The sequence below is a fragment of the Ascaphus truei genome, chromosome 2 (assembly GCF_040206685.1).
Source record: "Ascaphus truei isolate aAscTru1 chromosome 2, aAscTru1.hap1, whole genome shotgun sequence".
NCBI classification, from domain to species: domain Eukaryota; kingdom Metazoa; phylum Chordata; class Amphibia; order Anura; family Ascaphidae; genus Ascaphus; species Ascaphus truei.
Window position 1 is genome coordinate 371700972 of NC_134484.1, and position 144179 is coordinate 371845150.

The 144179-nt window shown below is 43.1% G+C and overlaps 2 protein-coding genes across 6 annotated transcripts in view; one reads left to right on the forward strand and one right to left on the reverse strand.

The window, feature by feature from the left end:
* The first annotated feature begins 28924 nt into the window (after nt 1–28924).
* On the forward strand, nt 28925–101651 carry CNOT10 (CCR4-NOT transcription complex subunit 10). 4 transcript variants are annotated; one of them, XM_075587035.1, is made up of 21 exons: nt 28925–29057; nt 31592–31725; nt 34501–34599; nt 35246–35403; nt 45518–45668; nt 47988–48062; nt 51919–52064; nt 52852–52941; nt 55757–55840; nt 64268–64385; nt 65069–65215; nt 65772–65974; nt 68298–68419; nt 70884–71060; nt 73763–73843; nt 91189–91302; nt 94201–94331; nt 96413–96448; nt 97334–97461; nt 98994–99069; nt 101057–101651. In XM_075587035.1, the coding sequence occupies exons 2-21, from the start codon at nt 31704–31706 to the stop codon at nt 101212–101214; spliced, it is 2316 nt and encodes a 771-aa protein (XP_075443150.1). In that variant the 5' UTR covers nt 28925–29057; nt 31592–31703; the 3' UTR covers nt 101215–101651. The 4 variants fall into 4 exon arrangements, with proteins under 4 accessions (XP_075443150.1, XP_075443154.1, XP_075443152.1 ...); XM_075587037.1 differs by having other exon boundaries at nt 28967–29106; XM_075587038.1 differs by lacking the exon at nt 28925–29057 and adding an exon at nt 29671–29916.
* Nucleotides 101652–143161: 41510 nt separating this feature from the next.
* Nucleotides 143162–144179, reverse strand: part of TRIM71 (tripartite motif containing 71) — a 108386-nt gene continuing 107368 nt past the window's right edge. For both annotated transcript variants that reach the window (XM_075587046.1, XM_075587045.1), the window contains one exon: nt 143162–144179. This exon is cut by the window's right edge and continues 931 nt beyond it. In XM_075587046.1, coding sequence (XP_075443161.1) covers nt 143659–144179 — 521 coding nt within the window. In that variant the 3' untranslated portion in view covers nt 143162–143658.

The window sequence follows — 144179 nt, forward strand, 5'->3', positions numbered from 1 at the left end:
GATAGGAATAGAAACTCTTTCCTGCTTTGTATATTATATATGTGGTATTAGCTTTTCTAAAATAGGGTTCAAAATTCTGGCACACAGTATTTTTTACTGGTATAACATTTCTTTGCTCAACCACATAGACTGTTGGCTTTAGTGCTAACAAGCTGTCTTATAAAAGAGGGTCATACAAATGAGTCAAGTGTTCCAAGTATTAGACTGCTGGTGTAGTATCTATTGCTGCACTGAAGTTTACGAAAATTGGTGCAGGAGCCGAAACTGTAAATCAGGTGAGTGACGAGAACTTTTTGAGTTACTAATATTGCTACTAATTACATAATTATTACAACAAAGAAAAGTCTGTTCTCCTTACTTTTTCAACCGCTTCAGATCCCTCCTAAACTTCTTCTTTCTAGGTGGGATTATGTCCCTTTTAAAGTAGCTGGACCCTGTTCATTTCAGGTCTGCAGACCCCCTGGTTCCCGGAGAAGTGGCCCCCTGTATCACCCCCTCCAGTGAATACAAAATTACATTTAAATCTCCCATGCTATGCAGGCCAATAGGAAGCTGCAACATCATCCGTTGCAGCTTCCTATTGACCTGTGTGACGCGAGCATTTAAACTAACAGGAGGAAACCAGCGACGACACTTTCCCGGGTCAGTATCTTGGGAACCAGGAGCTCCCAGAGCATAAATAAACGCAGTTCAGCTCTAGAGACCTGGTCTCCTTTTGTGCTCCTTTAAGTGTGATGCACTATGGCAGGTGTGGCTAACTCCAGACTTCAAGGACCACCAACAGCAACAGGTCGGGTTTTAAGGATATCCCACAGGCGGCTCAATCAGTGAATGATTTACCCACCTGTGCTGATGCAGGGATATCCTTAAAACTTGCTGGTGGCCCTTGAGGCCTGGAGTTGTTCACTCCTGCACTACGGTCTTCTTCAGGGTCTCGCATATATAAAATCTATGTAGCCTACACAAAGGCCTAATCCAAGGCCCAATGGCCATCTTCAACACAGATCAATTCTTGTCCTTTGACAAACCATCCTCAGAGTTGATTGAAACACTAGATCCTCAGTTGCTTAAATAATAATCTGTAAGGTTTTTTTGTTTCTTCTTTTCTTCTTCTGTTGACTGAGGTGTTATGCGAGGACATGGGCTTTATATAGGGCCTGTGGACACCACATAACGTGTAAGCGGGTCACATGGTTGCTTTACCAATGTGTTTGCAGCTCTAACTGATGGCATCCCGTGGGAAAAACGTCATTGGACAGGTTGGCAACACCATGTGATGCCCTTACTCATTATATGCGATAGCCACAGGCTCTTTATGAGGCCCACCGAATGCATACTACATCAGTCAAGATGTTAAAAAATGCTAATATAATAGATTTTGTATCACCTATCTATGTATATCGTGGCCATTATATAAATAGTCAAGCTTCCCTAAGGTAGGTGATAAAAACTGGTAGCCTTTTGGGTATTTGTAGAGGGAGAGAGGGTTTGGCCCGGTATTAAAGGGGTTGCACCCCATATGGCCACCCCCTGACCTCACCAGGGAGACAAGGGGTTAACTGGACTGCGGTCCAGGAATGTGGTTTGCACCTGGTTATATCATTAAAATGTATGTTCCCCAGTTCCCATGTTTTATTATTATGTCAGTGTCTGCACCACACACACACTGGGATCCATCCGGGAGGGCAAGGGTTAATAGCTGTATAGTGATTATAGCCCTTTGTTTAATGTTCCCGCCTTTTCAGGCACCATTTTGCAGGATCCCATAGGCTGCCATTGAAGCTCCATTCATTTCAATGGCGGATCTAGCTGTTTTGGACCTGTTTCCCTCGAAGACCAGCAGGTGGCGTCCGAGAGGAGGAGCGGCGGTTTCCCATTGTAAGTCAATGGGCTCATTGACTTCAATGGAGATTCCTCGACGGCGCTTTCCAGGAACAAGTTGGCTGCCGTCCAAACCGCAGAACCGCAAAGCGGATACTTTATCTGAAAAAGAGCTTTGATCACTGATTAGTCAAGTTCAACGTTAAGTGGCGTGGGAATCTTCGGTTCTAGGGCACCCAGAAATAAAATTCTTTTTGCCCCTAGTTCCTAGACCGCCCCCCACTCGACCACCACCGGGTCCCCGAATCCAGGACACCCGGAAAAGGGTCGTGCTGAAAGAGCGGGTCGCACCATAGGCTCCAATGACGGCGGCAGAAGCAGCTCAAGAAAATGACTAAGTCAGAAACGCTACAAACCATAAGCCCATATCCCCGGTTCTGGAGGGTCCAGAGGGCCAGGGTTTGGGGTACCTGTAGTCACTGCTCCGGCATGACTGCAGAACCATCCTTGACCCTCTCTGACCAACCCGACGGAGTATGGACCACCTTAAAGGTTCAAGAGTTTTCTCCCATATACTTCAATGGCGGCCGGTTCCCATTGACGGGCTGTGGCGGAGAAACCCCATAGGCTTCAACGGCGGCGATGTCCCGTTGAAATTCTGTGGCGGCGGATTCCCATAGCCACCAACGGCGACGGTTTGCCATTGAAAGTCTATGGCGGCGGAGCCCGTTGTTTTCAATGGGGATTTAGTGAAAAACCGTGATTTCATTTACAGCGGAGAATTTTGTATTAAAATAGGAAACGGTTTAAGTAGTATTTGTGTATCTCCGGTTCTGAAGGTTGTAGCGGGCTGAAACTTGGACCATATGGTGTCCCAGTTCCGGCATTGAGATCTGGGTAGTTTGGACCCGCTGGACCCAACGGAGCCGGATATTTTAATATGTTTATGTTTTACCTTTAATGTTGTATCCCAAGGCAGGGATAAAAACCCGAGGAGATTCCTTTGCACAAAGGGAAGCAGATGGTCAGAGAGGCGACCCAATGTCTAGAGACTAAGTACTGTTCAAAGGGTTTTGCCACCTTCATTGTTTACCTGAAGGCGGAGACGCGTCAAACTAGAGTGGTCTGTGCGTGTCCTATTTTACACCTACAAACAAGGGGCATCCTGCCAGATATTCCTTTTGGCAGACTGGCCGGCGTCCCTGATGTAAATGTGGGGCTACAGGAATGAGACCTTCAGGGTCCTAATGCGCATGGGCTAACTAGCTGGGGGGCATGGGTTAAAATGTGTTCCCACGTTAAAGATTGGATACAGGTAATTGCTATCCAATAGCCTGTACTCAATGTTAGGAATAGGGTTACAAAGATATATAAACTGTGGTCAACCCTATATCCATTGTCTTCAAATACCATCTTGATTGTTACCTGATTGCTGGAGAATTGCTATCTGATACTTCTCAACCCCCATCCCCCAAGTGTTACTTCTTGCCTGTTACTGTACTATATTGCTGTGTTCACCTATTTAAGGAATAAATATACTTTATTATATCTAAGCCTCGTTCAGTTCAACCCAGTTATTTGGTGTTTATTATATCTTGTCATAAGTTACCGTGACAGTATTTCCCCAATATTATTGGGCATCAGAGTTTAATGAATAGCATGGAAATAAGTGATTTGGTATTTATTAGTCTCTGTAAGTTCTCCTTACGTACCACTTAGATTGCAAGCTCTGTGGGGGAGGAACTCCTTTTCCTGAAGCGCTTAATCCCATTATGTGTTATATTATTAAGTCATGTGTATTACTGCTGTGAAGCGCTATGTACATGGACGGCGCACATAAATAAAGATATACATTTACATGCTGATTGGCATACGCCGCAATAAATAGATTCCTGATATTTCACCGCAGTAAAGAGCCTGTTTTCTCTGCTTTACCTCTGGCGATACAGCTTTAGTAAAGAGGATGTTAAAAATATATATATTTAAATAGTTGTATCCACCGAGACTGTCAACATTTTCAAATATCAACCTTAAGTTAAACAGTTATCTGATTTTATCTTCACATTATGTTTCTTCTCAATGAGTATTATTTTGAATGCTGTTACCAATGTAGCGGGTGTACCCCTGGGATACTGCCACTACGCGTGCTGCTGTCACCTGTGAGGCTAACAAGAGGCCTGAGCCTCCGCCACTGGGAGCCTGGGGTATACTTACACACGGTGCAGCGTCTCCACTGATGAGGGATCCCTACGTGGTGGGAGTGTCTCCTCACCAGAACCCACATATACAGTGAATACACTCACAGGTGAATAAGAACAGTATTTACTAAGCATCATAATAACCTTTGCATATCATCAATACATCATCACATAACATTGCATCACCCTGAATGCAAACCTACCCACCAGCCCACATGTCCACCATTACATCACCCACAGTCCTTGGTGTAATAATGTGCCAGGGCACTTAACCTCTGAGTGTCCATCAGCTATAAAGTTAATGTGAATGTGAGAGATAGCGCTTCCCTGTGTTGGGGCCCGTTGGTGCACTTATACTACCTTCCTGGTTATTGTCCTAACCAGGATAATCCTTGGCTGATAAGCAGCTCCGCAACGTGATCCCACGGCGCGATGCGCTGCTCCCTGCAGGAATGGATACACAATCTGACTCCCCAGGGGAGGGATCCCCAGCCGGATGACCCTTTGCAAACAGTCTCTGCTATGGAGTCAGATACTCTTTCAGCTACACGCTGTCTTGACAGTCAAGCACTGTCCTGTAGCATCTCACTCTTCCTCTATGAGTACAGTGAAGGAGTCCCTGTCTTAAGGCAATTCCCTATACCATACAGTTACTTCTCTACAGTGTCTCAGGGGACTAACTGGGCCTTGGGGGTATACCTCTGGCCTAGTCCCTGGAACACTGCTCCGTGGACGGTACCTGCACCTCCAGTGTCCAGGTCTTGACTCCTCACTTCCTGTCCCAGCAGGCAGTAGTCTTTCCTTCCTTCAGAAGCAATCCAGCCATCCCATTGGCTATTGTGTGTCACAAGGCAACTTCCTCCCTAAACATCATGGGAGTTGTAATCTCTCTGCTGCACAATTAACCTTGGGGCCGCGTGCACACAGGACACTGCACATAACCGACTCTAATGGCCGCCGCGACCTTGCCCCGCTCATGTGCAACCTTCCATGGCTCTTCCAGGCCCTCGCCGCTTCTGCGCATGCGCTACTCGGCACTGGTGCGCGCGCACGCCCAACATGACGGCGCCCTGGGGCGAGAACCACCCGCAACTCCTTTGCCCTGCATAAACATACTGAGGGTAAGGAGGGGGGGAAACGGGAGCGTGGGGAGACCGAAGGGAGTACCTGGCTACACCAAGAACCTGTTTAGTATAAAAGCCTTTATGTTAGTATTGTTGAGTTGTTGTTTAAACATTTCTTTCTGACATGTATCTGATTGTACTTTGCTGCTCTGATATGTGCCTCTTAATTGAGACCTGACATATTACTATACTAATAGTGTGGACAATATTCCATGTCCAACCTTTGGTACCCTGGTATTGTGAAAATCCCTTTTACAGTGGGCCGAATGTTATTTACCTAGTAATTTGATAATTATACAAATGAATGTAATGTTAGGCTGCGCTTATAGTGCCGGCTACGGTGATGTCAGGCTGCGGTCACTGGAAAAATCAAATTGAGATGACTCAAATTGAGATGACCAAGCCGTCGCTCCATCGCGTTGCGCTTACTATAAGCACACGCGACGGCGGCAATGCATTTGTTTTGATGTGATGTCACGTTGCTGTCGCCGGCACTATAAGCGCAGCCATAGTCTGGTCCACACTAAATATCATAATTTCGGTATCTCTTCCATTTGGGTTTCCTATTAGTCAGTTAGTTATTGCTGTTAGTATGGGTGTGCCAGGTTTAGAGCACACTGTAATTATGTCATTTATCATATTTTGTGTGTTATTTAATATATTTCATATATTGTTATAGTCTATATATTAGCTTTAGGTGCTAGGGCTAATATAGCTTGTGGCGATTTATTTGATGTCCCACATAGGACTAAATAATGGTATCAAATGAAGACCATTAAAAACACAATCAAAACAATAAAATCAATAAGCTAGATGCTTATGATAACATAAGATAAAAAACACAAAAACACTAAATTACACATGCGAAATACAGTGTATTTGGTGTATAAGACATATAATAAACTAAAATGTATGTGCAAAAACAACCACAGAGGGGGGTGTGCTAACCAGGAGTTCGGAGCAATGCTGCTGCTGGGATGTGCTGATGTTATGTCTGGACTACACTGTCTGCCAGCTGATGTTCCGCCAGCCCGCACTTCCTGGTCTCGCCATACAAGCCAATGGGAACGCGTGTCAGACAGCCTCACGTGGCCTCAACGCGTTTTGCACTTGCGTGCTTCGTCAGAGGTGAGGTAGTGTTACTGCTCCCACGCTGTGGCAAATGCTGGTTGGCTATAATATTGAACCTTTATAATCTCTTTAATGCTACTTGTACACTCATTTAGTGTGGCAACTCAATATCCTGAATTTTATTTTAGGTCATTATTCTTTTTCACATTTTCTAATGTTTTTTTTAAATCTTTTTATTAGTTTTTGAATAACATGTAACAATATAAATATAATAATTCATGGGGGGGGGGGACTTATCAATAACTACTATAACCCTACACTCCCACAACCCCTCTCCCCCCCCCCCACACACACCATAGCTCATATACTGTATTATCTAAGAACTTTGAAAGAACACCAGATATTGCCATCAAACAAAAAAAGACACATCCCGATATCTGAGACCTCTTCATTTCAGAATAAATAAATATACATTTATATGAAATACATTTTTTTTAATCATTTTTATAATCTATTTACTATAACTCCTTGCATCATCTGTGTATTTCCAAATAAGATAAGAAAGGAAACCAGATATCCATAAATTTAGAATGTTTTTGTCGCAAGGAAAAAGTTATGCTCTCTAAAGCACATATCTCCCATGCTCTAGTCGACCATTGTGTCATATTTGGTGCCGATACATTCTTCCAGTTAGAAGCAATGCACAATCTGGTGGCTAATAGTAAATGTGTGATTAGAAAACTGGAGTTAGATTTAAAGACATACTTTTTATCGACATCTACTGCACCCAACAAAACCACTAAAGCATCCAGCTGGAGACTAAAACCAGTAATTTCCTTTATGACCACCATATATGAAAAAATGAACCTTCCATGGAACAGTTACACCAACATCTGTCTTTGGCTACAGCAGAGGTGGGTAACCTATTTTTCAATGTAGCCACAGGTGTGGCGAATGAGAAGTGAAAATCGCCACACCATGTAAAAATTGAGAAATTAGGTTGCTCAATCGAACATTTAAAACAACACACACTGTTCGTCTGCTTCACTCACCTCAGCACTATCACCTGCTGCTGCTTCACTCACCTCAGCACTATCACCTGCTGCTGGTTCACTCAGAAGTGCATGTACAGAGCTCCTAGGCATTGTGGAATCAGGTTGTATTCTTCTTTTCATTTGTGTTATTTTGGAGTGAAACTGCGGGGGACTGTGTGTTTTGTAGAGGTTTAAAGGTTGCTTCTGGGGTTCAAAAACCATTTTTGGTTTTTCACCCAGGGGCTGCAGTGGTTTTTCAACCCCGCACAAGCTGCACTTTGGCTGGCTGGAAACTGTAGCTTTCAGCCCCTCTCCCCTCCCCAAACACTGGTTGTTTTACTTCTAATTTCACTTTATTTCTTATTGTTATACTTTGGAGTGAAACTGTGGGGGACTGTGTGATTTGTAGAGGTTTAAAGGTTGTTTTTGGGGTTTAAAAACCGTTTCTAGTTTTTCACCCAGGGACTGCAGTGTTTTTCAACCCAGCAGAAGCTGCACTTTGGCTGGCTGGTACTATAGCTTTCAACCCCTCTCCCCTACCACACCCCTGGTTGTTTTACTTCTATTTTCACTTTATTTCTTAAGCCTGATTCCTCTTTTCTCCCTGGTGGCACCATGGAGTCTCACCTGCAATTAAGAGCTCTGTGTTTTTTCTTTAAAGACTTATAAATTGTGTGGCTTTATTACAACAGAGAGAGAGTAATAAGGGGAAAGAGAGAAGAACTACAGCAGGTTTCAAAAGCTGTCTTTTTTCCCCCCTCCCTTTGCAGAGAGGTTAATTGGTTCTTAAAAGGACAGTTCCTCTTTGCACCTTTTCTCTCTAAACACTACCTCCTCCCCTGACTAAAAGGCTTAATATTATCATGCCTAAAGGAGGTAGGAGTAGTGTGGCAACGGGGACCACACCCGGATACAGGACACCAAAAACTGTGGCCCCTAGGAGCAACACTCTTAGTCACAGCCCTAGGCCTGGTCCTTCCAGTGCCCTGGCCATGCCTCCCCCAGCGCCTGTTAGCAGCGTGGCCCCTGCGGCCCCTGTTCAAACATGGGCACAGATAACAGCTGCAGGCGTCGACCCCAGCGACAACAATGCTGGAGCCACGCCCGGTGTAAGCAGGAAGCTTGGGGTGAGATGCCCAATGTCACCTGGCCTGAACATGGAGATTTATGTAAGGGCTGTGGCAGACGTTGTGGGTCCCTCTGCTGTGGTGGCGGCCAGCAAGATGTATGGGAGGGGCATTTTCTTCCTCGATACGCTGGCTGCCACCCACACCCTGGTGCAGAAAGGCATCAATGTAGGGGGGATCTACATCCCTATAGAACCCATGGAGGGGTTAGGCACAAAGGTCATCCTTTCAAATGTGCCCCCCTTCATCCCAGACAGCCTCTTGCGGCCGCACCTGCAAACCCTGGGAGACATTAAGTCTCCTATAACAAAATTGCCTTTGGGCTGCAGGGATAGGGCGCTGAGGCATGTGCTCTCATTTAGGCGGCAGGTACAACTGCTGCTGCCGGGGAGCACAGAATCTGTGGAGGGTTCCTTTAGGGTGCCCTACGAGGGCATTCAATATATTTTTTTCTATGGCACGGAGGGGGTTAGGTGTTATCTGTGCAAGGAGCTGGGGCACACTCGTAGGAGTTGCCCCAAAGGGAACAGGAATCCCACCTCAGCTCCTGCACCCGCCCCTCCCTCTGCCAAGACACCCGGTATAGCTGTGCCTACCACAAGGAGGCCCTCGAGAGCCCAGGTCCCCCCTGGGACCGTAAGAGATGTCGCTGCCCCATCTCGGGCGGTGACATCTGCACCTCTCCCAAAAGAACAGAGGGAGAAGGTAAAGCCCTCAGGGCCCAGGTCCCCCCTGGGACCGCAGAAGATGTCGCTGCCCCATCTCGGGCGGTGACATCTGAACCTCTCCCTAAAGATCAGAGGGAGAAGGTAAAAGCCACCCCACAACAGTCACCCTCTGTTGTCGCTGTCCCCCCCCAAGAACACCTTACCCCCATTGTAAGCACCGTACGGGGTGCGGGGGAGCAGGAGGAAGCTCCTGCTGGGGAGGCAGCGGCACCCTCTCCTGGGGAATCAATCCCCAGGAAGAGCAAATTTAAAAATAAAAACAAGAGGGCGTTTGAGGAGGTCGAGGTGGGTGAACCGGATTACGTTCACACGCGGATGTCTCCTAAATGGAACGGAACATCAGTTCCGCACGAGGTGGCTCCATCCGGCCCACTGGTTGGGATTGACCATTGTGAGCCGGATCTCATAAATGAACAGCCCCCCCCACCCTTGAAGATCTGGAGGGAATGCAAGAGGAGGTACCCGACATCTCTGGGGTGGAAGGCCAAGGTGCTCAACAGCATGAGGCCTTACCCCTAGAAATAGATGTTGGGGAGCCTCCCAACGCCCCTCTGGGTTGGAGAGAATCCCCCGGAGACTTGTGTTTCGGTGAATTTACCCCACCGGACACAAAAAAGATACCTGTCTTCGGGGACCCGGGGGTCGACCGGGATCCCCTTCCGGTTGTACCGCCTTCGGATGATGGAACTAAGGAAAAAAGCCCCGGGTTGCGTCACCTGAGGAAGGAGATGGGCTAGAACTGACCCCCGTGGGTGGGGGTTTGGAGGGTGTTTTGGTGAGCACTTCCGATTACATCTGGGAGTTGTCTGACCTGAACCCTCTTAGTGCGGAGTTTTGGGCAGGCACTTTATTGGGAGTGAATGCTGGGATAGACCCTCCCTTTGAGGTCCTTGCTAATGCGTGCCCTCCCATGGTGGGTGAGTGCCCTCCCGCGGATGGTGAGGGCCCTCTCGCGGATGGTGAGGGCCCTCCTGCGGATGGTGAGGGCCCTCCCGCGGATGGTGAGGGCCCTCCCGCGGTTGGTGAGTACCCTCCCGCAGGTGATGCGAACACCCGTGGCATGCCATTCATCTGTATGACGCTTGAGGAAACTGGTAGGGCATTGTGTGCTTCTGTGGCCCCCGAGGACTCTCGGGAGACCACTGCCTCTGCCATGTCGCCACCAGCTGCCCCTGAACATCCTGACTCGGGGATGGAGATGGAGAGCACAGTGGACCCCTTCGTGGAAACACAGAGGATGGTATCCAATCTAGGGCTGAGAGAGGCCCCCGCAGAGAAGGACGGGGGTCTTGAATTCTCCAGCCAAGAGGAGCCTGGGGAGTTGGGGCTCAGAGGGGAGTCCTCTGGCACCATGGAGTCGGTGGACTCCTCGATCCCCGTTATCCCTGCCCGGGAGATAGATAGTTTCCTGGATGATACCCTCTGTAGACACGGACATACGAAGGTGCAGTTGGCCCTTGAGAGGTGGAAGGATGCTTCGGTCATTCTCCACTCTCTCAGAGTATATATCAAGGCTTACCACAAGGCCAAACTTTCCGGGACTATCGAACTTGTTCGGGTCCTAAAGTTTAACAAAGTGTTGCGAGAGCAAGTAAAGGCTTCTCGGGGTATAGTACCCTGAGCGCCTATGGGAAGCAAGAGTCTTGATTACCAATGGCTTTGAGCATCGGTACGCTAAACGTAAATGGATGTAAGGACGGGTTTCGCAGGTTCCAGGTACTCTCCTTTTTACAAAAGGGAAAGTATTCTGTGAGTTTCCTGCAGGAAACCCATACCACTCCAGATGCTGAAGCCAGCTGGCATCTGGAGTGGCGAGGCAAGGTCTTTTTCAGCCACCTCACTTCGACATCTTGTGGGGTGGTGACCCTGTTCTCCGAATCCTTTCAACCTGAGCTGCTGTTTGCCAAAACTGTTGTTCCAGGTCGCCTGTTGCATCTCAGGGTCCGGCACGAGGACTACACGTTTAATTTCTTGAACGTGTATGCTCCTGCCACCGGACCCCTGAGAAGGCAGTTCTTCGTCAGATTGTCCGAATATCTGGAGACAGTCGACGCGGACGAACACGTGGTGCTCGGGGGTGATTTTAACTGCACCTTCGAGGCTCTGAGGGACCGGAATGGTCCGGAGCCACACCCGTGTTCTGCGTCGACCTTGCGGGAGGTCATTACCCGCTACTCCTTGGTAGACGTCTGGCGAGAACAACATCCCGGGGTATCCACTGAGTTCAGAGGTGGACGGATATCCTGGTCCCGGATCGATATTCTGTACATATCCAGCCACAGCCTGTCGCGAGCTCAGTCCAGTACCATTAGGCTAGCGCCGTTTTCGGACCACAATTGTGTGTCCGTGACGGTGGCGCTAATACCAGCAGCGCCCTCGGCCGCCTATTGGCATTTCAACAATACGTTGTTGGAGGACAAGGGGTTTGCGACGTCGGTCCGAGACTTTTGGATGGCCTGGAGAGGTTGCAGGTCAGACTTTGCCACGTTAGAGCAGTGGTGGGACGTGGGCAAGGTTCATCTGCGCCTCGTTTGTCAAGAGCACACTAAAGGTGCCAGCAGGCGGCGCGATGCTGAGATCGAGACCCTTAGGGAGGAGGTGCTCGATCTCGAGAGGCGGCTGTCTGTGGCAGGAGACCAATTCCTGCAGTGTGCGTACGTGGAGAGGAAGTGTGCTCTCCGGGACTTGGAAGATCGGAGAGCTCGGGGGGCGTATGTGCGATCCCGTATCCACTTCCTTCGGGAGGAGGGTCGCGGGTCGCGCCTCTTCTACGCGCTGGAGAAAAAGAGGGGAAACCGTAAACATATCACCTACTTGCTAGCAGAGGACGGTACCCCTCTGACTGACCCGGAGAGCATCCGGGATAGAACCCGGAGGTTTTACGTAGATCTTTTCTCTCCGGAGTCCATCCAGCCGGATGCGTGCAGGGTCTTATGGGAGGGGCTTCCCACGGTCGACGAGGGTGGAAGAGAGCGGCTTGAGTTACCTTTGACTCTGGCCGAGCTCTCTGAAGCTCTTAATCTCATGTCCCACGGAAAAGCGCCGGGGCTGGACGGGCTGACTGTGGAGTTCTTCCGGTTTTTTTGGGAGATGCTGGGACCTGATTTCACCGAGGTCCTGGCCGAAGCCCTGGAGACTGGTGAGATGCCCCTTTCATGTCGGCGGGCAATACTGTCTCTGCTGCCGAAGAAGGGGGATCTCCGCCAGATCTCTAACTGGCGACCGGTCTCACTGCTCAGCACGGATTATAAGATCGTAGCCAAAGCGCTCTCGCTGAGGCTCAAGTCCATGCTGGCAGAGGTGATTCACCCCGACCAGTCCTATACTGTCCCGGGCCGGAGCATTCATGACAACATTTTTCTGGTCCGGGACCTGCTACACCACGTGCAGAGGACTGGTCTGTCACTCACCCTCCTGTCCCTAGATCAGGAAAAGGCGTTTGACAGGGTGGATCACCGTTACCTCATGCAGACCCTGCGGGAGTTTGGCTTTGGCCCACAATTTGTGGGCTTTCTCCGGATGCTGTACGCCTCTGCAGAGTGTCTGGTAAAAATTAATTGGTCTCTGACGGCACCTTTTGTGTTTGGTCGGGGAGTACGTCAGGGGTGTCCCCTGTCTGGGCCACTAGACGCGCTGGCCATCGAGCCCTTCCTCTGCCTACTGAGGAGGAGGCTCACCGGGCTGATGCTGCGGGAGCCCAGCATGCGGGTAGTCCTGTCGGCTTATGCCGATGACGTGCTCCTCGTGGCCCAGGACCTTGATGATCTGGAGCGGGCACAAGCGTGCCAAGAGGTCTACACTGCGGCCTCTTCTGCTCGGATCAACTGGTCCAAGTGCTCCGGCATTTTGGTGGGTCCCTTACAGGTGGACTCTTTGCCCCCCGCGTTTCGTAATATCTTGTGGGGGAGCGATACTCTCAAATATCTGGGAGTCTACCTGTCTGCTGCGGAGGACCCAGCCCCAGAAAACTTCAGTGAACTTGAAGAACGAGTCATTGCTCGTCTGGGGTCATGGGTGTATCTGTCGAGAATGCTTTCCCTTAGGGGAAGAACCCTGGTGATCAACCAGCTGGTGGCCAGTCAGCCATGGGTCCGCCCCCCAAATTTATCAACAAGATCCAGAGGAGATTGATGGATTTTCTCTGGATGGGGAAGCATTGGGTCTCTGTGGGGGTTGCGTGCCTTCCTTTGGAGGAGGTGTGTGACAGGGACAGGGAGTGGTGTGTGTTACACACTTTCCACCTCCAATACCTGCAGAGATACCTATTCGCGGATCCGTCTCCGCAGTGGTGCCAGCTGGCGACCAGTTTCTTTCGCCATCTGCGCAGTATGAGGTATGACCGGCAACTGTTTATCATCAGGGCCGAGGGTTTAGGAAGAAACCTCTCGGAGCTGCCGGCATACTACCGGGACTTATTAAAGGCCTGGAAACTGGTCTCCGCGACCAGGAAGGAACAGGCGGTGGGGGTTGATTTCCTCGCTGAGCCCCTACTGTATAATCCGGATTTGGCGGCTCGGATGTTGGATTCACCCTCTATTTGCCGCCGGCTAATCCTGCCGCAAGTGACCAGAGTTGGGGATCTCCTGGACTATGAGCGGCGAGACTGGGTAAGCGCAGAGGTGCTTGAGCCCCGTATGGGTATGCTTACTGCCCGTGTCCCTCGTCGTTTGATCCGGGAGATTAAAGATGCAATCCACCCCGACTCACGCACCTTCATCGAGGGGGTTTTGCAGACCGGAGAGCATTGTCAACCTATCAACTTCAGCTCTCCGGATCTTTGCGTGGAACCCAAACCACGGCAACCCCCTCGGGCTCCTATCTTGGGGGATATGTCCCCGGCATGTTTTCGCGGCATGCCGAGGAAAGTCCTGTATTCTCTGGTGCTCTATATAGTGCACTACCTCGCCCTTGTCACCTGCCCAGATACCATCTGGAGGCAGGTATTTCTTGGGAACGAGGGCGAGAGACCCCGGTGAAGAGAGCTCTATTCAGCTTTGGTTCCCCGTCCCGCCGGGGATTTGAGTTGGAGGGTCCTCCACGGTGCACTGAGCACAGTAGAGTACTTGGCACACTTCACGGACTCCCCCGCCGCCTGTCCCTTCTGTGGCGAGCGGGAGTCCGTATTCCACATTTATCTGAGCTGCGCCAGACTGCAGCCCCTCTTATCCACCTTGAGGAGCCTTCTTCTGCAGTTTTGGCTGTGTTTTTCCCCTCATCTTTTTATTTTTGGGTGCCCAGTGTCCCGAGACAATAAGCCTAGGGATCTCCTAGTCAACCTGCTCCTGGCAGTGGCTAAGGTACCCATTTACAAGACCAGGAAGCAGTGTTTGGAGAGGGGGGTCCCAACGAACATCGTGGCAGTATTCCGGGCGCTGGTGCACTCCCGTATTCGGGCAGAGTTCATGTACGCCGAGTCCGCTGGGACGGTTTCGGAGTTTGCCTCCCAGTGGGCGTTAGGCGGGGTGCTCTGCTCGGTATCCCCCATCATGGGTTCTTTTGAGTTAACTCTTCTTTTTTAAGTGCATTTTTTACAGTGCACTTGTTGGTTCCCTTTATATATTTGTTTGACTGATTTTTCTTTGTTCTACTTGGCAACAAGTAGAATTGCTGTTTAACTGAATTGGCCGGCTTCGCCAGATCAAAATAGGCTGCGCCACTCACCTCAGCACTATCACCTGCTGCTGCTTCCCTCACCTCAGCACTATCACCTGCTGCTGCTGGTTCACTTCGTTGACTCATTCAGAAAGCGGAAACCAGCACACGCCACCAGGAAAAAATTTATTTTACTGTGGGAGCTGGCAAACTGAAATTTGCCACAATTTCATGGCTAATTCACCCCTTGTGGCGATTGACGACAGGGTTGCCCACGTTGGGGCTATAGGATATATTTGTTTTAATCTGGAAGGTACCAAATACCAACGAAAAAGAACCTTATAGGAATTTTCCCTATGAAAAGTACAAATTTATGATGAAGATTCTCTAAACCATATTTTAGACCATTGAGTATCAGAAATTGTATGCATCTCTTTCCCAAGCTGAAAAGTACCTAGGTTGTATGTTACTATAGATGCGAATAAGTGTAAGGTCCGGGGGAACACCACTCTCTAAGGGGGTTCCTCCCGTGACTTTACCTGCCTCCGCTCCGGCTCTGCCTCCTCGCCGCCGCGGGCGGAATCTTCCTTCTCCTCCGCTTCCCGCGGCGGCTACTGAACGCGTGCATGCGCGCGCACGGCCGAGGACCTTTACGTCCTCCCTCAGGAGCAGTTTCCGCCCCCAGCTCAGGTCGCGCGCCTCTCCCGCACGGCGCACACGCCTGATGTGCGTGCACCACCCACAAGCTTCACATCTAGCGCAGCTGTGGCAATATCCTTCCCACCAATCCCTATCTTCCCTGGGGCCGCTCCCTTGTCACTCCCCCTCTTCCTAATGGTCTCTCCTCCTATTTATACCTTGCTCAGCCATTCCTTCTTTGGCTGAGCATAGCTTTGTGTGACCTGTGTTACCCACGGTCGTGCCTGCCTCAGTTCCTGTCTCTTTGTCTTCTCTAGTGATCCCTTGTGTACCGTACCGGCTTGGCTGTGGACCTGCTCTGGACTTCGACCCTTGGCTTGCACCCTGACCTCCTGGACTCCCTGAACCCCTTTACCTCGGTATGCAGATTCCGACCTACCTCCCGGCTCTGGCCCCCAGGCTCTCGGTACCAACTATTTTCTGGAACCTCCCTTCTCGTCTGGCGAGTATCTTACTCTATCTTATACTCCCAGACGGTTCCAGACGCCTATTTTCCACTTTCCAGGCGTGTCCCCGTAGCTGTGGGTGCAATTGTTACCTATCTCACCTCAGTTTCGGGGTCCCTCCTTGTCCGTGGTGAGCACAGTGTAACATTATGCTCAGCCCAACGGACATGGAGCCCCATGCAGCGACTTCTCCAGCTAGAGGCGCAGCTTGCCTCCATGACGCAAGAGCTCTCTAGACTCTCCTCATTGCAGCCTTCCCCAGGTCCCTCTCCCATGGCAGCTGCGGCATTTCCCTCTCCAGGTCTTCCTGTGGCTGTGGATCCTCGTCTCCCGGCTCCCAACCGCTATGCAGGGGACCCCCACGAGTGCAGAGGGTTTCTCAATCAGTGCGAGATTCAATTTGAATTATCTCCCTCGCGCTTTCTTACAGCACGCTCAAAGGTGGCCTATATTATGTCCCTCTTGAATGGAAAGGCCCTAGCCTGGGCATCCCCCATCTGGGAGCGGGACCCTGCCATGACGCGTGACTATTCTCGCTTTCTTCGAGAATTCAGGCAAGTATTTGATACGCCTGGTCGCCAAATTACTGCCGATTCTTCTCTTTTCCATATTTCCCAGGGTACCCGTCCTGTTGCCGAGTATGCTCTGGACTTCCGGACCATCGCGGCGGAGACCTCCTGGAACGATGACTCACTCTCCGCAGCTTTTTGGCAGGGTCTGTCGGATGCCATGAAAGACCAGCTGGCCACTATGGAGAGACCCACCAAATTGGAAGATCTTATTGCGGTCTGCATCCGTGTGGACCAGCGGTTACAAGAGAGAAGACTTGAACGCGCTCTTCCTCGTACCACCTCCTCTCGGTCTACCAGCCGCAGTCTCGTCCATTATGTTCCCCAACCCATGGATGAGCCTGAACCTATGCAGCTCGGAGGTCATCGGCTATCCGCGTCTGAGAGACAGCGCCGACGAGATGGGGGACTGTGCCATTACTGCGGTCATCCCGGTCATCTGCTGGTAAGCAGTCCTTTGCGGCCGGGAAACGCCTAGACCCAATAAGGTATGAAAGGGTCTCGTTGGGTGTAATCTCTTCTCCTCTTTCTTCTTCTAAAGTACTTCCCACTCGAATAATGCTGCCTATCTCTCTGACCTGGAATAACTCCCTGATCTCCGCCTCTGCATTTATAGATTCTGGGTCTCAGGGAAACTTTATTGATCAGAGTTTTGCCTATAGGAATGGAGGCCATAGACGGGCGTCCACTCCAACCAGCTTTAATTTCCCTGGAGACTTGTACTCTATCCCTCTCCACGGAGGACGGTCACCAAGAGAAGATTATCTTGGACGTGATCCACACTCCATCGGTAGATGTGATTCTGGGACTCCCCTGGTTGCAACTTCATAACCCACAATTAGATTGGGTTAATAAAGAACCCATACGATGGAGCCCCCAGTGCCTTAAGACCTGTCTTCCTCCCAAACGGATGTTAGCCGGAGTGGAATTACCCGCAGAGTATAAAATTTCCCTTCCAACGGTCTACTGGGACCTGGCGGACGTTTTTGATAAGGTACGTTCTGAGGTGTTACCTCCCCATAGAGACTTTGACTGTCCTATTGATCTCCTTCCCGGTGCTACCTTACCCAAGAGCCGTTCTTATCCCCTATCCATACCCGAGACCAAGGCCATGACCGAGTATATCCAGGATAATTTGAGGAAGGGTTTCATCCGCAATTCTTCATCTCCAGCTGGAGCTGGATTTTTTTTTGTTAAGAAAAAGGATGGTTCCTTGCGCCCCTGTATTGATTACAGAGGTCTTAACAAAATTACGATCAAGAACCGTTACCCCCTGCCACTCATTTCCGAACTCTTCAATCGTCTACAGGGGGCAACAATTTTTTCCAAACTTGATCTCCGCGGAGCCTATAACCTTGTCTGCATCCGTCAGGGCGACGAGTGGAAGAGCGCCTTTAACACCCGGGATGGGCATTATGAATACCTAGTTATGCCTTTCGGCCTGTGCAATGCCCCGGCGGTCTTCCAGGAGTTTGTCAACGAGATCTTCCGTGATCTCCTCGACAGCTTCGTTATTGTATACCTCGATGATATCCTTATTTTTTCCAAATCCCTCTCTGACCACATTCAGCACACCAAATTAGTCCTGTCCCGCCTTCGGGAGAACAACCTCTACGCTAAGCTAGAGAAATGTTCTTTTCATCTTTCTTCCATTCCCTTTCTTGGATATATCATTTCTAGCACTGGCTTCTCTATGGACCCAGTCAAACTCAAGGCTGTCTTAGAATGGCCACAACCCACTTCCCTGAAAGCCATACAGCGATTCTTGGGATTTGCGAATTACTATCGTACATTCATCAAGAATTTTTCTTCTACCGTGGCCCCCATTACTGCCCTTACCAAAAAGGGAGCTAACACAGCAGTCTGGTCTCCTGCAGCTCTCCAAGCTTTCGACTCCCTCAAAAAATCTTTCGCTTCTGCTCCTATTTTGCGTCACCCTGACCCCGGGCTTCCCTTTACCCTAGAGGTAGACGCATCCGACGTCGGTGCTGGCGCCATTCTCTCTCAGAGATAGTCCCCACAGGCCAAACTTCATCCCTGTGGGTTCTTTTTAAAAAAAAAATTATTCGGCAGAACGGAACTATGACGTCGGAAACAGAGAGCTCCTGGCTATTAAACTCGCCCTTCAGGAATGGAGACATCTTCTGGAGGGAACGGAGACCCCCATTTCGATCTTTACTGATCATAAAAACTTACTTTACATTGAGAGTGCATGTCGCCTTGGGGCATGTCAGGCTCGATGGTCTATTTTTTTTCCGAGATTTAATTATCTCATATCTTACATTCCTGGTTCAAAGAATCAAAAGGCTGACGCACTTTCACGTCAATTCCTGTTTGAGGACAATTCTGAAGTTATCTCCGAGACAATCTTACCCTCCAAATATATTATTTCGGCCAACTCTTTTGATATCCTGGATCAGGTCATGGCAGCACAATCTAATCTCCCGAGGGGCCTTAAGGTGCCGGTCGGCCGTCTGTATGCAGCTCCACGCTTCCTTAAGAAGATTCTTGAGTGGGGTCATTCTTCTAGATCAGTCGGTCATCCAGGCATTAGCAGGACTTCTGACCTCATTGGTCGTAAATTTCGGTGGCCAACCATGTTGCAGGACATTTCGGAGTACGTAAAAACCTGTCCAATCTGCGCCCAGGTTAAGACCGCTCGTAAAAAGCCGTACGGCCTTCTACAACCCCTCCCGATACCAGAACGCCCATGGAGTCATCTGTCCATGGACTATGTGGTGGAACTTCCAACCTCTAAAGGGATGAACACCATTTTGGTTGTCGTGGATCGTTTTTCCAAGCAGGCCCATTTCGTTCCTCTCAAAGGCCTACCCAATTCCCCCACCTTGGCAGACATTTTTGTTACGGAAATATTCCGCATTCACGGAGTTCCTCTTTCCATCGTATCCGATCGAGGTACACAATTTGTCTCAAAATTTTGGCGGGCCTTCGCTCGCAGGATGGATATCACCCTCCATTTTTCTGTGGGCAGAGTTCTCCCATAACTCTTTAAAGAACAGCTCCACGTTGAAATCCCCTTTTTTCATTAATTATGGTTTTCACCCGGGTCAGCTGTCCATCACCTCAGTTCCTTCCGGGGTTCCAGCGGCCGATGACCGAATCAAGGATCTTCAGGAATCCTGGAAAAGGATCCAAGAGGCTTTAAGAAAGGCAACTTACAGACAAAAGGCACAGGCAGATCGTCATCGCCGTCAGGCACCAGTCTTCAAACCAGGGGATAAGGTCTGGCTCTCCTCCAAGAACATTAGACTGAAGACTCCAAGCCACAAGCTGGCTCCCAGGTTCTTGGGTTCATTCTCAGTAATAGAACGGATCAATCCTGTGGCATATCATCTGGAACTTGCTCCATCCATGAGGATACCCTCCGCATTCCACGTGTCACTGCTGAAACCTGTGTCCCAGAGTCCGCGATTCCATAGGACACCGATTGACCCTAAGCCAGTCATAGTTCAGGGGTAGGAGGAGTTTGAAATTCAGTCTATTCTGGATTCCAGGAGGACGAGGGGTTCGGTACAATACCTGGTTCACTGGAAGGGCTTTGGTCCAGAGGAAAGATCTTGGATACCCTACCATCAAATACATGCTTCCACACTGCTGAGACTCTTTCACGCTAAATTTCCCCAAAAGCCATATTGGAGTTGTCCTGAGGCCGCTCCTCAAGGGGGGGGGGTACTGTAAGGTCCGGGGGAACACCTCACTCCGTTCCGGCTCTGCCTCCTCGCCGTCGCGGGCGGGATCTTCCTTCTCCTCCGCTTCCCGCGGCGGCTACTGAACGCGTGCATGCGCACGCACTGCCGAGGACCTTTACGTCCTCCCTCAGGAGCAGTTCCCGCCCCCAGCTCAGGTCGCGCGCCTCTCCCGCGCGGCGCACATGCTTGATGCGCGTGCACCGCCCACAAGCTTCACATCTAGCGCAGCTGTGGCAATATCCTTCCCACCAATCCCTATCTTCCCTGGGGCCGCTCCGTCGTCACTCCCCCTCTTCCTATTGGTCTCTCCTCCTATTTATACCTTGCTCAGCCATTCCTTCTTTGGCTGAGCATAGTTTTGTGTGACCTGTGTTACCCACGGTCGTGCCTGCCTCAGTTCCTGTCTCTTTGTCTTCTCTAGTGATCCCTTGTGTACCGTACCGGCTTGGCTGTGGACCCGCTCTGGACTTCGACCCTTGGCTTGCACCCTGACCTCCTGGACTCCCCGAACCCCTTTACCTCGGTTTGCAGATTCCGACCTACCTCCCGGCTCTGGCTCCCAGGCTCTCGGTACCAACTATCTTCTGGAACCTCCCTTCTCGTCTGGCGAGTATCTTACTCTATCTTATACTCCCAGATGGTTCCAGACTCTTTGAGAGAGGTGTTCCCCGGGACCTTACACAGAGAACTCGAATCTGATTGGCTCACAGGTTCTTTATAGTATTCTGAGTTTTATTCACAAAACACAGCAGCCAATCATCGTGTGGAAAAATTCCCAGGAACCAATCAAAGCCAAGCAGGCTAGAAAAGCCGGGTCAGCGGGAAATCTGAAATAGCCAGGGGACATGCGCAAGTTTGCCACCTCAGTCCCTGGCTATCTTAATGCCACCCACTGGGACAGGCTCCGCCAGGTCTGGCAGAGCAAGTGGCAGCCCAGACGACTGCCATTGATCTCCGGACCTGGTACTCCGCCTGTCCCCGCTGTCCAAATGCTATTTATACCTCTGTCATCCTCTGACTGCTTTGAATTCCGATGTCCAGCAGACTTACCGGCAGGTAGGGGTTAGCTCGGGAAGCCTGTTTGGACATCGTTTCCGAATGTAAAAATACATTACATTATTAAAGTATATTTTAATACACTAAGGTATATGTTTAATATACTTCTGAGTCTCTGGGTACAGGGGACAGAATAAGAAAGATGTTGTACTTTTATTCTATTCCTAGCTGCCTTATTCCCCATACTCTATCTTTGGACTCATACTGGACTCTCAGAGTCCCCTCTCAACCTTATATATGGTTGGGGCACCCACAAACCCTACACTGGTTGTGGCTCACCTTGGCACTAGCTGGAGTACCTCCCTTAACCTAGGGATTCCCTCAGCTACAGGGATACCTATTCATCCCTGTGCCTTATTCTCCTTTCTGGGTTATGCTGAAGCAGGGTACCCTAGTGGTGACTCGCGATTGCGTTTTCAAGGGGAGATATTGCCGGGACAATGTGCCTACATGTATCCGAGAATCAGGCATGATTCCCAGCTACATTTATGGGGAACCGACAACTCCGGACCCCAACCTCCTACGCACATTCTGTTAACCAATCCTCTGCAAACAAAACCCTTGAAACTCATACCATAGCAATCCCTGCTCGCTGGCATACCCGGAAAAGGAAAAACACATAAAATACTTTTATTACAGGTAATGCATTGGAAAGATACAATGTTACTGGGCCCAAGAACTAACTCTCTTGGACCCTTATACACTGATTTGGGGTAACCAAAACGGGCTTAAACTTTATTTGAGAGCCTGGTTACCCCTACCATTACAGTCATACAAATCTGAGGCCAATGCAGGAGTAGCTTCCGGATTTTGCAATATTGGAGTCAGAGGAGAAGGAAAAGAAGATCATTTGAATTTCCTGAATGTTGAGTACCATATCCTCAGAGTAAAGCCAATTATAGAATGTTTGTATAATTCCTTAGGTCTATGTTTTTTAGGTAATCAAATAATCTTATGTAAGGGAATTTTAGTGATGGCATTCTCTATATCTACCCATTGTTTGATACCAGCACATGCATACCAATTTCTAAGTGTTCTTAAATGGGATGCTAAATAATATTTATGCATATCTAAACAACCTAATCCTCCCTCCCCTTTTTTCTGAAATAAAGCATGTTTAGCTACCCGAGGAGGTTTATGATCCCATATAAACTTCACTATTTTGGGTTGAACCGAATCTAGGTTGCTTTTAGGAATATTCACAGGTAAAGATTGAAAAAAAAATAACAGTCTTGGTAAAATATTTATTTTTGTATTTATAATCCTGCCAATCCAAGAAATTTCATCAGAATGCCAGTGTAGAAGATCCATATCAACGTCGACGAAGGACGAAGGAGTCCCAGGACGCGAGTGAAAGCCGCGGACCGGGTAGAGCGTGCACGTGTGCATACAGAAGCCAAGCAGCTGATTTGGGAGAGGGGTTGGCATGCGCCCAGAGTCACTTCATGCTTTTTACCAGTGGGGAGAGTGTGAGTTGTCCCTTTCCCCCCTGTGTTGTTTGTGATCTGAGTTAAGTGTTAATGCACTATTTTCTATGCATTTGTGTCTTCTTCTCCATATGAGGTCTACAAGAAGTCCTCCCATACATTGGAGCGTGTAATTGAGACTAGAGGTAAACTCAACATGCTTTTGTCAGACAAAATAGAAAGGGATATTATGTATACCAAACAGTTTTTTTTTATTTATAATGTTTGTTTTTTTATCATGTTAACGTGTCAACTTTTTTTACTGCTAGTTTTCTCTTAGTACACTTTACTGATTGCGGTGGAATTAGCTTATTTATATAACAGCCACAATGTTGCTACTGATTGGTCTCTCTCATTGATGTGGGAATTTACTAATTTAATTCAGAAAAATAATTACTGGATTCAGTTTTGCATGTTTTTTAATGTTTTTTTTTAAATGTTATTTTCTTATGTTATTTAATTATGTGAGCTCTGAAATGTTCTTATTTAGCAAAATATAGCAGCAACAAGCGAGGGGTGGGTTACATATATTTGGTGTCTAAAGGGTTAAACTTAAGAAGCACTAAATGTGCTATATATGAACTACAGTGCATTTAAAACTGATTAAAAAACAAGTGCCCTAATAATTATAGTTAAAGAAATCAAGCTAGATGCCATCCATACCCCATCGGTCGACGTAATTCTTGGCCTTCCGTAGCTCCAAATTCACAACCCACGTATAGATTGGACTAACACGGAACATTGCCTGTCAAAAGTATATGCAGGGTTTCTGCTCCTAAAGCAGAGAGGATAACTTTGCCTGAGGCTTACGCCAAATTCCGCAATGTCTTTGATAAAGCATGATCAGAGGTACTGCCACCCCATCGCTCATTTGATTGCCCCATCGACCTGCTACCCGGTTCAGTACCCCCTCGGGGAAACTCCTATCCACTCTCCTTTCCAGAAACCAAAGCCACGAAGGAGTATATTCATGAAAATCTACAAAAGGGGTTTATTCAGAAATCTTCTTCCCCAGCCAGAGCAACTTCTTCGTGAAAAAAAAAAATGGATCCCTACGACCCTGTATCGACTATATAGGTTTTAACAAGATCAACATCAAGAATCGTTATCCCCTACCATTGATTTCGGAACTCTTCCATCGCCTCCAAGAGGCCACCATCTTCACCAAATTGGGCCTGCGTGGGGCCTACAATTTGGTAAGAATTCACCAGGGCGACGAGTGAAAGATGGCCTTCAATACACGAGATGGATATTGTGAGTACCTCGGCATGCCTTTTGATCTCTGCAACGCCCCTGTCGTCTTCCAGGACATCGTTAACGAGATCTTCAGAGATCTGATCAACCAGTATATTATTGTCTATTTGGATGACATAATGATTTTTTTCCAAGTCTTTACAAGAACATGTGGATCATGTCAAACAGGTAATCTATGCTTACGTGAAAACCATTTGTTCGCCAAACTGAAAAAGTGTCAGTTCTATCAAACCATGGCCTTTTTGGGATACATCATCTCTGACACTGGCCTCACCATGGATCCAGCTAAGGTGAAAGCGGTCCTGGATTGGCCTCGTCCCACAACTCTAAAGGCCATACAACGCTTCCTGGGCTTCGCAAATGACTACTGGATGTTCATTCAGAATTTCTCTTGTGCGGTAGCCCCCCTTACGGCTCTAACGAAAGAAAGCTGCGGATCATTCTTCATAGTCGCCAGCGGCTACACAAGCCTTCGATCATCTGAAAACCGCCTTAATTTCGGCACCCATCCTCATACATCCAGACCCCAACCTGCTGTTCACCTTAGAAGTGGATGCATCTAACATCGGGACCGAAGCCATTCTGTCACAGAGTAGGACCCCCCAAGCCAAACTCCATCCATGTGCTTTTTTCTCAAAAAAAATCTCAAGCCGAGCAAAACTATGACGGAGGTAACCAGGAACTTCTAGCCATCAAGTTGGCCCTAGAAGAATGGAGACATCTTCTAGAAGGCACGGAGAATCCTATTACCATCCTGACCGACCACAAAAACTTGCTCTACATCGAAGGCGCTCGACGCCTAGGGGCTCGACAGGCTTGATGGTCGCTTTTCTTTTCCCGTTTCAATTTTATTATTTCTTTCTTACCGGGCTCGAAGAATGTGAAGGCTGATGCCCTCTCCCATCAGTTTCTGGTGGATGACAAGAACGAAGACCGACAGGAAACTATACTCCCCTCCAAATGCATACTTTCCGCTAACACTTTTGATGCCTTGGAAAATATTGTACAGGACCAGTCCCACATCCCTGAAGGTCTCAAAGTTCCAGAGGGTCGATTTTTTTACCGCACCACCTTATCGGAGGAAGGTACGAGAATGGGGTCATTCTTCCAAATCATCGGGACATCCAGGTACTAGGAGAACCACTGACTTTTTGGAGCGGACATTTGGTGGCCCAGCATGCAGAGGGACATTAAAGAATTTGTTGCTGCGTGCTCGACATGTGTTCGTAATAAGACTCCCCGGAACAAACCACCCGGTAACACTCTTACCCCGTCAAGGGAAACCAGGCCATTTACACCTTTTTACCAGGATCAAGCATTGAGCAAAACAAGTTAATGAAATAAATTGTAAATTTATTCACAGGAAAAAGGTAAACACACAATGTTTATTTATTTATTTATAAAATATTTTACCAGGAAAAAATACATTGAGAGTTACCTCTCGTTTTCAAGTATGTCCTGGGCATAGAGTTAAGACAAATAATACATGATTACAAATACAAATGTTACACAAACTACAGCAAAAAGACACACTTACTTGGGAATTGGGGTAACAACCTAGACTCTCCTAGACGCAGGGAATTTAATCCCTGATAACAGTTGCAAAAACAGGACAGAAAATATTCCAGGCAGCTTTACTGAAGCAGCCTGTAGGCGGACACTCACAGAGGTATGCAAGGGAGACTGGTTATGGTGAAATTAAATAAGGCTTTTATTGCGCCTGTTTCCTTAACATCAGGAAACCATCCAAACAAGGGGTAAACAAAGCTTCTATTCACTTGGGAGTATTTCTAGTGAAATACTATGCAATCCACCACTCCCTTTAGATAAGCATGTCTCCCAGCCACAAACATATAGCATCAAATGAACAGATATAAAAAGTCTTATAAATGAAAGTTTTATCTGTTAGCTGGGCTGCTGTAGGGGAAGCTTCTCTGCTCTCTTGGAACCGCACCCTTGTGTGCACAGGAAATGTCAGGCTCCAGGTTAGAATCTTGTCCCCTTTGTCTTGTGGTCAGCTTGTCGCTCAAGACATCTGCCCTTCCTTGGTTCAGCCCAGTTGTGGACTAAGGAATCTCTGCTCTGTCTCCAAGTTCAGCTCAGGTGTGAGCTAAGGAGTTTCACTTCCTGTCTCAAAAGACAGGCTTTTCTAAGCAATCTAATCAGGCAGGTGGTGTTTGTTAATTGACTACCAGCAGTTAACCACCACACTGCTGGATTAGAGGCACATTACCTGAACAGGGATAACTCCCCTGTTACACAGCCCTTTTCTTGCTGGAGACTTGCAACTGGAAACTTAGAATCTGAGAATCTTAGAGGATTGGAGAACTATGAGAGACCTTGGAGAACACTTGAAAAAAACAACTATCTAATGGGCGCATACCTCTGACTTTCATTTAAAAAAATAATATAGCGCAATCCAAAGCGTGAGAAATTTCTCTGCAGCCAATCAGAGACAAGCTGGAAGACACAACAGGGTTACCTGGAAATCTGAATGAACCAAGGGGCATGGGCAATTTTGCACCTCTAGCCCTGGTTTCTTCAATGCCACCCGTGGTGAAAGGCTCCTGCCACTCTGGTGGGATCAATGGAAGTGCAAAGAGCATTCATTGATCTCAGGATGTGAATACTTGAATCTTTCCCTCCTGTCCAAATGGTCTTGACACCTTGGCCATCCTCTGGGGCTTTCATCTCCAGATTTCCTGCCAGACCTCCTGGCACAACTTGGTAGCCCAGTGACCTGTCAGGGCATTGGTCCTGAAAGTCCCAGTTCATTTCTGTGCACAAACAGATATGTTTTAAAACACACTGATCCATAAAATATACACTTTAAAAAGTCTTTTGGTTATGGGAAATAGAATAAGAAGCTGCACGTTATTTCTTACTAGCCATATTCCCCACACTCTATACAATAAACTTAGGACTGGACTTTTAAAAGTCCCCTCACAACCTTGTAGATGGTTGGAGTACCCCCAGAACTCCGATACCGGTTCTAGGTGACCTGGGAACTTGCTGGGTATCGCTATTAACCTAGGGACCCATTGACTGTTTCAGGGACACCTCACATCCCTATGCCCCATTTACCTTTCTGGGCTGTGCTGAAGCATGGTTGGAGCACCTCAGAACCCCTATATAGGTTCTGGGTGACCTGGGCATTTAATTGGTATCCCCATTAACTTAGGGACCCCTTGACTGTTTCAGGGACACCTCACATCCCTATGCCCCATTTACCTTTCGGGCTGTGCTGAAGCAGGGACCCCTAGTGGTGAGTCGCGCAAGCATTTTCAAGGGGAGATATTATCGAGACAATGTGTCTAGATGCAGCCAGGCATCCAACCTGATTCCTGGGTACATTTTTAGGGGAACCAGCAACTCTGGGCCCTGACTAGATAGACACAATCTGACAACACTTTCTCCGCAAAACACCCCCCTCCCCCTCCACCCGAAACTCATACCACATCAATCCCTGCGTGCTGGCATCCCTTGAAAGGTAAAAAGACAAAAATTATTTATTGTTGTATACTTACAGGTAATGCTTTAACAACAGTTGGGTCCAAGAGCTGACATTCCTGAACCCCAAAACATGGATCAGAGGTAACGGGCTTAACCTTTATTAGTGAGCCTGGCTACCTCTTCACCGTCACACCCCCCCATCACACTCATCCACCCATTCACTCTTACCCCTCCTAATCACACTCTTACCCCCCCCCCCGTTCACTCTCTCCTCCCCTCACACTTCCCCATCTTCACACAACCCCCCACCCACATTCACACTTTCCCCCCACGTTCACCCCCCACCGTTTACTCTTCACCCTCCCCATTCACCCCCGTTCACACTCTTCACCCACCCATTCACTCTTCACCCCCCCTCCACACTCCACCTCCCCCGTTCACTCTCTCCTCCCCTCACACTTCCCCATCTTCACACAACCCCCCACCCACATTCACACTTTCCCCCCACGTTCACCCCCCCACCGTTTACTCTTCACCCTCCCCCATTCACCCCCCCATTCACCCTTCACCCCCCGTTCACACTCTTCACCCACCCATTCACTCTTCACCCCCCCTCCACACTCTTCACCTCCCCCGTTCATATTCTTCTTCCCACCCCTGTTCACTCTCTCCTCCCCTCACACTACCCCCCACCCACCCTTCACCCCCCGTTCACACTCTTCACCCACCCATTCACTCTTCACCCCCCCCTCCACACTCTTCACCTCCCCCGTTCATATTCTCCCCACCCCCGTTCACTCTCTCCTCCCCTCACACTACCCCCCACCCACATTCACACTCGCCCCCGACATTCAAACTCTTCCCCCCATTCACACTTTCCCACCACGTTCACACCCCCACCGTTTACTCTTCACCCTCCCCCATTCACCCTTCACCCCCCCCCGTTCACTCTTCATCCACCCATTCACTCTTCACCTCCCCCGTTCATATTCTTCTCCCCACCCCCGTTCACCACCCCCCATTCACACACTTCATATCTTCCCTTCTATTCACACTTACCGTCCCCCTTCCCACTTTTACCACCCCCATTCACAGCTTTACCCCTCCCCCCATTCACTCTCACCCCCACATTCACTCTTAGCCCCGTTATACTTTTACCCCCCATTCAGTCTCTCCCCCCCTTAACACTCTTCATCCCCATTCAGTCTCTCCCCCCCTTAACACTCTTCACCCCCCCCTCCCCCCGTCACACTTCAGCTGCAGCCTCTTGTTCTGTTTGTTATGCGGAAGGATGCAGACAGCACAACGTGTTCTGTATCCTTATACATAGGAAATTAAATGAAGTGTTATGATGCAATGGGTCAGGCTCAAATGTCATTTAATTTTCGTTAAGTAATGGGATGCCTACACAGACCTCTAAACCTGCCACTGATTGGGGCTATGACAGGGCACATGTCCCCCCAAAACGTTACTCGGAGGTCTGCAAATCAGCGGCTGTCCCTGGGAGAGAGTCACGTGTTCCTTACAACCTTCGCCGAGAGGCACGTGACTCAATAAGGGGAGGGGGAGTGCAACGTCAGTGTCACGTGGGTCTGCAGTCGCTGGGTTCTGGCGTCACTCCTGCGCTAGCCGGAAGCGCTGGGATTTGGCGTGACGGGGGTCAGGGCGCAGGCGTGGAGCTGCCGGGATAGTCGCGCGGGTTGTGCTAAGTAGGTTGTGTGCTCGCGGTAACGGCTTCTGTCTGCCGGGACCTGACTGGTGAGAGCCCAACGGCTGAGGGAGCGCGCGGGGGAGGCGACACAAAGGGGGTGAGGGAGGACAGGCTAGTGGGGGGCAAGAAGGGTATGAGGGAGGACAGGCTAGTGAGGGGGGAGTAAGGGAGGACAAGCTAGTGGGGGGCAAGAAGATAGGGGCGAAGTAAGGGAGGGCAGGCTAGAGGGGGAAGTAAGGGAGGGCAGGCTAGAGGGGGAAGTAAGGGAGGGCAGGCTAGTGGAGGACAAGGAGAAGGGAAGTAAGGGAAGACAGGCTAATAGGGGGGAAGTAAGGGAGGAAAGGCTAGTGTGGGAGTAGGAGAGGACAAGAGCAGAGGGTGGAGTAAGAGAAGACAGGCTAGAGGGGAGGAGGGGATGTGACAGGTAGAGAAGAAGGGGATGTGACAGGTAGAGAAGGAGGGGAGGCGACAGGTAGAGAAGGAGGGGAGGTGACAGGTAGAGAAGGAGGGGAGGTGACAGGTAGAGAAGGAGGGGAGGTGATGGGGAGGAGGAGAGGTGACTGGTAGGGGAGATGGAGGGGGGGGGGAGGAGGAGAAGTGACAAAAAGGGTATGGGGGTGATGACGAGAGGAGGCTGAGGAGGAGAAGCAATATTTCATGTAAGGGTCAAAAATGTAGGTGATGAGATGGGGGCGAAAGGAAGTGACCAGAAAAAGGGGGTGAGGTAGATGATTGGTTTACTGGAGAAGGCAGAGAAGTGACAAAAGGGGAAGATAAATTAGTGGAACTGTTGGCAGGTGGGGGTGAATTAATGCTGACATTTTTATATACGTTTATAAAAAGGGTTATGTTCCAAGGTTTGTAAAACATTGCATTTATTAATCGTGTTGTATTGTTGTACATGTGGGATAGGGCAGTGACAGAGGTGCCCATTTGGGACCAGGAGAGCCGGTACAAGGGGTTGTATATGGTTTAAAGGTGAGAAGCGGGTAAATGTTTGGAATGGGAGATGGATAAATGTTCCATAAAGAGAGAGAGTGGGGATGAAGAGTTGGGAAGGAGTGCGTATATGGTTGTGGTTGGAGGAATTAGAAATGTCACTCGTATGGGAAGTTGTGCACAGACTTGTGAATGAGGTTTACACATCTGTAAGATTGGACATGGGGAAATAGGCAATCATACTGAAGTGATGCTGTCCCCCCATCCCCTGGTGTATATATTTTTACATGATGGAAATGTATGTTACTGATATTTTTTTTTTTTTTATAACTATAATTTTATTAGGTGTATTGGTGTATACATTATAACACAATCCATTTGCACATATAGTTCCACCATTTCCATGTTTTCAAACACTGAACGTGACACACGTGACACTCAACAGACCCACAAATGGGACATCAGGGTAACGAGATGAGGGGGGGGGAGGGGGGGGGGGCAGCCAGAAAGTACTGCTGGGCGGTTACGGCTCGCTTCATCCATCTCTCTTCATCCATCTCTCTTCATCCATCTCTCTTCTGATAACTTGCGTATTCTAGAATGCCGGGCCTACGACTCAGCCTCTAGGGGTGACCCCATATATTACTGATTTTGTATCTGAAGTACCGAAGCCTAAAAACTAGGAGTGGTTATGTGAGTAAAGACACTGACCTTGAGGTAAAGATAACAATGACATGGAGTTTGAAGCAGGGGAACCTGGTTCAATTCCTGGTGTCGGCTCCTTGTGACCTTGGGCAAGTCACTTTATCCCCCTGTGCCTCAGCCACCAAAATAATAGCTTGTAAGCTCACCTGGGCAGGAACTGTGTTAAAAAGCATATGTGCTGCATACCGCGCACTACATTGTAATTGTGAAGCACTTTGAGTCCCATTGGGAAAAAAGCGCTATATGATATTGTTTTTTTTTATGCTAGAAAAGGATTTCGGGGGGGGGGGGGGTAAAATGATGTTTGAAATGGAGAGACGAGAGGGTGTTGGTGTGGCTTGCACACAAACTAAAGCGAGGACTGAGAGGTGTGCAAATGAGAAGGAACGGTAGAGGAAAACTGGTGTTTGCGACCTTGAAGAGTGGGCGAGAACAGGAGGCTCTTGTGCAAACTGAGGACAGCGGAGATCTGCGCATGAACTGGGGAGGGAGTGGTGTGCGTGTACTTTGGAGAGAGGATATGGAAATGTCGGTCAAAGCAGGGAAGGAGGAATGGGCATATAGGGGGATGGGAGTGTGTAAACAAAGGGGTATAAAGTAGAGAAGGGGTGTGTGCATGTATATGAGTAAGATGAAAGGCTATCCCCATGGGAAATGTACTAAGGTGAACTGGATTTAGTCCATTTCATGTTTTAGGTATACCTCAGCCTACACCCATTGAATGTCATAAATGATTTCCTTACATCGGCTGTACGATGTATACAGGAAAATGTTTTTGCAAGTGATACTGCCATTTTGAATATACATTTCAATACTTCAAGCTTCTGTCTGGAAACAGATTGATTTTGCTGCTCATATTTCTCCTACCTCACTTCTCATTCTCTGCAGGGAAGGCCAAAGGCAGCTTTAAAGAACAACTCCTCTAAGCAGGCCTCACAGGTTGCACTCAGAACCCACTCACAGGGGCAAAAACGCTGTACCAATCAGGAAAAGGTCAAGCATGGCTGCAGATAAAGCGGGAGGTAACTACTGTACTTTGTCTCTTATCCTCACTGTGCTAAAGGATGCACGATGTGTTCAGCTTGGGTGGCACATTGGTAGGAGTTATTGGTTAGGATTGTTGTGGTTGTCTGTGAGCGCAAATAAGAATCCCCTTGTAAAGGATGTCTACAATATTTAGATGTTATGCAGTGGAATGATTCCAGTTCTTTTCATTATGGTCTAGAGATTGGGGTATGGTCTTTCAAGGAAAAAGGGGACACAGAGAACACAGTGTAGTATTGCATGGTTGAAAAATGGCAATAGTGCTGTGTAACCACCAATGGTTCTACTCGCATCTGAGTGGTATTACATGCACGTATCACTATCAGTGGCAAAGATATTCTCATGTGGTTTTGTGATCTCGGGAGAGAGAAACAGAATAGTGCAGACAGTATATTAAAACAAATAGACTTTATATCAAAATTTAAGAAGCCCTCCAGGTTCAACCCTTACAATGTGTAAGCGTTGAATCTGGAGGGCTTCTTATATTTCGATATAAAGTCTATTTTCTTTTATATACTGTCTGCACTCTGTTTCTCTCTATGTCCCCCGCTTCCTTTTTTCCTGTGAAGACCATGCATATCTGAAGAAACTCCTGAGACAGTTTCTATTCTAAAGGTTGAGTGAAAAAGTCTCATATATTTATTTTACACTTTTTTTTGTTTTGTTTGTTTGTTCACTGTTTGCATATGCACATTTTGGTTTTCAATATTTATAAAGATTTCTAGGCATAAACCTAGTTTCACTATTATATTGTTTCATTTAATTGTGTGAGAGCGCCACCGTTGGAGTTTTTGGGTTCAGCTAGACTAGAGATTGGCCACCACAATCAATGTGTAGTTCCTATTCACAGCATATCAGAATGTAAATATAATGAAATATATCTCTAAGTCCCACCAATTGTAGCATTTACTCCAGCATTCATGGAACATATTCAACAGCTTTTTTAAATTTAGCCTTAAAAGCCTTTCTCAGAACAGCACATCCATGAATTTTTATTTAACATCTGTCAGGTGATTTAAGAACATTGCAATAATTATGCCACCTTTTCTAAATTCTGCAGGTTCTTTCTTAAGAAATGAGTTGCAGAAAATGTGCCTTTTTAGGGGAGTTGAGATGAATGATTTCTGTCATTTGCACACATTTGAGTCGTCATATGAGCAGCTAACTACAATAATAAATTAATCTAGTTCTGCAACATGAAATATTACTTCATGTTATGACTTCATTTTTGTTTTGGGTCATCAGATTTAGTGACGCCTGGGTCCCTTTTTTCTGTAGTGGTTGGCAGTGTATTACCAGGGCTCCTAAAATCCACTTTGTGAAAAATGATGAAGAGCGATGTGGGGTCGTGTCGCTTCTGCATCACGTGACTACTCTTTGGAGAGAGCACGTGATGCAGTTTTTTGGTCCGGCCGGATGTGACCAGGAGGGTGCGGTCCGAAGCGCGTATCTAATACTATCCCTAACAAAGCAAGCACAGGGCATTGACGTAAGGTGTCCCTCATAATGGCCCCTGCGGTGGCACTTTTATTGATGTACACCGTACATCATTAAGACACTGAAGGGGTTTCATTTTGTTAAAATTTCATATCGACTAAATGCTGGGATCATGCCTTAGCTCCGGGTGCCTGCTTAAAGTTGCACATTGTGGAGTAGGACTTTGGTAAGCGGCACCAATGCTCTTTTTACAGGCGGCACTTGTAAAAGCATGATCTGCTCCCTGGGGAAAGGCGCCAAAGTATTCTTTCCTGATTTATCATGGGTTAACTCCATCCGAACTGAAAAGATCTAGCTAACTGGATCCCTTGCTGCTGCTGCTTTTTTACCAAGCGCTCTAATGGTGGTTGCTGACCTGTCCTCACGGCTAACATTAAGCATGCAGGTGGAAGGCCATATATACGGTCGTTTGGGAAGAGAGAATAGGTAGTCTTGTTGTAAAGAAGTATTTTTTTTTGTATTGGTGCATCTGAAAGATATTATTTTGAGCCATGTTTTGCCTCTAGGTCTCTCTGGCCCAAGTCCATGATTTTGCAGTTGGCACTGAAGCGTAGCTGCTATAGTTTTGACCATTCCTCTTTGCCTACATTATTCATTTTGTTAACTTCTTTATCAAGGATTGTGTTGTGAAAAAGAAAATGCAAAGGCACAAAACTGGACAGAGCAAATTTGAGCAAAAGAGGTTCCTTCTCTGGTGCAACCAAAAAAATAACATTTATATTTCCATATGTATGAACTAGAATAATGTCTCTGCTTGTTGATTTTACACATTTGTTTACTGTAGGTCAGGGGGGTAAGGTGATTTGCTCAAAAATCAGTGTTTTGATCAGAGGTTCCCATTTTGAAGGTAACTTTGCCTTGGTGTGTAGCATACTAGGGACCAGATCCACAAAAGGGTGCTAAGCTTTAGCACACATTTACTCCCAAGTAGATGAACGGGAGGTGAAGCAGGTTAAAGCTTAGCACCCTTTTATGTATCTCCGCCTCAGTGTGGGAAGTTTGGCATTGGTCTGCTAAACTATTTATGCTCAAGTTTTCAGTGTTGGTGCAGAATGTACCATGTATTGTTTTGATGCGCAAGTACCAGAGGAAAAACTGAAAAGTAACATATTGATATGTGGCATGGTGGAATAAAGCTCACAAGTATTTGTAATATTTCATTCTGTAACAGTAAATTGTTCCAATTCTTAACCTTTCGTGGTCCTGAAATGCTTCTATCATGATTATAACTTTTTTTTTTTTTTTACTGTTTACAGAACAGGGAACTGAAAAGCATGAGGGTTCTGCCAATTGCTCTGGCATCTCTGACCAGGAAAAGGAATTGTCCAGATGTGCGCTTCAAGCATTCACGGCAAGTTAATTAGCTTTATGCATGGAATGTAGGTGATTCAGTTACTAGGGTTCACTAAGTCAGGGGGGCTCCACTCCAGTCTTCATGCCCCACCTCCAACAGGCCAGGTTTTCAGGATATCTCAGCTTCAGCACAGGTGGCTCAATCGTTCTTCGATTGAGCACCTATGCTAAAGCTGGGATATCCTGGAAACCTGGCCTGTTGGGGGGGCTTGAGCACTGTAGTTGAGCCCCCCTGCTCTACGTTGATCAGACAAGTGGGCAATCTAACTCTTAAACAGTCATTATCTCACCACCAATATTTAATACAGTGAAATAATCATAGAAAAGTAATGTATTGATGAATAAATTTTTGGTATTTCTTTTACACAGCAGTGGAATCAGACGTAACGGTATCCCATTAGTTGTGATATGTACCCTTTGGCTAACTCCCAATGGGGGGGGAAATGGTCACCGGTGCAGTTTAATTCAAGCCATGTATCCCCACCGAAATGTCTTCAATTGTATTGAAACCAGGGGGAATTGGGAATCTTGTGTAAGACGGTGAGGGTATTTTATACATTATCATCAAAGGGTTTCTAATTTATTAATTGTTTATTATCACTTTTTTTTAATTTTTTTTAAATATTACATATTGTTTCCTATAGACAGGAAATTATGAGGCCTGTCTACAGCATCTTGGAGAACTGAAAGAAATCAACAAAGATGATTACAAAATAATTTTGAATACAGCAGTAACTGAGTTTTATAAGAGTGACCAGAGCATAACGGACAGCTTGAAGCAAACTCTGAACCAATTAAAGAATGAGGTAACAAAGTCAAATACGCTTGCTAGGATCAAAGGTATTTGTGTAGGCCTGTCCAGTTTCTAAGAAAGGAAGCATTATATTGATATCATTTTGAATGCTATGCAGTTTAATTTATGAAGCGTAATGTTGTTCCCCTGAAAGATGACATTACATTTCTCCTGGACCAGTACAGTTACTAGAACGGTGAGATATCAAAAAATGCTTAATTATTAAAACGGCTAAGTGACTTCATACAAAGTACCACAAATCCAGGTTTTCAGTTGGTGCTCCATTTTCAATGTTCTGCATCTTCCTGCTTTCCACTTGTAACTTCCTGTGATATCATTTGAGGTTACCTGTTAGCAGTGGTGAAAGTAGGCCGGTCGGTTACGAGGTACCGTTAAAAATAAGTGCCGGTACAGCGCACCGGTATGAGTTATTTGGGATTGTAAGATTTTTTTTTCTTCCAATTATTATAACTTCAACTATGACACACTAATCTTTATATATATATATATATATATATATATATATATATATATATATATATATTAGTGTGTCATAGTTGAAGTTATAATAATTGGAAGAAAAAAAAATCTTACAATCCCAAATAACTCATACCGGTGCGCTGTACCGGCACTTATTTTTAACGGTGTATATATATATATATATATATATATATATATATATATATATATATATATATATATATATATATATATATATATATAATCAAAAAATAAATAGATGATACCATTCTGTGGCTAACGAAATGCTTTTATTTGTGCGAGCTTTCGAGATACACTGATCTCTTCTTCCGGCGATGTTACAATGAATGAAGCAAAAGGTTACTTAAAAAACAGTGTCTCTTGGAATGTTATCTGTGCTGTTCCTTCCCCCGGTGTGGATGAGATTTATGGCTAGAGGTGTCAAAAGGTAATGAAAGCAAGTGAGGAAAGAGTGTGTATGTATATCAGTGTGAATAAAAATGAATGGGGAGCCCACAGTATATACAGAGCTTTACACAAGGTGTGTGTGGAGTGGGAGTGGATATAAATGGTGTGGGTGGGTGTGGAAATGTGAGAGTTTGTAGCACAACTAAAAGTGTGTGTGGATACTTAGTGGTCCCTATTGGTGTATAGGGATGGAAAAACAAGGAGTATTAGTATGTGTGAGAGACAGCTGTGTGTGCATACATATAGCACAGTGTGTACAGACATGGTTTTTAGCGCTCATGGGACGAGAGTTCACTAGTGTCAGTAATGACTCATAAAATTTCGATCTCTGTTTATGCCACTGCTAAGTGTCCCGAACAGTTGCATACATTTGTATTCATGCAACCGTCTCTCTTTCGGGGTTTTAAGATTACCTTTGAGTATGGCAACCCTCAGATCGTTCATCTTATGGCCAGAGTCAGAGAAATGTTCGCCAACAGGACTGTCTCTTGTACCGCGTGTGATGCTGTGGCGATGCAGGTTCATTCTCTTGTTTAGCCCCTGCCCTGTCTCACCTATGTAGTAGCAGCCCCCTGGGCATTTCATGCACATGATGAGGTACACGACATTGCTGGAAGAACAGGTGAACCTTCCTCTGATTTTGTATTCCCGATTCCTGTGTGGTATTTGTATTGTGTCCGCTGTGTAGAGCATTGCGCAGGTTTTGCATCTTGGGTCCTGGCATGGTTTTGTCCCGCATTCAGATATATATATATATATATATATATATATATATATATATTTATTTATTTATTTAAATATATATATATTTATTTAAATATATATATTTAAATAAATATATATATATATATATATTTAAATAAATAAATATATATATATATATATATATTTAAATAAATATATATATATATATATATATATATATATATATATATATATATTTAAATATATTTATTTAAATATATATATATATATTTAAACAAAACAAAGAAAATAACCCCTCCAAAAAGCGCTAACCTACACTAAAACAAATTAATATGTGCTAACGATAATGTGCTAAACAATATGTGTCATTGTGAACATCAAGTGAGAACAAAATCTATAACATAAGCAGCTTGGTGACAATATGACAGGCTATTCCAAACCTGGTAACAAAAGTGCACAAACAAATATAAAGTCCCCAGCGCTATAAGTCCAAGATACCGTGACCTTAAAGGAAGTCTCTGATCTTTCAAGATGGTAGTTGGGCTTGATAAAGATGTTTCAGATGGGACGGTGTCTTTGATGTAGATGATTACACCTTCTGAAATATAGATGACAGACACACCTGATTGCGCAGCGTATTTCTACAATCAGATCCCTATCTAAGATAATACAGAATCTTACTCACATGAGTTATGTCTGTATGTTCATTGGAGAGAATCTGTGGTGGCTCCCCTTCTCCTCTGTTCCTCTCACGAACCCCCGTGTGGAGACAGCTTACTGGGATCAATCACAGTCCTCAATGACGTCAGGGATAGTTCCGTTGCGACACCCCCACCGACGTGAGATAAGATGGGCACAATATGGTGTAGTATGCAATTACTTTATTGGGCTAAAACAATTAAACAATGCTTAAAATACACTCACATGGTGCAATGTGGATGATACTCCGCGCTAATGCCGTCCGCAGCTTGCAAATCCTTCCAACACAGCGGGGAGGTATACTGCACACGGACACGCTGTCGACTCGGCGTGTGACGTCAGTGATGCAGGAAACCCTCCTCGTGTCAGGACTACAGGTGCTGCGATGGCTCAATTCACTAGGCTCCTCCTCCCTACGCGTTTCGTGACACGTGGTCACTTCGTCAGGGGATGGTGGAGCCTAGTCGCTGCTACCTTATATGCAAACCCAAATGGAGAGAGACTCCTACTGGGGGTGGAGTTTAAGCTTATCAATTTACCATGGAATGTCTGCTTGGTAGTGACCGCGCGACTGGGGTTGTGTCCATGGCAACTCTAAACACAAAATCCCTACTGCATAGATAGTTGCAATGATATGAGTATCACAAATATTAAGAAATAAAAAATTAAAAAATACAAACTACTTGTCATATGTCTAATATTGACACAATTCAAATAATAATATATTGTAATAATAAGACATCCACTAGAATTAATAAAATAATTAAAACACTGAAATCGATGTGGTTCATTTGACATACAAAAATTCCCACTACTTTGAATAAAATGATTTAGAAATCCTTCAGAAAGGCTGCAAGATCGAACTCGATGTTAAGTCCTAGGGGGGACAGGGTTTTGAGTGTGTAGATCCAATAACTCTCTCTTTTAGAAACTGTATTGAGCCTGTCCCCCCCACGCCAATTACTTTTTGGATTGTCGATCCCTACACATACTAGACCTTCTGGATTCTGATTGTGGTGTTGCCTGAAATGATTGGAGACACTGTGTGTCTCGAGGCCCCTCCTGATGTTATAAACGTGTTCCGCGAACCTCCGTTTGAGGGGTCTCCCCGTGCGGCCCACATATTGCAGGCCGCACGGGCATTCCAGCAAATAGACACAGAAATTGGTTTTGCAGTTGATGAAAGTTTTTATGTTAAAGCTTTTGCCTGTCACATTAGATTTAAAAGTCTTTGTTTTTATACTGTGCTTGCATCCGATACACTTGGAGCATGTATAGTAGCCCTTGAGATCATTTAGCCACGTTACATGGCGATCTCTCAGGCAATCTATCGGGCAGCTGGGAGATAAGGAAGATTTTAGATTTTTAGCTCTTTTAAACACAATCTTAGGTTTAGTGGGGAGAATGCCCTTAAGGACTGGATCTCTTTGGAGAATGCTCCAATGTTTGTTCTGGAAAAGGTACATCGACGATGTGCTGTGTGTCTGGAGGGGGTCACTAGATCAACTTGAACAGTTTAAGCTATATCTGAATGACAATACGCGGAATCTCAGGTTCACGTTCAGTCAGAATAGAACTTCTATAAATTTTCTCGATCTTTCCCTATACGTAGTTAACGGCATCATCCATACCAAAACCTTCCACAAAGAAGTAGATGCCAATACGTATCTATTGGCATCCAGCCACCATCACCCCAACTGGTTGCGGAATATCCCTAAGGGGCAAGCACTTAGAATTAGGAGGAATTGTTCAGAAAACTCTGTGTATCACCAGCAAATTGGAGATTTGAGAACTAAATTTATTGAACGGGAGTACCAAAAGCAGGAACTGGACCTTGCAATCAAAGAGGTCAATGGAATAGATAGAGCATCACTACTGTGTGAGAAAGGACAGACAGTTGATAATGGTCGGGCCCAGTTTCCGTTTTTTATCACACAGTATAGTGGCATAGCCCCAATCATTTCAAAGACCCTGAACAAACATTGGAGCATTCTCCAAAGAGATCCAGTCCTTAAGGGCATTCTCCCCACTAAACCTAAGATTGTGTTTAAAAGAGCTAATAATCTTCCTTATCTCCCAGCTGCCCGATAGATTGCCTGAGAGATCGCCATGTAACGTGGCTAAATGATCTCAAGGGCTACTATACATGCTCCAAGTGTATCGGATGCAAGCACAGTATAAAAACAAAGACTTTTAAATCTAATGTGACAGGCAAAAGCTTTAACATAAAAACTTTCATCAACTGCAAAACCAATTTCTGTGTCTATTTGCTGGAATGCCCGTGCGGCCTGCAATATGTGGGCCGCACGGGGAGACCCCTCAAACGGAGGTTCGCGGAACACGTTTATAACATCAGGAGGGGCCTCGAGACACACAGTGTCTCCAATCATTTCAGGCAACACCACAATCAGAATCCAGAAGGTCTAGTATGTGTAGGGATCGACAATCCAAAAAGTAATTGGCGTGGGGGGGACAGGCTCAATACAGTTTCTAAAAGAGAGAGTTATTGGATCTACACACTCAAAACCCTGTCCCCCCTAGGACTTAACATCGAGTTCGATCTTGCAGCCTTTCTGAAGGATTTCTAAATCATTTTATTCAAAGTAGTGGGAATTTTTGTATGTCAAATGAACCACATCGATTTCAGTGTTTTAATTATTTTATTAATTCTAGTGGATGTCTTATTATTACAATATATTATTATTTGAATTGTGTCAATATTAGACATATGACAAGTAGTTTGTATTTTTTAATTTTTTATTTCTTAATATTTGTGATACTCATATCATTGCAACTATCTATGCAGTAGGGATTTTGTGTTTAGAGTTGCCATGGACACAACCCCAGTCGCGCGGTCACTACCAAGCAGACATTCCATGGTAAATTGATAAGCTTAAACTCCACCCCCAGTAGGAGTCTCTCTCCATTTGGGTTTGCATATAAGGTAGCAGCGACTAGGCTCCACCATCCCCTGACGAAGTGACCACGTGTCACGAAACGCGTAGGGAGGAGGAGCCTAGTGAATTGAGCCATCGCAGCACCTGTAGTCCTGACACGAGGAGGGTTTCCTGCATCACTGACGTCACACGCCGAGTCGACAGCGTGTCCGTGTGCAGTATACCTCCCCGCTGTGTTGGAAGGATTTGCAAGCTGCGGACGGCATTAGCGCGGAGTATCATCCACATTGCACCATGTGAGTGTATTTTAAGCATTGTTTAATTGTTTTAGCCCAATAAAGTAATTGCATACTACACCATATTGTGCCCATCTTATCTCACGTCGGTGGGGGTGTCGCAACGGAACTATCCCTGACGTCATTGAGGACTGTGATTGATCCCAGTAAGCTGTCTCCACACGGGGGTTCGTGAGAGGAACAGAGGAGAAGGGGAGCCACCACAGATTCTCTCCAATGAACATACAGACATAACTCATGTGAGTAAGATTCTGTATTATCTTAGATAGGGATCTGATTGTAGAAATACGCTGCGCAATCAGGTGTGTCTGTCATCTATATTTCAGAAGGTGTAATCATCTACATCAAAGACACCGTCCCATATGAAACATCTTTATCAAGCCCAACTACCATCTTGAAAGATCAGAGACTTCCTTTAAGGTCACGGTATCTTGGACTTATAGCGCTGGGGACTTTATATTTGTTTGTGCATATATATATATTTATTTAAATATATATATTTATTTATTTATTTAAATATATATATTTATTTATTTAAATATATACACACACACACACACACACACACACACACACACACACACACACACACACACACACACACACACACACACACACACACACACACACACACACACACACACACACACACACACTAAACTAATGTATGTACTTCTAGATGATTTTATGATAGCGGCGCCACTGAGTCCTCTTCATGCTTTTGTGCCTTTGGTGCATAGGCGGCTTAATTTACACCACCTGCACAGCAAGGCACAAAAGCATGAAGAGCATACGCAAACTGCTTGGGAGACAAGATGCGGAAACAATTTCAGACTAGTTCACTCCGGCCCGTACCACTGCTGGACGTATATTCTGTAGTACATTTATTTTTATTCAACAATAGAAGGGCCGTTCAAAATGTCAGTGCAAATTGGTTACAAATTGAATATACTATATATTAAGTCAATTTAACAGCTTGAAGAACACACAGGAAAGTCTACATTATTATAAAACGAGTCTACTGATGAAAAGAGTAGTATCCGGCTTTATGGTCAAGTACTCAATTTGATGAGTTCCCAAAGAAAAACAATTTGCCGTGAATGGAAAGCTGCGTTGTAAAACGTGAAGAAGTTTCCAATTTAAAGCTTTTCTCGGCATGAGGTGTGAATGTTGCTTCTCAATGGACTGAATTTCAAGTTTCATCTTATGGAAAAAACAAGAAAACTTATCTCATCACTTTGGGAACAATAAATAAACACACACAAGAAGTTACTATTTTAGAAATGGCTAAAAATATATTTTGCTAAACATTAACGCAAAGGGTGAACAAAAAGCATTTGAACCCACTGTTCGTATTATATCGCGCGAGAGAATCTGCTTTATTCTGACTACAAAATCTAATTGACCTTCGAAAAACAAATGGAATTGAGATGGGTGATTACTTTTACAGCAGCAACAAAATCATGAACAAAAGCGTTTCGAGATTCCTCAGGGCGTGACATCGTTGTGTCTGCTCGTTTGCCACAGCCAAAAATGCCAGTTCCACATTCTTGCCAGTCTTGACACTGGTCTCCATGAAAGGCATCCCGTACTCCTTCGCCAGTGACTTTTTTTTAGCTTAGCTTCGGTCCTGATGACTCGTCCACTGGTCATGTCGCTCTTGTTCCCGAGCATCATGATAACCATATCCTTGTGAGCAAATTCACGAACCTTTGTGAGCCAGGCCTGGTTATTGTCAAATCTGTATTGCTGGTGATGTCATACAGCAGGAGCAGAGCCTGCGCGTCCCTGTAGTAGTCATGTCACACTGCGGACTGCTCCTGCCCAGCCGTGTCCCAGATTTGCACCTTCACCCCGTCCACAGCAACAACCTTATTCTTACAGGTCAGGTCGGAGCCGGCTCAGAATCTGGATGTTTGGGTCACACTCTGGGTGTGACCCAGATCTCTGCCAGTACCGGGCACGGTCTGTTTGGGGGTCCGGACATTGTGTTGGGTGACAGCAGAGTGGGACCTAAAGCAGAAATTGGCAGCACCGCCCATCAGGGGGCATAACATGTTTTTTTAGAAGAGAAGAAAAAAATGATTTGGCAAATTATTAACCCCAGATCCAAGATGATGGTATTAGTTGATGAATCTACCACACTTTGTTCGAAATCAACTCATATAATTTTTTATTAAAAACGTGGGTTGACCGTGTTCTGAATCCGATTAGTATTTCCTCTGTATTTGATAGAATTGGATAACTTATCGGGTGAAAATATTAAGCAAGATATAGTTAAATGTTAAGTACACTATGGATTGATTATCGAACTATTGACAGATCCTTATTAGTTTATAGTAGTGATGGTGAAAATGTCATGCTTGGAGTTAAAGGTAGGAAAACATTTTCAAAAAGACTTTAAGACAATACCATAGATAATTTGTAATCACAGACTTTAATTAGCAGTTGTTTAGGCATTGGATGGTACTAGAGGTACAAATTATTTCAGGGCATTTTTCGACAGCTTATATTCACTTTACAGCCAGTCACCAAAGAATGCACGTGACTTCAAAACATCAGCCAACTAATAAGATATTGTAGTAAAAGAAAACTGAGTTCTCCGTGTATGATGGGTAGCTTCATCATGGAGACGTGCCAGTGCAGTTTGGCAGACTTATCCGGCATTAGCTAAACATTTCTAAGAAGCTTCACAAGATTGATCAAGAGACTGAAGGGAACGAGCAAATTCAAGGTCTATATTCAAAATATTGTTCAGTCAACTTTGTGAAAAATCTCTCTAATGTTGGTTGTCCTTATTAGGCTGAAGGATTTATCTGGACTATTACAAGACAGAAAATGTACAACCCCAAAGGCACATAAATTGGTAAACATGTATTTGCAAAGAATAGAGAGTTTACATACAATCCCTGAACCATGCACAGAAAGCCATCAATGATGTTATGTTGACTAACACGAAATTGACAAACATAGGGAAAATTGCAATTAATTCATCAATTCAGACTGCTGTTGACAATCCTGAGGAGTAAACTATTCACCACCATTGCTAACAAAGGAAATAGAAACACAGCAGAAAGCAATGAAATGATTTACAACACGATAGTGAATATATCCGTTTTTGGTTCCTTAAATATGGCAACACCGTGACAATCCATGATTTTGAGAAATCAAAATATTTGCGTAAATTATCATAAAACACATTTGAGATTTGTGGAATAGAAATCTTGTGCAGCACCAGCCATTCAAATAGATTGCAATAAGTAATACTCGCTGTAGATATACTGGCAGCGAGTAATGCTAATTGCGAACGAGGTTTTAGCGTTTTGAACGATATTCTGCCAAACAATGTTCATTGACCACACGTCATGTAGTGGATATTTTTTATTTATTTTTTATCATCTTGCGTTGAACCTCCCTGCACTGAGTGGAATCCTCCTCCCCATGTGCAATCATTACTAGCTAAAGGATGGTGGTTAGCACATACAAATGAGGGCATGGCTCGAAGGGAAAATATATCACGCCTACTATGAATTGTGGAAGTGTTGATGAATGCTGTATTAAATTATCTTGTGCACAATGTTTAGACCTTTTTTTTTTTTTCTTTTCCGGGAGAGTACCCCGTGACACCCCAGACCCCCACCTCCGATGTTTTAAAAGGCTGGGCGTACCAGTAAGAATAAAAAATCTATTTTCACCACTGCTTGTCAGAGGAACACCCATTTGGCAACAGGAGGGATATTTGGATGAAGTGTAATAATTATTTTTCCTTTTGATGTCTAATGCATGGAACTTCCTGTATCATAAGTTATGGCAACAGTGACCCCCCCACCTGATGTCCCATTTTGAATGGGACATTAAGGCCTTTTTTTTTTTTTGGAAGAAGAGCTTCAAATGTGTAGTCTGTAGCCTACCCTGAATTTCGTCCTATATATTAATGTACCAGCTAAAATATCTTGGTAGCAGTGATTTGTTTGTAACGCGAATAACATTGCCCTCTGACCAGGGTATAGAAATACATCAAAACAAAATAGGGCATTCAGTTTAACTTAACTCTTAAGCAGGTACACAATAAACTTGTAGGTTATTTGGCAGTATATGTTCAATATGGAAAATTTAGCACTGGTGTAGATTATATGCACAAGATTTTTATTCCAGAATCAACGTTTCGGTCCAACATACTTACCCCGATAAAGATGTGCGTTGTACCGAAACGTAAATTTCTGAACAAAAACCTTGTGCGTGAAATTTGCGTGAGCTCTAATTTTTCCATTTTGAACATAGAAAAATATATTAAACTTTAAAAAGAAAAAAATCTCTCCAATGCTAAATATTTGACCCCCCTTCTTGGATCTGAGAGTACTTACATTCCCCTACCAACAATGTGTTGCCCCCAGTACACGTTAAAAATGTTTTTGCAGAAGGCACAGGACATGTAGTAGGAAAAATGAATTCATCTGCAGCGAGAGACAAAGTGCATTTGCCAAGCACTGTTTCTACTGATCTTGTCAAAGCCGGCCGTTATTTATTTGAACCATGAAGTATCTTTATTGTATTTCCTACAAAAAAAACATGTATTTTTTAGGTCCATTCAGCTGTTGATGAAATGGACAGCTTAGATGATGTGGAAAACAGCATGCTGTACTACAATCAAGCTGTCATCCTGTATTATTTGCGGCAGCACATGGAAGCCATTGCGATTGGAGAGAAACTTTACCAATTCATTGAGCCGTTTGGTAAGTGCATGTTACAGATCATTATTTTGTTTGAAGCATTGCTGCTGTTACAGAATTTTAGATGATCATTGTTTTCAGTATCCACTTGTATTTCTGGATGATATAGTTTGAAAGCAACAGTCTCGTCAATATATAGCGAATGCAATAAAATAAAAATACTTGTCCCATGTTGGTCAGAGAACCTTTAGGACAAAAAAAAAAGCATCCACTATTAAACATAGCTCTAAAGTAAACTCTGAATTACAAATATTGTACAGTGCCAATTAGTTTGAGGCCAGTTTGGGGTTCAGACCTGAGGAAACTATTGTTCAGCTGTTCTCATACTGAAGAGAACAAGGCCAAGATGAAGGTTTTCTTAGAAAAGTGACTGTTATATATTACAGGCCACGCATCACATTTCTTATCATTGTAAAAATGAGGTAATTTAACATCAAAATGATAATTTTACTAGTATAGAAAATCTGTAGTGTCGGATCTCCCTTTTTGGAAGTGAACTACAATACAGTATGCTTCAAGTCAACTTTCCTATGGTACATTTTGTGTACAATCGTTCTGAATTTTTTTTCATCTAGTTTCTTGCATACATTTTTTTTTCTTACTTTTTCTTTTCTTGCATGTATAAAGTTTTTGTTTATGTAAGACATCTAGTTCTGCAAAGCCACAGAATGTTTCAAAATGTTTTAGTCTCTCCTGGAGCTGTGACAAATTCCTTTCAAACCCCTGAAGTATCTTACTTTAGATATGTATCTACATCTATATCTCTCCTTTGAAGTCTGAAACTGTTATTGGACTGATATTTAGTCACTTTGAGGAATATCTGTAATTCTTCATGACGATGATTATTGTAACATTATACAACAGCAGAGAGTCCATATTACAAGACATTGTAGACTTGTCTGCAAGTAAACATGGTATGGCAGAAACTCCCCCCCTCCCCCCCCCCCCCCCCCAAAAAAAAGTCTTTGACTGAGCTTCTGAGCCACCTGTGCTGAAGCTGTTGGGGGTGGGGGGTGCCTGTAGTTAAACACCCCTGATCTAGAACACCTCTTGGCTATAGCAGGCGCCTGTGATACGTTGCTTTGCTTTATCGCTCTTCCAACAGGCACTGGAGTTGGTTGCCTGTACATTTGAGATGGATGTTCTATTGCTAGAGGTAGCAACTGTAGGTTTTTGTATTCAACAAATATGATGGAAAAGTGTTCTAGCTTTACTAGTTTTACTTTAGCTGAAAACGTTGTAAAATGTGTGGGGCTTTCTTCACAACTGTTTTTAAGCTATTTTCTAGTAAAACATGATTCGCATAGACAACCCGTTATTCGGAAAGGCCTCCAATGTGCAACATAAACCTTTTTCTATTAATTTTCAATTACCTGCACTCTACAATGAAAACTGGTCTTTTGTGGGGTTTATTGATTTTCTTTGGAAAATAAAATTCCAGTATTGGATCACTTGATAACTGGTAATGTACAATTTGGTAAACCCTTACCATGGAGCAAGTCCTCGTTCATTTCCTACGGCAGCTACTTCCTTGTTCCCCCGTGACTTTCCAATTATGATTTTAGATCAGAATTGCATGTGTGCCTTTAACTGCTGCTGCTTTCTTTTGCTTCACAGCTTATTTAGTAATTGAACTCTCTGCATTAATTTCTTCTTTTTTTTTTTGTAACTGCCCTGCTCCATGCTAAGAGTTCACTTTTATTGAGGGAGTGTGTCTGCAGGACATCATCAAATAGTTTTCTCTTAAAAATATCAGAGGGGTGGAAATGTCTACCATGACTTAGACCTGCTTTTTATGTTCAGAACTCCTTGAAAATGAGCATGCTGCTAAATGTACAGTTACAGGTCCATACACTTCCAACCCCCAAAGTTGCTTCAACTTAAAGATGTGATACCCAAAGTAGTGTTACTTACCGATACCTATAGTTGTTGACACGAAGCACATTCCTTGCTTGCATCTTCCTCCCAAAGAACGCAAAACCTTTTAGTGTCTAAAAGGACCGTGGGTTAAAGTGTGTTGGAATCAGGAGCGGCACATGGTCTATATGACACCTGGAAAAGAGCTCTCCGTTTTGGAACAACTTAAACACGTTTTATCTGAGGAGAGACTTTGTGGGATGTGATTGTTGGTAACCATACCATTGCAGTGCACCATGTTCATTTTTTTTGGCAATAGAACAGAAACTCCTGCTTTTTTAAGGTTTAAACTTTAGGGTTAACAATTGTCGTTCCATACTGTTTTGATATCTCGCTTTTTAACCAATTCTAATTTTTTTTCCTGCACACTTTCTTTCCTATGATGCTTTGCTACTGAATTTTTAGGTAGGCGTATTTGTCTGAAAACACCTAGATCGTCGTCCCAAAGCCCTAAAGGACCGTATACACCAAACAGACGAGGTGAAGATTCACTGATTCAAATGTTTAGGGTTTTCTCCTAAGGCACAGTCGAAACTGGCAAGGTCGAGGTTCATCACTGTAAATGGAAGCCAGCTTAAAGTTGCAGATGCCATAAAGTGTTGGAACAAAGTTCTTCTTGTTTAATTCATACATTTCCATATTCTTTCAAACATTAGCAACCTTGAAAAAAAAATGACCTGGATAGAAAATGGGCATTCTCTCTTTCTGACACCTGTCTCAAACCAGATTGTAGTGGTGCAAAATAGGCAGGTTACATCATTTCTAAAAATGTATCATTGGCAAGTACATAACATGAAATGAAAGCTAAAATAGTCCAGAGTACTACTCTTTCCCGTGATGGATAGATTTTAGTGGCTTCTGCATAAGTCAGAGACCTTTGCAATAATTCTCAATTCTTTGCAGTCTTCCATCATAAATGACATCACAAATCATACGCCATTCTATTTTCTTTAAGTGTCGCAAAGAAACCAAGGATATCTAATTGGACAGAGGAAGGTACTGCTTGGCCCACGGAGTCTGCCTGCCATCTCCGCAGCCTTTCTTTCATTGCTGGGGTCATTACAGAAAAAAATGGGATTGATTTGTGACGTAATTTATGACTTTGGAAGACTCCACAGAAGCATTTTTGAATTGTTCTCTACAATCTCTGTCAGACACTATTCCATGAACCCACCACCCTTTCTGCAAAGTAATTGCTCGCCTTTGCCCTGAGCCGGCCACCCTCCAGCTTCATTTTATTTGACGAACTCTAACGCTCGACTAGAGCAAAACTACATCCCAGGAATCTGAGCCTATTTTGTCAAGTGTGTAGCTTGCCCCTAAGCGTTCACACGCACAACTGTAAAGGCTGGAGGGACGCTCTGAGGAAGGCCGTGAATATGTATTAGCGAAGACTGTCAGCATGAGAAATACTTGTCTCAAAGGTCTGCAGATCCTTTTTTATTTTTATGCTAACCATTGCTCTAGCTCATGCTTTTATTTAGGTTTTTTTCTTTACCGGATTCCTTGCTTGTCATGAAAGAGCTGGAAACATACTTGTCCTTGTGTGCATGTGTCATATTTATGTAAACCTTTTGTAGATTTGTAATCAGACTGTACATACACTACATTATACAATGTGTGTATATGCATAAACCTAATTTCTGCTGCTGTAATTGGTGTTTTGTGGCATGCACGGTTTGAAGTGTTTGTATTCTGCTCTAGCTATCCTATCGTCTCTAGCATCTAGGTATGCAAGTATGGGACGCTATACTAACCAAAAAAGCTCAACCATTGTGTAAAATATGTGCGGCTATTACTTATCCAATTTGAAAGCAGCCTTAATGGTTAACTTGGTTGTCACTAAAAATTAAATATATATTTTATATACTGCAGACCTAAAGGAATCGGATGTTTTTAGAGCAGATGCATTTACTAAACCATTGAAAATCTTCTGTTCTGTTAAAAAAAACTCCCCCAAAGCATTTATTTAAAAAAATTTACATTTTTTTTTTTAATTTTATTTATTTTAATTGGCTATGTTCAGGTTAGTTAATCTTTAATACTAGTAATGGTCAAAATGATAATTGCATTACCTAGCACCCAGGATTTTGCTTGGGGGTGCTAAATAATACGTGTACAAAGATAATATGAAAACTGTTCTCCGGTCTGTTTTGAGAGTACATTGACTCATTACAGACGTAACGGCCACTTTTAATTTTGCCTCCCTCCATAAACTTAACTCATCGTTATGTCTCATGCTTTCCAAGTCCATGACCTCATGCGCTTAAGGAACGACAAGCAATTGTCCATTCGATACGTATACTTATTATTCCACCTTTCTATATTATGCCGCAGCCTGGCACTCCTGATGTAGTAAGTTCCACTTTATAGAAATCCCCGTTGACTGCCTTTTCTCCTATAAATTGTGATCTTTGTGACCATTCTATTTGCCTTCAAAACGCTAAAATGGCAAGAGAGCTATGAATTTATACTGGATGCTTGCTATACATATTCATTTTTTTTGTTGCTGCTTTCTTATGTAACTGTGTACTGTTCAGGGATTTCACCAACTACTGAGACAAACATTTATTTTTACGAGGCATTGCATGTTTTTTTTACCTAATTTCTATAATTTCTACTCTTTTCCCTCCCCCGAATTTCCCCCCCCCCCCTAATTGATCATGAGATTGTGTTTCTTGGGGCTGCAAGTTTTCTTCTATATTACAGCAGACAATGTCAATATAAAGCACTTTTTTTAAAACCTATTTAGCTGTGAGAGATTTAAAGGCAATTCTTTAATGCAACTGTCCTGTCTGCTTACAGCAAAGAAGTGCACACAGCTCAATTGTAGAATAAAAAATCTCTTGTCTATTATAAATTCTTAATATCATAAAGTTGGCCTTCTAATTCAACTAATGCTCATACTCGCGTAGTTTAAATGTTGGGTAAATGCAAAAAGTGTGTGTATGAAAAAGGCGACCAGAAACCTCCACCATATAGCAAATAAAAAGATCACTTGTGAGCACATTCACATGTCTTAGACAGGTCTGCAGCACTGTTTGTCACCATTATCTCCTAACATACAGTGCTTCCACTGCAGCAAAGGATTCTGTCACATTTTTGCCTGAAATCCATTTTTACATGGAACCCTTATAAGCTAATGCTTGTTATGTCTATCATATCTTCTTTAAAATCTTGCATACATACACCCATATACCCGATTCAAATACATGACTATCACTGCAAAGTAGGACAATGCTGACACCAGGGACGTGAGACTATCCTAGGATCCTGATATCCGGGATCCATGTAAATGATTTGGAATTGCTGACCTGCAGCAGGTTTCTCCCCATCTTCTAACATCTTCACTTCCATCCATCACTATTGCCTTGCATAAGTGGAGTAACAGAATCCTGTTTCATGCATCATCACCTGTGAGCTGTATTTGGCCTATGTTAATGTTTTGCAGAATTGGATCTTGGGAATCCGATTGTGTCGATCTGCTTCCGGTTTTGCATCTGCAGTCTGACTTTTTTAGTAAAGCGACTTTTTGCCAGTCAGATCTCCTGTGTGCCACTTCGTAATAGGAAGCCATCTTGTACGTAAAGCTAATACACATTTTTTTTTATTCATTGGAGTTGTATGTGGACTATACTTCATAAAGTGCATTTCTTCATTACATGCTGCCGAACATGCAAACAACAACGTGGCATTTTAATACTTGGCTTCTTTGACGACCCCCCCCCCCCCGTGCAAAATATAAAACCTGCTTATTTAGCTGTGTATACATATAATACATAGAAATGCATTTATTTATTCTTAACCCAGATTTTTTTTAAAGATAATTCTGGTCAATGGATTTTGATGCCCTTACTGGTCTTGTAAAATGAGTCACAGGGTGGCTTTCTAATTTTGCAATCCCACTTTCCCTTTGGCTCAGTGTCTGGGGTCTCCGGACTTCCCGTTTTAGAAAGGGATACTCTCCCCACATTAGTGTGCGTGAGAAACTAGTGTTTGAGTTTTAACTGACGTGAAGCAGTAAGCAAAAAAGTTCAATTTAATATATATATTCTTTTGGGGTGTTGGATAAGCATGCATGTTAAAAAATAAAGACTGCATCCATTAAACATATAAGGACAATAAAAAAATTAAAAAAATTAGAAGGTAAAAGCACATTTCCTGCTCTAAACTCCATCTTCCGAAGCAATTGGTTTGAACTATTTCAATATTTGTATCGTGTGGCAGATTTAATCTAAACTGGACAATATGGTAGAAATTTTATTTTTAAATGTCTAAAGCAATTGCTAGATTTTACTTGTCATTTAATATTGACGTTTTGCTTTGTTTGTTACAGAAGAGAAATTTGCACATGCAGTATGCTTCTTGCTTGTAGATTTATATCTCCTGACATGCCAAACTGAAAAGGCCTTACATCTGTTGGTGGTCCTGGAAAAAATGATTTTACAGGGCAACAGCAATAATAAAAATGGTAAAAATGAGGTGAGTTATTCTGGAAATAAAATATGGAAAATATACAGTGGATAGGTTTGGGGTAGGTTGTAAAGTAATGTAGCAATTGTTGGATTGCTGTAAATAATATGGAGTACCAGTAGAGGGTGCAAAAACTCCATACATGAGGGGGGAAAAAGGTACTGTATATGTGAACATTTAAAGTGTGTTTCCTCCTTGGGTTTACATGGGTGTTTAACACGGTAACACTTTATTTTTTATTTTTTTTTGACTCCCTGGGAACATCTGCTTCCTGAGATACTTGCCTCTGTAGGTGATGCTGGCAGCAGCCGCAGTAGGGCGAGCAATATAGTGGTTTAAAGACCGCGTTACTGGGCCAATAGGAATGTCGCGGCTTCCTATTCACGATTGTGACGTGGGACCTTTAAACATGCATGTGATACCGGCAGCACCTACGAAGGGCTGTATCTTGGGGAGCAAGGAGTCCACGAAGCTGAAATTAAGTCTCTGTGTCTGTGTCGGTCACTGTCTGGTCACTGTTGCCTCTCTAGGCAAATTTTTTTTTTTTTTTAAATTGGGCTTCCGCCCCCCCAAATTAATAAGTATTTATTTTCTTTGCAGAGTTTAATGTGACAGAGTTCTCACTCAGCCAAACATTTTGACACACATAGTATGTGTTAAAATGCCAGGTTATCAGGAATAGCTCATTAGGTTTAGAATTGCAAGTCAGTATCGGTAATTAGTAGTACATTTCTTTGTGCCCATCTAATGAACGTTAAAGTTTTGCATGTATCACCCTTCTGTCATTTGTGTGCAGACGAGCAATAACACCAGCAACAAAGAGGCCTCCAATCAGAAGGGTGAGGGAGGAGTTCATTTAGAAGCAGCAAAGTCCAAAATTCATCAGGTACTGACCGCATGTTCTTTGTTTTTTATTTGTTTATGGTATTGTATGTGTAACCCTTCTATGGTACCCCACCCGACATGAGATTGGGGTGTACACTCCTTCTGGTCACTCTGAGTGGTCTGGGTGCTGTGACCTGCTGGTAAACAGGAGGGCTGAGGGCTCCGCGGTGTTGTGGGGAGAACCAGGACAGGGACAGGAGGTGGTGTGGGACAGGTTACCTTGCTCTCTCTGGGTGGTGCAGTGCCTCCAGCCAGTAGGGATCCCCTGGGGTCTCCAGAGGAGAGACCCCCACTGACACTCCATTCTCACACCAGGAACAGTGATACACACACAGCAGCTTCTTTCTGTGGTTCTTTATTCAGAGCAGCATACACAGCATACAGCAGAACATCATAGGCCTGATCTTGCTCTCTGCATTTCTGCTCATGGCAGCTTAACTTCCCCCCCTCCTTACCCAGGTGGGGCAAGAGGGGGAGAACGATTCTCTGTCCCCTCTCTTCAATCTCTTCTCTCCTACTCCTACTAACTAACTGACATACTATATTTTTGGAGACATGTCTCAATTTGAATATCCTCAGGGAGTGTCTCTAACTTTGAATCATTACAACTCAAAGCTGGATACCGATTGGCTCACACACACATCAAGGGGTGTTCCAACCCATATCCACCCTTTGGATTGAGGCCTCGTTCAGGGTGCTGGCTTCGGAGGGAGGGCGTGCTGCCGTGAGAAACAAAGTATTCAATTTGAATACTGGTTTTCAGGGTAGCAACCGCCCTGTCTCCGAAGCCAGGAGTTGAAGCTGACTACAGTTTCAATAAACGAAAATTTCGTTTTTTGGAGCTGCAGCAGCGTCACAGGGACCAAGGCAGCCAATGAAATCATTCTTCAGAATGATTTCATGACTGCAACTTGGATACTTACCCTGCTGTGTGTAACCCCGCCCCCTGCCCAACGCTGAAAAGTCTGCTGGGGATAAACACAGATCGCCCAGCAAACTGCAGCACTGCCTCCCTCACGCCCTCCCTCCGTGTCCTGCAGCTGGCACCCTGAACGAGGCCTCACATGCTCAAAGGTTGCTTAGGCCCGCCTCTGAATATTGCTACAATACTTCAGAGCTGAAACTCACAAACAGGCCAACTGAAGGAATTAACCTTTCCACTGCATGTTCTAACAGGACTGACAGAGGAAAGGCCCAGAATTAGCAATAGCTGCCGAAGGCCAGGCTATATATGTTAAAGCATTTAGAAATGCCGCTGAATATTATGTTAGTCTGTCTAAATAATATATTTTGACTCTGTATTTATCAGGCTTTGGAGAGACGGCACCTGAAAATATTGTATCAGACCTCAACCTTACTACAAATATTCATTGATATTTTTGGCAGAAGGTTTCCTGCCTCCCTATAGAATAACTTTCCGGGAATTTATTGAACCAAATATTGTAACCAAATATTGCACTACTTAATTTGGTCACAAAATTACAGCGAAAACGGCATTACTGCTCTAGATAAACTACTGCTCCCAATTTTTTTAAATGGACAAGAAGCAAAAGGTGACACTGTGCTAATTTGCATGTCATTTCCCAGAAATGCTAGGAGATGATGGGGAAATGCAGTATTGCAGACCTGTCTGAGACATGTGAATGTGCTCACAAGTGGTATTTTTATTTGCCGTTTCTTTTTATTTGTATTTTGTAATGGAAAACCCATGTTTAACCCTCCACCCTCCCCTCCCAAACAGGCACAGTAATAGAGGATGAGCACCAGTTGTGTGAAAATACATTCAGAAATTGTTCTTCCATGAAATGTAGTTCCATTCTTTTGGCGTGTCAGAAAGGACTACACCAGACAGTTGTACAGTTGCAAAACAGCACGATCAATCATGTTGAAGTGGCAATACCTCTCCTGCTTTTTAGAGGATGGAAACTAGGGTGTCCTTTTGGCACTGAACCACACTATTTTCAGCCTTGGGGACCCTTGGTTCCCACAAAACGTATCCGTGAAGTTACTGGGTTTAAATCTCCTTCCAAGGGAAACAAAATGGCTGCCAAATTTTGATACAATAGGCAGCTATAACATAATTGGTTACAGCTGCTTATTGGATGGCCATAAAACTCTGCCGGCTACTTAGGTGGCACATCCCACGCTGCCTGGAGACGTGGAGGCTGTGGACTGCATCCTCTCTAAGGCTGAGTTCGGGATAAGCACTACATCCGCGCGCTTCTGCAGCCCAGCGATCTGTGCCTTGGCTGCAGGAGTTGGGTTGTGGAATTTGGGGGCGTGGTGGAGGCGTGGCTAATGTGTCACAGAGCTGGTTTGCTGAACCAGCTCACGTGACACGACTGAAAAACAATTTCGATTATGGCGGCAAAATGTAGCAGCGTCAACGCTGTACTTTGCCGCCGGGTGCAGTTTTCAGCTTGAAAACTCCCACCGGACAACCCGAAATTGTGACTCACGTAAGCGCGCGCGCGCGCACGTCACATAGTTGTCACCCTGAGCTCGGCCTTATCTTGGGAGGGAGAGAGGCGTCGGTCTATCTCCAGACAGCGCACGGCACACCTCATGAGCAGCTGACCGGTTTTAGGTGTGTGACGGGCAGTAGGAGGAATATTTTCAATATCCTTCAGGGGTGCCCCTGCTCAAAAAAGGTTAAGAACCACTGACCCAAGTACTGTAAGCCTTCAAATAAGGGGGTAAAGAGGGGGGAATAAGATTGTTCATTTAAAAATATATATCTTTATATTTTTACACAATGCATTTAGATAAATTGATTAGATCTATGCATACACTGAACCTGTCTTAATTTATTACAGTATAAAGTGAGAGCCTACATCCAGATGAAGTCTCTGAAAGCATGCAAGAGGGAAATAAAGTCTGTGATGAACACAGCTGGAAATGTATGTACAGTATGCTCTTAATATTTCTACATAGAGATGTGTGGGATGAAACAGAATATTGTATAGTTGAATACATTGGGGGTAATTCATTAAGGTAGCACTAGTGTACAGAATCTCGCATTCGAGTATATAGAAGTTTTAGTGTGGTAGTGGAGAACCGGCACTAACACCTTTTATGAATTAGCCCCATTGTCTTTTTAGTATGCAGGGACTTTTTCCCCTAGAGTTCTAAGAAGTTGTGTTAACGTTGTAAACTTTGAATGTTCTTATAGCTTCATTTAAAGCAGCACTTCATTGCGTTAAAAAAAATGCAATTATAGGATTGAAGCAGGGGGTCTCTGGAGCTGAACCCTGTTAAATTCAGCTCCGGGACCCCCTGCTTCCAGAGATACTTACCGCCATAGCGGTGCTGGTATCTCTGTGCAGTTTAAATGTCCTGGTCACGCGGGGCAATAGGAAACCGCACCGGATGACGTCACGGCTTCCTATTGGTCCGCGTCACGCGAAACATTTTAAGCTGCCATTCATTACTGAGGTAAGAATCTATGGAAGCAGGGGTCCCCAGAGCCGAAATGAAGGGGGTTCAGCTCGAGACCCCTGCATCAAACCTGTAATTTAAAAGAAATAAAAACATAAAAAAAAGCAATGCAGCGTATTGTAATGCTTTAATAAAAGTAAACGTTTATACAACTTTAGAACTGACAGCACTGAATACATTTCATTTTTATTCCCCTTTTCTACGTTTTAATTTACATTAAACATAAATGTTTAATACTAAACAGCATTTACACCGCTCACAAATAATTAACAATTAGAGTAAATCAATGCCATATTGCTCAGTGGCAATGGGTGCAACCTATGTACTATATAAATAATATTGACAAATTAGAAGACTAGCTGATATTATAATTGCAAGTCCCATACAGTAAGTACATTACCATGGTGCACTCCAGGCTAACAATATGAAGTGAATAAATGAATTTGTGAAAATAAAATATCAATATTAAAAATAACACGGGGTGCTACTGGCTGTATCGCAGCTTGCTGCAAGAGGTATACACATCTATTATAGTGAAAATCTGGTAAATTCCATACAACCTTAAAGGTATAGTTATAGTTCCAACTAATCTACAATATAGATTCACTTATGCCAATCATCAAGTATCACAAATATATTTTACATATGAAATGAATCATATGATGTTATCTGCATTATTTATCATAGTTCAAAAATTGATAAAGCTTATGCAACAGTGGACTGTATATAATATCGGCTGCAACACTCTGCCTACAAATTTGCCCTCCACCCAAAGCTTGTATATCAATCACCTGCAATGATGATCAAGCGAATAGCACAAAATGTTCAGCAGTAATGTGATATGGGATAACATTGAGATATCTAAGCTACCATATAAAAGCTGTTTGCTAGACAGCGCAGCTCTAACATCACTGCCTAATTGTATTCTCTCTCACAAAATATCCAGGTTATCCCATACTTTGCAACAAGAGTCCACATGAATGATAACATTGAAATATCTAAGCTACCATATTAAAGCAGTCTTCTAGACAGCACAGATCTAACATCACTGCCTAATTTTACTATGACTCTCTAAGAATATCCAGGTTATATCATAATTGGCAACAGAATCTCCACATATGATATTTTCCTTTAAGTATACTTTGCTACAATTTTAACATCTTGTAATGTTGGCGAAAGTGTGTCACTCAGCAGCAAGCTGGGAAAAAAACACATCTACAAACAGTCTTCTGTAAGCAATGAGCCACATCCTAAGTCATTGATTAAAGGCATCCCACAGGACAATATTTACGTCTGAAACTCACGACTGGACAGTTAATTTAGAGGGTTAATCCCTTTTTTGGAAGGATCGAACAAATAGAAGGGAAGGTGGAGTATGTTTTATATGTTAAACCGGATCTAAAACCTATTATAGGGGATGATGTTTATGAAGGGAATGATGAAAATGTAGAGACTCTGTGGATAGAAATTAGCAGTGGAGGTAAAAGTATAAAGAAAATGTTTGTGGGAATATGCTATAAAACCACCAAATATCTGCGAGATTGAGGAAGCTAAAATACTTTTGCAAATGGAGAAGGCTTCAAAACTGGTTCATGTTTGCATAATGGGGGATTTTAATTATCCAGACATAGACTGGGGCAATGAGATTAGCATTACAACAAAAGGAAGCAGGTTTTTTGGGGGTGCTTAAAGACAATTATAACTCAAATTATTGCGGGACCAACCAGGAGAGGGGCATGGTCATATCAAACAATGTAGAAGTAATAACAAATATTCAAGCCCTGGAACATTTGGGAAACAGTGATCATAACATGGTCTCATTTGAAATAAATGATCAAAAAACAGATTACTTGGGTTCAACAAAGACCTTAAACTTTAGAAAGGCAGATTTTAATAAACTGAGGTCTAATCTACAAGTAATACACTGGGATGATGTTTTTGCAGGGAAAATGTAGAAGATAAATGGGCAGTCTTTAAAACATTGCTAGAAAAGCACACTTATCAGTGTATACCCTTGGGTAATAAGTATAAAAGAAATAAGTCAAAACCAATGTGGCTAAATAAACAGGTAGGGGAGGAAATGGACAAGAAGAGGAAGGCATTTAGATTCTTTAAGTCAGAAGGGACAGAGACATCGTATCAGAATTATAAGGGATGCAACAAAAATTGCAAAAGGGCAATCAAATTAGCGAAAATGGATAATGAAAAAACGATTGCAATAGAAATTAAGGTCAACCGTAAAACGTTCTTTAAGTACCTTAATAACAAAAAAAGAGAAGAAAATATAGGACCCTTTCAGTGTGAGATGGGTAGGCAGATTATTGGAGATAAGGAAAAAGCAGAGGTATTAAACAAATTCTTTGCCTCTGTGTTTACCAGGGAAGAATCAAGTTCAATAGTAGTGCTGCAGGAGAAAGCCACAACCTCCATATTAATGTACAATTGGTTAACTGAGGAAGAAATTCATAAGCGACTTGAAAAAAATTAAAGTAAGGCGCCTGGCCCCGATGGCATACATCCAAGAGTTCTCAAGGAGTTAAGCTCAGTAATAGCCAAATCATTATATTTAATATTCAAGGACTCCATTTCCACAGGCTCAGTTCCACAATATTGGCGTAAAGCAGATGTGCCTATATTTAAAAAGGGAGCTAGATCACAACCGGGTAATTACAGACCTGTAAGCCTGACTTCAATAGTGGGGAAACTTCTTGAAGGTTAATACGGGATAATATTCAGGAATACCTAATGGAAAATAAAATTATTCGTAATAGTCAGCATGGATTTGTGAAGGATAGATCATGCCAAACTAACCTTATTTGTTTCTTTGAGGAGGTAAGTAGGAATTTAGACCAGGGTAATGCAGTTGATGTAGTTTACTTAGATTTTGCAAAGGCTTTTGATATGGTTTCACACGAGGTTGGTGTACAAAATAAAGAAAATTGGACTCAGTAATAATATATGCACCTGGATTGAAAACTGGTTAAAGGACAGACAACAGAGGGTTGTCATAAATGGAACTTTTTCAGGTTGGGCTAAAGTTGTGAGTGGAGTACCTCAAGGATCGGTACTGGGACCCATGCTCTTCTTTTTTTTATTTTTTTTGTAACAATTTTTTTTATTGGTCACTGTCATAGATAAGTTTACATACAGTGGTGTCATGGGCCCACAACATTTCGGCTCATTACTTTCAGAGAGGGACCAATAACAGTTTTCCGTTTTCAGTAGGAGAAAGAGTAAAGGGGGGGGGGGGAGGAGACAAACATGGGAGGGAGGGGAAAAGGGGGGGGTGTAGGCTTGCCCAAAGGTGTCCCCGTGTTGCTCTCTGTTTGGGGGGGCTAGTAGACCTAGGTGCTTTGAAATTTTTGGGGTTTATCTCTCGATCTAAGGGTCCCATTTGTTCCAGAACTGGGGCATTTTCTTTTGGAGCATGGCCGTAAGCTTCTCCATAGTCATGACCTCATTAACCCTTCTCGCTACTGTGGTTCTCGAGGGGGCCTTAATCTGTTTCCAGGCTGCCGCTATGGAGCATCTGGCCGCTGTCAGCATGGCCCTGATCAGCCGGGACATTGGTGGGGGGAGGTCGTCAATGGGTTTGCTCATCGCCATGGTCAGAGGGTCCAGGGGAAGAGGGATTCCAGTGATCTCGTAGATAAGTGTCTGGATCTTGGTCCAGAACCTCTGGATCTCCGGACATGACCACCAAATGTTGGCCATGTCTCCCTTTTGACCACATCCCCTCCAGCACAGGTCCGGTGTGCCGGTGTAGACCTGGCTCAGTCTAGCCGGGATCGGGTACCACTGGAATATAATTTTATAGATGTTTTCTTTTATTGTCGTACAAATTGAGGTTTTAGGAGCTTGCTCCCAAATATCCTCCCAGTCTTCCAGGTCTATTGGGAGACCTAGTTCTTCCGACCATTTTTGCATATAGCGGTGTTTCGGGGGGTGTTCCACAAGACAATTTGACCAATTCCAGCGTCACAATATTAGGATGGTTGCTGATCTACTGCAGAAGGGAGAGATCCTAACTTTTCAGGCATTAAAGGACAAATTCCAGACCCAAGACCTTCAACTATTTAAATATCTACAACTTAGACACTTCCTACACTCACTGTCTCCAACCTCCAAATTCCCCCCGCTGACCCGGTTTGAAACCCTATGTCTTAAGGACACATACCAGAGAGGCCTGATATCACAGATATACAAAAGCACGGAACCGCAATTGGACACCTGCTTTTTAACTTTTTTATTAATGACCTTGAGGTTGGCATCGAGAGCAAAGTCCATCTTTGCTGATGATACTAAATTGTGTAAGGTAATAGAATCAGAGCAGGATGTAATTTCTCTTCAGAAGGACTTGGAGAGACTGGAAACGTGGGCAGGTAAATGGCAGATGAGGTTTAATACAGATAAATGTAAGGTTATGCATTTGGGATGCAAGAATAAAAAGGCGAATTACAAATTAAATGGGGATAAATTGGGGGAATCCTTGATGGAGAAGGATTTAGGAGTGCTTGTAGACAGCAGGCTTAGCAATAGTGCCCAAGTCATGCAGTAGCTGCAAAGGCAAACAAGATCTTATCTTGCATCAAACGGGCAATGGATGGAAGGGAAGTAAACATTATTATGCCCCTTTACAACGCATTAGTAAGACCTCACCTTGAATATGGAGTACAATTTTGGGCACCAATCCTAAGAAAAGACATTATGGAACTAGAGAGAGTCCAGAGAAGAGCCACCAATTTAATAAAGGGGATGGACAATCTAACTTATGAGGAGAGGCTAGCTAAATTAGATTTATTTACATAAGAAAAGATGAGTCTAAGAGGGGATATGATGACTATATACAAATATATTCGGGGACAATACAAGGAGCTTTCAAAAACTATTCATCCCATGGGCAGTACAAAGGACTCGGGCCATCCCTTAAGGCTGGAGGAAAGGAGATTTCACCAGCAACAAAGGAAAGGGTTCTTTACAGTAAGGGCAGTTAAAATGTGAAATTCATTACCCATGGAGACTGTGATGGCAGATACAATAGATTTGTTAAAAAAAAAGGTTGGACATCTTTTTAGATAGGAAAGGTATACAGGGATAAACCAAATAAGTATACATGGGAAATATGTTGATCCAGGGATTAATCCGATTGCCAATTCTTGGAGTCAGGAAGGAATTTATTTTTCCCCTTATGAGATATCATTGGAAGATATGACACTGGGGTTTTTTGTTTGCCTTCCTCTGGATCAATAAGTAAGTATAGATAAAGGATAAAATATCTGTCTAAATTTAGCATAGGTTGAACTTGATGGACATACGTCTTTTTTCAACCTCATCTATGTAACTATGTAATTGTTCTACTATTCAAGAATTTAAAAAACAAGATTATTTAAGAATAAGGTTTCTTGATGGAGGGTACTTGCCTAATGATCTAAAAAGAGCTTGTAACAAAGCAAAGAATAGCAGAGACCATTTATTATCTGCTAATATTAGACCAGCAGATAATCTAATCTGTTGTATTGGTACATAGTCATAAGTGGAATGAAATGAAAGCTTTACAGTATTGGCATATTCTGAGATCGGATAATGACTTAGCCAAATATTTGAATACGACACCAAGCATGACGAGCAGACGTTCCAAAAATGTAAAGGATGATTTAATTCATAGTCACTATCAAAAAAGAGCTGTCAAAACTTGGCTATCTTCACCGTTAAAAGGATCATTTCAATGTAAGAACTACAAGGCATGTCAATACATGCAAACCACAAAAAGTTTCAATAATTCAGACAAATCCAAAACCTATGATATCAGGCACTTCATAAATGTTAAAACATATAATGTAATCTCTCTCATAGAATGCCAATGTGAACTAAGATATGTTGGTAAAACTATACATGAACTAAGACGTCGAGTATTAGAACATATTAATTCTATTGTCAACAAATTAGATGCACCAGTTGCATGACACGTAAATGATGCGCATGATGGGGACGTGATGTGTAAGTTTCTGTGGAATAGACCACATGAAAACTAATGAAAGGGGTGGTAATATTGATCAGAATCTGCTCAAAAGAAAGGCAGAATGGGTTTACCGTCTCAAAACAAGAAGTCCACAGGGCTTAATGAGAGCTTCACTTATACACCATTCATTTAATAACATCAAGATGCATGCATTTCATTGTTCACATCGTATAATACAAGTTCATTCATATTACTGTCCACACTATAATAAAGTTAAGATACCATGGGCATTATTAATGCAATTAATGAATTTGACTATCACTAGCTAAGGTTAAGAGTATGTATCCTAAATATGTATCTCTGTTAATGTCCTTTAATTACAAAACTCATGCCCATGTCTGATTCAAATTAAATAAGTACTAGACATGTTCTATCTATGGAGGTACTTTCCCACTCTTGGAGATTATTACCTATGTAATTTCATTCATTATAATATGAAAATAAATTTATGCAGATTTATTGAAAGACTAATACATAAAGAAGAAAGATAAATAAGCTTGAATTTCATTCATATTTGTTTTAATATGATTTTATTGGGTAGGAGCTCTGCGCATGCTTCAAATAAAGGGATACTGGCCATTGATGCACTGTGCGTGCGCAGCATTAATGGGTTACCATAGCAACCGGAGAGCTTTTTAAAGCCTCCAATTGAGCTTCCTTACCTTATCAGCCTCTGACAAAATTCCGTAGAGGAAAGACACGTGTAGTGACGTCATCTCGTGGTGTATAGGGATCTAGCTTGCTGCTGAGTGACACACACTTTTGCCAACATTACAAGACGTTAAATTGTAGCGAAGTATACTCATGATATTTTCCTTATGTGGAGATTCTGTTGCCAATTATAATATAACCTGGATATTCTTAGACATAGTAAAATTAGGCAGTGATGTTAGAGCTGTGCTGTCTAGAAGACTGCTTTTATATGGTAGCTTAGATTTTTCAATGTTATCATTCATGTGGACACTTGTTGCAAACTATGGGATAACCTGGATATTCTGTGAGAGAATAAAATTAGGCAGTGATGTTAGAGCTGCGCTGTCTAGCAAACAGCTTTTATATGGTAGCTTAGATATCTCAATGTTATCCCATGTCACATTACTGCTGAACATTTTGTCCTATTCGCTTGATCACCATTGCAGGTGATTGATATACGATCTTTGGGTGGAGGGCAAATTTGTAGGCACAGTGTTGCAGCAGATATTATATAGTCCACTGTTGCATATAGTTTTATCAATTTTTGAACTATGATAAATAATGCAGATAACATCATGATTCATTTCATATGTAAAATATATTTTGTGATGCTTGATAATTGTTTGGTCTAATTAGTTCATAGTATACTTTAGTTACAATAAAGACTTAAGTGATGGTTATATATTGAAACATTTATATGGCATAAGTGAATCTATATTGTATCGATTAGTTGGAACTATAACTATACCTTATTAAAGGTTGTATGGAATTGACCACCTTTTCACTATAATAGATGTGTATACCTCTTACATACAGCAAGCTGCGATAGAGCCAGTAGCACCACGTGTTAGTTTTAATATTGATATTTTATTTTCACAAATCACTTTTTCACTTCATATTGTCACATAAGCATATAAATAAATATATACAAATTAATTAGCCTGTAGTGCACCATGGTAATGTACTTTCTAAAGAGGACTTGCTGTTATAATATTGGCTAGTCTTCTAATTTGTAAATGAACATAAATGTTTTCCATAGAAAATATTTAATCATGGCATTTTAATCCGTTACAAATTTGTGTACTGTCCACATTTTTCATGATGATGATTTTATTTGTGTGGAAATGGAATTTTGTGAGCATACTCGCACACTAAATATATTTCTTCAATTTGACAGTCGGCTCCATCACTGTTTCTGAAGAGCAATTTTGAGTACTTAAGAGGCAACTATCGAAAAGCTTTAAAACTACTAAACTCTTCAAATATCGCTGAACATCCAGGATTTATGAAAACAGGTAAATTACATGCAAATGTTCATCCAGGTAGCATAACATCTTGTTTCTGAAGACAATGTTGGCCCAGGCTTAATTTGCTTCTTTTAGAATTGAATATGTTTTTACATCTTAGTCACTTGTTTGACATTACAGCTTTTTTTTTTTTTTTTTTTTAACAATCATCCAGTTGCCTCTTTCTGTAGTTGGCTTGCTGTAAGCGCTCCCCTCTCTATAATAAAGGGGACCATTTATTTTATTTCAAACTTTTGCTAAAGCACTACTCGACAAAAACACTCGGTACTAGAGCGGTGGTAGGTAGGAACTTAAGGAGGCCACCCATCTCACACTTGCAACCGGGACCTACCGAAAACATATAAGGGAACAATGAGGAAACCAACAAAGGGGGGAAAACACGAATGGGAGCAGGAAAGATGTCTACCAGGGTATTGGGATCAGTTTGCCATGCTTTATTTAAAATAATGGAAGCAAAGCATCCTGATTTCTTAAAGCTGCAGGGAGCTTATGACGAAGCACTTACTTGATTGAGTTTGAATGGAGGACTAACTATGCCTATATTTATCATAAACATGTGACTTTCTTGTGTAGGATGAGGGTCTATGTATAGTTAAAATTGTGTCCCTATTTCCGAGGATTATCCTCTGCCTTTTTAGCAACTGACTAATGGTAAGTATTCTTCTCTTTAGGCGAATGTGTCAGATGTATGTTTTGGAACAATCTTGGCTGCATTCATTTCGCCATGGGAAAGCACAATTTAGGACTTTTCTACTATAAAAAGGCTCTTCAGGAAAACGACAATGCATGCGCACAGCTATCATCCAGTGGAGATCCAGGTGATCTATTTATATATGTATTAATGTGTATATCGTTTCTAGGCTCATTGGTACCTCTAGCAGGGGATTAAACTCTGAAGTGGGGTTGCAGCACAACCTGGGAATGTCTGGTAAACATGCTGGTAAACCTCTGTTCAACTCCCCCCTCCCCCCCCATTGGTCCGTCAAGTCATATAAGCATTTTCTCAGGTCACAGATGTTGACCAATGATTGATTATTTTAAAGTGAGAAATGTTCTCCATTGCACATAGATTTGAATAGAAAACAAGTGTCAGGTAATATTGTAATGACTGTGCAATCCAGATACTAGATGGCTTTCTGCTATAAAATGGGGTCAGAAAACCACTGTTCGCCTATGCCAGCAGCACAGATTCATCAGATTTATGCAGTGCTCCTTACACCACCAAAAAATGGGCCAATTTTGTAATTTTTCTCTTAATCCTTATACAATTTGTATCTGTGTGTTGCTGGTGTAGTACACATTTGCCCATCTTACAGATGTGAATCCCATGGGAATTTGGAAGGTCATTTTTAATTGTTTGTTGTATTTTGTCAGGGAAGAAATTTTCAGGCAGACCGATGTGTACTCTGCTGACAAACAAACGCTACGAGTTGCTGTATAATTGTGGGATTCAGCTTCTGCATATCGGAAGACCTCTAGCAGCTTTTGAATGTTTGGTGGAGGCTGTCCAAGTTTATCACTCCAACCCACGCCTCTGGTTGAGATTAGCTGAATGCTGCATAGCTGCCAACAAGGGGGTATGTTTATTTCTGTGGCCAAGTAATAATGCACATTACATTGTATTGCTTTCTTACCTTTTCTGTGATTTGAATAGTTACCTTTATTAAGTTGGCAAACAATAACTAAAAATCTAATTTGGGGATAAACCAACGCGTTACTTATGGTTTCTGAGGACAGGTTGCAGTGGATGCAAAATAAAACCAAGTATATAGTGGTCCCTGATATGGTTCTGTGACACATTGTTACTGTGGTTGCCCAAACTCTCCGTTACTCTGGCAGGACTTGTCGTTCATGCTGTTGTGTGCAAGCCGCCTTCATCCACCTCAGTTCAACAAACAGTAGAAGGAGCTGAAGAAGTCTCCTCAGTAGTTGGTCCTCAGCCGGGATATCTGCATCTGGCCCTGTGAGAGCCTGCCATTTTAAACAACTTTTGCTATAGTCCATATAGCTATTTAGCATTAGCTTGCTACAGTGCTAGCTTTATGTTCTCTGGCAGTTGATACCCTAGGTGACCACAATATATATGGACGAAATGGTTTGTGGCACTAGTAACTGCTTCTTTGTGATGCTATGACAGTGCTGAAGTACATTAGACAATAACCAATATTTATCTATAAAACTGCGCCACAGTAATCGTGTTTGTCTCCCTCATGCATGATGAGAAAAGTTCTTGAAATCCAGAGACATGGGCCTCTGACAGACGTTCAACAGCTCTCCTTGATTTTATTATTACTTTACAGTTCCTGTCCAATCCCTCACCCTACATTTCTGGATTTCAGTCCTAATTCCAGTTGATCCATGTTCTGAAATGGTTCGATTTGTGAAGTGAGTGTAAAGGCCATAACTCAATGCTATACACTTCATACAGTATATTGACCCACAAGTTAATTACTCCCTCCTAAGTATTCTGTTCACAAGCTTCCTCAGACTTTCTATTGCTGCTACTTGGACACATCCATGCTCTACATTATAAAATAGCCTAATTGCTTCTTTCCTCATGTCCTCCAGGGGATGCTCCGTTTCCAGTCATGCTTTTTTTTTTATCATGGTAACGGCAGAATCTCTGGAAACTAAGTTCCCTGTTAGTTGAAAAGTAGTCCGAGGCCAGTCATGCCCCTCTCCGGTACTAGGGGAAAAAAATATTGTGTAGAGGGGTAGAAACTTTTTGGGGACTTCAACCTCCAGAAGATTAAGATTTTGTAATCCTAAAATACTGCATAATTCCCCCTTACAACTGAACAGATGTTTAAAAAAAAAAAAAAAAAAATTATTGATGTCTAGACATTGACAATTGTGAATTCTGAAGCAATCTTCACCAGTCCAATAACATTGATGGATGGGAAGGAATATTGGTATTTTTACCTTTTTATAAAATAAATTAGGGGGGGGAAATCATGCGATACAAGAAAAAAAAAGTTATGCGAGAACGTCCTTTTTTTTTTTTTTTTTTTTTTAAATATTAGATTTAGTCGCTGCATCTTTAAATTAAAGATCCATATATGATATGCTTTACCCTACTAAAATTGCACATAAAAACAGTCAAGCCTCCAAAAACAAAAAAGTTGATTTTATGATATTTAAATTGCAAAATAGTTTATGATCTCTTAGGAATTTTGAGGATTTTCTTGTGTAAATTGAAGCCGCCTTTTTTTTTTTTTTCCCCCCCCTCTAAGTTAATCCTTTCTTCAGTCTACAGGTTAGGGTTTCTCAAAATACTCTCCTGGAACCATCTACCACACCAGGTTTTCAGAAAGAACAATGCTCACAGGTTCATGCAAACACAATATGGGTATTGGCATTCTATTAAATCGACAACATCCTATTCGTTTACTTTCCACGCAACCTTAAAAGGGAGCGGTGGAAAGGTGAACATTGTTTGGTCTTTATAGCAGTTGAAAGTAAGTGGAACATGGCTTGTCAGTGACAATGGGATGGATAGCAGTAATGAGTCCTGCATAGCAAAACCCTGGTGACTGTTTACCTGGAGACCGAAGCATTCAATATTCCTAGCATTATTGTGGCCTTTGTCATAATGCGATCTAATTTTTTTAAGCAATATAAAAATCTTAACTTATTACGGGCAGCATTCTTAAAATCTATTTAATACCTAAGAGCATAATATAATTTTCTTGTATTATGATAATGGAGTTATTGTTTTAATTTGTCAGCAGAATAATTGAAATGCTGTCTCGAGGCATAAAGATGATTTGCATGTGCCATAGAAAGCAATCTTTTTACAACGTTCAAATCAACTCTCCAATATTTCTTGCTTTTGTGTCCTTTTTTTGCAATGTTGCGACAGCTGAATATGGTCCATTGCTTATTTTGTTTTCTTTTTAGACTTCTGAGCAAGAAACAAAAGGTCTGCCAAGCAAGAAGGGGATAGTTCAATCTATCGTAGGCCAAGGTTATCATCGCAAAATAGTTCTAGCCTCCCAATCTATTCAGAATCTTCTGTACAAGTGAGTGTCTGTTGTCTTTATATGGGCAGAAACTTCTCAATCATGGTCAGAGTATGCAGAAACCTTTCCTTGTGGCGGTGAGACACCACTTGGTTTATTTTTTTTGTATCTTGTACAATGAATGGTTATTAAACGGAAATCTCATATCTAGGTAGACTGTTTTATCAAATAATACACAACATCCATTTTATTTATTTTTTCCTGCCAGCAGCACATAGCCAGACATTATTTTTTATCCACTTTGGATTAAGTGCCTTCTTTAATAAATAGATGCATGGTCTGCTCTGGACCACTCACAAATTAATGTTACAATACAGAAGCGGAGTTTGGATACAATATTACAGTAGGAGGAATCTGCTTCTTGGAGAAGAGACCAAAAAAATTGTTGCTAACCCTTATACTTCCTTATAATGCCTGTAATCTGCTCCAAAAACAAAAAGAAGCCACCCGTGTGAGGGAGGACGCTGATTTTGGCAACTAATACATAATACACACACCTCAATGTAACTGGCATGGAGATTGCATTTGAGGCTGATGGTGCATACAGACGATCTGTATCGCACTGTTCATCATGTAGATAAACATTTTCCAACTGAACCGGCTTTGGCACTTTAAACGTATGATCATGTTTTGCATATGTTGTAGTTACAAGAAAGTCCCAAGTTTTCAGCCATGAAATTATATCATTTGTATTTGTTTGGGTGTCCTGGAAGCCTAACTTCACACCGCACGGTAAGAAGTACCGTTATATGTAAAGCACACACATATATTTACATCCTGAAGGACTGAGTGAATAAAGTCGCTGACTCAAAAAACAAGGACGCTTACATGGGGAAAAGACAAAAATAAACTGTGCGCTACTGTCTAACTCCTACTCATAATTAAATACAGTGCAGTGACTAAACCATAAATATACTAAATAAACCACAATACCAAGTGAATAAGTGATTGTATAATAAATTATATCATAACCGTGTGGTTGATATGGGCGTCTGCTGCTATAAACATTGGGGGTGGCTCAGCACCCCACACACTCTAAGAAATGGAAACAAAAAGAAAACAGCGCACAACGCCAAATAGTGGATCTGCATTAATATCATTATCATTTGGTTGCTATTGTGCTGACTGAGCGGTTTTTGTGCCGCTAAAGAGACTCTAAGGGACTTTTTCCTGCTCCTCCCCATTGCTTCACCATTGCCACGGGAACTGTGACGTCACTCCGCTACACCACGTGACGGAGCGGCATCGTGGCACGCTGTGCAAGCGCCTGCAACTGCGGAAGTGTTTGCTGAGCCTTTCCACCGGCTCTGAACTGCCTTACCACTGCAGTGGCTGTGGGAAAAAACAGTGAAATCCTCATAGGAGAAACGAGGGACTATAGGGGAGAATTCCCTGGAGGAGGCAGATCGCTGTTTGAGACGCGGTCCCATTAAGTGCCTGAACCTGCAGTGAAGCCAGGCTGCTGTTAAGGAATCCCCTTGAAAGCAGCGTCCTGCTAGTTGAGGAGTGTATGAGGGATCTTATGCCCCAGAATCAACACAGAGGCTCCTGCAGAGATAGCCGAGTACCAGCTCTTCCTGTCTACAACCATGGAGTGGTAAACTAGTGTGATATACACTAAATGCATATGATATTTCTATTTGATGTACGCAGATTTAATACCCCTTTATTACTGTAATACACATATATTACTTGCTTCACTATTTGGCGTTGTGCGCTGTTTTCTTTTTGCTTACATGGGGAGCCTGGTTTAAATCCCAGTGTTGGCTCTTGGTGACCTTGTGCCTTATCTTGTAAGCTGTTCAGATCGGGAATTCATTGTGCCGGCAAAACTATGTACAGCGCTGCGTACACGGTCTGCACTATAGAAGAAAAAGATGGCTAATTTAAAGAATTCCTAGAAAACAAAGTATAATGGGCTGCGGCATGTTTAACCCTTTTGGGTCCCCCAAGTTGTAGCCACTATTACACGCGGTCCGGCACTCCCACGATGTAGCGGCCAGGGAAGATTGCATTCTCCATAGGATGCGTTCGGAAACGCAGGGACATGGAAGAGGACTCCAGATCATGCAACACTGCGATCGCGTGATCACTCTGAAGAGCCGTTGTGATCGCAATTTGCTGGAGGGACTGGGCCACTCTGGCGCCGTATGCCCTTCTGCCAATGCGAGGGTTAAACCACTATTAATTTGGGCATCCACAAAGCGGGTATTGGTGTTTAATGGGTCCTCGGCTAGAGAAAGGGTTAAATCGTTAATATACCATCCTTTAAAAGGGGATAATATATTCGATGCATTTGTTTCCTAACGTCTTGCTCTGTTGGCATATGCCATCATTAAAAATTATTTTATACTGGGTATTCACCCTTGTACATGCTGTTGCCAATACATAGGCATGTTTTTAATGTCTACTGACCCGTATACATATTTTGTAATCCATACATATCTATTTTCTTTTTGTGAAGTGATGGGCAGTCGTCTGCTATTCCTGTTGCCAGCATGGAGTTCGCAGCCATTTGTCTGAGAAATGCCTGGCTCCTTTTGCCTGAGGACCAACAAGAGGCAAAGCAAGAAAATGGTTCAAAAACTAGCAATCAAACAGGCAACACAGACTCAAGTGGGGAAAGCAGTGAAGCATGCAGGTAAACACACAATTCATCTAGCACAGCATTTCCCAAACTTTTTTTTCTGTGACCCTGTTATTTTTGAACTTTTCCTTTGTGACCCACTAAAAAATGTATCGCCTATAGGTAAAATAAAACAGTTATGAATGTCCATACAGATTTCATATATTCTCCCAATCCCCTCTATTCTCTCTCCCCCCCCCCCATTCTCTCTCTAACCTGCACAGACGCACACAGTCACTGACCTACAGACACACACAGACAGACCAACACAGACACTGACCATGCACAGACACCCACACAGACACAGCCACAGCTGGCTTGTACAGACACACACACAGTCACTGATAAACACACACACACACAGCCACTGACACACACGCAGCTACTGTCACATATGTACACAGACACTGACACACACACACACACACACACACACTGATACACACACACAGACACTGACACACGCAGCCACACAGACACTGCTACACACACGCAGCCACACAGACACTGCTACACACACGCAGCCACACAGACACTGCTACACACACACACACACACACACACTGATACACACACACATACACTGATACTGATACACACACACACACACACACACTCTCCCCTATACACACACAGACACACACAGTGAATTACAGGCAGCGACAGATGTGAGTGACTGGAGGGGGGGGGGGGGCGGGGGAGAGAGGAAAGGACAGCGATCCAAGCAGGCAGCTCCACCGCCTCCCCCTGCCCGCCAGCGACTGCGCAGCCACCATTGCCCGCCCCGTGCCCATCTCCCGCACCAACTGACTGGGTGGGTGGGGGACAGTGACTGGGTGGGTGGGTGGGGGACAGTGGCTGGGTGGGTAGGTGGGTTTACAGTGACTTTAGACAGTGACTGTGACCTTGACAGTGACTGGGTGGGAGACAGTGGGTGGGTGGCTGGGAGACGGTGACAGTGACTTGGTGACAGTGACTTGGTGACTGGGAGACAGTGACTGGGAGACAGTGACTGGGAGACAGTGACTGGGAGACAGTGACTGGGAGACAGTGACTGGGAGACAGTGACTGGGAGACAGTGACTGGGAGACAGTGACTGGGAGACAGTGACTGGGAGACAGTGACTGGGAGACAGTGACTGGGAGACAGTGACTGGGAGACAGTGACTGGGTGACAGTGAATGGGAGGGTGGGTGACAGTGAATGGGAGGGTGGGTGACAGTGAATGGGAGGGTGGGTGACAGTGAATGGGAGGGTGGGTGACAGTGAATGGGAGGGTGGGTGACAGTGAATGGGAGGGTGGGTGACAGTGAATGAGAGGGTGGGAGACAGTGAATGGGAGGGTGGGAGACAGTGAATGGGAGGGTGGGAGACAGTGAATGGGAGGGTGGGAGACAGTGAATGGGAGGGTGGGAGACAGTGAATGGGAGGGTGGGAGACAGTGAATGGGAGGGTGGGAGACAGTGAATGGGAGGGTGGGAGACAGTGAATGGGAGGGTGGGAGACAGTGAATGGGAGGGTGGGAGACAGTGAATGGGAGGGTGGGAGACAGTGAATGGGAGGGTGGGAGACAGTGAATGGGAGGGTGGGAGACAGTGAATGGGAGGGTGGGAGACAGTGAATGGGAGGGTGGGAGACAGTGAATGGGAGGGTGGGAGACACTGACTGGGTGGGTGACAGTGGGTGGGTGACTGTGACAGTGACAGTGACAGTGACTGGGTGGGTGGGTGACTGTGACAGTGACAGTGACTGGGTGGGTGGGTGACAGTGACAGTGACTGGGTGGGTGGGTGACTGTGACAGTGACAGTGACTGGGTGGGTGGGTGACTGTGACAGTGACAGTGACTGGGTGGGTGGGTGACTGTGACAGTGACTGGGTGGGTGGGTGGGTGACAGTGACAGTGACTGGGTGGGTGGGTGACAGTGACTGGGTGGGTGACAGTGACTGGGATTGGGGGCGCGGGACGTGGGGCATGGGAGGTGAGCTCGGGGGGAACGCGGGAAGCTGGCCACGGGGGGAAGCGGGCCGCAGTAGGAGCTGGTACTTCCTCCTCCGTCCCACGTTGGGAGCGGGGGGGGAGCCCCTGCTTGCCCTGCGCATGCGCGCGGGACCGCAGGGGAATCGCGCCAATTTTTTTCAACTTGAGCATGGGGGGGGGGCACCGCGCGGTCAGACTCGCTGCGACCCGGCGATTTTGGTTCCGTGGCCCGGTGCCGGGTCGCGACCCACCATTTGGGAAACGCTGATCTAGCATATTTATTTATTTTTTGTCTGCTTTGCTAAGCCCGTACTGACCAGTGAGGTCCACAATGAATTGCCTTGCAATGGCTTTCATTGATTGCAAATGGGGGCCAAACTTCCAGTGTACATAGTTACACTTGGAATGTTCTGTGATGAAGCCAAATGAATAGTTGCATTTCACATAAATTGCTTTAGTAAGTCACTTCACTCATAGCTTTAACACGTAGATGGTCTCAAAGTAAACGTCCTCTAGAAAATGTAGAGTAACACAAATTCTCAAACAAGCCTGTTGTATTGGGCGATTTATGAAAAACGTGACAACCAGGATGTTGGATCAAGTTTAATTATGGTACATTAAAGTGGACATGACTTATTGTGGTGTTTTATACCTTGAAGTGCAATGTGAGGCTCATGTGAAAAAGGTTTTGTTGTTTTTCTTGGAGATGAATGCTTACAATATATTCTCTTCATTCAAGCAATAAAAATCAAGAAGGAGATAAATTCATTCCGGCTCCACCCTCTTCCCCTCTGAGAAAACAAGAGCTTGAAAATTTGAGGTAGGTTTCTGTAATTGACAGATATGCTACACATTCAGTGAATCATACTTTTCTCTGCTCCAGAGACCCCGGATCGTAAAAATTAGTTTCCCTTTTGGAAAATGAGTAGGGTATCCAGTCAGCCGCCCTCCCCCAGGCTAATAGGAAAATGTCATGGGGGGCATTGGATGACCTTGGTGGCCATCTGCTAGCTCGAAAGAAAATGTCTCGGAATCATGGGGTCACCTTAGCGGAGAATAGCGCAATTGCACTCCAATCTAATTTACCAAGAAGAGAAGTTACCGTTGCCCACCTAATACTGCTTATAACAAAGCCTATTCATCATGATCTGTCTTCAGGGCTTTGTATAGCCCCAACTTTATATTTGTGTCTAAGTATTCTAATTTACTAGCTTATTATGCATAGTGTCTATTGCTTCTCATTTTGTATGTGATCAAGTAAACGCAAGTCTATAAAAAAACCATAAACTCAGGAAACACATTTTAACAGCCAGGACCCTCCTAACACTTTTCGAGGTACTTAACAGTTGGCATATTATTCTTCCTATACCAAAAAGAAAAGAGTAGCCATCTTTGTTAAAATATGACGTTCCATTTCAATTGGAAGAAGTTAAGAGGGATGGAGGGCAGATTTATATTGGTGAGGGGCCTCTTTTTAGGGGTTAGATTAACTTTAGTTAATATATACAGTACGGTCCAAACGATCAACAAACTGAATTTCTGAAATCAGTCTTAGAAGATATTGGGGAGTTCCCCCCCCCCCCCCGGGGACATAATACTTGGAGATTTTAATATGACCCTGAACCCCGAATTGGACAGGTCCTCACCAAAATATAGCGAATGAAATATTAACAAATCAAAATATTTCAGGAAACTAAAGAATTTACACTTGTGGACGCTTGGCGTATGAAATAAAAGGCAAAGAGATTATACATTTTACTCTCCCCCTCACAATATTTATACAAGAATTGATTATTTCTCTGCAAATATTTTGGATCGGGTTGCTCAGACGAACATAGGCCCTGTAACATGGTCGGACCACGCTCCAGTCAAAATGGTCTTGAAACCCCCCTTTATTAGGCCCAAGGTTTTTCACTGGCGTCTAAACGAGTCGCTTTTCAACCAGGCAGGGATCGAGGAACAGATAGGGAATGGATTGGTAGATTATTTTAGATGAAATAAAGGCTCAGTCGAAAGCCCGACCACTCTATGGGAGGGCCATAAAGCTGCCATTAGAGGTCAATTAATCTCATCGGCTTCATATAGGGAAAGAGCTTTAAAAAAAATGAATTAAGGAAAACTTACGCCAAAAATAATTGAATTAGAAATGGAACATCACGCCCATGCAAGAAGATTTATAAGTTTCTTTGTCAGACTAGAGAGGAATCACATAAACTAAGAATGGAAGACACAGGGAAAGCTTTAAAGTAGACTCGTCATCTATTACAATAAGGGTAATAAAACAGACAAACTACTTGCAAGTAAGTTAAGATGTGTTAAATCTAAAACGCACGTCTCGGCGATAAGACAACAGGGGAGGTCACTCATAATCCATAATCCTAACCAAATTGCCAAGGAATTTTCTAAATACTATATTAATTTGTATAATTTGGACTCATCCGACCCTAACTAAATAAAATATCCAGTAAATTATTATGATGTACAGAAAAGCCCGGGCGCTACCTCAAAAGATTGACTAATGGGGTGATACAATTCTAGTGATAGAACAATACAACCTTAAAGGGTACTTTAAGGTCCCCTCTACTTCCGATTCTCTTCCCGCTGCTCAAACCCCAAAAAGGACCTATCCAGGATCCTTAGTGATAAGGGGAAACAAACAAAAATGGGGGAGCACAGGTTGAGGGACTATACAGACGTTTATAAAACTGCACGGTATATAGCTGTGAGTTGTATATTAGTATGGTGTGCAGTAACGTAAACACTTACACGGCCTTGTGTAAATGCTTTCACATCAAGGTGTCTTTACTTTAGGTGTCTTCTCTCCGGTGTTCCTTCCGCTTATACTTTTCTTCTCCTCTGTTGTGTAGTTGAGTGTTCCTGGTCTTCTCCACACGAATGGTTAGCGATGTTGTCCTTTTTGCTCTTGTCCTTTAGTGACCCAACAGCAGGGTTCTGAATAAGTGATTAAATCTAGGTCTACCCCAGGAAACCAGCACATGCCCATGATGTACATGGTACTCTAAAAGAGGGGATATTTTATTTATTTACATTAATCACCTAGATTTAATCACTTATTCAGAACCCTGCTGTTGGGTCACTAAAGGACAAGAGCAAAAAGGACAACATCGCTAACCATTCGTGTGGAGAAGACCAGGAACACTCAACTACACAACAGAGGAGAAGAAAAGTATAAGCGGAAGGAACACCGGAGAGAAGACACCTAAAGTAAAGACACCTTGATGTGAAAGCATTTACACAAGGCCGTGTAAGTGTTTACGTTATTGCACACCATACTAATATACAACTCACAGCTATATACCGTGCAGTTTTATAAACGTCTGTATAGTCCCTCAACCTGTGCTCCCCCATTTTTGTTTGTTTCCTCAAATTATTATGATGACCTGCCTTTTGAAATTATGTCATTTCTTTGAACTGCTGCACAGCTAATCCTTCATGCAGCTGTACCCTGTAGCCCCCTCCCCCACGCACACACAAGGCTCGTTCAAGGATTTGAAACTCTTATCGACAGACACATCTACAGAGTCATTCATTTTCTGAAGATAGAGACTGACATAGCGGGGATACATAATTTGCTCGGTGTTCATATCCCTGTATCCCCGACGCCGGAGCAGGAGGGTGGCATGGATGTGATGAATGAGACCTTCGACCACCTTCCATCACCAAGCGCACCCCCTCCACCAGAAGATTTTGTGTACATGTATGCCGTTGAGGAGGAGTATAACATGACAACCCCGTCAAGACCACGCCAGGAGACAACACGGCGACCAAGACAGGAGGAAAGCTTCCTCCCAGACAACCTACCCTCGCCCACCGCCACAAGCACACCTGCTCACAGAAGAACATCCGCTTCCAGAACCCAACCTACATTCGCTTGCATCGATACGGTGCCCGACATCATCCTGCGCGATCTGCCACCGGCACTCAGGGAGAAGTATAGGGTGATGAGTGCTGGTGTACCCCACAAATATGCCTTGTTAATTTTTAAGCACCACGTGTCCTACTTGATATACTGCGAGTGGGCCTACAAAGTGAACAATGAAGGAAATCGCAAAAAAAAGGCGCTTCCTGACAATTTATGAAAGGCTATTCTGGTGGAATTGCGGCGCTTTTTTCAATTACAGATCCTTTAATGAAAGGCGTTCGAGACTGCATTAATGGCATTTTACGCCATGCGAGGCATCGGCCATGGAAGGACAATCTGTGGGGTATTCATTTGCATGAGTGTTCAACTGTTGTAAATTTTTTGTAAATGTTTTGTTCCAGTCCCCAAGGGCCGCAAACAGGCCTGGTTTTCAAAGGTTATCCTGAAAACCGGGCCTGTTTGCGGCCCTTGAGGACTGGAGTTGTGCAGGCCTGACTGACTGCTCTGCACACCATCCTACTGTAAATGTTTTGACTTGCTGTACTTAAATAAAGGAGATGTTGCGTTATGTATATTTTATGAATAAAGAATTTTTTTTCATAACGTGACTGTAAATGTTTTTACTTTCTGTACATAAATGTTTTCACTAGCAGTAAACCATACACCTGTTGATGTTTTGAATTGCTGTGCACTTAAAATGTTTTTACATTGTACAGTATTTGTAAATAAATGTTTTTGTACTTACTCCACCAATAAAATAACATGTTTATTTGTTTTACATTGTTCCATTGGCTCCTTTGCTACTGTAACAAAATACAGTGTTTCTAGAATGTACTGTCCAGGCATACTGTACTGTATACTGTAGGCATGCTCAGTACTGCACATCACAAGAGTATTAAAAAAAATACAAGACACATACTGTACTGTATGTACTGGTATAGAAGACACATACTGTATGTACTGGAATACATGTAGAATAAATGCATACTTTTTATTTTTTCGTGTTTATAATACAGTATATATAAAAAAAAGTATTGTATAGGGTCTGAAAACATCAGCATACTTTTTCAGGTATTCTATCCTAATCAATAACAACGGCCAGTAAACTGTAGACTCCGATACGTGTTTTTTTTAAATCCGATAAAACAAAAATAAAAGTTTTACTGTAACGGTCTGTCCCCTAAAGAAGTTCCCAGTCAGTCAAACCAATTATTTTCTCCGGGGGCGTCTCCTGTTCACATGCGCATGCGCCTACCGTCGATGTGATGACACGCATATGCGTTTCAAGAAGGTTCCAATGCGCATGCGCCTAGCGTTCCACCAATTGTTCAGTATCTCCAGTACTGTAGAAGCCGCTCAGCCAATGATATTGCTTACAGGAGAATCGCTTGACTTTTTTGAATCGCACTGATATTGATATTTTCAAAATAAAAAAAAACAGAATAAAATACGGCAACATTACTCACCATAGAATTTCACAATCAGCTGGTGCCGGCGCAGGGCCACTGCCAGTCCAGTATTCTTGATCATACACGTTGACAGTTGACAGCGGGACTACTACACCTGTAGTCAGCTGATGAGGCTGGAAATTGCTTAGGTACATGCAAGCTTGCTCGAAACTGTACGTGAAATCCAGCTCAGGCTGCAGGTATCCGTGCGTGGACAGACAGCAAGGGTTGTCACTGACGGTCGGACCGTTATTGGAAGCCGGTGCTGGTGCTGGGGCATTGCTTGCCAGCGACTGACGTTTCTTACTTGGTTTTAACACGACCTTTCGCCTTTTGCCGTCTGCATGATTATAGATACAGGAAAAACCCGGTGATACACACCAATACCCTCCAATAAATTCGGGATCAATACGGAAAAAACATTGATCGCTACATAACCTTTTCCTTATTGCACGCTTCCACACATGAGGAGCTGGCGAAAATTCGTAAAAGTCATAGTTTTCGATAAAATACTGATAAATTTGAACAATTGTTGCCATCTTATCTGTTGCATTAATCACAGCCCATATTAAATACGCGTACGTTCTGTAGGGTTTTTGGAACACGGGCTGCATTTGTACACTCATGGCGGCGGGACTGACTCTGGAGAATAACAAACTGGTGTTTGTCTTTCTTTAATATGAAAAGCCTGAATTGATACATTATTGTAACCTCTTTCTTCAGTCCCAAGGCCAATTTACAATAGCCCACTGTGGTATCTTTTTTAAACGAAACACCTGCAAGTCGACACATTACTGAAGCGCATGCGCATTACAATTCATGAATATCTGCCATCTGGCGGACACGTGAAGAATTGCAACCTATTAAATCCGAACCATTCTCAATAAACGCATCAACCGCGCATGAACCGCGGCTGAGAATGCAACATGAATGCAGCATGCACCCAATGAAGTGCGTAGCCTTCGAAAAAAAATCCAGGAGAAAATGCGGTGATGTTGTAGAATAAAAGGGGCCGCGAAAGTATCTAAATTTAGTATTCTATATTCTTACCGCGTCGAGACGTGCAATAGCAGGGGCCTGGAAAAAGTCTCAAGCCCTTTCTAGACGAGATTATTTTGAGAGTAAAGGAGGTGCAATCTATGGAAAGATTAACAGCCTGTGTGAGACATAATACAAGAAAATGTCAAAAAGTATGGGAACCCTGGAATTCTAGGGGAAATTCGTCGCTCTAATTCAATGTGCTTGGAAGGTTGTATACTTATTTTTTCTCAGGGAGCAGGTTATTTTAAGTGGTGTGGTCAGGGCGTTGTTATATTTTGTGGTACTTTCCCCTCCCCCCCCCTTTCTATTTTCTGTATCCTTTTTCATTTGTTTTTCTAAAACGGAAAAAGTAAGTTACAAAAAACACAAACAATGGGCCTCATGCAGAGAGCATAGAATTTTAAAATGGGCGAATTTCATAAAAAGTAGCTTTTTTGGAGAGTTTTATTCTCCATATGCAGAAAAGTGCGAATTCTGCTATGTTTAACATGGATGCGTGTGGCGAGTTTAAATTGGTGAGATGCGCGCTTCAGAAACGTGTAAAAACAAATTCGCGCCTTTTTTTCCCCCTTTACTATAGGCGGCGAGCGCCATCTTGCCATCTTTTCCTGGCGCGGCAAAAATGCGAGAATCGCGCCATTTTTTGGCGCGAACAGCCGCTACTTGCCGTTCGCACCTCTCTGCATTCGGAGAGTTTTAAAAATGGCGAGATGGAGGTTCTCGCCAGCCGCGAGGCGAATTTTATCAATAGAAAAAACAAAATGGCGCGTTTTTCGGAACTCGCCATTTTCTGCCGGTTTCTGCGCGAAATTGTACAAAAAATGGCGAATTTCGAAATAACGATGCTCTCTGCATAAGGCCCAATGTTACATATTTAAGAACATTAAAAAAAGAGGGGGAAAAGTATTGTAATGAAACCTAGGTTATGCTTGAACATTGCATACAATGGTTGATTAATAATATATTCAGGCTGCAACCATTTTTTAAAAGGTAGCCTAAAAGATGAAAACATTCATATAAACATCTAATGAACTATTCCCTAAGTGGTATGAAGTAAATGAGATATATATCCTTAGAAAGTAGCCATTGTGGATTTGTTATCTGTGGCACCAGTTTTCAGATGGTGCACAGCGTTGAGTTTTTGCACTAATCCTTGTCTTAATATAGAATTTCTATAGCTTTGCTTCTCCCTGACCTTCAGCTTCATACTTGTGATATATGTCGTTGCTGCACCTTCTTATGATGCTACCATGCACCCCCATCGGGCCTGCACAGTGAAGCTCAGAGCTGTGGGGGCCTGGCAGAAGAGGGAGGGAATATTCCCACATGGATGGTCCCCGGCTCAGTGGCTGTTGCAGTTTTCCCATTCCTTTTGGGCAATGCTTCAGTAATTCTCTGCATCACCTGGCTGCACATTGAGATTCCATAAGGTTTAAAGTGTGAGAACAAGCAAGTCTTGTTTGAATAGGTCATGACCAAGTGATGTGATCATGGCAGCCATGGAGTGATGAAGGGGGAATACAAGTCTATTTTGTTTGCAAGTGGAAGTTCAGTTTAATCCCTTTCTTGCCTAGGAGGCCTGCAGAGCACTGTATAGCCTAGCAAAGCAGTGAGCTGCAGGCTCCCGTTAAAGATATTATTATTTTTTTACTCCAAGGATATCAACTCCTTTCAATGTTCTTGACTACAACATTGGAGAGCTGCTTTGAAAACAAATGAGAACCGTTCTGTTAAGGGACTTGTAATAATAGCCTGTTCTTGTATAGCGCTGCTAGTTTTACGTAGCTTTACAGAGACATTTTGCAGGCACAGGTCCCTGCCCCGTGGAGATTACAATCTGTTTTGGTGTCTGAGGCACAGGGAGATGAAGTGACTTGCCCAAGGTCACAAAGGGAGATGAAGTGACTTGCCCAAGGTCACAAAGAGCCGACACAGGGATTTGAACCAGGCTGCCCTGCTCCAAACTGAGTGCCAGTCAGTGTCTTTACTCACTGAGCCGCTCCTTCTCCCACTTGTATCCCTTTTTACACAGAATGTTCGAAAGCACAACCGCATTCCGTTTGTGCTTTTGTTTTTTTATTTCACCATATAAAGAGATGGCAGCCTACTCATGCCTGCCTGTATTTTTCCACGTATAGGATATTTTTTGACATCGTATAAATGAAGACATTGCAGTAAAACATCGAATACCCATTTTGAATTTCTAATACAATTATTTGGTAGCGTTGGTTAGTTTGATGTTACTTGCTATGGAGCAGCACTATTATGTGGTCTCTGATGGAATTTATCAGCAGAAATAAAACTACAGAACAATACAGAATGCTAACTTCCTATAGTTGGTGCCTCCAGTGTATTATTTTCCTCCTGTGATCCCCCCCATTCCCCACTTTCCTTCTCCATTCCCCCCACTCCCCATTTTTGTTTTTTAAAGACTTTAGAGAAATAAAAAGCTCAATAGAAATTTGCATGAACAGTGTTCAATTCAGCACTCGGAATAATTTATTTCCTTCTAGCTGGGGGCTTTTCTTCCCCCCTCTTCCCTGGAACACTTCCGGATGCCGTTTTCTTTACTTTCCTTCTAGCTGGGTTTCATACTAATTTGCATCTTTAAAGATTTGTAGTAAACTTTCATTGTGTTTTTCCCTCTCCCTCTCCCCATAATAAATTTCCAATGACTGCCATTTCCCGAGTTAGGCTTTTCCACATGGATAGCTCTGGTTCAGGGGCAAGGTTTACATGCAATAAACTCCCAATTTATATGGTAATGCAGAGCTTAATAGCTGGTGTTGGATGACTCCTTGTGCTTTACACATTTTGCTCTTTATGGACTTGAGCAATAATTGAAGAGTAAGTTGGAGTAAAGCAGCTCTCAATGTGTTGGAGGTCGTGTGGCTTTAAAGGCCTGGTGACGGAAGCTGGATAATGGTGTATAGATCACCGTTTTATAATTGCAGTCCTAAACCTGCTTTAATATTTATTAGCATACTTTATGTTCTCCTGACATGGATCACATACTCTATTTTGTGAAATTCTTTTATTTATTTTTGTGTAAAAGTTTTTTTGTCTGCAATCTTTGAAGCCTCACTCATAGCTGCTGCCTAATTTTGGAGAATCTACTCCAAAAAAGTAACACATAAAAAATAAAAAAAAATAATTAAAAAAAAAAAAGGAAGGATTAGCGATGTAAGATTCATTGTGAAATCAATCCGAAATGTTTTTAAAAAAAATTAAGAATCCGGACCAGAATATATCTTTTAATGGTAAAAAAAAAAAAAATCATGTTGTAGGGTATGACGTGGTTGAGTGCATTTAAATCACCGCAGTTTGAAATTGTTGCTAAATACATGTATCACTATTCAAAAGCATTACCCACCATGCAAGTCCTTATTCCTTTTTTTGGGCCAGCAGAGATGGTGAAAGTGTTACATATCTGTGCTTGATTATATATGATCCCTCCCTTTCCCCCCCCCCCCCCCCTCCCCTTCATTGAAGAAAATGTTTCACCATACAAATATGGGGGGGGGGGTGGGCTTGATATTTTTTTCATGTAATACATTATTTAAGCCATCTTCATGACTACCTCCAAATCCTTCCTGACAGTCGCAACTTCTCTCTCTTCCACTCATTCTGCCATTTATTCCAACCTCCAGCAACATGGCAGTGATGCTTTTTGATAGGGAGAGAGAAGACCTCCATTTAGGCAGCCTTCTTAAAGGAGCAACCCATGCATTATCCTACATGTGTTGTTTTTTTTTATATATAATCATTTATGCAGTATTAGATGATACTGCATTAAAAAAAATTATTATTCAACTCTTTATTGCCATTTGTAATCTGTTTTTTAAAGGCGCAAACCAAGCAGTATCCTACATGTATTTTTAAATCAGTTCTGTAATATTAGTTTTTTTTTTTTTAATTCAGCTCTCTATGCTATTTTTAATGAGTTTTAATATACTGAGCAGCCTTTGATTTCTGTAGCAGGTTTTAGCCGCCTCCCCAGCAGTGCAAGAGCTTTGTAACATATTCCTGTTAGCTGGGAATATTGGCAACAAATTATCAGCTTGAGCTGCAAACTGTAACAGATCATGTTACATTAGTAATAAAAGAATACATTGTAGCTGCTGAGGGACTTACTGAAGAATTGATGGAAAGTGAAGCTGGAGCTTTGCTGATGGATCACGGGAGATCGAATCTATCGTCCGTTTAGGTAATTGTTTTTCAATAAAGGTAACCAAAGGCTGCATATTTTAAAACTCCAATTTAAAAAAAAATGTATTTTGATTGCGTCACTTGGATTTCCTATTTCAATATCACCTGATCAAATAACATTTGTTTAGGGAGCGTTAAACCCTTTGAAAACAAGTGTTGCAATGTTGAGGCATGTGTTTAGTACATTTTAAAATCTGTTGTATTTTAGTCAAGTATGTGTGATTGTGTGTTTCAGCAGAGTGTAACACTTGTGAAAGGTTGCTCACAGTGTAATACTATTGGTGACCTTCGCCTGAGTTTCAGACCATTTATTGCCCTTAAGAATGTTCTTTGAAGGATTAAAAGAACTTCAATCCTTCTTGCAATCCTTTTGTAAATTAACTAGTTTAAAATACAACTCATCAACATATTCAAATAGATCTATCCAGACGGCTAAATCATATGGAAAAAAAGCCTTAAAACAGTGCCAACTATTTGCATTAGATTAAACCAATTACATTGCAAACCACAACAAATATATTTGCGACTATGCTATGTATTCTGCTTTTCTTTGGGTACTTTTTATTGATAAAAGCCATTCCAAAATGGCAATGAATGGGGCTGCATTTTTAATTAAACATTTAAAAAAAAAAATCTAAATTGTGGACATGCCCAGAATTAGTATTATGCATCATTATTTTCCCTGAGGTGAAAAAGTATTGGGATGGAATCGAAAGCCAATTAAGGGGCAGAGGTTTATCTTAATGGAAAGGATGTTGCTTGTGAATGCAAAAGCATGTGGGCCTTGGAATCCTTGGCAGATCACCTGACAGACCAATTCCCCTCTGCAACCCTTCATGGTAAAATATCTATATTCAAATCAATATAAAGAAGAAAAACTCCAGAAACATATTTTACTAGAGTTTCTAATGTATATAAATGTAGGTGTATTTAGCAGCTCTTCAAATTTCAATCTCAATCCATGTTCAGAACTGCACCAAAAGCAAATACTGGAAAATGAACCGCATGGAGCATCTATCTATATCTTTATAGCCATGTGCTACACCACGCATTACACGCACTGTGGTACATCCAATACTGTATAAGCAAATCCTGAGAGAAGGGAGACTCTGCCCCAAAGAGTTACAATCTCATTATGGACGTAACGGGAAAAGGAAGACTGCCATGATTCCAGTAACACAAAATCATGGAGGAATTTGCTTTCAGCTCTGCGAACATTCATAATAAAGACCCATCTTTAATGAGCCCTGCAAGTGAAAATTACAGGCCTGGTCATTAAGAGATTTTTAATAGAGCATGTAGTCCGGATGATGAAAAGGAAAAGAAATTCAATGTGATTTTAAAAAGGAACAAAATCATTGGCAGTTTGTGTGTGGGTTTTAAATCCGCGTAGGTTTAGAAGGGCAAGGCTCTGGATTAGGCGCCTTGTACATGTTGCTTGTGTTCGGGGTTCTTCTGCTCCAGAAAACTGTCGAACTTGCTTAGGTAAACACTTAGCTGATCTGACATTTCATCTTTGCAAATGCTGTTCCATAGAATTAACTGCAATCTCTTTCAGACACGTGGCGCTTTGCTCTTCATGAAGGATTTTCTGTATATCTGTGTGGTCCCAGGAAGGCATAGCACAGTCAAATGTTTCCTGGCTTAACTACGTAATGTAGAAAGTAAAATTCATTGATAAAAACATTACAACAATTCTTAGGCAATGTAGTGGAATCTGTGAGCATTTAAGTTACTTTTTAAAGCAAAACCATGGCATGCACACAATGTGCATATTATAACTACATAATTTGCTACCTTTACTGCTGAATTTTTTTACTCCTGATCATAACCATTTGTGGGTATTTGAACAGATCTTGAAATATGTAACTGCTGTTAACCATGAAAGATGGTGTTATGCAAGGATTTCCACTTAAAGGACATACTTGAAAACGAGGTAACTCTCAATGTATTACTTCCTGTTAAACATTTTATAAAATAAATAAATGCAACTACATTTTATATTATACCATATCTATGTGTTCATCCAAAATTAGTTGACCCCTTACATTAAAATGTAATATCTAAGGTTATCCCTTCCCCCCCAGAGTTCTTACTGGTATTCAGGGCATTCATGTACATTATTGACGAACCTTCATTTAAATACAAATACAGTAGTTCCATAATAAAACAAATAGACACTTTCCTTTGGCACCAGTGAAATCTCTATTGCATGTCCTATTGGGAGAGGGAATGGAGGAATTGATATCTTCTCTTTTCACCCTTTTACACTTCACTAATCGTGTTCACACTAATTTTGCCTATATAACACAGAATGCTGCTGTTAGTTGATTTTATGATTTTGTTTCAGAATAAATATTTAGCCATTATCTTTGATGTATTGGCTAGGAGGCATCAATTTTTTGGCTGTACAAATCATAAAGTAGTCTTGTTATATCAACTTTATTTTTTTTTAAGCATCACGTGTACCATAGTCCTGCATCTCATACAGTTTCACGAAAAAAATAAAAAAAAATATGGACATTAAAGCAGCAAATGTGTTTTATCCTGCACCAGTGTCTTGTGCCTACAGTTTGTATTTTATTCAGATAGTCTCGCTGCCTGTTTTTTTTGGGGGGGGGGGGGGGGGTTTCTAAGCCCCTTATAGAACTGGAATGAACTTGTCCCATTATTAAAAGCTTTTGTGTGTGCTCAGATTGGATGTGACATCTGGGAAGGGACGCAGCAGCACTTGCACGAAGGGCTTCACAACCTGCTCGGAGCATAATTAAAGTGTGTGCCTACTGGGGATAGAGAAATAAAGACACCCCAGGCCCTGCCATGAAATACATGACTTACTGCTGGACCAAGAATGGGCTTGACAGTTGCCAGAAGGTTGTAGCTGTAATAGCCCACCTACTGGCAGGAGAGTCCTGTTCAGTCTTCTCAGGACTCACTTGACCAACTCCACGTGAGGCATGCAAACATGATCCCCTATGCTTTCTACAGAGCATCCCCCATCCTCCTGTTGAAAACCAAACTCCGATTCTGTGCTTGCAAGTGTGAGCTGTGCAACCTATGATGCTCTCTAAGGCCGCGGCCCCTGCACTTATTTCTGCTTGCCAGAGTAGTCTTCCCAGGAGCAGGAAACCTTCTGCCTTTAGCCGAACACTTAAGGAACTATTAATCTCCAATGTCCTGGCATGGGTTTAGAAAGCTATGTCGGCAGCGATTTTGCTGGCTAGCAATCACTTTAACGGAATCTATTTTTATTTTCGACAAAAGTAGGTGGACATCGGAAGTGAATATTTCCTGAACTGTGGAGGGGGGCCTGTCCCCGGGGACCACCCTGCTCAGGGAAGTTGGGGAAAAGAAAATCACATTGCTGCTTTAACCCACTTTGTTTTGCTAATTTAATCCCTTTCCTTTGCATTAAGCAAAGATCTGCAGCAATCTGTCTCTTTATTATGATATAACCCTCTGGTGAGACTTCGGCCTGTACTTTTTTTTCGCTTCGCAGGAGTGTAAACAAGGACAGCCATTATCGTCTCGCAGGAAATAATGGTTCTATTTTAAAAGAGCAATCAAAGTTGTTTTTTTTGTTTATTTTCTCCATTTTTAAAAAAAAAAAATGAAATGCAGGTTTGAAGCAGGGGGTGTCCTTTGCTGAACCCCGTTCATTTCAGCTCTGGGTATCGCAATTTTCAGCTTCCTCGTCACATGGGCCAATCGGAAGCCGAGCCTGGTGACGTAAAGGCTTCTTATTGACCCGCAGGGCCCGGGGAGTTTGGAAAAGCATAGCGTACCCTAGAATGGCTACCAGCACCCCCTAAGGAGAGAAGTATATTCGGAAGCAGGGTGTCCCCGGAGCGGAAATTAATGTGGCTCAGCTCTGGAGACCCCACACTTCAATTCTGTACTTAAGCAATCCAAGCCATTTTATCAGTTCCCTCTTAAACGATTCTAAACAGAATAAAGGGGTAAAAAAAAAAAAAAAAGGTGACAGACTGCTAAGTAGCAATAAGAAAACGTAATTATTTTTTTTCCTCCGGAAATTCTCTCTGGTCTGTAAAAAGAGTTCGTTCTTTTTATAGCTTTCCTATATATTAACATCCTTGTCAGATGGTGTGAATTCTACCTTCATGTAAATAATACGTGATTTTTCTGAAATGCTAATTCTGTCTTCATTTATATGATGCACCACTGTTAAAGTATATTAAAACAAAACCTACTTGCTATTAGATACAGAAGTTGTAATGTTCAAATACTCCTTTATACAACGCCAAACCTGTTATTTCATTGTGGCCATATTGTAGGTTGCATGTGTGATTTTAGATCCAGGCCATTAAAATCATAACCTTCATGTAATCTTTAAAGAAACTTGAATAAAAAAAAGTGTGATTTATTTATGGGAACACAATACTAAAAGTCATATAGTAAATTAAATGTAGTGTCTGCTTGTGCACGGAGTCCAGGTGGCAGTGTTTCACTTAATGCGTTCACATCTTGTTGTGCGACTGTTTGAAGGAGTGAATGTATGGCTCGTATTTCCCTGCAGGATTTTCTGTGTGAGAGATTCAGGAAGCAGAGATGGTAAAACGCGAGTGTTCTCACCTTGAGCTCTGCACACGTCGTTTACTGCTCACGTGTTCTATAAGACTTACAAAAGTGAATAGGAAAATGTTTGCTGTGAAATATGTTGGCACATCATAAACAAAGTACCGTGGTCGGAAGGAGACTGGTGTGCAGAAAACATAGATGCACAATGAGAAGTTGTCACACAGACGCACAATAGAAGTAGGAAGGCACACAGACGAGATGAAAGTGAGCTAATGGCAGTGTTTGGTTAAATGGGTTAAGTCTTGGTAACTGATGCTGTTAAATAAAGTATACGTATTTTAAATCATTTATGGAAGTTTGAAAGGTTTAATTTACTACGAGAGCTCTGAGAATGAGGGGTCTATTTGTTCCACCCCAATATTGTTTATCTGACTATGTATGTGTGGTCCATCCCGGTCAGAGGACCAGCTAGGACAATGGAAAGGTACTTGACATACAGGGAACAAACTTCCAGCTTTCAATGCATGTTGATGGACTTAATCAGTGCTATGATAATTGACCTGTTACACTTATCACCACAGTTGATTCATTCTAGTCATGTGTGGGATTGCAGCTTTGCAGGGCCTTGCTTTCCACATGGCTTCTTTTAGCAAAGGGCTTTTGAAGGCACAGATTCTGGTCGAAGCAGTTAGAGGCAAAGCACAGCTACACTCACATCAAATGACCATGAATTCAAGGAGACTATTCCCACTTTGGGGCCTATTCTATATCCACCGACTTGGCTAGTTTTGTTTGGATTTATATATAGATTTTTAGCCATGTGTTTTATAAAAATATAATTTGATTACATTAGAACTATTATCTCAAAGTTATTTTAAAGAGGAACTGTAACTTTGTAAATGACGATCTTAAAAATAAACTCCATGTAATGACCTTTTAAAGCATTTTTTTTCTAGCTGTTGTAAAATTGATTTTAATTGTAATGGGCCCAAGCCTGGTGTAGTGTCCGTGTGACAACCACTGTTTATTCTCTCTCCACTTCAGTAGGCAGCACAGGGCTGCATTTTTCATGCATGCTACAAAGGTATTGGCTGAAAAAAAGTCTTGTTTATCTGTTCAGATAAAGTTCTTTGAGGTCTTTTAATGTCACTAAGTGAGAGAAGCTTTGCAGCAATACTGAGGTTTTTGACTAATTTCATAGGAAAATTAAAAAAAAAATACCTTCTGCAAGCAGGAACAAAACTAGGGGTGAAAAGACTGTACAGTATTGCGAAGAAATCTTAAATTAAAGACAATCCAAGCAGTTTATTTAAAAAAAAAATCCAGGATTGAAGCAGGGGGTCTCCGGACTAAACCCTATTATCAGATCCAGGGACTCCTTGCATCCAGAGGTACTTACCTCCAAAGTGGGTGCCGGTAGCCACTCAAGGTTTCATGTTATGGCTGCTTTTCAAAGCTCTGCCCTGCAGGCCACTAGGAAGCTGTGACATCTGGTGTGGCACATAGATAGATATCTATATATCTATACACACACACACACACACCCCATGTGGCGCGGGCGCTTTATTAAACTGCAGAGATACCGGTACTTCCCACAGAGGTAAGTGTCTCTGGCAGCAAGGGGTCCCTGGAGATGATATTAATGGGGGTTAGCTCTGGTGACACCCTGCTTCAATCCTGTATAAAATAAATTTAAAAAAACATATGGATTGCGCCTTTAAAAATAAACCTGCAGAGGGAACTTCCCCATTAGGACATGAGCGAGGATTCCCTTTCAGGGTCCACATTTGCCTGGAAGCGCCTCTGTGTTAATTGCACGTGTCAAAGTTGTAAATCCAACTAGGAACCATTGTGTTAATTATATTTTAGAGCTTTGTCCCAACAGAATCATGTATTTGTTCTTAAACAAGGTTCAGCTGCATCTGTTAATGAGAATTATTCTGAATCGGTTCTGGACTTTCTACAATGCATTATACTCCATCAGAAAAAATGGATTTTATATCTCCAGTGCCACTAGAAATAGGATGGCATTGAATGGGTTTAAATAGTCCTATATGAACAGTGATCTATACAATATTTACTATTATGGCAAGTTTGAGAGCATATTCAAGGTGTATATCGGCATAGTACAGCAAGCCTACACATGCCCTAATTGATGCAAGTGATGATGTTTTGGGCACGGCAGATACTGTCCTGAAAGGAAAAGTCCATCTCTAATTCTAATATAGAACGCTCTGAAATTCTTGCTCCACAACTGGTCTGGGAACCTGTTCAACAGAAGGGAAGGGGGGGGGGGGGGAATTAAACAGCTTTGATGTACTGAGGACTCAACATCTAAGCTCTTTGGGATAAGGTCTCCATTTCTCCTTACACGCATCTTGTCATTTACCTGTTGCATTTATTCCCATTGTTTATGATTTATTTACCTCCTATTGTAATGTTGTAAACGCTGCGTACATGGTTGGTGCTATATAAAGAAAATTATACATGCATACAGCCCTAAAGTTCGAACAGACTGTCCTGCATCATCCTTTATTACACACGTGCTACTTTTTATATTGTGCACTCTTAACTGCTTCCAATAAACCGTTCATGCAGGCTTCTTTCAGCCACTTTGCTGCTAATCCGTGTGTTGCACTGGCAGTGAAGGGCCAGAAAGAACAGTTGCTAAACCTATCTGGAAATTGATGGAATCTCTACTTAACATCTGAAACAAATGAAATGTTTGCAAAAATATATATTTTCTCGTGTACGGACAAACGCAAGTTGAGTTTTCTATTTAAATGCTCTCCATCTTGCACAATTTCGACATGTATGCCTCCTCAGAGTAAGATAAATGGGAATTGGCTCACGCTTTCTTTACTGCATTATATACAGTATAAATAATGCCATTATGTTCTTTAGTGGGACTGCACGTCTCAAATTCTGAATCTCAGAATAAATACGAATTGGAAAAGGGAAACAAATCCAGATTGTGTCTCAGGTTAGAAATTGTAACCTGAATTGTAGAACAAATGCTTTTCCCCCTTGTCTTTCATTTCACAGGTGTTCTGTTCTTGCCTGTAGTGCTTATGTTGCTCTGGCATTGGGCGATAACCTCATGGCTTTGAATCATGCAGATAAACTTCTTCAGCAGCCACGACTTTCAGGATCCCTCAAGTAAGTGTGACATTTCACATTTCGTATGCATCACAAGAGCAAAGCTACAGCGAAGTCTGACAAACTTTCAGGAAAGATCACTACAAATACACGCTCTTTTCCTTCTTGCCCAGCCTTTCAGTTTCAGAGGTGTAGAGATAAGGCTCTGGGAAACCTGAACCCGGTGGCATGGTACAGTGTAACAGAATGTAGTACAGTGAACAGTTGCACGACTCTCCGTGGTTTTCCATTGTATCTTCATCCTGTACTGAGCATACTAACTCTACAGAATGTAATACTTAAATAGGGGAAATAAGAGGTAACTTAAATAGAAACATACTTGAAAGCAGGAGGTAACTCAATGTCATTTTTCCCTGGTAAAATATTTTTTCGAATAATGGGGGGAAAAAAATAATGGCCTTCATGGCTAGCTGTTTCCATGCTATGCGTTGCACACACACACTCGGACACTCAAGGTGTTAATGAGTGTTTTTATAACTTTTAGTTGTGGATTTTGGTCTCTGGCAAACCAAATATAGCAGAATATTGGTTGCAAAATGTCACTTTTATCTCATTCCTATGATTGTACTTTTGAACCTAATAAAGAATGCAAAAAGCTTCTGTTTAGTCATAAAACCTTATGGATTGAATTTAAGGTTGCCGTGGAGACCATTGATTATGGCTACTACATTTTATAGCAGTTCGTAAAAGCTACAATAATCTAATAGCCAATGCTTCAGACTATTCTCTCCTGTATTTATTTATTTATAAAATATTTTACCAGGAAGTAATACATTGAGAGTTACCTCTCGTTTTCAAGTATTTCCTGGGCATAGTTAAGACAAATAATACATGGTTACAAATACATAGTTACATTAGAGAACAGGGTATGCATTATATACAAGACATTGCATGCACAGTTAGAGGGAAAAAAACTCCTAAAGCTGTGGTGCATAGCCACGCCTTCGGAAACTTTAACATGCCCTTATAATGATTAATACGGAGTAAAACGGCATTGCTCAAATTGTCCAAAATCTCTTGTTTAGAAAATGGACACCCAAAAAACATGATTGGCTCTCACCAATAATTATAGTTGTTAATCTTGGCTGTCCTCCTCTAATGCCCTTTAACCTGTTTAAAAACTGTGTGGCTTTACCTGTTGAATGTAATTGTGGCCGAGACATGCGTGGACAAGCACTAATCGGCATTTCCAGCATGGGAATGTTCTGCAGAATTTTCCATTATTATTTATTACGCTTTTGCATGCAAGTAAGGGATAGTCGTCATTATTGGATAAAGTATTTTATTTTCAGTGTCCCTAGTTAAATAAACTATGCCTAGAACACCTTCAGTAATAGAGGCTACATTGCAGTAGAGAAAGGGTTAAGGAGATCAAGGGGGGGTCAGAGTTCTGGCAAGGAGTGACCCCTAAGTGTGAATCACTGAACCATAACTGGTAATTTCCTCACTTCAGTTTTATGACCATGTCCCACAGTGACAGCTTTGTTACAGAATGTGGTTTTTTTTTTCTTCTCTTCCCGTAAATGAAGAGAATATCATTAAAACCTGTTATTTAGTGAGTTCTCCAGTGCACCTTCTACAAACCATTCCACTTTTGTTTAGATGTTGAGGAGCTTGTTTGAATTTCATTCCCACTTATTTACGAATCCTAGAAAAACTGTATGAAACTCGCATGAACGTTTGCAAATCTAGTTTGTATGGAACGATACGAAAAATATATTGTTAAAAAAAAAATGTACCTTCATTGGAGTCACAATATGTGAATGCACAATGCAATACAGATTTTAACAATTGCATTTTTACTCAACAAAGTAGGTTACTGGGGTTTTTGTTTTTTTTAAATTCATTGACTCTAAACCTGACACCGATTCTTAGTCTAAGTCTAAGTGAACGCTGAGCCTAACTGAAGACCAATTGAGCTTAAAGAGGTAGCTATGACATCCAAAATTGGCTGATCCATTCCTACTTTCCTAAGCCATCTGGTGAATGAACTCTGGCTCTGTGGTACGCATCTATTCAATAAATGCCTCACTCTGTGAAAAAAGAATTTGAAAGAAATTCCCAACAGGATTGAGAATGTCCACGTTTTTTGTTGTTGAAGTTTTTGAAGCCTTCAAAGCCAAACTGGGCCTCTCAACTCTTGTCAGACTGGTGAATTTGGTCATGATGAGAAGGGGGAGGAGGAAAGTAGATGAGACATTCCAAAAATGCTTTCATGAAAGCCAAGACCTCCTGCGTTGTCTTTCTAAACTGAGTTTTTTTTTTTTTTGTCAAGAGACTTGCTTAGAATATGGGAAAACTGTAATGCTGTTGTCTTGTTTTTTTTTTGTTTAGATAATGTTTTAAAAAAAGAAAACGTGTGCATATTGGAGTTCCTTGTTTAATATTTATTAAATTATGATTTAACTTTTTAAATTTCCTTTCAGTTTGTCTATTGTAAAAAGTAAACACGTTTAAAAGTGTTTACCCAAGAATGAACCTAAAATCTTTTTTTTTTTTAAATGACCGAAAAAAGTATGTAATTTGGCATTTCTGCTATGTTGTGTGGCTACGTTTCAGTAGCCTGGAAAGGTTTCTCTCCTCTCTCTTCTCTCTCCTCCTCCCCCCCTCCCCTCCTCCTGGTTTCCTCCACTGATGTCAGTACTTCCTATGAAGGACTTGGAATGTCAAACATGCAGGAGAAACAGGAGAGATCTGACCTCACCAGTACTTAACAGGTTAAAGGTCATTGTATTATCACATTGCGCAGCAGCTCTGAGCTATACAATAGAGACTGAATCTGGTGGGACATTTTGTCTCCATGTTGTCCAATCCTGCTGCTTTAATCTAAATGTTTATAATGTTTTGGCTTTAATTGCCAACGTAACCAGCAGTTGTTGTTTGTTTGCACTTTTCCAGGTTTTTGGGTCATTTGTATGCTGCAGAGGCGCTCATCTCTCTCGACAGGATCTCTGATGCCATCACTCACTTGAACCCTGAGAATGTCACAGATGTGTCCCTTGAGGTCTCTTCAAATGAGCAGGAGCAAGGTTAATGAAACCACACTTGATTAAAGCCATGCTTGTACCTGCCTTCCTGAATGAAGGGGTAATGCACACACCCACATTCCAAGCAGCACTGCTACATCATCTATTTGTAGGGGTTACTGAGATGGTCAGATTAATCCAAATCATATGGCCAAGAAAGGCTCATCCTGATGTGTTGCTTTTTATTCTCTTCCCTGATTTGGCGAAACCATTCCATGTTTGTTTATTCTTATAAAGGTTCTTTCGTGCCCTATTCAGGGACTGAACCTTTTTTCACTGCTGTGTATCAAAAAGGAGAGGGAGAGGGGTGGATATTGATTGATCTCTGTGACCTTTTTTTTTCTCCTGTGAAAGAAAAATTTAAATATTTTCTGACCCGTGTGATTAAAAGAGCTCAAAACAGCTCAGTTTAGCAGTGTATAGTCAGGGGAAAACATTCAACTGAGAGGGGCTGCCACTTTACAGTATGGGTCTCCATTAGGAATTAAAAAAAAAAAATGGAAGCATTTTAATGAATGGAAGTTCTGTTTGGACATTGTATTTTTTTGTTCATGAAAGATAACAATTTGAGCGAAGGCTTCTATTAAACCATTAGTGCTGTTCCTGAACTTGCTCCTGCGGCACTCAGAGCAGTGTGTGACCTCACTTGTGCTAATCCTAACAGAGCTTTATTTATCAGTGACACTCAACACTTTCCTCTTAATGATGAGACGAAACATCCCTGTTATAATGCCATTATGCTTGTAAAGATGATGATAATTTTAGACCATTGTTTACGTATTTGTTTGTTACTGTGTACATGGGAGTCTTGTTCTTTGAGCATCGGTACTTGAAGATATTAATTGACCATAAGTAGAGAGGGGTGACATTTTTTTTGCCAAAATTTTAATCCGCCTTGGATTTGCAAATTCCCTTCAGCCACGGATCAGTCTTAAAAAGGCAGATTTGTGTTTGTTTTTTTCGATCACTGAAAATCTGCACCGTTGATTTTGTACTTTTTACAAATCTGTTTGCCAGCGAGATACTTTTTGTGTGTGTGTGTGTGTGTGTGTGTGTGTGTGTGTCCTCAAACCTCCCTAGGAAGGCACCCATCGTCAAAAAGGAGCCAGGATACCTAGGAGATCATGCTAATGGAATATGCCAAGTATATATAAATGACTCACATCCCACACTTCCTAAAAGGATTTCCATAAGAACTATATGACAAGTCTAAGGCCTGTCTGTGAGGAAGGGGGTATTGGTGCCAGGCCCAATAGAATTAGAACCCGCAACCTATTCAGGGTAGCCGCTCTGGCAGAGAGCTAAACGATCTGATGGGTAGCTCCTGTCACGGCATACTTTGTACTTGTGTCCGTATAGTTCTAGTTTTACTTCCTAAAATACTTTTAGGAAGTGTGTGATATGAGTCAATTAAATATACTTTGCACGTCTCCCAGGTATCGAAGGTGTGCGCCTTTATGAGCACGTGTCTCTCCCTATGTTCTTTGGAGGGAGGTTTGAGGAGATATATATTTATTTCTTTTACTCTACCTTACGCAGCTGTATTTCACAGATTCGGAATCCGCAAACAGATTTGTAAAATTTAAGATCAAATCCGATGGCGGATTCCACAAGATTCTGGCGGAGCAGATCTGATGGCAGATTCGGATATGTCAGGACAGATTTTGTTTTTTGTTTAAGTGCCCAATCCGCCATCAGATTTCCATGTGGATTGGATTTTGACAGTTTCTTTCATATCTAATCACTACTTACTGCGGTGGAAGAATGTTTTAAATATGTAAGTAAAATTAACTAGGTGACACTTTCAAAACATGTTTCTGCAATGATCAGTTTTACGAGAACTGTATTTTTTTTTTTTCCAGTTATGTAATATTGCCTTATTTTTTTTAAATGTGTATCTTGGTTGTTTTACACAAAACAGACACTGGACTAGTGTATCTACTAGTACTATGTGCCACTGACCTTGTATCCCTTCCCAACACACGTGTTCTATGGCATGGCCAAGATTCTTTAAAAAAAAAAAAAAAAATCTTATTCAGTGATAATTATTTTAATTTAGAGTCCTCTTCTTTCTCTGTACATAGGATCTGATAAAGGAGAAAATGAGCCCATGGAATCAGGTGAGTATCTTGGAGGAAATAATTTGAAAGCCTTCAATCGGCGAGTGGGTGAATTAAATCTCTGCACTTAGTATTAGGAGCTCTGGTTTTACTCGAAGACCGCACCCTATCATTATCAGGGACCGAGCAGAGTGTCACTATGGACAATTGAAGATGAAAGTGGTGTCCTGCAGTTTTTTGTAAATTACACCATTTAAACCAGATACTCCGAAGCTGAACCGCTTTTTAGCTCCGCTCCCCTCCCACCTGGTTTCCAAGATACTTACCGATTATTGGTGCCAAATGTTGCGGGTCCTGTGGGCCAATAGGAACCCACAATGTCATCAGGGGGATGACGTTAAGCCTTTCTAATGGACAACAATTGAAATGTCCAGGAAGTAAGACATGCAATTAAACAGGGAACTATCTCGGGAACCATTTGGTCTCTCGAACCAAAAGCACTGTTCAGCTTTGGAGGACCATCTGGTTCGAATGCTATAAACAAAATCAATAGATAAGAACGTGTAATGTATTGGATATGCCTTTTGTCCATACATTCTGTGGAAATATAAATAAAAGGGCAAAACTGTATCCCACTATTTAACTTGCATGTTACAAAAATATTTTAAAATGGGCATTATAGTTGTGCTTGCAGTGCTCAAAGGCCCGCACACACAACCACGCCTGGACACATCTGTATATCAGTGCTATATATCTCAATGTCCAATAACATGCATGGGCTTTATTACTCGCCAGTAATTCTCATATACATTGAGAGGCCATGTTCTGATACTGAATATTATGACTGTATTCATATTCTTAGCATTTCTCTGTAATGTGGTTTGGAATAACGTCAAGATGAGGTACGGGTTAATGTAATGACTTTTTTATTTTTATGTTTTTAAGTGGGAAAGCAGATGCCACAGTGTTACCCAAATTCAGTCACTTCGGCACGAACAATGATGCTGTTTAATCTCGGAAGCGCCTATTGCTTACGCAGTGAATATGACAAGGCACGCAAGTGTCTTCACCAGGTAAACAAAGTGCAAATACAAAGTCACTTGGAAAAAGCTGCAGTCGTAGCTTTCAGAAAAACGGTGCTGCCAGCTGTTTACCATTTTTACATGACCGTCATGCAGTGGCAAGCTTCTGTAAATAAGATTGCCAAGCAAAATCACGTGGCCCGTGTTATACTGGCAATTTAAAAAAAAAAAAAATTCTCAAAGTGGTGACATTTGGAGCAGTGTAAGCATTCATAAAAATGTTACATGTAAGAAAAAAGCGAAAAATGTAGCAAGCCGTGTTGAAAGACACTTGCACATCTACAAGTGAAAAAGAAATGAAGGCTCTTCGTTTAATTTTGTATGCTTTTAGAGCAGTTGTAGGCAATATGATCTACTTGATATATATGTTGCACTGGCAGAAGAGACACGGCACCCAGTCAGGTGCTTTTAACGTGCTGCTAAATACTATCCTGCGCCTATTCTTACACAGGGAACTAGTGATTAGCTCAGGAGAGGAATGGGCCAGTATTTCAGTGCACGGTCATGAAGGAGCAGGAAAAAGCCACGATTCATGCCAGCAACATCTCCCCTGCACTGGGAGAGAGCGGGCTGCTGGGACAACCAGAGGGTTGGGGGCCACAAGTAAACCTGAAGAGGGCCACCTGTCCTATACCAATGCTTTAGAGGGGCACAATTGCAGCCCAAAGTTGAGCATCCTTGGTCACGTCATGGGGTACCTACCTCCAGAGATCCCCAATTTATATTTTCATTGTAAAGTTTTGTTTTACGTTATTTTTTTTTTTCCATTTCATTCCTGTCGGCATTGCGGTAAAATAGTTTTAGGTAGTACAAAAAAAGTAGTGATTCTATAAATAATAGCAGCAAACACTCAGTGTGTACTTTATCAAAAGATACATTGTGTGCAGTTTTCCATGTGTGTTCTTGATCTGGCAACAGAATGTGTTAGAAATTGGGACTTATTTTAAAATTGCTCAACCCTATGTGTTGTCTTCAATTAATGAGGCAGCTGAATACAGGTCCATTCCTCCTTCACTCCAGTTCTGTCTAGTGGTCAGCCCGTGGGCTGCAGCTCATACATTCTTTTGCGTTTCATAAACTGAGAGTGAAGATGATAAATTATAAAAGAACTTGTTGGGATTACAGGGGAACAAACATAGTCTTTGCTGTACCATTGTTCAGGTCATTCTTCGTAAACTTGCTTGTAGGCATCTTATTCCACATTCCTCTTCCTGTCTTGTCTGCCAGTGTCCTCTGCAGACACATTATTTTCGTCTTTACAATCAAAGCGACCTCTTATTACAGCCAGAATGGGCTAAGTGGCAGAGGGAGATATAATGTTCAGACAGTATCTACTGGTGTTGAATCCAGGGGGAGCCATCATGGCAATTAGGACTAAAAGCAGCCATGCTTAACCTCAAACTGAGCCTCACTGGGGATCCGCTTACTGCTGTACGTTAGGGAGATGTTTGGGGAGTACTTTCATGAAAAAATACATTCTGATTATTAATTTGTTTTATGGTGTCTTATTTTACATTTCAAAGGCATCATCCATGATCCATCCTAAAGAAATCCCACCAGAGGCAATTCTGCTGGCAGTTTATCTGGAACTACAGAATGGTAACTCTCCTTAAACACTCTTCCTAGTGCAGTTTTATGTAAAAAGCGATCACTTCAATGATTGATAAAGTAGTTTTGCAAATTCTAAATTCTAAATTTCAAAACTCGTCACTAACATATCACAGCAGGCCAGAAAAGGCTACTCTTGTCCATGACCCTAAACTCGCCCTGCTGCCATGTGCTTGAATACATTACTATAAAGTGACAGTGTGTTCACACCATTTAAAACGTATCAAAGTGACTTGGTCATGTAGTGGAGAATCCCCATGTGGTCTGAAACATAATTCCTGCAGATGTAACTTTTTTTTGTCTATTCTTGGTTTACTTTTTAAAAATTATTTTATCTTGTATTATTTAACATTCTGGTCTTTACTTCTCAGGTAAAGATGATTGTGATATGTATATGCACATGGTACAGATATGTGTAGTAAAGGACTTGATGAAATTCTATTGCTTGACCGACCTTAATTTGTAAAATAGATCTAGTTAATCAATTTAACGTGTGTGTGTGTTCCATATCGCATACACTTTTTTTTTTTTGTCTTATATCCTCCATTGCGGTCTTTTCCCCCAAATTACATAACCAGAAGATCAAGTTTATACTGACGTGGGGAGATGTTTTGATAACTCTATTGAATTTTTCTATATTGCTTTGCAAAAGACTTACATTTTTCTACTGGACCTTGTAATAACGTAACTTCAGCATTTAAAGAAGACGTCTGTCCTTGACCCCCTCCTCCACTTTGTTTTAATATAGGTGGTTTAGATCTGGTGACCCCTGGTTATTATTTATTTATAACATGTTTTACCAGGAAGTAATACATTGAGAGTTGCCTCTCGTTTTCAAGTATGTCCTGGTTCCCGAGATACTTACCGTAGAAGGTGCCGCCGGTGGTACTTGGAGATTGAACCCCCTGCGTCAAGCAGGCCAATTAGAAGCCGCAACAAATGTCGCTGCTTCCTATTGGCCCGCATGCCGTGGGAGATTTAAACCTCCACTTGGTTCCCCGTGGTGAGGACTGTGCCAGCGGCACCTTCCCTGGTAAGTATCCCAGGAAGCAGGGGGTCCCCCGACCTGGAATTAACACGTGTCCGTCCGAAGACCCCCTGCTTCCAATCTATGTAAAAATAAATAATGCGTAAAATAAAAACACTAAGCCGAACTGCCCCTTTAAATAGACTGCCATTGACTGGTACATATTTGACCACCTCTTCGTTTGAAAGGGACTCAACTCTCTACATATGAATAATCCTATTGCATATGAATAATTCTCTTCACTGCCAGATGGGCCACTTTTGTGTTGCTGTTCCCTCTGTCAGGACAGGGATTAAATATTTTCTGTAAATTCATGACTTGCTATGGGGCTTCTCCTTAATCTTAGTATGATATAAAACAAATCTAAAAAAGTTTCAGATTCTAGTAAACTAAGTTAATAGGTATATATTTATGACTTTGGGAAAAGATGGCTGCTGCACGTTTGACACTTCTGGCAAACAGGTTGGCCTTTTAATTGTAATGCCCACTAACCTGGGTGTGTACTTCTTTTACATTAAAAGCACTGCGGTTATGTCAAGTCTTTCCACAGCGTCTCAACTGATTTCCTATACTACCAATTTTAACATGAGGCAGCATGAAGCGAATATGGAGCCTAAATCATTTAGTCATAACTGAAACATTACAACAGTGCACCTTTCAGCTGCAAAAAGGTGTTACAATTGGTTCTAATTTTAAAATGAAATGAGGATAGTATGTGTATTTTTAAAATGTACTTTCACCTTTGCTTTTTCTGATTAGAAATAGATTTTTTTGTGTGTGGGGGGGAGAGAAGGTGTCCAAAAGAGATATTGTAAACATCTGCTGCATTAATTTGCGCTAACAAAACAAGAACGGAAAGCAGCTGAGCACATATGGGACAACTGTTCGTCAAGCAAATTAGATTTTTCATAGTGTTTTTTAACCAAATTTTCATGTGAAATTATTTTGTAGGCAACACCCAGCTGGCCTTGCAGATCATCAAAAGAAACCAGCTTCTGCCGTCCATCAAAATGTTGTCGGACCTTCGAAAGAAGCCATTATTCCAGCCAATCCATCAGCCCATGCAGCCAATTCAGATGCCAGCTTTCACCACTGTTCAGAGGAAATGATGTATGGTTGTCCTGGGACTGTCGGAGCAGGAGCCCAAAAACCTTCAACCAATACATCAATAAATGGCATACTGGACTTTCTTGGCATATGGAGTTTTTTTAACACCTTTGCTGTCAAAAGGGTCACAATGTTGGTCTCTTGGAAGTGAAGGGATTAACATCATCGCATCACTGCGCCACACAGTCCCCCAGTTTTTGGCCAAGTGTTTTTCTATAAGGTGAACAATTGGTCAGCAGTGGCAATAAAAACATTCCTGGAGTTGTATTACCACTGCAAATGACATCCTTTGTGCGAATTCAACCCTTGTAATGTTTTCTAATGCCCAACATATTCACATCTGGGATTTAACATCAGCAAATATAATGGGATTTGATTCATGGTTTTTTTTTTGTAAATGCTGTAATGAAAAAAAATAAATAGAAACTAATGAATTTTATATAGATATAAAAAAAGTATGGCCTATTAAGTTAAATTAGGGGGAAGTATGGGCTGTGACTCTGGGAGTGAGTTTTGCTTTCATTTTATCCTACATGGAGGGAATGTACTAATTATTTTAAATGCCATACATGTCTTTCATAGACATCCCAAGCAGAGTCTCATTCTCACAAGCATCTTCGTGTTTATTGTTTCATAGCACAAACATGCAAATAAGCACTATTTCCCCCCCTCCCCCCTTTCACAAAATGACATGCTGTTCCATCGTGCTGAATTTATGGTCCTTAAACTCAGAACTACTCCAGTCAATGTTGCATTTTGATTGACTGAAATTCAGTTCTGTCACCAAAGCATGCAGAGTTGCCTTTACTGTTCTAAGTAAAATAATGCAGAGCTATAGTGTATTTAATCCTTTATCTAGGATTTGGCTACTAAAAGGAAAATGTAATTCTCTGGGATATGCATGTTCCCAATGTAGGTACTGGTGGTCTGATGTCTTGGTTATCAAGATTATATTTGAAAGGGGCACTTGCATATAGCCTGGTAGTGAGCTGCCTCCGGTGGTCTGTCTGCCACAGCAAGCAGCATAAAATAAGAAAAAATATGAATAGCCGGCACTCTAGTGGACTTGGTGAAAAGTTGAAAGATTTATTAAAGTGAAGTAGATTTACTTAAATATTTCAACTTTTCACCAAGTCCTCTGGAGTGCTGGCTATTAATATTTTTCTCTCTTGGTTACCAAACCATCTTTTACTTACAGATGTAGCGCTGCTTTGCAAGATATGTTTAAGTGGTGTAACACCTTTGTTTAAAATACATAAATTAATACCTAGCTTAAAATATATTTAAAGCCTGGTTACAAAAAAATACATACATGCACATTTTTTTTATATATGCATGTAAATCTAAAACATTGTAAAAAAAATAACAGAAAACAAAAGGCATAGACAAAGGACAACCTTCAATGGTATTAACGCTTACTACAGTATATCTTAAATTCCATATAACTAAATTCTCCCCATTCAGCAGAACACCAGGTTCTCCACCTATCTGCTCCTCCAGTACCTCCTCGATCCCAGAGCTGCAGTGGCAGTGCGGTCTCCTGTTTCTCTGGTCACTGTTTACATCACGCATGGAAAAGGCACAGGGGCTACTAGATTACTTTTTTACACCCATAAACCACTTTTCTTGGACCTGCTTTCAATCTCTGCTCAGTGTAAAAGCATGAATTAATTTGATGATTGGTTTAAATATGCTTTGAGTAGCTTAAGATGTCACTCTGCAACACGCTACGCATAGACCATAGAAGTCTTTTGTATGTACATTTTTGTACAGTGCAATGTAGAAATCGTGTAAAACCCTAATACAGGGGAATTGCTTCTTTATAGATTGAAATGAGCAGATATATTATGCCTCCTTGTATTACATGAGCATCCCATACTGTGGTCAATTATGCTGCGATCGTCCTATAAAACATGCATATGCTCAGTTATCCCAGGTCTTCTATTCGCCACTGGAGTCCACAACGTTTGAAGTATTTTTCCTGTCTACTACAAAACTCAAGCCTTTTCCACACTACTCTTGGGGGGGGGGGGGGGGGGAGGGGGGAAACATTGTGTGTATTGGTTTCTTATTTTTCCTGCGGTAAGATTCATCACCAAACTAAAGACAAGTGCAGTGTCTGTGTGTGGTCCTGACTTGGAAACTGAATGGTTAAATTCTCTGCCTGCCATCCCCTCTCAGGAACTCTTGAGCATTCACATGCAAACATGCTAATTTTTGTTCCCGCATTTCCCACCTCCTGGAGCCAAAGCTTTGTGGGGCTGTGCACAAGTGAGTAGAACAAAAACAACTCCCGGGGCTTATGGCTTCCCAGAAAGGCAGGGGCCCATAATAAAGCCTGAGGAGAAGCCTACCCAGTGAACAAAACTAGTATGCAGTGCACACTAATGGGCATATGTTAGAGGAATGAACTTTGGCCAACTTCATTTTTATTAGCATGACAAAGCTTCAAATGATTTTTCTACTTATTTCTTTAAATGAGAAATGTTTGTGGCCATATTATCGGCAGCCAAAAGCAATAAGTGACACAACTAACCACAGCATGGCTGCATGAATCACCAAGGTATAACAGTGGAGGTTTGTACATCACAGGATCCAGATCCCTTTGTGTGGAAGGGCTTGCAGTGCATGCCTGTTATTGTACCCTCTGGTGCCAAATGGGTTAAAAAGACCAGTTCAATTGCAATTTTAAATTAAGTGTTTTTTATTGGCCATCTTAGGCTGTGGCCACGGTGAATGCTGGAGAGGGTGCAAGAGATCTGTGTCCTGCATGCAGAGGAGATGTGGAGGTGTCTGGGGGGTGTGGCCATGACATCACAGAGCTGAGGGCAAACAACTCACGTGTCCCGGCCACCACGCATGCAAACAGATTTTTCTGTTGCCTCCTACATCGCGTGTGCCAGCGCCTCTGCTCCCGTGCGTGTGGGCGCGCTCTATAGACAGCCTCATAGAGGCACAGCTATGTGATCGCGCTGCGCGCCGGCACGTTCACCATGGCCGCAGTCTTTGATTACAGCTTTTTGTTCAACTCTTGCAGTGCTAGAAGAGCCTTACTGTGAAAGGCTAAGTTTCTTTAAGCACCAAAATTATCCAATATCACCTTTACATTTATTGGTTTAACCGTTGCCTTTTAAAACATATTTTTTATTTATAATCCTTTTTTTTTTTTAAATATGCTCCATTGTGTTTTTCACAACTTAAATGAGGACATCGCCTTGTTTTTGTGCTGATTGGTACATACCCTGGCCAAAATGTCCTCACCTTTTGCTTGCTTGCTTGCATGCATCTCTATATAGCACCAAAAGTGTACTCTGCGCTGCACAAAGAATAGAATACAGGGAATTATCATACAAGAAGCACAGCAAAATCAGACAATAGGAAAGGACATCCCTGCCCCGAAGAGTTTACAATCTAAGTGGTATGATGGGAGACTTACAGACACAGCAGGTGAGGGAGTAAGTGCTGGAAATGGTAGTGCTTTTCCACAATGGTTGGTAGGAGTGGGTGTGGGACATTAGCCATGAGTGCAGGCTATTGGGATATTTCATTTGTGAGGTGAGTTTTAAGGTTAGTCTTGAATCAGATAGGTTATCACCATTGGCAGGGAGGTGTGGGTGAGAGCAGGTGTGTATATGGCTGAGTTCAGGATTAGGAGAGTTATCACTAGCAGCAGGAAGGAGTAGATAGAGGGTGTGAATAGGGGATTTGTTGGGGTGCTTTTTATTGAGGGTAAGGAAGTTATTGGGAGAGAGGTGTATAAATAATGATGCTCTTTATGGGCACAGGAATAGGTGGAGGGGGTGAGAGTTGTGGATAGGAGGGGAGTGAGGAAGTTGGAGAGAACAGAAACATTTACAAAGGAGTGACGACACAGTAAACAGAAAAAGCAACAGAGAGGGCATAATGAGATGCCTGGAGAGAGACTTCCCAGGTATTGGAGGATAGGGAGAGTACAAATTATCAGAGCACTTAGAAAGTGAAGTTTTCACAGTTGCAGAGTTGTGGGTTTTGCAGAGTCCAGATCTTGTAGTCCACCTCCAATTCTAGCTCCAGTATTAACTCCTCAGACACTTTATATGTGACACTTAAGACCTCGTCCCCACTGCTCACATGGCGTGAACAAGTCACTGCTGCCGCGCACATGCAGAAAGCACGATGCGTGACCACCTTTGCCAAAAAACAAGATTTTTGGCTCAGCAGCCGAGCGTTTGCCACATTGGTGGTTCAGCCAATGAGGGCAAACCAGCCATGTGATGCCATGGATGCGCCCTCGCCATGCTCCCCCCACCCTCTCCCCCCCACCCCCCAATGATGATCTCGACCTGCAAACACAGACCACAGGTCGCTGCTGAATCTGGTGCACATGCCGCCAGGCGCTCTGACATGCGCGTGCACGCAGTCACTGGGGCCGTAAGCCTAAAATGTTACACAGCCTTGGTTCTAAAACGAAAGGACCTGTGACAAACCTAATGTCCTCACATGAGCAGAGACCAGAGCGGAGGAGATAAGTAGATGCCAGCAGAATAGAGATTCTGCTATGAAGAAAGATTAAAGAAAAAAATATATACAGTATGTGCACTTCAAGGACGATTACATTTGTTAATGATGCACATAGTGCTAAGGTGACTGTCAATTAAAAGATTAAAACAATATTTCTCCCTCCTTCCCTTTGGATGGGCTCCAGTTGGTCCCTGGAGCTGAACTGTGCAATTTTCAGCTCCCGGGGAACCCCTGGCTCCCGAGATACTTGCCGGTAAATGTAGTGCCAGTACTGCCTGCTTTTTCATTCTCTGCCACAGGTGATGTTGCGACTTCCTATTGCCCTGCGCGATGTGGAAGTTTGGCAGCCATTTTGTTTCTCCAGGAGAGAATTGAAATGCATTACTTTTACCTGTAAATATCTCCGGGAACAAGTGGATCACCATTGCAGAAAATAGTGTTTTTCAGCTCCAGGGACCTCCTGGTTTGTATCAAGATTTAAAAAAAAAAAAAAAAGAGGGCATTGAAGGGTTAAAACAAAACAAAAAAAAAGAATAGGAGAAAGTGCTGCTGTTCCAGATCATTAATATTATAAACATTATAGAATCTCTATTGATGACCTTTTGATTGTATGGCCAGGCTCCTCAAATGATTTGAAATGTTTATTGATTTGAATACTGATAAAAAAAATAATCTTCATATCCCCTTTTCCATCACAGCAAATCTATCCTTTTGCCAAAGCAGAATAATCCTTGTGAAAGACCTATTGGACCTTAGCCTAAAGACCATGTCCTTGTGTTGAGGACCATCGAGTTATTATTAAAACGTTCTTCAAACCGGTAGATGTTAATTCCTATTTGGAATATAAAAGTAATCATTTTAGAAACTGGCTCAATAATATACCTTATGGGCTTTGTAGTCGGTCATCAACTGCCCATACAGGCTGCAATATATTGGTAAAAATAGTAGAACTCTCAAAACGCAAATTGGTGAGCAAAAATAAACATGGAGGTAACCATGGGGGTCTCCTATGTAGGGGGCTTGAAGTGGTTCCAAAGGACCCTTGGGGTGGTAATATGGATACTAAGTTGCAGCAGCGGGAACAATATTGGATCTTCATGTTCCAAAGTAAGGCTCCAATATGTCTTAATGAGATAGTTGACTTGAATCCCCTTTCCTAGGTAAGTTTTATGTGGTGACTATTTTCTGTTGTCGTTTTTCTTGTCTGTATATTGGTAGGTTTGTTTATTTTTACTTTTGTTGTAAATGGTTCCACTACGATAGGCATTGACTTGTGTTCCATTTGTGTTTTTTTTACTATATTCATTCCGTAAAAAATATATATTTTTAATGTATTTATGTAGATTGACTAGGTATTCATTTTTTTTATTTATCAAGATTATTGTTATTGATCATCTTTTTGTATGGAATATAAATGTTATATATACACAACACAATTGGTGCTTGAAGATAAATGTATCTATCATTACCAATTTCAAATGAATGTTCATAATATTTAAGTACATTTTCTTTATTTGGAATGACTATACATGGTGGCTGTTGCCCATTTTGTAGTGAAATCACATTTATGTATATGTACAAAGGGTTAATGTGTGGTGGGCGAGTTCTATTTGGAGATCATCTCTATATCAATCATCTCTATATCCCCCATGATCAGTACATGCCATACCCCTGATGAAATGTAATGATGTGAAACGTGTTGAGGTTGGTGGAAGGAGCACGTCGTAACGTCGAACTGCCAGCAGTTCTTGGTCTGTGATCACCTTGGAGCGAGACTCTATGGCGTAGCACCTGTGGACATTTTCTCCGATTTTCCATCACCGGGCCTGGACGTTTGCCAGCATTTCTTCTGCGTGAAGGATGATGAGTTCCCCTGTGCTGCTTTATGATATTTTAAAAAACCATTTTGTATTACCTCATCTCATATAAAAGATACATTTTTATATTTATATGTTCCCCGTTGTGCTCTTTTCCTGTTTTTTCTTTTCAGATCTGAGAAAATGCATTGTCCTGCCACATGCCCTGTAACACATTAACACACCAAAAGAACGTCCAATTGTCGTACTGCATTCCTGTTAAAAAAAAAAAAATTTGAATCAAGTAAAAAAAATTGTGTTAACATTTTTTCTAAAGATCTTAAAATAAACAAATACACGCTTGTTGTTCCTCACTTAAAAAGTAGGCAATTGCTTCTACTCCCCGGGAATGAGGAATTGAACAATACAGAGTTTCAATAGCAATAGTCACAACTATTCTTCAACCCACACAAAATATTTAGCAATTGTTAGGAAGTTACTGGGTTTAAACCTCACTCCAGAGGAAACAAAATGGCTGCCAAATCTCAGACTAATGGAAAGACGCAATATAATTGATTGTGGCTTCCTAGATGGTCATTTAAAAACCAGGAAGAAATACCGATGACTACACAGGTATCTTGGGAACCAGTGGATACTGAGAGTTGAAAATAGCACAGTGTAGGTTTAGGGGACCCGCCTCACCTGGTTCCAATACTGTAAAAATGGGGTGTGGGGGAGTATTAAACTGGGAGACTGAAAAATTTAAATGCCAAGTTTTTTCAAAAGAAAAAAATCTACCTAAATAGATAATTTTTTAAAGAATGATTCCATGCTGGTCACGATGAGTCTGCCAGGCAGACATTTATTATCTCTAGGCATCTTAGGTACAATATATAATAGATAAAAACAAAATAATATTAACATCTACAGTAGTAATCACTCCATTAGTTTCACAGATATCCAAATGCACATCTCTTTAAGGTCACCTTTCAGATTGAAATAAGAATCTTGATCATTCAATACCTTATATGCTTGTTGTAAATAAAACTCTAGTCATTATTACCATGTCGCCAACCTTATCAGATGGTTTTATTGCCTTTTTTGTATTATTACGTTGAACCCTAAAGGCTTTTTTTCCCCCTATGAAGAAATTCGATTTCAAAATGATGTCATTTTTGTTAAATTCTTGTGATTCTCTCAGCACTGTTTTCTGAAATATACGAAAGGCATTTCCTAGCAGAGTAAAGACTGTCAATATAATTTTTTCCCCTATATATAGATGTAACGGTGTTTCTGAACCGGCCTGACCCACCCAATCTCACATTGGCCCCTGTGGTCTAACCAGTCCCCATTACAGTGTGGTAGTGTCTGGTGGTGCACCTGTTGGCAACAGGACTCCTGAGTCTCCCGCATGATGGTGTGTGGGGAGAACCCGTCCAGACAGGCAGCTGAGGTAGTGGCTTGAATCCTACCTAGGTCCAGTGCAGCGCCTCCACCTCATCAGGGTCCCTTCGGTCACTTGGGGATGGTCCTGGCGAGGAACTCCTCTGTGGTGCTCCCCTCTGTATATTCACTCCACACATGTACACGAGAGGGTTTGTGATTAAGAGCATCTTTATTGCTTGAGGTGGGCTAGCTGCCCTCCACAATGGGGTGTACTTAGCCCTCCATCTTCCAGCTGCTTCCCTCCGAAAGGTACGCCTTCCCTTAATAGGTGGGTTCCCTATCCCCGCAGGGATCTCGGCCCTGTGCCAGGTCCCTGGTCACAGTTCTCTCAGGCAGCTTGTCTCTGTCTGCTTTGTGCTGCCAGACTCACAGCTCTGCATTCAGACTACTGCAACAATGTTGCAGACCTCCATGTGCCTCTTACTGAACACAGCAGCACAGCAACAGGAACTCCTCAGCAACAACTCAGAACTACGCAGAACTAACTTTTAGTCACAGTGCTGTGCCTTATGTACTCTGGGGGCTGGCATAACTCTGACATCACTAACCATGGAGTCAGAGTTCATGACCACTCCCATCCATACATAGGGCACCTCACCAGGGTGTGAGGGCAAACCTCCATAATTATTGCTGGCATGCCCACAACTTACCAGGCCTTACTGTCAGCAGGAGAGATGACTGTAGCCATTTTACATCACCGCTACATTGATATAGTATATAAATAAGAGGAGGTGGAGTATGTTTATATGTTAAACCAAATCTAAAACCTATTATAAGGAAAGATGTTTATGAAGGGAATTGTGAAAATGTAAATAGAAATTAGCAGTGGAGGTAAAAGTAGAAGGAAAATATTCCTAGGGATATGCTATAAGCCGCTGGTTTGAATCTATATTTTTTTTGGGGGGGGGGGGGGCGCAGGCGGTTGTAGAAGTCCCACGCTCTTCCCCAAGGCATTTAAATTAAATGCTGGGGGACCGCGCAAGGCCTCTGCAACCTCAACTTACCGGGATTCAGCCGGCTTCAGGACGCGTGACCATGGCAACACGGCATCAAATTACGCCGTGGAGTCATGGGACGTCACGGTTGCCCTGGTAACGTGATATCAAATTACACCGCGGGTCACGTGACGTCATTTGAAGCCGCGTGAGGTAAGCTATAAACCACCAAATATATGTGAGATAGAGGAAGCCAAAATACTTTTGCAAATGGAAAAGGCATCAAAACTAGGTGGATGATGATAACTAATGGATGATTTTAATTATCCAGACAGACTGGGGCAATGAGATTAGCATTACAACGAAAGGAAACTGTTTTGGGGGTGCTTAAAGACAATTACATGACCCAAATTATTGAGGAACCAACCAGGAGAGGGGCAATACTGCATTTGGCAATATCAAACAATGTAGAATTAATAACAAAAATATTTAAGTCCTGGAACATTTGAGAAACTGTGATCATAACATGGTCTCATTTGAAATAAATGATCAAAAACCATATTACTTGCGTTCAACAAAGACTTACAGTCTTAGAAAGGCAGATTTGAATAAACTGAGGAATAATCTATAAGGTGTCATAATAATATTACCTCTATGCTGACGACACACAAATTTACTTCTCAACCCCTGACCTTACACCTGCTATACAAACCAAAGTTTCTGAATGTCTCTCTGCCATATCATCCTGGATGGCCCTCCGCCGCCTTAAACTCAACATGGCAAAAACAGAACTCATACTTCCTCCCAAATCTGGCCCTACTACCTCCTTCCACATTACTGTTGGAAGTACGATCATTCACCCAGTAGCCCAAGCACACTGCCTAGGGGTCACACTCGACTCCTCTCTCACATTCTCCTCTCATTCAAAACGTTTCTAAAACCTGTCGCTTTTTCCTCCGCAATATCACTAAAATACGCCCGTTCCTCTGTTGCTCGACTGCTAAAACTCTGACTCAGGCCCTCATTCTCTCTCGTCTTGATTACTGTAACCTCCTGCTGTCCGGCCTTCCTGCCTCCCCTACAATCTATCCTAAACGCTGCTGCCAGAATCGCTCTGCTCTTTCCTAGATCTGTCTCAGCATCTCCCCTCATGAAATCCCTCTCCTGGCTTCCGATCAAATCCCGCATCTCACACTCCATTCTTCTCCTCACTTTTAAAGTTTACACTCTTCTGCCCCGCCTTACATCTCAGCCCTAATTTCTCGCTATGCACCATCCCGACTCTTGCGTTCTTCTCAAGGATGTCTTCTTTCTACCCCCTTTGTATTTAAAGCCCTCTCCCGCCTTAAACCTTTTTCACTGACTGCCCCGCACCTCTGGAATGCCCTTCCCCTCAATACCCGACTAGCACCCACTCTATCCACCTTTAAGACCCACCTTAAGACACACTTGCTTAAACAAGCATATGAATACCACTGTGGATAATGCTGGACACATGATACATAAAGCTTGGACCCCTGCAGACGCACTTACCAGAACTCCCTCCTACTGTACAATACAATACAATGTCATGAGATATTATGTATTTTAATCCATCTGGTGCTTCAGGGGTTAATGTGATTGTAGTTTTTGTTTAAAAATACCATATGTTGGGTTGTGCTGGCCTTCAAAGAGAACTTAATTGGGGGCTGGGACCAGTCATGGATAGCCCACTAAAAGTGACCTGTGGGGTTTAGGGGGGTCGTAAACTCTAATCAGATACTAGTCTGATTTGCGGTTTTTTTTGCACATGGTCATTCTATGTTCTTTATTTTTGCTCATTAATACACATCATTATTTCTAGTATCATTTATTTTCTCGTATTTATTTGGTGTGCAGGGAACACTTTGTGTGTTCTATACTGTCCTTAGGAGAGATTAGGGGTCTCTTCATTGTTCCCCGGCACCCACCATGTACTTATATCTTCTTTATTATATTTGATAAGGTAGTCTGGCCTATACAACATACTTTCTGCTCGCAGTGATAGTTAAACAAGTGACCAAAAAAAAGTGCGAAAAAGTTAATATATAGGTATGGGAGGAAATGAAAAGAGGCAGGCATTTAAATTCTTAAAGTCAGAAGGACAGAGAGATCATCAGAATTATAAGGAATGTAACAAAATTTGCAAAAAAGGCAATTAAATTAGCAAAAAGTGAAAACGAAAAAAGGATTGCAATAGAAAGTAAGATCATCCCTAAAAAGTTCTTTAAGTACCTTAATAACAAAAAAATGAGAAAATAAAATATAGGACCCTTTCAGTGTGAGATGGGCAGGCAGATTTTTGGAGATAAGGAAAAAGCTGAGGTACTAAACAAATTTTTTGCCTCTGTGTTTACCAGGGAAGAATCAATTTCAATTGTTGTGCCGCAGGAGGAAGCCACAACCTCCATATTAATGAACAATTGGTTAACTGACAAAAAAGTTCATAAGCAGCTTGATAAAATTAAAGTAAATAAGGCACCTGGCCCCGATGGCATACATCCAAGAGTTTTTAAGGAGCTAAGTTCAGTATTAGTCAAACCATTATAATTAATATTCAAGGACTCCATTTCCACGGGCTCAGTAACACAAGATTGGCGTAAAGCAGACGTGGTGCCTATATATAAAAAAGGAGCTAGATCACAACCTGGGAATTACAGACTTGTAAGCCTAACATTAATAGTGGGGAAGCTACTTGAAGGTTTAGTACGGGATAATATTCAGGAATACCTAATGGAAAACAAAATTATTAGTAATAGTCAGCATGGATTTATGAAGGATAGCTCATGCCAAACTAACCTTATTTGTTTCTTTGAGGCGGTAAGTAGAAATTTAGACCAGGGTAATGCTGTTGATGTGGTCTACTTAGATTTGGTGCCACAAGAGGTTAGTGTACAAAATAAAGCAAATTGGACTTGGTAAAAATATTTGCACCTGGATTGAAGGATAGACAACAGAGAGTTGTCGTAAATGGGCTAAAGTTGTGAGTGGAGTACCTCAAGGATCGTTACTGGGACCCCTGCTTTTTAACTTGTTTATTAATGACCTTGAGGTTGGGATATAGAGCAAAGTCTCCATCTTTGTTGATGACACTAAATTGTGTAAGGTAATAGAATCAGAGCAGGATGTAATTTCTCTCTAGGAGGACTTGGAGAGACTGGAAATTGGCAGATGAGGTTTAATACAGATAAAAGTAAGGTTATGCATTTGGGAAACAAAACAAACCCAAGCAACATACAAATTAAATGGGGATATATTAGGGGAATCCTTGATGGAGAAGGATTTAGGAGTGCTTGTAGACAGCAGGCATAGCAATAGTGCCCAAATTCATGCAGTAGCTGCAAAGTCAAACAAGATCTTACCTTGCATTAAACGGGGAATGGAATAAGGGAACTAAACATAATTAATACCCTCTATTAAGCATTAGTAAGACTACACCTTGAATATGGAGTACAGTTTTGGGCACCACTCCACAAAAAATACATTATGGAACTAGAAAAAGTGCAGAGAAAAGCCACCAAATTAATAAAGGGGGTGGATAATCGGATTTATGAGAGGCTAGTTAAATTAGATTTGTTTACATTAGAAAAAAGGCGCCTAAGAGGGGATATGATAACTATATAAAAATATATTCGGGGACAATACAAGGAGCTTTCAAAAGAACTATTCATCCCAAGGGCAGTACAAACGACACAGGGACACCCCATAAGGTTGAAGGGAAGGTGATTTCACCAGCAAAAAAAGGAAATGGTTCTTTACAGTAAGGGCAGTTAATATGTGGAATTCATTACCCAATGGAGACAGTGATATCAAATAAAATAAAAATCTTTTTAAAAAAATTTAAAAAAAAAGTTGGACATCTATTTAGAGAGGAAAGGTATGCAGGAATAAACTAAATAAGAGAAGATTGTCCGTGGGGTCCAAAAACAGAGCACAGCTGCTAGACACCAGCAAGAGTGAGGTTAAAAATACCTGTAATCCATGGTATACGTGGTGACACGCAGATAAAACACTCTGACGCGTTTCAGGCAAGAAGCCCTTTAACATAGGGTATGTTCGCGTCTAGTCAAACTTCTACTGTTATAAAAGATCCCCCGCCCCCAACACTGAGTGACGCGCGATGAATTGGCACGAAAATCTAGACAGAACAACCTTATTGGTGGAACAACCCCATTGGTGGAACACATCCTCCAATCGGCTGTCCGCAAAATGTCAACCCCTTGTTGCGTGCGGAGGGTCAAGAACAACAGCGCAGATGGCGAGTGAAGGTAATACACAATATCTAAACATTCAACAAAAGACTAAACATAAAAGATGAAAAATATATAAGCATAAATAACAGAACAATAAAAACAACGAACCATTCGGCTGAAGGTTGATAGGAGACCCATTCCTCACTGGATAATACTCTAAGTCATGTGAAATCCACACGGCGGCAGCGGACAATGCTAATGTTGTTTGAAAGACATTATGTCAAATTGGATATATGTGTAACTATGGCTCTGTAAGAGATATTAAAGTAATTGTTGTATACTTAAAAAAGACATACAAACAAAAAGAGCCTCCACATCCATGCCCCATCTTGAGGTAATTTGGCAAATATATGTGTGGAATCAATAATAACACTAACGATACGTGTTCCAAAAAACATATATGCATATAGCAAAATCAATCAACATTAAAACTGAGGTTCAAATGAATATGACAAGTTAATGGTAAATAAAAAATCTATCAAGTTTCAACTGAGATATAAGGATAGATGTTAGTTATTATGTATATGTAAATCATATATTAAACTATCCAATTATGATGTTGAGGTCTAAAAAAATGAGATTAATACAGTTCAACAATGAAGGGTGACGTGTCACTCCCAAGAGAGAAAGTCTCTCTTCTACAAGACTGTATTTATCCTCCCATGATAAGGTAATAATAATAGGAGTGCAATACATACATTCATGCATCTAAATATAGTGTATCACCATTGAGGAATATCCCTATACAAAGTGAAGTTGAAGGACATCTTTGATGGAAAAACAGGGAAACATATCTTGACATATTACATTGTATAAATGATGAGAATCCTCAAATAAACCCTAATCTCCAAAAAAAAACTCCATATGATAACCCACTGATTCTAAATGGGTAGATAATGACAAAAAATGTTTCAATTCCCAATCTATGTTCATGCCCTTGGGTGATAGAGTCCAAAGGGCATAGATCCAGTGTATCTCTCTGCAATTTAAACAAGCTTCTCCGTCGCCTCCCCTAACATTAATATATAGCTGTTCTATCGCACTGAAGGAAAAGGTGCTGATCGAACCAGATGGACAATTAATAAAATGGCATGCTACAGCGAATCTCTCATCCCTATTCCTAATACTCCTAAGGTGTTCCACTACTCTAACTCTAAGAGGTCTAATAGTTATTCCTATGTATCCACAACCACATACACATTTCAGTATGTAGATAACAAATTTGGAGTTGCAGGTCATGAAAGAAGAAATTTGGTATCTCTGGTCTGTATAAACATTTCTAAGGGATTTGATGGGTGTCGCATATTTACAAAAGTTGGAATCACCACATCTGAAAAAGCCCTTGGGAGTGTTTTTTAATAGTATCTTTTTTGAAAAAAAAAAAAATAAGACTCGGTGAGATGTGATTCCCAATGGTCTTTGCCCTTTTGAATACTATCCTTGGGCTAGAGTTAGTAAAACCATTGAGATCTTTGTCTAGCCTCAAGACCTCCCAATGTGTATGTAAAATATGTCTGATCTGTTCTGCCTGTTTAGAGTATGTAGTAATAAAGTGTGGAGTCTCTATCGTAGATTCAATCTGAGAATGTAATTTCACTTTTCTTTTAGAGATATGTTTTTTTGATTTAACTTTGCCCAAGAGCTCCTAAACGTATGTAGAGCTTGCTCAAATGCAACTTCAAGGTCACTATCTTTATAGCCCCAGTTTTTAAATCGTAATCTCAATTGTTCAGCCTGTAATAAAAAGGATTCTTCAGTTGAGCATATCCTCCTCAATTTTAGGAATTGCCCTTTGGGGATACCTCGGATTAGTGATCTAGGGTGGGCATTGTTTGCTCTGAGCAAGGAATTACGGGAATTTTCTTTTCTGAAGACATCAGTCTGAATTTTTAAATTAATATCTATATAAAGACGTAAATCCAAGTAGTCTATTTGAGTATCATTGTAAGTATGAGTAAATTTAAGATTATAAAGATTGTTATTCAGATATTCCAAAAATTCCAAGTGTTTAAATACCCACACCAAATGAATAATAAATCATCTATATAACGACGATAAAAAATAATAAAATCTCTAAAGGGATTAGTCTTTTGTTGAATGTTTAGATATTATGTGTATTACCTTCACTCGCCATCTGCGCTGTTGTTCTTGACCCTCCGAATGCAACAAGGGGTTGACATTTTGCGGATAGCCGATTGGAGGATGTGTTCCACCAATGGGGTTGTTCCGTTTAGATTTTCGCGCCAATTCATCGCGCGTCACTTAGTGTTGGGGGCGGGGGATCTTTAATAACAGTAGGAATTTGACGAGACGCGAACATACTCTTTGATAAAGGGCTTCTTGCCTGAAAACACGTCAGAGTGTTTTATCTGCGTGTCACGACATATACCATGAATTAAAGGTATTTTTAACCCCATTCTTGCTGGTGTCTAGCCCCCATTTCTTGCAGCTGTGCTCCGTTTTTGGTCCCCACAGACAATCTTCTCTACTTTGAATCGCGTGATGCACGCAACAGATGAACTGCTACATATGTGAGTACTCCTTTTTCTCTCTTTATGTTTGGGGAGATTGAGACCTTTAAATAGGTGCTACTCCAGGGTGACCTTCCTAGTGGTATACCTATACAGGGCTTACATTGAATCAGACATCAGTCTGACACACTATATGGACTGTCTCAGTATTTACCCCAGTAGGAGTTTACATGCATCAGGTCCTGAGTCTCACTACATTTCATCGAAGTTCATCCTAAAACTACAATACTATTACTCATGTATTTATGGATATACATGTTCCCATGTTCCACTTAGCACCGATTTTTGGATTTGGTTCCTACATATATTATAAACGAGAGACAGGGAGAGAGACACAGAGAGACACAGAGGAAGGAGAGAGATACAGAGGAAAGAGAGAGAGAGACAGAGGAAGGAGAGAGAGACAGAGGAAGGAGAGAGAGACAGAGGAAGGAGAGAGAGAGAGAGAGAAGAGAGAGAGAGGAAGGAGAGAGAGAGAGAGAGAGAGAGAGAGGAAGGAGAGAGAGAGAGAGGAAGAGAGAGAGAGAGGAAGAGAGAGAGAGAGGAAGAGAGAGAGAGAGGAAGAGAGAGAGAGAGACAGAGATATATTCCACGTGTGCTAGACTCCTTAAATTACTTGATAAAAGTCAATGCAAATCATGACACCCACTCCACCTTGATTGCAGCTAGAAATCTTGTGTGAATGCTCCGCTCACTCAGCAGACAGATCCAACCGGATCTCAAACTAGTTTGTAGGGTCTTTGTTGAATCACCATTTTCTATCGTGGGATCTCCTATTTACCGAGCGGCTTGTCGCAGTCTCAACTGTAAGTTTGTGATACATCTTTGTTTTTAAATACACCTTCACCAACTCACCTTGGATGCGCTGTTGGGTGTGTTTGTGTGTGTGTATATATATATATATATGTAACACCTCTTCCCACCCCCCCCCCCCCCAAGGGAGATCTGGATGTTACGAGTGTACGTGGTGCTGTATGGGCTCACCTGTTGTCTGTCAGGAAGCCTGAGTTTCCGCGTTGGTTTAGGGAAAGGCAAGGGAACATCGTCTGGTGTAGCACCTCCATCCTGTAGCGATCTGCCAGGGGCAGAGTGTGACCCAACATGAACCCCTTTCCAGTAAGTTAGACAGGAGACATGGAACATTGTGCCATTTATTAGCAGGTCAGCAGATTCCATCTCCAACGCAGAGAGGTAATTCATAACTGATGAACACCTTCCCTCGCAACTTGCAATCGCTTTGACTCGGACACTCCTATCCAGAAGAAACCATACCTGTGCAGCACATATCCTGATCCGATACTCCCTTTTCACTTCGCAGTACAGCTCCTGCTCTAATAATAATGTTTAGGGTCAGGCTTTCAGACTAATCTTCCATTCCTATCTGGCACAGTGACCAAATAGCATCTCCTCTGACCCTTCTCAGAAATGTACTTCACTCTTTCTCTATACACATTCCGGCCTACCTTCCATACTTTTACGAGGTAGGAGACCCAATTCTCATTATAATGAGCCCGGCTACTACAGCGAGCAGACAAGTTGTCCAGGACCGCATCCCTGACCCCTTCATCCCTATGCTCCTTGGCCTCCCTTATAATAGGTTCCGGTACATAGGGGAAATTGGACCCATGGGATCGTCTATATCGTTGGACCACTTATCGGTCGGCTCTACTATTTTTAATGAGGTTTTGCCCTCAGGCTTGCCCGGGCAATACCCAGAACAAAGGTTCCTCCGGTGAAGCATTATACGAGAGCATCCCCGGGCCTGAGGGTGAGATTAATCCCATGGCTATATCTTTCCGGTGATTCCGGCCATCTGTTCTGGGGTAAATTCTCCTTCCTCCCACCACTGATCTACCACGTCCCCTAGTACAAGCAGGAATCTAGTCCTAAGCATATGTGGAACATACCTCTGAAACCAAGAGTCCCACCAGTGTATTTCTTCCCCAGCATCAGAACTAAATGGTGTTGCAGTACATTTAGATGTTAACATGCCTATGGGAGGGAGTGGTCCGGACGATACAGGCGTACATGCCCCTTCTCCCATAGGGGACACAGAATTAGACCGTTGTATACCCGGCGCTTCATCATCAAAAGACCCATCGCTACCAGGGCAACTCGGGACTACCTAGTCCCTCTGTGGTGAAGAATCAGTCAGTTCAGTCTCTGAGGTAATTAAAGTGTCCTGAGCAAGTCCCACTTTAGGAGCATGTTCATATAAATGTCCCGGTGTCAGATTTATCTTGCACTGACCTCGCCCCATCTCTTATTTTCGGAAGCACCATGGAGCTCAGGGACTATTGCCTCAACTATTTCATCAGTCCACCTTAATTCCCGGGCTCTGTCCTGCTCCCGACACCGCAGGATAAGTGGGTCGACTGGGGCAGTGGCACTCACTGTAGCAGACATAGCAATCATCAGATCCACCCCGATGGGTGAATCTCTTGTTGCTTCCGCTGGCAGTGTTTCCTTTACCCCAGACTCATGAGACTTTCTGTGTGTAAGTTTTAGGTGAGATATTTGGGAAAGAATACAATTATTTTGTTTGCAGTTCGGGGGCTGGAGCTACCGGTAGTACCTTAATTCTATCCAGCGAGCACGCATGATTTGCCGGTACGCTGGTGGAATTACACCAGGGCTGCCCAGGTGTCCATATCCCCCAGACTCCTGGTTTTCGAGCTGCGATTTCTCAGTCCTATTTCCCTTACAGTCATGAGTCTCCCCAAAGTCCCCCATGTATTATATTTTTTGTGTTTTATACATTTACTAGCTGAGAGCCCCGGCGTTGCCCGGGATGTTTGTGGTGTGGGGGTGGCATTTTGGGTGGTTGGGTGGGGAGTGGTCCACACGGCCCATGGCGGTGTGCGGTGGTACTGCTGCTGTGGCTGTACTGATGGTGATTGTGATTGGAGCACAACGAAGCTGGCAAAGCTTCTCCCCTGGAACTGGGGGCAACCGTGGCTGCTTGTAAAGAATCCACTACTGGCTTTGACTGCAGCCTTGCAGACCTGTGCAGTTGCAAGCTTCCTCTGGCAATCTATGGTACAGGTGCTGCCTCTCATTGCAGCTTCTGCCCTGTGCTCTTTCATTGGAGGAATTCTCACACACCCTCCTCCTGTGATTGGATCTCCGCCCTTTATATTCTAGGCGTTGGCTCTGAACCAGCGCCGAGCATAACTATTCCTACCTCTATGTTACTGACTCTGCCACAAACCACCCCAGGCCTCTCTCCTAGTGTTCTTACCTTCAAGTTCCTGGTTATCCAGAGGCCTGGTCCTGGACGTCTGTGCTGTAGCGTTGTTGCCAGCACTGGCCTGCTGCTATCTCCTTGCAGTGGCCTGCCCTGGACGTCTGTGCTGAAGCGTTGTTGCCAGCACTGGTCTGCTGCTATCTCCTTGCAGTGGCCTGCCCTGGACGTTTGTGCTGAAGCGTTGTTGCCAGCACTGGCCTGCTGCTATCCCCCTGCAGTGGCCTGTCCTGAACGTCTGTGCTGTAGCGTGTTGCCAGCACCGGTACCTGCTGCATTCCCTCCTAGCAGTGGCTACCCTTCCTTTCCTGCGGCCTGCTGCTATCCCCTTGCAGTGGCCTGCCTTGGACTTCTGCGCTGAAGCGTTGGTTCTTCCCGACGCTGCTCTGCGGTGAACTTCGGCCAGCCTGCTGTCTCCTCCTGCTGAGATCGGCGTCATGGGCCGAGGCCGCTCCTCGCGCAGAAGCCACCCCCGTGCTCACGCTCCTAAGCTGAAGCGGGGCACTCCTGATTTCCTGTTGCCGAACTCCTGCTTCATTAACGACGATGCTGCCTTCTCCAATCCTGACCCTGCGATGTACGACTACGAACTGCGCACTCCGGATCAGTCTGCGTGGACTAAGGTCGGTGATTATATAACCCCACCTCAGCCCCGCGGTCCGGTCCCGGTTTGTGGCGAGCATCGGCGTAACAGTATGCTCGGCCCATTAAAACCGGACCGCGCCGTGGCGGGGGATGGTAAATGTTTAACTGTACCTATGTCCCAGGCTGCGGACCAGTCCCTGTTTGAAAAACAGTATCTGTTTGAAAGACTGCCTCCACCTAATCTTGCCTGTATGTATGAAGGGTTAACTCCTGCAGAAAAACTAACTCGTAAAGAAATACTTACAAGGTCTCAGGAATGTAGAGAGGTGAAGAAGATGTTACAAGCCCAGTACTCCCAACTACTCCTTCTTATGTCTACTCCAGGTCTTGAACCTGCGGATTTTGGGGTACCGGCTCAGGCCATAGACACCACCCTTAAATTATTCCTGGAATTTGACAAAAACATAAGCGAGCGTGAACCTCTACTTGCTGCCCACGCACAGACTATTCACAAACCCTTTTCTGTCAGTCCTGTTGCTAAACCTGTGGGGGTACCTCTCTCTCCTAAGAATGGTCAAACCATTTCTCTGTCGCTGCCCGCTAAGGAAGAAGCTGCCACGCTCCCTTATCCCGAGTTAACCTCCCTAAGTTCTGTCCCTGAGGTTATTTCGGTCTTAACCCCTGCTAGTCAGGCTTATGCGTCCCCCACTGTAAATCCCTGCAGTCCCCAGGTCAGTGTGTCTTCCCTAGCACCAGAGAATGAATCCTGTTTGCCCTCTTTTCCTAAACCAAAAATTCTAAGCTCTGTTTCCGAGGTTTTTTCTGTATTAACCCCTGCTAGTCTGCTCTGTGAGGTCCCTACTGCTAACCCTAGTATTCCGCAGTCTAATGATAGGTCCCTAGGGCAAGAGGCAGAACCCCCTATGACCCCACTCTCGGAGACTAGCTTCTATTTCTCTGATTCTCAGGTACAGAGTAATTTAACCCTTGGGGTTTTTCCTATGTTAACCCCTGCAGGTCAGCCCTGTGAACCTTCCTTGGTAGATCCCTTTAGTTCGTCAGTCAGGGACACCTCCTTAGCCTCAGAGGATCAACCCCTTTTGTCCTCTGACTCGGCTAAAATTCTCGGGGCTATGCCCCCTGAACTTTCAGCAATAATACTGGCTCCAGTAAAAAGTATTCTGGAGCCATTTGTTTCTCTAAACCTGTTCGCAGAATCCCTACTCCTAGGTATTTCACTCACCCCATCTGTCACTCAGAGAGCTGAGACCCCTGCTTCTGAGCATAGACCCCTTTTCGTGGAATCTGTTGTCGTTTCTGATGTCCCAGACACTCTTTCCCAAATACCCACTTCAGAGACCAGCACAGTCGTGGTTGCCCCACTTGCACTGTCTGAGTTCTCCTTTTCTCAAATCCTAGGGTTTAAAGCGAACAGTACATATTATGCTCCTTTCCAAGTGACCCCTTCTGAGATCAGCGTATCTGCTGTTGCTCCCTTAGTACAATTAAAGTTAGGGCCCTTCTTTTTGAAGGATCAGGCTTTCAAGTTTGAGACTCCCTTTATCCCTGACTTTGTAAATCTGCAGTCCCTTCTCACTGTAGTTAAAAGTTCTCCAGCAGCCGCTAAGTTAAGCTTTGCCGCTGCCAAATCTTCTGTTATAGAAGCAACCTTGCCTAGCTTACTTCTGTCTGTCCTATCTGTGATGCCTATCACCTTTACTAAAATTTCTGTTTTGCAAGGTATTTCTCCTATTAAATCTGTGATACCTGCAAATCCTTTAATCAGTTCCAAAACCCCTGTCACTAAGTTTCCCTTGGAGTCTGATGCCCTCACTAGGGATTCTCAGGGACCCAATTCTGAAACAAGCAAGATGTCCCTTGTGTCTGTTGGAGAGTTTACCCCAGTTTCTCTCACGGATCATGCCACAGCCTCCGGGATGATTAAAAATGACTTTAAGTCTCGGATGCCCATTCCTGCATTAATACTGTTTCACGCTGATTCGCCCACAGTATTCGGGGTATCCACTACTGACTGTATGTCTACTATCACGAACTCAGGGGTATCGCATTTGGAACTTTCCCTTTTTTCAGAAGAACCCGTCTTTAAAATGGACTTATATTTCTCTGTGTCTTCCACAATACTTGGGGTACTTGCTATTGACTGTCCTGTCCCAAAACTAGGGTTACCTCTCAAAAAGGTGCCTGGAGCTACCGATGTTAAAAACCCTATGTTTAAAACAGTAACAATTTGCATTGCTTCTCCCACAGTATCATGTGAGACCTGGGTACCTGGGACCTCCACTCCGAAGCCAAGCTCTAGTTCTCTGTCTTCTTTCTCTGTGTTGGAGGCACCCAGCTTTAACCCCAAGACTTTTTTCCCTAAGGTTGATGCACCGCTTAACCGCCTGCCTTTTTTTTTGGAAAAAATCTGTTTTCTCACTTTTCAAACAGACTCCTTACTCGCAGGTCTCTGTGCGGTGCCCAAAGTGCCTTTTCTGTATGGCAAGTGGCCTCTCCCTAAGACGAAGACACCCTTACTGGACCTCGTCGCTTTACCTGAAGCGTCCGTCCCTGTTCTCTATAGGTCCACTATGGGTATAGACATGCTTATTATGTCCTTCGCCAAGGCCACAATTTCGGATTTGATTCTCTCTAAAGATCACAAACCAAAGGAAGCGGATCCTTCTTCAACTGCCAGTACCATGACCAAGAGTTGCATACACACTGCTACAGACTCTCGCAAATTGCTTGGGATAGCAACCCTGCTTGGTATCAAAAGTACCGATGCAATAGTGTGTAGTGAACCCTCCCGCCCCATTCCCTTGCTAACCACCACCCGGAATTCCTTGGAAGCTAAAGACTCTCGCAACTTCCTCCGTGCTGATTTCACCAAAGACATTGCCTTCTCTGAAGGTCCCTCTGCCATTTTTGTCCGACAATCTGTGTCCTGTGTCCCGTACTCTTGGACTATTACTATGCACCGGACACCTGGCTACTGCCTTTCTGATGTTCCCATTCCAGAGCCCTCAGGTCCCATTGTTCATGTACCAAGAACTGCAGTACCACCGCTGTCTTTCATGGCACTCGCCAATGTACACCTGGATTGTGGACCTAATTCTCGCCGGAGACACTTCAGGAACAACTCAATGTCTCCCAGACCTATGAATGGTCCTGTTCACCCAGGCTTCTCACCCAGTGGTGGGGGTACTGTAAGGAATCCCAACAAACTATGGGCTTTCAACACCACCTCTCGCCTAAGGAGGTTTAGGAAAAATTCCATGTCCCCCAAATCTGTGATGGATCTTGTTCGTCCGGAGGCCTCACCTGAAGGGGGGGGTACTGTAAGGAATCCACTACTGGCTTTGACTGCAGCCTTGCAGACCTGTGCAGTTGCAAGCTTCCTCTGGCAATCTATGGTACAGGTGCTGCCTCTCATTGCAGCTTCTGCCCTGTGCTCTTTCATTGGAGGAATTCTCACACACCCTCCTCCTGTGATTGGATCTCCGCCCTTTATATTCTAGGCGTTGGCTCTGAACCAGCGCCGAGCATAACTATTCCTACCTCTATGTTACTGACTCTGCCACAAACCACCCCAGGCCTCTCTCCTAGTGTTCTTACCTTCAAGTTCCTGGTTATCCAGAGGCCTGGTCCTGGACGTCTGTGCTGAAGCGTTGTTGCCAGCACTGGCCTGCTGCTATCTCCTTGCAGTGGCCTGCCCTGGACGTCTGTGCTGAAGCGTTGTTGCCAGCACTGGCCTGCTGCTATCCCCCTGCAGTGGCCTGTCCTGAACGTCTGTGCTGTAGCGTGTTGCCAGCACCGGTACCTGCTGCATTCCCTCCTAGCAGTGGCTACCCTTCCTTTCCTGCGGCCTGCTGCTATCCCCTTGCAGTGGCCTGCCTTGGACTTCTGCGCTGAAGCGTTGGTTCTTCCCGACGCTGCTCTGCGGTGAACTTCGGCCAGCCTGCTGTCTCCTCCTGCTGAGATCGGCGTCATGGGCCGAGGCCGCTCCTCGCGCAGAAGCCACCCCCGCGCTCACGCTCCTAAGCTGAAGCGGGGCACTCCTGATTTCCTGTTGCCGAACTCCTGCTTCATTAACGACGATGCTGCCTTCTCCAATCCTGACCCTGCGATGTACGACTACGAACTGCGCACTCCGGATCAGTCTGCATGGACTAAGGTCGGTGATTATATAACCCCACCTCAGCCCCGCGGTCTGGTCCCGGTTTGTGGCGAGCATCGGCGTAACACTGCTCCAGCCCAGAACATAACCCTGGACATCGAGGAGATTGCAGAGGAAATAGAGGACGAGAGTGAGGGTGAGGATGAGCCTGTAGCCCCACTTGTAGTAGCCCCGTTGGTTACTGGCATCCCTGATGCGGATATCATGGCTGTCTGAGCCACTTTTGAACAGAGATTGCAGCCCAAGGTGTTCAGATGCCCCGACCCCTGAGGGTGTTTCACCACAGCTTTGCCAAGTTTGTGGATGACACCGATGATATTAACAGCTTTTTTAAAGTCTTCGAGGACCAGTGTGGACGTTTCCGTCTCCCACCCCGAGACTGGGTGCCACACTTGCCCCCACTGTTAACCAGCAAAGTCCTGAAAGCTTTCCAGGGAATCCCGACAGTGGACAGCCACGACTACAAGCATGTCAAGGCAGCCTTGCTTGATCAGAATACCCTAAATCCAGAGGCTTACCCTGGGGGCTTTTCCGATCCAGGGAGAAAACTGCCCTGGAATTCGCAGGTCGGTTAGCTCAGCATGGTACCCGGTGGATCGAAGGGTGCAGTGCCACCACATAACGGGGACTGCTGGACCTCATATTCCGGGAGCAGTTTTTGCAGAAATGTCTGCCTGAAGTGAAGGAGTGGGTGATTAACCACACACCCAAGACCTTCATCGAGGCCACCAGGCGGCAATTTGGCAAGCGTGCACCTGCTCCTACAGGGTCGCCCTGACCCGGGTGCCCAAGGCAGCTGAGGCTGCACACCCCACCCCAACCTGGAGACCCAAAACTCCTGCCGCGGGAACTGCAGCCAAGTCCACAGAGTTTGTGCATGAGCAGCGGTGCTACCATTGCCACCGAACTGGGCATGTGAAGCTCGATTGTCCCGATCTGCACCGTTCCAGTCACCCCCCTCCGGGGCAACGTACACAAGCTGCAAAAGCAGTCGCATACGTGGGACTGGCACCAACCGAGGAGCAGCAAGCAGCCGTCCACCAGGTACAGCGGAGGACCCAGGCAGTGGTCCCTACACCATCTACAGCCAGAACAGCGGAGGAAACAGACGGGCATCAAGTTGCAGCAGTCGGGCTGCAGGGCAATGATGTCTGGAAGAAGCATTTATGTCCAGTGACCATCGGAGATCTCCTGGCAGCCGGCCTGATCGACTCCGGTGCCACCGTTACTCTGGTGTGACCTGATATGGTTAGCCCAGAGGATCTGCTCCCTGGTTCAGGGATGCATGTCACTATGCCCGATGGGGGACCTGGGTCAATCCAGGTCACCCGGGTGTTTCTCGACTGGGGTGCCAGTCGAGGAATGAAAGATGTGGGTGACATGCCAGGATTGGATACCGAGGTGCTACTCGGTAACGACCTGGAACACTTCATCTGTTCGTTTGCGGAGGAAGATGCTCCTGTGGCTGCGGTTACAAGGAGCCAAAGTCGGGCACTTGCCCAGGCAGGGGAGCCTTTGGTACCCCTGACCACTGAGGAAATCACCATCCCCCTGTATTTGGGACCAACGAATCCTGAGGTCTCAGCGAAGACCTGGCTGGTAAGCCAGACCGAGTCTACACTGTGTCCTGACCTCCCTTCCGATGTAACTGTTTCCCTATCCCCTGAGTTAGTGACTGATGAGAGCTGGAGCTAGGGACACGGTTCAGAGAAGCAGTGCAGTCCAATCCCAGCTTAGAGGGCATAAGGCTTTGGGTGTCAGAGTCTGCCTCTGAGAGTGGGTCAGATCGGTATCTCTGGCACCATGGGTTCATATATAGGGAGCATGCCCCTGATGTTCCAGACAGAGTATGGACAGGGAGGAGTCGGCTAGTGGTACCCAGGGAGTACAGGCAGCAGTTATTGCAGGTATCCCACTAGTGGGGCATCAGGGGGTCACATACACTAGATCCCGGCTATTGCAGCGTTTCTACTGGCCGGGGACTTCCGAGCCAGTGGCAGATTTTTGCTGCTCCTGTGAGGCCTGCCAGCGAGTAGGCAAGTCGGGTAACCGTGTGAAGGTTTCTCTGAACCCACTACTGGTGATCAACGAAGCTTTCCAGAGGGTAGCGGTCTACATAGTGGGACCCCTTATGGTCCCTAGCTGGACGGGGAAGCGGTACATCCTCACAGTGGTTGATTTAGCAACCAGGTACCCTGAGGCTGTGGCACTGTCCTCAATCGAAGCTAAAAAGGTAGCAGAAGCTCCGATTCGGATTTTTTCTAGAGTAGGGTTCCCCAGTGAGATTCTAACTGATCAAGGGGCGCAATTCATGTCTGAATTGCTCCACTATCTCTGTGTGACGGTTCACGGGATTCCTTCCCCTTCATGCGCCCCTGATGTCACACGCTCACCTATCCTCTCTGTCCCTTCCTCTGCCAGCCTCCCTTCTTTTACCCACATCTGTCCCTCTCCGGCAGCCTGACGCCGTTCCATTACCACTGCGTGCGGCCCGCAAGACTCGCGTACCCGCGCGGTCCCCGAGCCCCTGCTGCGGTGCTCCCCACTCTCTGGCCCCCTCGGTATCTGCTCCCATGTCCTTACCTCCGCCGGCCGTTCCTTCCGTTCCTCCATTCACCTCTGCAGGTGCTGGCGCGGCGCTCAGCATGCCTCGTGATGCAGCCTGTGCGCGCGCACTCTCAGATTACAGTGGGCGCGTGCACGCGCTCCTCTTCTAGGGGTTTCCAGTCTCCTGACTCCTCCTCCCGTGCCCTGCAGGCGATCTCACTTACTGGTTCCCCTGTCTCCTCCTCTTCACCTATCCATGCTGTCTCCCACTTCACCCTCTGCTCCTCCTCTCTCTCCTATTGGTGTTCCCTCCTTTATAACCCGTCTGTCCTTTCTATCATTGCTCTGCATAGCTTCTGTTATCCCTGTGTGTGCAGTCCTATGCTTTGCTCTCTCTGTGTTCCAGCTCCTGTTTATCTCTGGATTTCCCTGGTTTGACCTCTGCTCGTCCTGGACTACCCTGCTCTCTGTTGCCCTTGAACCCTGCTTACGAACTCTACCTTGCTGACCTCTGGACTTGGCTTACGAACTCGACTACTCTGACTTCTGGATCCCTGGACTCTGGCGCACGGACACCACTCTTCTTACGTTATACCACCAAGGCGTTGCAAGTATCACTAACTATCTTTCAACAGGCCCAGCAACGTCATACCACACTCCGGGCTTGCTCTGTGTGGTAATACCCTTCCCACCTCAGTACTGGGGTCTTGCCAGGTCTGCGGGCATACAGGCGTGACACTCTGGAAGGCGTGCGGGGTGACAACCCCCCCTACTACCCCTTACCACCCCCAGACAAACGGACTGTGTTAGCGGTTCAAATTACCATGAAGCAGATGCTGCGAGCATATGTAGAAGCTGAACAGGGAGACTGGGAGGCTCATTTACAGCATTTGCTGTTTGCATACCGAGAGGTACGGCAAGAGTCCACCGGGTTTTTACCTTTTGAGCTCCTATATGGTTCCAGGGTCCGGGGACCGCTTGACCTATTCCGTGAGGATTGGGAAGGGGAGACTACTGATATTGATGCTTCTGTGCTACAGTATGTAGTAACTCTCAGAGACTGGTTAGAAACGCTTATGTGGTTAGCCCAGGCTAACTTGAAGAATGCTCAGACCAAGCATAAGAGTTGGTATGACAAAAATGCCCGTAGCATAGAGTTCATCCCTGGGCAGCAGGTGCTTGTTCTGAAGCCCACCTCGGCAGAACAAACTCATGGTTGCCTGGGCTGGCCCGTATACGGTACTCTGGCGGATGAACGAGTGCAACTATGTTGTGCAGTTAGAGAGACATAGAACCTATCACATAATATGTTGAAGGAATATTTCCCCAGTGCAGCATCGGTACTGGCTATCTGTAGCCTGCCGATGGGGGACCCGCGAGCCAAGCTCTGCCCGACCTCCTAGGGGAAGCTACGATGGGGGGCACAGTGGAGCAGATAGAGATAGGTTCCCAGCTCGAGGCACCCCAGCGAGTGCAGACACGAGCTATGTTAGAACAGTACAAGGTCCTGTTCACAGATATGCCGGGCAGGACCCATATCACTGATCACCCAGTCCACACCGGGCATCAGAGACCTCTGCATAAGAATGCCTATCTGGTATCAGCAGAGGTGGAGGAGCATAGAGGAGGAAGTAGAAGAGATGCTGGCCCTAGGGGTAATAGTGCCGTCTCAAGTGTCCTTGGGCTTCCCCGCTTCTAAGAAGGACAGAACCACTCGGTTCTGTGTGGACTACCGGCAGCTCACCGCTTAGACGGTATCAGATGCCTAACCCATGCCCTGCATGGACGAGCTTTAAGATGAGCTTGTGGGGGCAAGGTATCTGACTACCATGGATTTGTCCAGGGGGCACTGGCAATTCCTCTGACCCAGTAGGCACAGGAGAAGTCAGCTTTCATCACCCAGAGTGGCTTATATTAATTTTTAGCTATGCCATTCAGGATGAAGAATGCCCCGGCTACCTTCCAACGCCTGGTCAATAGGTTACTGGAAGGGATGCAAAGCTTTGCAAGGGCATACCTGGATGACATAGCTGTGTTTAGCAATTCCTGGGAATCACATCTAGTACATGTAGCAGCGGTGCTGAAAAGGATCAAGGAAGCAGGGCTGACACTCAAACCATCTAAGTGTCTAGTCGGGATGGCAGAGGTACTGTACCTCGGGCATAAAGTAGGCGGGGGGCATCTTAAGCCAGAGCCGGCTAAGGTAGAGGCAATCATCGAGTGGCCAGTGCCCCGAACAAAGAAACAGGTTATGGCTTTCTTAGGCATTGCTGGCTACTATCGGAAGTTTGTCCCCCAGTATAGCGCCCTGGCCAAACCCCTGACTGACGACCCAGAAGAAACTCTCGGTTCTGGTTGCCTGATCTCCCGCTTGTGAGGAGGCATTCCAGGCTCTGAAGTCTGCCCTGGCTAGTGCTCCCATCTGGGCAGCCCCCGATTACAGCTAACTATTCCTGGTACAGACCGATGCCTCGGACTATGGTATTGGTGCTGTACTGCAGGAGTTTGGGGGCCAAAGATACCAGCAGTCCCCTAATTCTCCCCGGCGTACATGCATGATTTGCCGGTACGCGGCTTGAATTACACTGAGGCTGCCCAGTGTCCCCCAGACTCATGGTTTACGAGCCCAGATATCCCAGTCCTATTTCCCATACAAATATGAGTCTCCACAAGTGTTCCCGTGTATTAAAGTATATTTTATTTCATTTGTGCTTTTACTATAAATGTCTATTCAGTCAGCCCGGGCATCCATAAAGGTGCTTGGAAGTCTGGATAGACATCAGAGTTCAAATAGGAGATGGGATGTTGAGAGGTGTAGGGGTGCTAAGTGGCAGGGGCATTGCGGAGTACTGGGTCCAGAGAACAGAGACCCCCTGCGGGGAAGACACTCGATCTAGTGGCTTGTGTGCATGAAGCTAGAGCGGGCTTTTCAAAGTTGCTCTGTCACGAATAGCAGAGCAACTGACTTAGTTTTGAAGCTAGGAAAGTCTGCTCCGCAGAGACTAAGTCAGACGCAAGGGCCAAGTTCTCGTTTTTGAACATAGCGGTCGCTTCTAGGAACGGAAACTGAAAAGAGGACCAGGAAGCCCAGGTGTATGTCCTGTTCAGGGTAAGCCTACCGAAGCAGGCGTCCTGCTCTTAGTAGAGCCTAGATTTCACCCCCAGTAAGTGTGCTTTTATCTGGATTTTGTGTATTCTTTGTTCGCGGGTTTACCCGAATAAACTGCATTTTGTTTTTACTACCTTGTTTTGCCTAGTGAATGATCCCGGTATAAATATAAATAAGTGTCAAAAGTCCTCGTCTCCCGTGACAGTGCCAAAGACAGATATTTGTTTTTTCATGCAAAAACAGACGTTAGGCTGTCAAATTGTATACGCAGGTGTGTATGTGAAGTACACAAACCCAACAGTGAAGCTGGCGTCTAAGTATTGGAGAAGTGAAGTTATGTGGCCTTTTATATATTGAGCCAACGTTTAAACGTCCTTTTAGACTGTCAGCCAGAGCTAATTTATGACAGGGGTGGGCTTATGTTGTTTCAATGGGGAAGAAATTGTACAAAAGGCTCCTGAAGGTAATATGCAAATCAGAATTCAACAAGAAGTGTGTTTTAAGATCAGACATGCGAGTTCTCTCTTTTCTACGCCAGTGACCTCTCAGGGAAAAAAATGTATATGGCACATGGTAACGTACCTATGTGGACGGTGAAAAGTGGGTCAACTATATAGCTGTGTATTAACCCTTGTGCCATATGCAGGTCACATGCTCACAGGTGTACCGTACGTGACAGATGGAAACACTTAGGCCCACATTTACCAAGCAGTGCTAATCTGCAAAAACCCCTTCCAGCGCTGGAAGACACCTGGCAGCCCATTGACGTAAATGGACTATAAGTTATCTTCTCATGCCAGGTCTTATGATATTATAACGGCATAGTAATGATGGGCTTTAATGTACATACTTTGTAAGCAAAGAAAATTGATACCAGTTTATAAACCCAGTAAAACAGTTAAGAAAAAGTGAAATGTCTGTAAGGCGGTTTTTTACTCTTAATGGTGAGACGCATGACAAACCACAACTTATTGGAAACATTTATCAATCACTATAACCATTTTTTTCCCTGCCAGATGCACCTGTAAAGTATTAAAGTATGTGAGACCACTAAAAGCTGTGAATAAGATTGTTTAACGCTTGAAGTCTCCAGCAGTTCCTCCCGTGTCATGCTGTATTTTTACCCTTGCTTTTTATTAAAGTAATTGGTGTATTGAGAAAATGTGCTTTAAAAGGTGAAGCCCCCAGTACTTCTCTTTTTTTTGTTAATTTAGCCATTGATGTGTTCCTTGTGCTTTTTAATGTGATGTTGCAATACAGGGCCCCCAAAAATCATAGACTTTACTTCATTTAAGATTGGCCTCAACTTGGGAATTGGCAGGCAATGGGATAAAACTGAAGTGATAAGTACTTATTTTAGCATTTCTAATGGTGATTGATAACATTGAAGTTTCTTATGTGCTTTTTCTTTTCTGACCCGCTAAGTGGGACAGCCACTTTAACAGGAATTTTAATCCAGCCTTATCGTGAGCAGAAGACTCACCGATTTGCAAACATTTCTCCATGGCACTCAGTGTAGCACAATAGAACGTTGTCTTGGCTGCTACCAAAGTGCAGCCCATCAGTTACAATTGTGTTTCAGGTAATTGAATAGTTTCTTGTTTGATAAGACCCCGTAGTTGGTTTCTGAGTTCAAGAACCACAGCAAATTCTCTGTAACAGTGGGCAAGTCACCATATCTCGATGCCTCAGGGACTACAAATTAGATGTAATGAATCCTTGCCTTCAAGATCTTCCATCTGGGCTCAGTGAAAAGGTTGCTCCAGGCCTGATTCCTAGACTCCAATCCGGCTCCACGCCCAGCAAGTACTGGGTTATTGTACGTGTGCAGTGCAATACCCTACCGTGTACTTCCCAGCTCACATACCGAGCATGCTCTACATAGACATAGAAATTATATATGTATTGTATATATATATATATATATATATTTTTTTTTTTTAACATGAGCAGGTCTGATTCTGCTTGCTTCCCCAGACTCAATTTCCATTGGCCTTGTCTGTACCATCCAGTGCAGCACAAACTATTTGTACCATGAATATTACGTTAAATCATATATTAAATGAGTCTTGTACATATAGGAGAATATATTATTGACACAGCATTACAGGGATGTCTTTTTCTTCTTTGAAAACTTCTGGCTTTAATTATAAGGTGTCCTGTGCAAATATCTATTATTTTGCCTTTCTTTCCTAAAGCCCCAAAATACGAGTGTGTGTACAACATTTATTTTTTACCACTTTAAAAAAGGATCAACTAATTTCATGGCTTTCTTATCCTGCCAAGTACAAGGTGGTACTTACTATACTGTATGCGTGATAAGTAATGGTGATAAACCTGATATTATTCTTTTTTCCTTTTACGGTATCTTTAACAATCTCTCAATACCATTATAATACTGTATAATATGTCTGTATTTATTTTTCTTTAACTTGTTTAGTACTCTTTGGCTGTTAAGTCTCATCTGTTGTTTAACTGGTGGTATTACTTCTAATTACAGATAAGTAGTATGCTTTTTTTGTATTTTAAACCAGCAGTCCACCCAAAAAAACAAGCCATGCCACCCACTGACAGTCCATATTGTGCTGATCTCGTTCTAACTTTGCATGGTTCCAAAATCTTTGCCTAATTGTTACCAGTTTATCATGTCACTGGCATGGGTTGTTACCATGGCAACCTCTGCCTGAATGAGTGTGAATGACAGCGGACATTTTAACCTCCCTGGGAGGCACGTTTTCAGCAGCTGATATTACCAGAATTCAATAACCATTGCATTTCAAAGAAATGGAAGTCTACAAATAGCAGCAGGACAGACATTGCAGTAGTAAACAGAAAGGAGACCAATATTTCATAGGGCGAGTAAAGCGGATTGCTAAAAATTAAAACAATGTTAATTCTACGTGTTTGTGTGTATATTATTTTATACGGCTCCTATACATTTTAGCCCTCTTATTGTTCCTTCCCATCCAGCAGCGAAAAGCATCCGATTAAAAAAATTTTTTTTTTAAACAAACAGACAACCAGCAAAATAAGTTGGACATAAAAACAACATTTATTTGAGTAAACAAAATTAAACTGCATAGGAACATTTTAAGGTCCACAGGGACTCTGACTTTATTTTAAGGCTGCCGGTAGCCGATATGACGACATCTTGCTACATCTCCCAGCCTTCCCTATGGACTGTGGAGGACAGTACATTCAGAAACATCCTAGAACAAAGGTTAGATAATGTTCTAATGGAACAGAGAGGCACGTAGTACTCTGTCATGCTCGTCCTACATACAGTGTGGCAGTTCTGTGCAAACAGCTTGACTGCAACCCACTCTAACCCCTGTGGTGCAGGGAGGCCTGCGATGCATTGCTTTGCAAAGTGTCCCTGGCTCTCCCCCGGCACCAGAAGGGCTTCATCACTCCAAGTGGCAGGTCCTGAACCACTGAGGAAACATTAGGGATGATTTAGCATGTCCCCAAAGTGCAGCACATGCTACAAAGACACCATGTGTCATTGTTGCTTCATGGCTATTTAAGGTTATCAAATGTGATGCTATTCATGTATTTAAGGTTATGCATCCTTTTCTTTCTCAATTGCAATGCTTCCCCAACACCCCCCTCCCCCCCCCGGCTTGGCCTCTTTGGCTGAGGAGGGGTTAACTTATATCATGGAGTGCAAAGCCTGCTCTTTGCCAGTGCAGGGGGATCCACCTAAATAATGTATGCTTTGCAAATGTCCTTTTTTTCATTGTGGCTATTACCACAACACACTATGCATATTGTGACAGCAAGTGCCAATCCTAGCAACATGCATTCACTATTTTGTATTTGGAGGAAGCCTTTACCAACTGCGTTTTATTTTCTTTTATTTTTGACACTAGAAGGCATTGCAAGGTCTGGCTACAGTCCATGCCACACACCCAGGCTATTAAATGAGGCGCAGGCAGCTGGTGAGGAACTGGCAAACTGTTTTATCTCAAAGCTCTGAACATTGGTGGCTGCTCTGTCATTAAGAGGACGCTGCCCCAGTCACGCGACATGATCTGATACAGATAGGGCATCCCAAGTACAAAACAAATAATATACAATCAGCCACAGTTAATAAACGTGACCTCCTTTTGTCAGTGATAGGTGCTGCAGTGAAACCTCATTTACATGTAAATGAGGCAAGTTGGCTATTAGGGTGGATTCTATTCCAGCAGAGGGACAAGGCTCATCCTAGAGCTTAATGACAGTGTGCAACTAACCAGAGCATGACAGAGTACATGTAACACACTTACAAGACATATCAACATACATAATTTGGGGAAAGAAAGCAGCGTTTCATGATCCAGATGCAACCCTGTGCTCTCTGAGAACGAGCTGCAATACTGAGTGCCTGCAAACCTCTCAACTACCTTCTACTTGGGAAATAGGATCTTCTCTTTAATACAGTAAGACATGGGGATAAATTGTGAATTACCGTCTAATCAAGTGACTAGAAATGGATGCCGTCTTTATCCAGCTTCTCACTGTATTGAACAGCGAGGGTGTCGCACATTGGAGGAAGCGTATAACAATCAGATATCCTGCTCTTTAACCACCTCTGAGAATCATTACTCTGCTTCAGAAGGTGACAGGAAACAGCAAATTAATACGGCAGACTCCTACGTGTACGTCACCGGTCCCCTTCTTCAGGATGGGAATGAGAGAACCTGGACATAGGCTTAATTACTCGCACACAGCCCCTGTAAGCTCAGAACCCAAAACCACATCATCATATATATTGTGTCAAAAGAGTGCTACTAGGATTGTGACCTCGTGTATACATTACAACAAAAGACAAAAAGGCCTCGTGCTACGTCTAACGACATATTATATAGTTAAATACCTATCTGTTTATCTTCTCATAAGCAAGGGTCATTTCGTTCAATTCTTTGGCCAAAGTATTTTAAGCCTACAACTATGTCATGGTATGGCCCATCTGTAGGTCCTAACACTGCTGCTCCCATTGCAGAAAGCTCTCTCAAATAGTACGTATAAATATAGAGTGCAGCACCTTAATTTCCCCCAGCAGAGGTACGATGGGATTTGTTTTCTTTCTCACTGAAACGCTGCTAACCCCTTCAGTGGCAGAGAGGCATGACAATCACAGTGCCAGGCATGTGCAGGACTGCCCACCTGGCACCGGAGGAGGAGTCACAAGGCGGCACCACGGGCAGTTAACCCTTCCTTGGCTGGATTATTCTTGCCAATTATCCTCCTTCCTGCCAGCAAAGGGTTAAAAAAAAAACCCACCTATACACACCCGCCTACACAGGGCAGACGACCCACCCGCCCCCCCGAAATAATTGGAAAATAACAACAATCTCAAACCCACAGGAAACAAAGTTACAGGCGGACGAGGCAGAGACATGTCAAGGAGAACTATAATACTAGAAAAGACACTTAACATTCTGTCAGCAACCACCCCACCCCCCTCCCAACCCCCCACCCCCCCTCCCAAACCCCCCCCCCCCACACACGCCCTTAACCTCTTCACTGCTGCGGGGGAGGAACTGTGCAGGAGCAGCGCACGGGGGATCCCTCCACCGCAGTGAAGAGCAATTAAGAAATCTAACCTGAGTTTGCAGCGAGGTAAATACAATCATTAAGAGGAGGTCTACGACCATGCAGATAGGCAAAGCTTTTAGAACCGTTTGCGGTTATAACTCCTTCAGTGCCGCAGCGGGCAGCAAAACATCACCACGCAACAGGCTGCGGCACCTCCAGTACTTGATTGATACAAACACTGATGGAATGTGTCAATCTGGCAATTTAACCCGTACATTTATTTTATCCCATTTTTAACTCCCAGAGATGTAATTCTCTTGGGCTGTTGGTGGGAGTTCACCATATTTGTTTATTTAATGTTTTTTATTTATTTTTTTATATATACACACATTTTTTTTTTTTACCATGACAAATATGTGTATTTTTTTCCGTTGGTTTATAATGGACTCTATATACATAATTAGGTGTGTGTGTGTGTGTGTGTGTGTGTGTGTGTGTGTGTGTGTGTGTGTGTGTGTGTGTGTGTGTGTGTGTGTGTGTGTGTGTGTGTGTGTGTGTGTGTGTGTGTGTGTGTGTCAAAAATTTCAACCAATGAGAGCGGGTAAAAAATAAAAAAAATAGACGGAATTCATTTCAGTAGATTCCATCCTGACAATATATAAAATGTTTCACTATATTTGCTTGGAGTGCACAAACGCACACTGTATACTAATGGTACGTGGGAGAGGGCATGCTGCCTCTTTCAAACTCTGGTCATGGTAAAAAAAAAACAACAAAAAACATGTTCACAAAAATGTAAAATACAATCACAATGTCATACATTTATATTGATCCCTTCACACATGGCATAGCCTTGTGGTTTTGTAACAAAATTATACCCCTCCAAATTTTATTTTCCAACAAGTTATTTTTGAACGCATGCAAAAAAAATAAAATTATACAGAGAATTTAAAGAAAAAAAATCTCTTGCAGAGAATAAGACCTAAAGGTCTCCAATGGACATAGCAATTCTACAAATAAAACCGCCAGGGGTCTCAATATCCCAACAGTAGATTTACAATAATACTGAAGAAAAAAAAACCTTAAAGTTAGCATTTAATTTGCATAACACCTAGCAGACACAAAGAACTCTCACTGAAAAATGCAACTCGTTATTTTCCTGAGTACCTACAAACAATTTGGTCTTATTTACATACAATTCACTAAAAGCAGTCAAAGGATAATAATAATAAGCCTTTCGCTGCCAGAGACCTGCAGAGTAAAGTCTCACCATCCCCTCCAGCAGTAAGGGATTAAACAAAATAGTTAAAAAAAAAATATATATCAACTCCACCCTATTTGTTTCTGTTCCATTGTCTCGACATAGAATGTTGATGCGACAGGCACGGTTTCACCTTTACTGGGAAAGCTGAACGGTTTAGTTTGAGTTCTGTAGCTATAAAGAGCTGAGGTAGGTCCTATAACTTGTTCAGTGACGTCCGAGGAAGGCACCTCTGGCACTGACGCGGTTACAAACGGAGAGAGAGTGAGGTAGACATACAGGCCCCCCTATTTACAATGCAGTGCTATTCCACACTGCACCTTCCGGCCCCAGAGAGTAAGCTGTCATCTAGCGAAGAAATGCGCCTTGTAGAAAAGAACCGCTTAGCGAATATGGCAGCAAAGGGTTTAAAGTCAGAAAATACCGCCACTGCATTTAAACACCAACGCAAGGAGAACTATCAACATTTTCCTCACACAAACACCAGTGTTTTTGAACAGTTCTAAACTGTTTCAATGGTTACCCCTTTCCTTTTAAAAATACCCCAATATTTATTGGTTTTGCACCAGTTAAGACGCCCTAAAGCTTTGGCACCACAATCAAACAATCCTAAAAAAAAAAAAAATGTGATCTTTTAAAGAAACACACACAGACACACACCATGAATAACTGCAGGATGAAATCCTGAAGAATAAGTTAGTTTCAACTTGACTAAGACTCTCTCAAGTTTGTCTTTAGACAAAGAACCATAAATAGGTCAAGTGCCTCCATCCCACTACACTCCTCCTGCTGCCAGCAACCCCCCCCTCCTCCCCCCCCCCGGCTCTTTAAGACCCCTCCGGGAGCAAAGGGGTCTAGAGGGATTTACTCACTTTACTTCACAAGGCTGCTGAATGCTTTTGAAATCAATGCATTTCTGGACCCTAGAGCAATGAAGCGGTTAATTGTTGCTGGTAAAATGCTGATTCAACCTATAAAAAGGTGCAGTTCCACTTACCCTAAAATTCTGCAAATCAAGTGAAAACCCTCAATTTGCTTTAGCCCTTCTCTACCATAGGAGCCTTTGTTTCTATACTCATGTTTAGGAGCTAGATTACGTTGCATGTAGTTATGAATACCTCATCCTAAATAAGCAGTAAAATAAACGAGTGCTCTAGTTAGGAGCTCAGACCTAGCTGAGAAAACAATAGTGTGGCAATCCTCCACAACCAGCTATAAAGCAATGACTACAAAATAAACTGCCCGAAATTATTATTCACCTGTGTATCCCGGCCACCTATTTGTTGTGAACTCATTTAGTTCTGTGTTTTAAATCAGCAATGATGTCAACTAAATTTGTGAGCAGTTAACATTGAAGAGTAATGTTGCAAATCTGAGATTTTGCCACTTCTGAATGGCTGCAGCCTTCTGATAATGACATAACCGACAAGGAAATCTTAATTTCTGAAACAAGTTTCCAGACAAGGTGGTATTTTACTGCAACTCCAACACGTGTTGGCGAGTTTGCACGCACCTTTTTTCTCTCCTTAAACTAGCCGAGACTAGATTTGCACGATTTCCACCGTAAAAAAACCCAACAAATTCCCATAGTCAGCTGATGATAATGTTCCCGTCCAATATTAAAGAATATTCAGCCAGACCCAGTACGGATTGTTTCAATATGTCCAACTCTCTGTAGGAGAGGCAGAGTAGATTTGTTGGAGGCTTTGATACTTTTTAGTGCACCAACATAAAAGTTCTTCATTGGTGAAATTATATCATCTACATTGCTGTCAAAACCTCAGTCGTCTCTTCTATAAGTGAACATGGAGAGAATGGTGCAGCACACCAGTCTTAATAGATTTGTTTTTCTTTTCCAAAGTCAACGTTTTGGTGTTACATCACACCTTCATCAGGACTCCCTGTCCTTTATTAAGACGGTGTGCAGCAGCATTCTAAACATGTGGACTTTCTATAGTAGCAGTAACTGTTCCTACAGTATGTTGCACCCAGCACTTCCACCAACACCCATGTCTGGCCTACTTTACTGGTACGGTGTGCACTCTATCCACTTACTCTTGCATACGTGTACAGCTCAGGAGGAAGGTATCTGTGATGATTTGAAATCCCTGTACACTTGCAATTCTGTTTCTAACCAAATTCATCTATGTTGGTCCATTAAAAAGATATAGAACAAACAAAGACAAAACTACACTTACCCAGGACCAGCATGATTACGAAGACATTTAAATGGGAGCAAAATCTTTTTTTTCTACTCTTCTTTTCCGCATCTTCAAAACACCCCACAAATTCTATTGCCAATCTAACAATATTTGCAAAACAAATTAAACTTCCTCAGTCCTTAAAACAGCATCTCCCCTGTAAGTCCCATCAGCCTGAGCTGGCCGTTAAAACAGTTTTTTTTAATAAGGGCGTATGGCGCATTGTGGACTGATGCGTTGAATTAAATCTGGCAGCAAACATCTTAGAAATACAGCTGGGCCCCTTCCACTGTCAATGGCAGCAATCGTGCAATGAAAAATCGAACTCAGCCTGAAGATATGGTGGTTACAGACTGTGTACATGGGCAGTAGGATTTGTAGGATAAGAAAGGGCTTTCACGATATACAGATGTGCAGGTGGAAGCTAAAAATGCAATAAAAGGGAAGAAAAAAAAAGAAAAAAGTTATCTTTGGTATCTAGATTTGTTTGCCATCTTGGAATCTGCAAGTTACAAATACTCTTTGCAGAAAGGACAGATATAAAAAAAAGGGCAATATATACATCTATGGAAGGCAAAACATTCACTGTATTCATACACATGCGCTCAGACACTCATCATACTACATGAATAGAGTTTGTATTGACTGCTGTCTACTAGCAGTACCGCTGCATATCAAAGCCGGTCAACCTGGTAAAGGTGCAGCCCCACCTAACAACAGACTGGAGTTCCCAAAATGTAAAAGCACTCAGCTATACAGCATCCTTTTCTAATATGCTCGTTTGTTTCCTAATTTAGATGAGTTGTAACAGCTTTTATAAAGGTAAGATATAAAACGCCTCTTTTTAAATAGCACGTAGCAAATTATACTCCATATTACAGTGCATTCTGCTTCTGTGATAATCGGTTTAAAAAGCTCAAATCTAACAAAATAAATAATGAAGCAACAATTGCATATTAGCAGTCATTAGGCGTGTAAGAAGGGTTTAACATCACATTACCTTATACCAGTATATTAAACTGGAGTCTTGTCACATCAATCAATGTCCTTAGTCCCACTTACTATATCATACAATATAATGAGTGGGATAATGTGGGAAGGATTTGGGTTTGTTAACTTCTGTATCTGGGCCTTTATTTCAATTTGATGTGGGCCAAACTCCCTGAAGAAATAAAGCGGCAGGGAGTCACAAGAATCAGAGTTATAAAGCTGTCCCAAGGGGATGCAAAAAAACAACCTAATCATATTTAAAAGGCTATAAAAAAAAAGGATATTTTAAACATCAATTTGTCATTAATAGAGAAAATTGAGGACTTTCCAAACACAAGCAACATTCATTTTAGAGGAAAAACGTAAGCGAAAACAAATATTTGTTTTTGTGTGTGTATATATAGAAAAATATACACACAAATATATTCATATACACGAGCATTACAAATAAAACAAAGTGGGACTGCACCTTTATTTTTACGCTTTTGCTGTACTATTTGGTAAATCAGCTAAAAAAAATGTTTATTGTGCGATTTAAGAACTGCCAACTTCTTGTACCCAAACATACTGAAATATTTGATAATGAGGAAACTGGGATACTGAAAAAAGGTCTGGGTAACCCCATCAGTGACAGGAGGACTTGTAAACGTGTCTATGAAATCCCTGTGATGAGATACGAGGAGGAGGGCCAGAGAGAGGAAGGAAAAAATAGCGGTCATAAAAAGTCACAGGGGCAAATCAAATGCTGACTCAGTTAAAGGTGCAATTCAAGCGGCCGTTTATTTTCTTAATTTTTGTAAAAAAATGTTTTCCAATTGCATTGAAGCAGGTGGGGGTGTCCGGAGCCGAATCCCAGTAGTTTCAGCTCTGGGGACTCCCTGCTTCCCGAGCTACTTGCCTCCATAGGGGGTGCCGTTAGCCACTCTGGCTCGCTAGCTTGGTTCACGTAATGGCTGCTTTTCAAGCTCTGGCATCCTGCGGGCCAATAGGAATCCGCAACGTCATCCGGTGCGGCTTCCTATTGGCCCATGGGATGCAGGAGCATTAAACCTTATACCAGCACCTACTTCAGAGGTAAGTATCTCAGGAAGCAGGGGGTCCCCAGAGCTGAAATGAATGGGATTCAACTCCAGAGACCCCCTGCTTCAACCCTATGTAAAAAAAAAAAAAACAGGCCGTTTGTATTGCACCACTAAGTTGTAAATACTGTAAAACACCCCATAAGCAAATCTAATTAAACAAACAAGGTAGGGGTGGGTTTATTCATCATTGGCAATGGTGTGGTGCAATCTATACAATGTCAATGTACGTAGCAAGACTGCGCACTGCATTTTCATCCGAAATTCTTACACTGACTAAATGCAAAACTGGATTGAATTATGTGTATTTCTAGACACGTTGATAAATAACATTTCTCAGACGGAAACATTATCTTGCAGACGTAACCTGTAATATACAATGTTTAGTGATCACGGTTTCGGTTTAACGGTTGGTAACCGGTTAATAAATCTGCACATCAGGTACACAAATTAACCTTCAGAAACTACGGACAATGAAAATGCATTAGTTTTAAAAGTACTAATTTACGTGTTTTTCTAAAAACGGCTTGATGAAGAATTGCACCTTTAAAGAGTTACAGTAGGCTATCTTGGTTAGGAAACAACATAGTATCTATGCACTTATGGTTTTTTTGTATTGATTAACCATAATGTATCTTTGGTTGGAGAAGACACGGTGGGCCTTAAGAAAAGCTACAGTACTTTATTTAAGCTAAACAAATTTTTATCCCATTCCGGCTGCTTTTATGATTGCAAAACATTAGAAAAAAAAAAAACAGAATATGAGCAAAACTAAGGCCACTCCTTATTCTTGATTATAGGTTTGTAAGTAGAATCTAACATGCGATGTGCACATCAGCCTTTTCACAAGGCATGTGCAAAACCGAACCAGCCAACTCCTCTTTATGCCGTCATGTCATGCTGGAAATGATGGAGCTAGACAGGCACTGCTCCCAAGACTACGGAACGGGATCAAGCCTTATGTTCAAGATTTAAATGCTGGTCATTTCCTGGACGTGTGTATGTCTAAAAAAACACTAAAATTATACCAGTTCTACTGAGCTAAATTTGGTTTCACACAAGCTTTCACACCCCTTCAGTTTGAGTGGTGTATAGTGTGCATCCCTTCCAGCACTAAAGATGTAGAGATAATAATGTTAATACAAAGATTTAACACAACCATGTATTGTGCAGTGGTCAACCATGGCAAAGCCTATCGTAGTCATCTCATTAGTTTGACCAGTTTCCGACACGAATCCTCTGCATTGCAATGTCTGAATCTTGCACATGAAATGCCTCGGTTACGACCATTTCTGACCCTATTGCATTTCAAACCACCTGTACAGGTGTCCTATACCTTTCACACTACTACTCATCCCCTGAACGGTACTCGAGTGGAAGAGGTAAAAACCTTCCTGCGATGCTACGCATGTCTCGCGCTGGCTGGAATTTGTCAAATGAATACAGCATCGGGAAAGAAGGTAGTGAGGTTAACATCGACGATGCACAGACCAAGAACTCGCTGTGCTCCAACAGAAAATAAACATTACAGAGAGTATTACACCGTCTCGTCAGCTGAGGTATCTGTACTTCCAAGTGGAAAAAAAAAAAAGTAACAACTCTCCGTAGAATATGCATGCTGAGGTATTTTGTCTTGAAATACGTTGAGGTATTAGAAATATACAAGGCGCCCTCTGTTGCAGCAGCTCAGGTAAAAGAGAAATCCAACACAATTTGGTTAAAGAGGACGCAAGTGTTTTAAACAAACAAGCAAAAAAATTAAAAAAATTAAAAAAAAAATTATATTCCAATGTTTTCTCTCTCGTTATTTTGTTTCCAAAGTTTATAGCCCTTTTTGGCTTCTTCACAAAAGATGTTTATGCATTCTCTTAGCAGGGACAGTCCTGTTCCCTGTCCTGTTGCTTCTCTAATTCGAATATGAGGTAAGTCAATATGAAAACATTGTGCAGGTACAGAAAAATAAAACAGGGTAACTAACACCCCTAACTTCGAAGAGGTTTTGAGGTAGATTTTTTTTCCAAATGTTGTGTTTATTCTTCACAGGCTCTATTTCTGCAGACAACAGTACATCTGTTCGCTGGGAGAAAAAAAATGAGGTAGGTGCTCAGCAATGTTGTATCTCATATATACACGTGTGTAATATATATTTATACACACACATATATACACACACGTTTACGTATATATATCTTTATACTTTTTCTTGAAAGGATTTCCCTGAGACAGTTTTATTTCGTTTGCAGGCGGGTCAGAAGGCTAAAATCCGGTTATTACCAAAATCCACCACAACAATTGTGCCATCGGGTGTGACAGCTATACCAGATGGTCGATCCATTTGACCGAAGCCGCTTCCTTGATTGCCAAACTTGAATAAAAAGCTGCCATTGGGCTCAAAGATCTGCACCCGGTGGTTCCTGGAGTCAGCCACAATGATGCGCCCCTCCTGATCGACTGCCACGCCCTGCGGCCGCAGGAACTGCCCGTTGCCCGTGCCCTCTGTGCCCAGAAAATGTGCCGACTGGCAGTCTGGCTTGATGATGAGCAAGCGGTGGTTGTTGAAGTCAGTGACCACCAGGTAGCCATCTTGGCTGAACGCCACACCTCGCGGGGAGTCGAAGTGCTTCCAGAGGGCGCCCTCGAATCCATACTTGTTCAGGAACGTCCCATCTGGCCCAAACAGCTGGACTCGGTGATTGCGAGTATCAGAGACAAGGATCTTCCCCTCTGAGTTGACAGCGACATCCCATGGGTAGTTGAACTGACCGTTCT

What these genes read in the sequence shown, in the direction of transcription:
- CNOT10 (XM_075587035.1), top strand. Translation starts at nt 31,704, where the DNA reads ATGGCTGCAGATAAAGCGGGAG. An exon ending in CAAAGTCCAAAATTCATCAG is followed by an intron (nt 52,942 to 55,756) that starts GTACTGACCGCA and finishes AATTTATTACAG; the next exon opens with TATAAAGTGAGAGCCTACAT. An exon ending in TGATGAACACAGCTGGAAAT is followed by an intron (nt 55,841 to 64,267) that starts GTATGTACAGTA and finishes TCAATTTGACAG; the next exon opens with TCGGCTCCATCACTGTTTCT.